The sequence below is a fragment of the Medicago sativa genome, chromosome 3 (assembly GCF_051527215.1).
Source record: "Medicago sativa cultivar Bolivia chromosome 3, Bolivia_mono, whole genome shotgun sequence".
NCBI classification, from domain to species: domain Eukaryota; kingdom Viridiplantae; phylum Streptophyta; class Magnoliopsida; order Fabales; family Fabaceae; genus Medicago; species Medicago sativa.
In genome coordinates, this window is record NC_140751.1 from 78,154,421 (window position 1) to 78,262,073 (window position 107,653).

Genomic DNA, 107,653 nt, shown 5'->3' on the forward strand with positions numbered 1-107,653 from the left:
TACGCACGCCAAGTTTTATAGCCTTTGTGGTATGTGTTGCAAAAAAATGGGTTTGGCATATTCATCCGAAAGAATTAAAATTGCATAAGTAATGAAATTGGAGTGGCATAAGGGTACATTTGCTATCTCCACGTCACTCCTCTGTATTTCTTCGCTCAATTGAAGAGAAACAAAAAGGTGGTAGGGCCCACCTAATTTTATTCTCTCTTCACAAACTCTTCGTTGTCCAAACAAGAGAAGTATGGTACTTCTCTTCTATTTCTCTCTTTAGTAACTCTCTCTTCTTTAATTCTCTCCAACCAAACAGAGTGTAAAAGATAAGCCATATACATGCTTCTTGGAGAGAGTTTTTACATTCTTACTCAAACACAAAGTTGGAGTTCAAAATATTGTTACATATAGACTATTATAGACTTATTTTTTAGGCATTTGCTGACCTTTCAAAAATCTGATATTGCATGTTAGCCTATTTAAAAGTCTATTTCATAAGAGCACGTTTAAATAAGTAATTTTATATATATTTAAATAGACTAACCGACTAATAGACCAGTAAGATTAAACTCTAACATTTTGAAAAATTTGACTATATGATAGCTAAAGAGAATGACTGTGTTAGCTATCTTATTTACTTAAATATGATAATCAAATGTATTATTCCTATTTACTTAAATAAGCTACTTGGTACTGGTAGGCCTAATCTTTTTAACTAATAGGCCTCTAAAAAATTCTTAGCATAATTAAAAGAAAAAATCTTATCTAACCTATACTCATTCCTATTTAGTGGATGATTTGTAAAGCTCCTTCAACCTTCGAAACACTCCCCTGAATTTTATTTTCCCAAGAAGCAAGACAAAAAACTGAATAAAATTTGGAAGATTTTAGCAATAGTAAAAATCCTAAATTAAAAGCTTTATGGCCACATTTTCCCATTGAAATTATGAGCTTAATACAAGTGTACAACTTTATATTGCCAATCCACTGTGTCAAGGTAAGTTGCTGAATTATAGTTACGATTATCTTGTTATTTTGCTTGAGAAACAAAAGAAACATACATTTTGATTTTTCGAGTAGGTGCTTCAAAGTAAGACCTGTTCAATGCATTTCTTGTTTCAACAGATGTTATTGCAATTTATCAGACATAATTTTCTAGAGCATATCATGAGTATTTTTCAAATAATTAATTTCTCATTGGAAGGATTTGTTGTTTTAAAAAAATAAATAAAGATTTTGAGCATTCACGAGAAGATTTATCTTTCAATTCCTCATCCTCTTCTTTGGGGGAATTACACAATGTTGTTGGTTATCTTCATTTTCAAATTTCAAAGGTTGATCAGTCTCATCAAAGACTTGAACCATGGATTGTAATTCAAAATTTTGAGCTCTAGTACTGTTTGGACCATCCAACCTCAAACTTTGCTCCAAGCCATATACAGGTAAGACCCCACAGCCCTTTATCCCCTTAGTTGACCATTGTACCTTATCATCAACATAATGTTTGAATTTGAACTCAAATGAAAGATTGTAATGATCACCTGATCCACTTTCATTCCCCACCTCCACCAATTTGTAATTATCACACCAACACTGTAATACTACATGATCTGAAATTAATTCCCCTCTCCTACCACCTACATTACATTGGTAGACTTCTTTTTTGTGTTCGTAGATAGTACAACGAATGCTGTTGTATTTAACTTCTAAACCCTCGGAGAGAATGACGCAAAACACAAAACAATACAAGCCTGATTTGAAAATAGGAGGAATGACTATTGAAGCTTCTATTGAGTGAAAATTAAACTCACCTAAAACATGGGCTCCTGGAAGCAAAGGGAATTCGTAAAGATATTTTTTTATATCCTCGGAGTTGGTGAGGTATCTCTGCAACACATTCTCAAGCATTGATCGAAGAATGGAGCCGGTGTTAAGATAAATGCAGTTAAAGGCTGTCACTTCTTGCAATGATATGGAAGCTTTGATAGGGACTTAAGTTTCCTGCATTCATCTAAATTGAGAGTTACCAACATTGAATTGTTTTGGATGTTGTTAGGGAGGGTTTCTAAGTTGCAGCATTCTCTCAAATTGAGATATCTTTTAAAGATTGCAGGCCATCAAGGATGTACCACAGATTCAATGTATCAATTTGTGTGCATCCCGAAAGGTCCAGTAACTGAAGAGGCACCACTGCTGGATCATTTGATAACTTCTTACCAACAATGCTAAGCTTCTTAAATTCACTTAGAAAGAGATGAGTGAGTTTTCTATCACGCCAAATTGATGAAGACAATTCATGTATAGCAGTTCCACGTAAGAACAATGTTGTCATTGCATTTGATCTCACCGAAAATTCCACAAGAGATGAACATTCAGAGAGAGATCTAGTGTTTCAAGAGATTTTGAATGAATGTCGGTTTTCATGTTTTCAATCTTTTTGCAACCTTTTAAATATAGATTTTTATGCTTGGGGGCAGAGAGAAGTGATGGATGGAACTGACAGAGACTCTCACAATTAAGAAGAGATACTTTTTCAAGTTTTGGTGCCTTAGATAAGTCTGGGATCTCAATCAGGTCTTTGGAAAAGCTCAATCACCATTAAATTGTCAAGATTCTGAGAAAGAAAGAAACATCACATTTGTTTAAAAATCATTAAAATTAATTCATAATCAGGCACGAGACATAAGCTAGTTGTATACGAATGTTGCTCTACAAATTAACAATAACAAGTATATCCAAACACATTAATTAATTTGTACCTGGATTCCATCCCATAGCTTTTTAAGCTTGCTACAGCTCATGCTAAGTCGTACAAGCCTTTCAGCACAAAAGGTTGATGGTAAAGACTCAAGTGGGAATGCATCCCAATAAAGGAACCTCAATTTATCAGACATCGACTCAAGGTCGTCAAGGAGGTGCACATTGTAGCATTTTCCCTCATGCTGATATAAATTATTATTACTGATTTTCAGATATCTTAAGTTGGTCATCCCTTTAAAGGAAATAGAGCTCAAGTATAGATCCTCAATTTCAGAAATATTGAATTGTATAATTTCAACTTCGGTTCCCTAACAAACAAAATTTAGAAAAATAATACATCCTTATCTTGCTTATATTTCATAATCAAATATATACATGCATTTTCAAATAGAAGGAATTGAGTCTTCCAATTACCTTGTTATATTTTAATACCTTATACGCTTCCTCATGATCCCACAATCGACTTCTTCCAGGGTCTTTGGGAGATTCTTACTTAACAGTCTCTCGTCCCATTTCTTCTAACAAATTATGCATGTTTATGCCATCAAATTTAATAAAAGCTATGAGCGCTTGATTCAAAAGTACATCAATCCCACTTGTTGCAAAGAAATGGCAAAGCATCCAATAGGCTTGTTATGTAATCTCGACAGGATTTGCGGGCAAGAAAGCACTCATGTTCCAGCGTGAAGAAGCATGCAATGTCTAGATATATGTATTGTTGAGTACGATCTAAGTCATTGAAACTCGATTTTAACACATCTTGAATTCTCCAACTAGGAATCATTTTGAGCTTTTCCAATTCACTTTTCCATACTTCTTTGCTTTTTGTACGGAAATTTGCACCTAAAACTTTTAAAGCCAAAGAATTACCTCTGCAATAGCCAGCTGCAATTATTGAGAGATCTTCATATCCAACTTTAGCATGTTTTTCACGAAAAGCATTCCAACAAAATAGTTGAAGAGATTCATCTTCATTTAACTCCTTGACCTCATATATTTCACATTCATCAAACTCACTACATATTTGCTTATCTCTAGTTGTGACCATGATTCTACTACCCTGTCCCAAGCAATTATTACCTATGTTACGATTTTCTGCTTGCTCTAAGGTTGCCACATCGTCCAACACAATGAAACTTCTTTCACATGCAAATTTTCTCAACAACATTGGGGTTCCTACGTAAGGTGAATCTAGACGAAGCTCCAACATCTAAGTTTACCACATCGTCCAACACAATGAAACTTCTTTCACATGCAAGTTTTCTCAACATTGGGGTTTCTACGTAAGGTGAATCTAGACGAAGCTCCAACATCTAAGGTTGCCACATCGTCCAACACAATGAAACTTCTTTCACATGCAAGTTTTCTCAACAACATTTGGGGTTTCTACGTAAGGTGAATCTAGACGAACTCCAACGATGTAGAAAAAAGTTTGCTGCGTACAGCACGGAGTCCACACCTAATAGATTCTTCCCTTACATTTTCAAGGAAGCAATGGCGTTCAAATTGACAACATAGTTTAACATATAAATCTTTAGCTAGTGTGGTCTTTCCCATGCCCCTTAGTCCTACGGTTCTAACATCATTTGACCTAGTTTTCAGTAACAATTCAGTCTCTTCATACTTTTTCTCAATTTCAACAAGTTTCTTATTAACTTCAAATGGGTGTCTACTGCTAACTATCCATACTCTGAATGTTGGTGATAAACATTATGATCCTCTTTTTCCATTTGGATTCGAGTTGACTACAAACCTTACCAAGTATTGAAACCTCATATAACATGTTCAAGAACAGTACACTACACTTTTTCACTATGAGCTTGCTTGAAACAGTCCATTGGTAAGATTCAACACTAGAATAGAAACATGTTGTAAACTGGTACCTTGACAATTTCAGTAGTATGATATAGTTCTTCTTTTAATAAAAATTATTCTTGCCCATGAAATAACTTCTTTTTGAATGCATGATATGGTTCTTTGCAGAAATGTGTATGATAAAAGAATACTAGTATGAATTAATAGTTTTTTATTTGAACAGAAAAGAAAATTGATAGTTTATTTATTTTGTATACTAGAAAAACACGATTTAGGGATGGATTTTAGGGAGGGAAAACAATCCCTCACTAATAGTGACGGATTTAGGGACGGATTTCCGTAATTTCCACAAAAGTTGAGCTGCCAAACATTAGTAACGGAATTGTCTAAATATCCGTCACAAAAATTCCCTCACTAAACTTCCGTGACTAAATCCCTCACTAAATTCTTTAGCCGAATGTTTGTGAGGGAATTTGACATGGACTTTATCCCTATCTAATGTATCCCTCACTAAAACCCTCACTAATATCAATTACATATCTCTATCTAATGTATCTCTCACTAAAAGCCTCACTAAATTTATTAGCCAAAACTGAATTATTTCCCCCTCATTTATTTTCACGTTTTGGTTTCCCTCCTCTCATACTAAAATATTCCCCCTCTTTTTTTTGCTCACAAACCCCAAAATAATTTATCCCACAAATTTCATACTCAACTCAAGATGAACTCAATATTCACAAACCCAAAACACTCATCTTCAAAACTTCTCAGTCCCAAAAACTCAAGATGAACCCAAACCTTAAAATAAAATTAACCCAAAATTTTCCCCAGACACTCAATCACTCTCTCAGATGAACAAAACTTCCCAAACTTCTCAATCACTATCGGAATCGCAAGCTTCTCAATCGCTCTTTCCTATCACTAAGTTACTGAATCGCTCTTTCCTCTCTCATCTTCTCAGTTGGTCACTCTTTCCTTCTCAGTTGGAATCACTGAATCCCTCTTCTCAGTCCCAAAATCTCACGGTCAGTTTCAGATTTCTTCTTTGTTAGGGTTTCAACTGAAATTTCTTCCCATTCTTTACTAATTCATGTGTTTAATTTTGTAGATTCTTCTGAATTTGAAGCTGAATTTCTCCAAAAATCTGAAGCTGAATTTGAACCCTAATTTACGGTGCTAATGCTCTCACAACACAAATCTTCACTTAATCTCACTCCCAAAATCGAATCTTCTTCCTTCTCCAAAAATCCTTTCTCAAATCTTCAGTGAATCTCAGAATCACGGTAACCTCTCTCAATCTCAGAATTTATTTTTTATTTATTTATTATTTTTTTTTATTAGTTTTCTTTATAGTTTTTCTCTTCATTGAAGTTAATGTTTGTGATACTTGTATTCTTGATGTTGTTTTAATTTATATATTAACTGTTATTTTCACCATGACCATATGGAAGTGAAGCTTGATGAAACAAAGGGAATGGAATCTTACATTTGGATTTTGGGTTTGAATTTTTCTGTTATGTGATATGGTGTGGAAAACATTTAGAGTTATAGGGTTTGTAAGTTTTAGATTGTGTTATATAAATTCAGAACATTTGAGGTCAATAGGATTTTTTTATGACCTTCCTTGGATGATGATGTTGTATGATTGTTTTACTTGTGATGTTTGTTTTTATTGTTTTACATGGCCAATATTTGGAGTTGTGTACTTGGCTTTTAATGCCTAAGTCATTTGAAGGTAATGCTCTTGAAATCTATTCTCACGTGACATATTAGCATGACTTTGCAATTAAGGTAATGTTTTGAAGTGGTAAATTTCATAGGGCTGTTATGAAGTAGGAAAATTGCATGTATTACACTTGAATAAATGCTTTTTACCTTATTAAGAAAATGAATTGACCCCTCTTAATCATCTTTCGATGAAACGAGGCTGCTGTGTTTTTTCTGCTGCTGGTGTGAGTGTTTTCTCTGTGCAGGGAGGTGCTGACAGCATTTGGGGCTCTTTTCCATGACTGTTTTTTTAAGCCTAGTGGACTGTGTGTTGGACTGTGTGTGTTGTGTGTGTTTTTGTGCTGTTTTTAGGCCATTGAGGTGTTTGAATAGCAGCAGTTTCAGACCTGTTATTTATCATTCAAATTTTACATATTAAGAAATAAGCGCGCAATGAGTAATTTTATTGATAAGTCACATGAGTACAAGATAACTTGAGACACACTTAAGTACTGAACTAGTCACACTATTTGTCTAAGAAATGTTTTTACAAAAGAGCACACTTTAGAGTTGAACCTTCTTTTCTCTCACAGTAGATCTAGAAACAAATTTGATTTCTTTAAAATTGATTTCATGAATGGTGCTGCTAGTTACACTTTAGAGTTTCAAAAATAATGGTGTCACCTGAGATGCTCTGTTGCTGTGCTATTTTATCCATTTGTATATCGACTTTGTGTTATATTTGATTATTAATTTTGATTTTGATTGAATGGATGTTGTCTCACTCGCAGTTCTTGAACCATTCCTTTTGTATATCGCTTTCCGAGCCACACTCAACCAGGTTAGATCTATTTTAGATGTAGTTTTCTAATTTATCATACTGATTTTTGCTTATGGTTTCCTTTATGAATATTGTTTAAATGTGGCTTGTAAATTTGATATGGTTACTAGTATATTTGAAGTAAAATGACCTATGTTTGAATTTCATCCACTCAAACCAATTGTTATATGGAGTTGCTGTGCTTGTAAACATTTTTAAAAATCAGTAAAGAACATTTTGAGTCTTGTAGATGTGATTTGGGTCCAAATGTATTGTTAGTCACTCAAGTTCAAACTGAATGATTCTTGTTTTTTAGATGTGTCCAGATTTTGACGTGTTAATCAAATATATGTTTTTTTTATATGTATGTATAGATGGTAGGAAATGATACTCCGGCGGGTGGAGGAAGAGGTACTGGTAGAGGTATCAGTAGAGGTGGGAGAGTTATAGGTACCACACTTTCATCTGGGAGAGGTATGGCTGACACTACTCCATCACACTCTATTGTTGGGCAAGCAACAAATCCTTCCACATCTCATACAACAACAAATACACAACTTCCCCACTCTACTCCTAGCCCACCCATTTCTCAATCAACAAGCTCGCCACAAATCCCATCAACTAATGCATCTGGTGCTGATCCACATGTATCATCAAATGATATGGATTCATCTCCAAACATTGGGAGTGAGGACCCTCTTGATGAACGTATTTGGATTCGTCCAGGACCAGAGAGCACGTATGCTTTTATTATGTTTTGTCCTTTAATTTTAAATATATCATACTCGTATCTTACAATTTCTTCAATATTGTTTTAATAGGTTTGACCCTGCTATTGCGCCTACACGTACGATAACAAAAATTATGAAGCAAAAGTTTGATGGATGTTGGACAACGTATGGAGAACTAAAGGCTGAAGAAGAAAAAATGGGCCCCGTAGTGTGATTGCAATGTGGTTTAGAGAGTTTGATGTATGAATTAATTCATGAATATTTACGTATCTTAATAGTTATATTTATTTTTTTTCATGTAGATTATTCTCAACATATTGCTTTACTCTATTATTAACCTATATTTTTTATACTGTAGAGGAAGTTTAAGTGGCTACCTGAACTTGATGGAGAGATTAAGAAGTCATTTGACCATAAAGCCTCTCAGTTATACTCAAGTGCAATGTATAGGGTCAAAAAAGGGGAAGATGATGGTGATTGGATTCCAGTTGAAATGCGTAAGAAATTGAATGAAAAATGGAGTGAGAATGAATGGAAAAGCAAGGCACGAACTAACAACAAAAACAGAAAATCTTCTGATGCTCCACTCCACACTGGAGGGTCGATTCCAACATTTGAGATTTCTAAGAGAATAGTAAGTAATTGAATTTGAGTTTAATTGTATTTGTTAGGTTAAGCATTTTAATTTCAATTAACATTGATTGATCCGTTTTGTTTTTAGAAAACATCTCCAGAAGTGACTCCAACATGTTGAGAAATATTTGAATACACACACAAATTGAAAGGTGATCCAAGCAAGTGGGTTTCCTCAAAATCAAAGGATATTGCTGTAAGTTATTACTTCATGACCTTATTGAACTTGATGAATATTTAGTCTATTTTTAAAGTAGTTGAACTATGATATGGAGGTTCTGCACTGATGCTAATTGTTAAGAACTGATGCTATTTTTAATTGTTTTAATAGTTCTGCACTGAAATAATTGTTCATTGATGCTGTTTTTATGGAGGTTATGCATTGATGCTAATTGTTAAGCACATATTAAGAAATAATATAAATGTACCTATGACATAGACTGAGCACTACCATTTCAATTCTCTTTTTTTCTTCCATACCAATCGTAACTCCACTTGATTATTTTTTTGACATAAAGAACTCATATGAAGCTATGTCCATATTTTAGAAGCAGATTGAGAAAAATAATGAATTGTCTTGACAGGAAGATATATGAGAATGTTAGTTTGTTTGATGCTTATGGGAAACTGATATAGGCAAGCAGTGAACACAGTATAAGTTTTTAGGACAGCATACCGGGTAAAAATCAACAATGTTTTTAGGTTTTAGCCCAACATTTCATATAGTTATCAGGTGACAAAGTACGTTGTTTAAGACCAAGGGAGAATAGTTATCAAAATATTTCATATACTTACTTCAAATTATTCATGTATTGAATTTTTTTTTAAAAAAAGTTATTTCTGTTGACTGAATGAAGTATGCAATTATTACTTGTTAGTAAAATATAATTATTTTGCAGGATGAGTTTGAAAAAAGGATTATTGAGAGGGATTCACATGAGGAGGCACTAGGGAATGATGTTTCTAGACATGAAAGTGACAACATTATCTTCTTATATGGTTTGGGCCCCGAAGCAGGGAAATATAAGCCGTCTAGATCTTCCAGATCTGACGGCATCTTACAATCTGAATTTGAACAAATAAGAGCTGAAAATGCATCACTTAAAGAGAAATTGAAGGCTCATGAGGAGTTGATTCGTGCATCGCAGGAAGATTCACGTTTTCTTAGGGAGCAAATGACTAAATTGATGGAAATGGTTTCTCAAGGTCATCTACATCCACCTCCACCTCCACCTCCATCTAATTGATATATAGATATATAATATGTATAATATATGGTTATTTTGATAGCTTGGTTGCAAACTTAGTTAATGTGCTACTTCTAGTACCATTAAAAATGTTTAAGCGTTTCTTATGAAACTTATTTTGAGAGTTTCCTTATGACTCTATGTATTTTGAGAGTTGAACAATGGTTGTAAACTTATTGAGAGTTTCCTTATGACATTTATGGTGATGAATGTATGTGATGGGTATGAAGACAATTTATCAAGTGTTTTATATTGTATATTTATAATTTCCAACAAGTTCAATATGGTTTAATATTGTAAATGCATTTACAATATTAATATAATTAATTAATGAAATCTGGTTTGAATTGTGAGGGAAATAAAATTTTCACTAAACCAAAGATTGTAGGTTGTGAGGGAATTAAGTTTCATCACAATTTATGCCTTCAAAATTTGAAAGGGAAAACCAATCCGTCAGTAATTAGTGACGGAAATAATGGTAAAAATGATGGAATAGTCCCTCACTATTAGAGAGGGAACAAGAATCCCTCACTAATTACTGACGGATTTGTCCAAATTTTAGCTCATTTCTGGTTCGTATTTAGTGACGGATTTATATAATTAGTGAGGGATTGTATCCGTATCAATTAGGGACGGAAACCAAAATCCCTCACTAATATTTAGCAAGGCCAATATTCTTAAGGGATTACCGGTCGTCACTAAATCCGTCACTAAATTAGTTTGTGAGGGTATTCTGGTAGTTTAGTGACGGATTTCTACCCTCTCTAAAATTGATTTTTCTTGAAGTAATTTATGCATATCTAACACATTGATATCATAGTAATCCCAAATTCGCACAAGAAAATAAATAAAATCCTACAAAACTTTAGCTCATTTATTGTGAGCTCCAGAACAGAACCCTTCATTGTTGAAATGTAAAACACTAATTTGGTTTATAGTTAATCAAAATGAAATAAATGGCCAAATGTCACAACTTGCAATCATAATGCATAAGACCATCCACAATGCAGCACTCCATTTGGGTGCTTAAACGGACCCCGACTATACACGTCATTCGTTTTATAATTAATACTTAATAAGCACTCAATCTCTCCAACCCAGCACCTCTAAATAATTATTAATTGGGTCCCTGTAATAACTCTATATCATTAAATTTTAACAATAATTTACATATTCATTCATAATTATATAATTTTAAAATATTGAAGTAATTTAATTATGAATTATAAAAAAAAAATAAAACTTGAAAAAATAATATAAAATAAATGATGGTAAATTATTTGTTGTTATGTTTAAATCTAAACACTTTATGTTTGTTTTTTTTTTTCCATTCAGATGGGTAAATTATTTGTTATTTTAAAAAAGTTTTTGTTGAAAATTTAATGTTGATAGATTAAATATTACTCTTGCAACTAAATTTTTTAAATATTAAAAAAATAATACAACAATTGAATAGAGAAAAAAATAGAATTAATTGTACATGTGGGACCCACGGGTAATAGGAGAGAGAGTGCCTATAAAAGCAGTCATCTTTATAAACAACGTATTAATTGGTGTCACAATGGGGGTGCCTATTTAGCATGGTGTTAAATAGGGGAAGGACTTCCCATTGTAGATAGATGGTCTAAGAATACCAAGAATAAAAACACAATCATTGTTGATTAATACCAACAAAAGCAAGACACCATAAAGAACTTGAGGAAGATTTCTACAAAGCTAAAGTCTGTAACAGTACAACCGATGTACTTACATATTGAAAGGATGAATTTATTACAAACATACAACTTTATGTTACAAATCCACTCCATCATGGGATACTGCTCAATGAAAGCTACGATGTTGTCTTGTCTTATCGTTTTGCTTGAGAGAACAAGAGAAATAGACGTTTTGACTCTTCAAGCAGGTGCTTCAGCAAAAGATCTGTCCAATGAAATGTTTCAACACAATGTTATTGATTGTCATAATCTATCTGACATAGTTTTCTAGAATATATCAGAAGTGTTTTTCAAAGAGTCAATTTACTTATCTGAAGGATTAAATTATTTATTTTTGTTTTATAAAATTAAGGTTTAATTTCACTTTTAAACACAATATTTTTTAGCAGTTTTGACCCCTAAAATCTTTCTCCTTTGTAATTTTGTAGTCTTCCTATCAATTTTATCAAAAGTTTGTGCTGAGTTGACAATAAATTTTCTTTAAACAGCATATATATAAAAACCAAACTCGCACAAGCCTTACAAGCGGTCGGGAAGTTTTTTTTTTGTGGTGGCCGGGATTCGAACCTCATTGTCCCTATCAACTAAATTAAGCTCACGAGGACAACGGTTGGGAAGCTAATACAGAAGACAACGCAAATATGCGGCAACCACACCCATTTCAATGGAAAAAACAACAAAAATACCAAACTCTCATAACTTAGAATTAGGAAGTTATGAGAGTAAAATAAACTAAAAATAAATAAATATAGAATTTATAATTAGGAAGTGGGTTAAAATTGATACCTATGAAACAATCACAAGAAGATTTATCATTCAAGTCCTCCTCCTTTTCTGTTGGGATAATAGGAAGTTGTTGTTGGGCATCTTCATTTTCATCAGCATCAAATTCATCATAAACTTGAGCATTTGATGGTAATTCAACAATTTCAACTTTACTTTTGCTACTACTACCATCCAACGCCAAACTATGTTCCACGCTATATACAGGTAAGACCCCACAACCCTTTATCCCCTTAGTTGACACCTGTTCCCCTTCATCAACATAATGATTGACTTTGACTTCAAATGAAAGGCTGTAATGATCATTATCCACCCTCGCATAATTGTCATCTTCATCTTCAGACCAACAGATTAGAAGTACATGATCTGAAATTAATGTCCCATAACTTGCAAGCCAAACTACTTTTCCGTGATCATAGATAGTACACCAAACTTTATCGAAAGAAGTAAGATTTAATCCCTCGGAGAGAATGACACAAAACACAAAAGAAGACAATCCATATTTTGGAATAGGAGGAAGAACTATTGAAGCCTCGGTTGTCTGGAAATCAAACTTGCATGGAACTTCCGCACCTGGAAGTAAAGGGAAAAGTACTTCACGAGAGCGGTATAACTTGTTCACAAACATTTCTCTTTGAATGGAGTTAGTGTCCAGATAATTGCAGTTAATGGCGCTCAATTTTCGCAAGGATGCAGGAAGCTTTGCCAAGGACTTAAGGTTTCTACAATCATCTAAATGAAGCTCATACAACATTGAACAGTTTTGGATGTTGTCAGGGAGAGCTTCTAAGTTGTGGCAACTTTCTAAATATAGTCTTCTTAAAGGTCGCGCGCCATCAAGGATAAACCACAGATTCGATGTATTGATTTGTGTGCATCCTGAAAGGACCAGTTCAACATGAGACTCTATTCCTGGATCATTTGATAGCTTCTTCCCAACAATGTTAAGCTTCTTACAATTACTTAGATTGAGATAAGTTAGTTTGCTATTACGCCACATCGATGACGGAAATTCATGTATAGCGGTGCCACTTAAGAGCAGCCATACCATTTCTTCTGATGTCACAGAAAATTCCACGAGAGATGAACAATCAGTGAGATCCAGTATTTCGAGAGATTTTGAATGAATGTTGGTTTTCAGGCTTTCAATCTTTTTACAACCTCTTAACCATAGTGTTCTAAGCTTGGGGGCAGTGAAAATGGATGGATGGAGTTGACGGAGACTCACACAATTAACAAGAGATAATATTTTAAGATTTGGTGCTCTTGATAAGTCCGGAATCTCAATCAGGTCTTCAGAGCAATCAAGCTTAATGATCACTAAATTGTCAAGCTCCTGTAGGACGAAAGAAACATCAAATTGTTCAAAATCATTAAAATTGACTCAGAGCTTCAAAACATGATTAAGCATATATATACAAACACATTAGTAATAAATATGTACCTGAATTCCATCCCAAAGCTTTTTAAGCTTGCTATGGGACATGCTAAGTTGTACAAGCATTTTGGCACAAAAGGTTGATGGCAATGACTCAAGTGGGAATGATTCCCAATAAAGGTGCCTCAATTTATCAGACAGCCACTCGAGACCTTCAGGGAGATGCACTTTGTTGCATTCATTGGTGATATGAAGAAATCTTAAGTTGATCATGCTTCTAAAGAAATTGGAGCTCAAGTATAGATCCCCAATTTCAGAAGTATTGAATCGTATAACTTCAATAGCATCAGTTACCTGAAAACAAAATTTAGAATAATAATTAGCTAAGGTTGCCATACATCTTTATCTTGCTTATATTTCATAACTAAATACGTCATCCGGTCACTATTATAAGCAAAATTTTATATTTTAGATTCATTCAATGATGTATGTGACATTTATAATAGACCACATACATCATTTAATGGATGAATGTAAAATATTGATTTTTGCTTATAATAGTGATCGGAGGGTGTATATACATGCATTTTCATATAGAGGTAATTAAGTCTTCCATTTACCTTGTTGTATTTAAATACATGATAAACTTCCTCGGGATCCCACAATCGACTTCTTCTTCCGGGGTGTTTAGGAGATTCTTGCTTAACAATCTCTTGACCCATTTCTACTAACAAATCATGCATTTCGATACTATCAAGAATACCATAAGTTATGAGTGCTTTATGCAGAAGAACTTCTATCACGGTTACAGGATGAAATTTGCAAGCATTAAATAGATCTATTATGTAATCTTGCTGACTATAAAAAGCGAATTCATCTATTTTTGGATGGAAAAAGCATGCAATGTCTAAAAATATGTCCTGTTGAATACGATCTAAGTCAATGAAACTCAATTTTAACACATCAAGAATTCTCGCATCCGGAATCTCTTTTATCTTTTGCAATTCACTTTCCCATGCTTCTTTGCTTTTTGTACGAAGGTTTGCACCTAAAACTTTTAATGCAAGAGGATTGCCTCTGCAATAGCCAATTGCACCTTTTGAGAGCTCTTCGTATCCAATTTTAGCATGTTTTTCTCCAAATGCACTCCTATTGAATAGTTGAAGAGCTTCATCTTCATTCAATTCCTTGACCTCATATACTTCACATTCCTCAAATTGACTACATATCTGCTTATCTCTTGTTGTGACAATGACTCTACTACCCGATCCCAAACCTATGTTAAGATTTTCTGCTTGCTCTAAGGTTGCTACATCATCCAACACAATGAAACATTTTGCACGTTCAAGTCTTTTTCTGAGAGCTGGGGTTTCTACATAAGATGCGTCAAGAAGACCAAGTTTCAACAATGTAAAAAAAAGTTTGTCACGTACAACATTGAGTCCATACCTAGTTGATACTTCCCTTACATTTTGGAGGAAACAATGATGTTCAAATTGAGAACAATGTTTATCAAATAAACTTTTAGCTAGAGTGGTCTTTCCTATGCCCCCCATGCCCCATAATCCAAGGGTTCTAACATCATTTGATCCCATTTTCAGTAACAATTCGGTCTCTTCATACTTTTTCACAATTCCAACAAATTCCTTATTAACTTCAAATGGGTGTCTACGATTCAACTTTTTCAAAACATCTTTGACGATGTCCTTAACGAAGTCTGATTCATTCCTACCGTATAAATGGAAAGGGAAAAAAGGTTAACATTCTTGCTTGTTGTGCTGATAATAATTATATAATGTTTTTTTGGGGAATTATATAAAATTTGTTGTCAACATGATTGAGGAAGAAAGAAGGAAAAAATAGATTTCATGGAATGAAAATTCAAAGATAGAGAAGGAAATTAATGTTCTATTTCTTTTTCTAGGCAATGAATTTCCATAGCAAATTACCAATCGAAGAAGGTTTTACGTGTGCATAGTATTAAATTTTTTTTTTTTAATAAGTACTCCTTTCGTCTTAAATTGTAAGAAAAAAAAATTAAATCTCACTTATTAAGAAAACTAAAATATAAGAATTTGAAGTATAGTTTTTTGTGTTTTCTTTGGAATAAGTTTTATGGGAAAATGTAAAAACAATTTTCATTGGCTATTGATTATGTAGAAAATGAAAAGGAGAGAACATTGAATATACTCCCTTCTTTTCAAAATGAATGTCGTTTAAGGTTTTTACACACATATTATAAAATACATTAATTAAAATAAAGAGAGATGTTATTTTACCAAATTATCTTATTCAACTATTGGTTTGTTTTTAATTAAAGAAAAAATAATACTTTGAAAGTAGTGTATATATTATTAATTGAACGGTACAATTGAAAAGAAAAAGTTATTATTGCATTGGAAACTGAAAGTGACATTCATTTTGAAACAACTTTTTATGGCTAAAACGACACTTATTTTGAAACAGATTGAGTAATTTGTATTTAATTTCATGAGAGTAAGTAAAAGTTTTTCTTGTAAAAGATGGTTTTTTTTTTAAAAAAAAAAACAAGATTAAATAGAATATAAATTTGTCTTTTTTGCTTACATTTTGGAACAAAGAAAATGTGTTTTTTTTTGCTTATATTTTAAACGGATAGAGTATTAAAAGTTTCAAAGTACAAATATAACCCAATGATGGATAGTACAAATTCTTAAAATTGTGAGATATGAGTATTTGGTGTACAACAAAGATATTAATGTTTGAAACGTATGGGTGACAATTTGATCCATATCCATTGATTAATTCCTAATTGATGAGATTCAATCCATCCATTTAAAAATATGGATGAACACCTTATTTTAAAGATTCAATGGATCATCTCAAATCATGATACACATTAATTTGATATATAAAATAATGTATTTATAAAATTAATTTAATAGCTAAATAACATAAGGAAAAAAACTAGAAACAAAAATATTAATTGTTTCTGAAATGTCTTAAAATTAATTTAGTAATTGAAAAAAATAAAAAATAAAAAATTTAAATTAATTTACTTTAATAAATAAAAATTTGAAAAAAAAGTAAATTTTGGAAATTAACTTAAATTTTAATATAAATTATAATAAGCGGTGGTCAACGTCGAAACACCACCAATCAATGATGGAGCGTCGCCATGAACCACAGCGGGTGGCCGAATCTCAGTTGTGGTCAACGTTGGTGGCTACAAGTTAACGTCGGAGCACCACCACCTATTTAATAAATATTTAATTATGTATTAATATAAAACATTTTAAATAAATTATAATAAAACATTATTGAAAACTGATTCGTGCAATTTTTCGAAATAAAAAACTATTTCAATTTTCTTATTCTTAATAAAAACTGATTTTGGCCTAATAAAAAAATTGTTTTGGGCCATGACAAATTAAAAAAACTATTTTGAGCAGAAGTTTTGATGCACTATTAACAAAATAATAATATACTTTTCAAAAACAAAAAATAATAATGTAAAGAAAAACTAATATAAAAAACTTTTAAATTTTTTTAAAAAAAAGTTGTTTATAAAAGTCAAAAAAATAAAAACACACTTCAATAGATGGATCAAATGCATATTCATCTTTTGAAAATTTAACAATAGATGGATTGAATGAATTTTATAAATGGATGATTAGATTGAATTTTATAAAAGAATTTTTATTAAATTGTTAATGAATTAATGAATTGCTTTTTTTGAAAGGAGAATTAATGAATTGCTTAATTCATCCAAATTCCAATTCATCCATTTTGTCCCCTCAACTCCAAACATAAACTTTCAATTGAGCACACAAATACCAGGGCTTATGTTCCCGTTTATATTGCAAGAAACAATTTAGAGGTTCAACATGCATAGTTGTTATACTATTAGAGACAAGTCATGACATGAATAAATTAGATGGATAGTTCATTTTATTTACCTTGAATTTTTAGAGTCCCACCCAGATAAAGTGGCGACTTCGGTGAGAGCATCTTTCCATTTCTGCAAGATCTGCAACCTTTCTTTGTTATGCTTCAAATCTCTCTCATGTTTTGCAAAGGCTTGCCCATAACTACCAATTTGTTTCCTCACATGTGATGGATCTATTTCATAGAAAATCGGTATCACAATTTGTCCATTATCTTTCTTGCATTCTAGAATCTTGACGAGTTCATTCAAGCACCATTTTGAAGAAGCATAGTCTTTTGAGAATATGACTATAGATGCATCTGACTCCTTAATGGCTTTGATCAGTGTCGATGAGATCTCGTCTCCTTTTTCAAGCTCGCTGTCGTCTATAAATGTCCTAACGCCACTCCTTTTCAGAGCTTCATTAAGATGGCTTGTGAATTTGCTACGAGTGTCCTCACCACGAAAGTTAATAAAAACATCAAAAAATTTCGAAGCCACCTCCGAAGAAGATGAAGAAGAAGCACCTAGAGTTAGTTGCATAGCCATTACAACTGCTGCACGGCATTAATCACAACGTTACATTCAGAAAAACAAAAACAACGAATAATAATAGGAAGAAAAGGCAAAGCTAGTTACCTCTGCTCTGGTAATCAATCAAGTAGTAGGAGGCTGAATAATGGATGTGGGCAGTTCAACTTCAAAGCTAGGAGTTCAAATTATGGATGTGGGTATATAAAAAAAGAATAGTACATTATTATAATCTGAAATAGCAAGCAAGTGTTTCGTGGAATGTTACAGGAAGTTTCGTTCGCCATAATAGTGGTTAATAATTAATTACTAATAAATTGCTTTTCTACGCACAATAAGTTTCTTTTTGTAAATTCTCCGTTGTGCAAAGCGTTTCCTTGACCTCTTCAACAAGTAATCGTTTTTTGTTTATAGTAACAACAACAATGGAGTCTTTGAATTAACATTTTAAATTAATAATGTATATTGCTAATCATTCATAATAATTGTACTGATCGGCTCATTAGATCAAAATGGCCTTTTTTTTTTTCTCTCTCTCTTTTTAGTTTAGCCTGCGACAAAGTATGTGTGGCTCACGATAATCTACTTAGAATAGTCATAAAGTAAGGTACAATTTCTTGTATTTATTTTAAGTATTAAGCATCAACAAGTTTAAAAAATAAAGCATTGTAATACTTCTTAGTTTATACCAATCTAAATGGACACAAGACAAAAATTAGGTGTCGGGCATCATAAAGTAAGAAAATTGTATATGTATGATGAATGAAAATGGACACAAGACAAAATTAGGTATCACCCGTCATAAAGTAAGAAAATTATACAAAACTCTGAATTTGACAACCAAAGGGAGAGAAAAGAAACTTTGACCCGCGTGAGATTAGTATGAATCCATGACAATAATAAGACTTCATAAATAAGTAGAAAAAAGGTACTGATATATTTCAAAGTTGTTACTACGATTAATACTAGAATAGAAACGTCTTGTAAATAGTACCTTGACAATTTCAGTAGTATAAACATGTAATATTCTTTGGTTTTTGGACCTTTTAATAAAAAATATTTTTGCCCTTGAAGAACTTTTTTAAAGGATAATACGGTTCCTTGCAGAACTGTGTATGATAAAAGTATACCGGTATAAACTTACTCAAAAAATAAGCTTACCAGTATCATGAACTAAGTTTTTTATTTGAACATAACAGAAAACTAATAGTTTTTTTTTTTTTATTCCTATTAACCTTGAAGTTATTCAAGCATATCTTACACATTTGAAATTGTGATCTCTTAATCGCACAAGAAAATAAAATCCCATAAAAGTTGAGCTATTTTATTGTGAGCTGAAGAGCCTAACTTACTATGAATCATGGACATGGACTCTGACACGGACACCTGACACGACACTGACACGGACACGTCGACACCGTTAATGTAAAAAATATAGGACACCGACACCGTTACATATATGTTAATTTATTTAAAGACGATCTAAAATGAAAAGTACATATATAAACATCTAACTTGAGCAATTTATGTCATTAGAAAAAGTTCTACAACAAGATATCATAGTATTTGACCTTTATTTATTCATCTACCGTCAAAAAAGCTAAAAATGATATAATCAACTATAATGTTTAACCCCTAATTGATCAACATTTGTCAAAAGATATGTAACTTTTGTATCTATGGTGTGCGGAAGCAAGAGAGAAAAAAATTGTTTTAGATATTTGTCTGGGATGTTTGACATGGCTCGTATGAGTGTTATAGGTGTCAGACACCAATCGTAGGTGTGTCGAAGTAAAGAAAAAAAAAACAATTATTTAGGACACCGGTTTGATACGTGTCGTACGGGTGTGATAGGAGTATCGGACACCGATGCGTGTCGGACACCGCAACACGCGTAGCCCTAGAGGTGTCCGTGCTTCATAGATTAACTTATGAGAATATCCATCAATGAGAGCTACGATGTTGTCTTATCCTTTTGCTTGAGAAACAATAGACGTTTTGACTGTTCCAGTAGGTGTTTTCAACAAAAAACCTGTCCAATGTGTTGTTTCAACACAATGTTATTGCACTTTAATAAATCACAAGTATATTTCAAAGAATCAATTTATTTATTTGAAGGATTAATTTTAATTTTAATTTTTACAAAATAAGGGTTTAATTGCACTTTTATTTTAGCAGTTTTGGCACCCTAATATTTTTTTTCTCTTTTGTAACTATAGTTTGTGCCGAGTTGAAATTATTTATTGACGTCGTAACACCAAACTCTCCTAGCTAGTGTAACTGTTTTAATTTTTAAAATGAAAAGGTCCAAAAATCAGTTTGAAGATGAATGAAATTCCTAATTAGGATTTCAGTAGTATAACCATGTATTTTTCTTTGTTTTTTTTTTAACTTTTAATAAAAATTATTATCTTCTTTTAAAAAAAAATTAAAAATTATTCTTGCCTTTGAAGAACTTCTATTTGAAAATTAATGTTAGTTCAACTTTTTGCCAGGCTGAATACTCAAGTGCAAAGGTTGATATGGTTCATTGCATAAATGTGTATGATAAAACATACTTTAATGATACAAGTGTTATTATGAGGATAGGTGTACATCAAGGCATGAGTTGGGCATATATAACCAAAAGAAGGCAAGATAAGAGGGCATGAAATGTGTGATGCAATATCTTTACTATCTCTTCTTGAGTCTATGCTTCTTTTTCTATCTTCTTTTAATTTGGTCGACAGTTAATTAAAAAGGTATTAATGCCAAAATATCACAAATTGCAACATCATAATGCATAGTGAATAAGAACTGAATAAAATTAGGAAGATTTCTACAATGGTAAAGATTATTAACAGTTGCACTTTCACACTGAAATGATGAATTTATTGCAAGCGTGCAACGTTATATTACTAATCCACGGCAACAAGGGATATTGATAGATGATAGTTACCATGTTGTCTTGACGTTTGGCTTGAGAAACAAGAGAAATAGAAGTTTTGACTGTTCTAGCAGTAGCATGCTTCAACAAAATACCTGTCCAATATGTTGTTTCAACACAATGTTATTACACTTTATTTGACATGATTTTTTAGAATACATCACGAGTATTTTTTGTAAGAATTAATTTCTTCATTCGATGGATTAAATACTTTTTAAAAAATAAAATAGATAGCAAACTTAAAATTAGAGGGTGAAGATCCATACCAATTTTGAACGTTCATGCAAAGATTTATTATTCAAGTCCTCCTCCTCTTCAGCCCGAACCTAACTTCCAAGTCGTGTTCAAGGAAGAATCCACAATCCGTTCCGACTTCAGCTCCGATTTCTCGGTGCTGTAGCCCATCAGAGACTTGAACAATGGGTTGTAATTCAACACTTTCAGATTCCAAGCTATATACAGGGAGGACCCCACAACCCTTTATCCCAACAGTTGACCATTCTTCCTCCTCGTTAGCACGACACATGAATTCACATGAAATACTGCAATGATCACCTTCACTTTCATAGTCCAGCCTTTTAAAACACCATATTTCTGTAAAGCAGCTTAACAATACATGGTCTTCAGTTAACATCTCAGCGCTAACCACTTGATCCCAATTGAAGATTATTTTTCCCTTTTGAAAACAATCACAGCAAACAGATTCGTAATAATCACCATATCTCCCGGAAAGAATGATGCAAAATATCAAAGCGGACAACTTACATTTGGGATCAAGAGGAATGACTATTGAAGACTCTCTAGTAAGAAAACCAAACTTATCCGGAACATGGTCTCCTGGAAGGAAAGTGAAACCAAAATTATTATCAAGAATTCTATCCCCTTCGTTGTCGATGGTGTGGAGTTTGTGTAATATGTTCTCAAGCATTGGTCGTTGAATGGAATCAATGTCCAGATCAGTGCAGTTAATGGCTCTCAACTCTGTCAAGGATGCAGGAAGCTTTGGTAGGGACTTAAGTTTCCTGCATTCATCTAAATTAAGGACTGCCAACTTTGAATTGTTTTGAATGTTTTCAGGGAGAGCCTCTAAGTTGGAACACTCACTCAAATTTAGTTCTCTTAAACATGGCAGTCGATCAAGGATTAACCACAAATTTGATGTATTGATCTGCGGGCATCCTACAAGTTCCAGATCCATAAGATCATTTGATAACTTGCTCCCAACAATGTTAAGCTTCTTACATCTACTTAGACTGAGACAACTTGGACGAATTTGTTCGCTGCTCTTACAAAACATAAATGACCAACATTCAAGTTTAAAGGTTTGTATTAAGGACAACTCCTCCATTTTCTCTGACATCATTGAAAATTCCACGAGAGATGAGCAATCAGTGAGATCGAGTCGTCGGAGAGATTTGGAAGAAATGTTGGTTTTCAGGCTTTCAATATTTTTGCATCCTTTTAAAACTAGAGCTTCAAGCTTGGGGGCAGTGAGAATGGATGGATGGAGCTGAATCAAGCTCTCACAAAAACTAAGAAGTACCACTTGTAGTTTTGGGGCCCTAGATAAGTCTGGGATCTCAATAAGGTCTTTAGAGTAATCGAGGTTAATCGTCGTCAAATTGTCAAGCTTCTGTAGCAAGAAAGAAACATCACATTGTTTAGAGACCATTAAAATCAATTCGTAGTCATGCATGAGTCTTCACTAAAAGAGAATCTAAACATAATTAACCATATGTAGAACAGAGGGAATTAACCTAGCTGTGGCGCGACTGTGTTGTGTGAGTTGACACAATAGTATGCAAACTTTAAGTTTGAGGGGATTCAAATTGAATAAAAATATTGTCATTGGTATACACCCGATGTGGCTTCTCCCTTAAGTGTATATCCAAAGACAATAATTAAGTTGTACCTGAATTCCATCCCAGAGCTTTTTTAGCTTGCTGCCGCGCATTTCAAGTCGTACAAGCCTTTCAGCACAAAAGGTTGATGGCAAGGACTCGAGTGGAAATTCAACCCAATAAAGGTGTCTCAATTGATCAGATAACCACTCAAGACCTTGGAGGAAGTGCACATTGTAGTGTTTTCCCTCATCTGGCAGCTGCATTTTATTGAATATATGAAGACATCTTAAGTTGGTCATGCTTTTAAAGGAATCAGAGCTCAAGTATAGATCTCTAATTTCTGAAATGTCGAATATGATAACTTCAACAACTTCGGTTCCCTAAAAAACAAATTTAGAATAATAATAATTAGCAAAGTTTGTCATACAGATTTATCTTGCTTATATTTCATAATCAAATATACACACGCACTTTTATATAGAATTAATTGAAACCATCTCCTTACCTTTTTATATTTCAATGCATCACAAACTTCCACGGGATCCCACAATCGACTTCTACTTCCAGGGTTTTTAGGAGATTCTTGCTTAACAATCTCTCGTCCCATTTCTACTAACAAATCATGCATATCTATAAGATTACAAATTCTAAATACTATGAGAGCCTTATTTGAAAGGACTTCAATCCCACTTTCAGCAAAGAAATTGCAAGCATCCGATAGAGTTGTTATGAATTCTCGGTCTACGTATTTTCCCAAAAAGAAGAAGCATGCTATGTCTAAAAATATATCCTGCTGAGTACAATCTAAACCATCAAAACTTAATTTTAACACATCATGAATTCTTCGATTGGGTATCTTTTTGAGCTTTTCCAGTTCACTTTCCCACACTTGTTTGCTTTTGGTACAAAAATTTGTACCTAAGACTTTTAAACCCAGGGGATTGCCTCCGCAATAGCCAATTGCTCTTTTTGATAGATCTCCATACCCAATTTTGGGATATTTTTCTCTGAAAGCCTCCAAACAGAATACCTCAAGAGATTCATCTTTGTTCAATCCCTTGACCTCATATATTGCACATTCATTAAATTGGCTACATACCTGCTTATCTCTAGTTGTGACAATGACTCTACTACCTGGTCCCAAGCAATTATTAACTATGTTAAGATTTTCTGCTTGCTCTAAAGTTGCCACATCATCCAACACAATTAAACTTTTTTTACATGCAAGTCTTCTCATGGGAATTGGGGTTTCTAGATTAGGTGCATCAGGACGAAGCTCCAACAATTCAGAAAAAAGTTTATTACGTACACCTTTGAGTCCGCATCTGGTTGATTCTTCGCTTACATTTTCGAGTAAACAATGATGATCAAATTGGGAACACAGTTTGGAATATAAATGTTTCGCTAGAGTGGTCTTCCCAATGCCGCCCATGCCCCATAATCCTAGGCCTCTAACATCATTTAACCCAATTTTCAGTAACGATTTAACCTCTTCATACTTTTCCTCAATTCCAACAAGTTGCTTATTAACTTCAAATGGGTGTCTCAGATTCAATTTTTTCAAAACATCTTTGACAATGTCTTTAATGAAGACGGATTCATTCCTACCATAGGAAGAAGAGGAATCTTGGTCAACATTCTTGTTGTGCATATATTAATTACATAAAATTTATGATCAAGATTGTAGAATAAGAAAGGAACATAAATTATTTCAAAAAAGTGATAAATCAAAGACAGAGAGAAGATAATGAATGTTTTAAACTTCTATTTTATTCATATATAGAATTAACAAATAGAAAACAAAAGGTGAACATGATTTGAAGTAGTTGTTTATATTAAAACTTTGGAAAGAGAGTCATGACATGAATAAATATGTATAGTTCATTTTATTTACCTGTAATTTTGAGAGTCCCACCCAGCTAGATTGGCTGCTTCAGTTAGAGCATCTTTCCATTTCTTCAACATTTCTTTGTTCTGCTTCAGGTCTTGTGCATGTTTTACAAAGGCTTGCTCGTAAATCCCATTCTGATTCCTCACATGTGATGGATCTATTTCGTAGAAAATCGGTATCACAATTTGTCCCTGATCTTTCTTGCATTCTAGAATCTTGACGAGTTCATTCAAGCACCATTTTGAAGAAGCATAGTCTTTTGAGAAGATGACGATAGATGCAGACGAATCTTCAATAGCTTTGATCAGTGCTGACGAGATCTCGTCTCCTTTTTCAAGCTCATTGTCATCTATAAATGTTATAACTTTCTTGCTCAGAGCTTCATAAAGATGGCTTGTGAACTTTCTACGAGTATCCTCACCACGAAAGCTAATAAAAACGTCAAACTCTTTTGGAGTCACCACCCTCGCAAACGAAGAAGAAGAAGAAGAACCAATACTTAGTTGCATGGCCATTGTAAGTAATGCCTTGCAGTAATCACAACCTTACACTCAAAAAAACAAAAACCGGAGATGAAAAGTAAGAATTAGATGACAAGAAAATGATTTGGAAAAATAACAAAAATAAGAAAGATGAAAGTGATGTTATTATAATAACAAACAAAGTTGATGACTTATATAGCAATTCAAGTTGAAATTATGGATGTGCTCATTTCATACATAGTGCTTTGGTCGATTGCTATATAGTATTATATATAGCATATCAAAGTCACATAAATTAAAATCTGAAATAGCAAGTGCTATTTCGTTCGCCATATATCATGATCAACATTTTTTATGCACTGTTTGCAAGTCTTCTCTCTAGTTTAAAGTGTCCTTTCAGCAGCACTGCGGTTCTTATATCCCATTGTCGCACACTTGTCATCTCTTTGGCAACGCGTTTCCTTTCGCACCGATTGCTAAACACATTTCATAACTTGATTGGGTTGGTGTGGGGACTGCACCGTTACGAATGTAGTTTTTCTTTACCAACACCATTACGATGTAGTTAGTTAATCAACAATATAAGGATTGTTACCATAAATATTCATATACTTGTCAAAAGAAAAAAAAAACATAAATATTCATATAAGAGAATTAATATGATAAAATTTAAAAAATTTATGACTATTTTTAAAATATTAATACAAATATAGTGCTTGTATTAAATTTTTTTTTTTAAAGTGTTTAAAATGAAATATATTACCACAATAGGTGTCCACCAGCACAAATAGTGTTTAGGAAGACATCAAAAATCCAGGATACAATTCCAACATAAAAAAATAGAAAAAGCAAGAGCCTAACAAAGAGCTAAAATAAAAATTAAGTTACAGCAATAAGACACATCAAAGGGTTTTGCTTCCAGACATTGTACTGAAAATCGAAGGAAACAAACTTCGATTTATATGTATATATTGTTATTTTATACGTAAAACACAGTTAAATATTTGCACCACACTATTTGCAGATTTTATGTATTTATATATGCGGAAACAAATTTTTATGTTCCAATTTGATAAAATTTTGAAACAAACTTTACTTATTTTATTCGATGATACCAACAATATAACAAATATAATATCTTAAAAAAAAACAAATATAATATTTTTTTTAATGACACCAACAAAATAACATTTTTATAGTGATGACTTATTATGGAAAGTGTACCAAAATTCGTACAAATAATAAAGAGATAAGTGAGTTTGTGTCCACATGAATTGTTAATTTCTACTCTACAATTCCACAATTAATTAGTACTTAATTATATGTAAAATTGGGGGGAGTTTGCATAGTATTTGGTTTCGGAATTAAAGCAAACCAAGACTAAATTTATAACATTTTTTTAATGATACCAACAAAATAACGTTTTATAATCCTTCTTCTTCGCCTCCTTGTATGTTGTCTTTTGCGCATCTATTGGGTTTTCACCCAGCTCCTCCACCTGAAGTTCACAACCTCCAACATGTCTTTGAGATCCAAATTAAAAGAACCTTCATTTGTTAGTGCAATCTTTCGTAGTTCATTCTATTGAGCATGAAAAGACTTCCAAGAAAATTATTTGAAGTTGTTGTCATGATTGCACATCTTCTTGTAACGGCCGAACCGAGCTCACGATACCAATTGTTGGAACATACAATATACTTTGTAATTTGAGATAGAAAACAAGAAAGATTTTGGATATGCTTTCTACTATATATTGAAATAAATGAGAATGGATTGCAACAACACAGAGATGTAGAGAAGATTATTTATATAAACTATGTAAGTCCTACGTTGGTTACAAACTCTAGCAGCACAAAACAACTACTACCAAACATAACTATTAACTACATTTAACAAACCTGAATTAACTAACTTTCAACAGAATATAGCAGAAGTAATCTACTTAGTTTAGTAACATTTATACACAAAATATTCACATTAAAAATACTACCTTTTTTTTTAACATATGTAAAATATCTCAATGAGACTATATATATAGTAAGACTACTGGATAATGAAATAAAAGGCCTTAAGATTAAAGATCCAACTAAACGACAAATAAAACAAAAGTTTAAATATTATAAATCCTACATATAACTTAAACTTCTAAATTATCTTTTTAATTCTAATTGCATGCTCAATCAATACGTGCCATCTAGTTGTTGGCAAACAATGAAACAAAGTCCACAATTTATGTATGGTTAATCAGCTAGCTATACTCAGCCATATCTAAGGGCTTGAAATATTTGCCATCAATAATATAAGTTCCAATGCTGCGCCGCACTGCCCACACATCTTCTTGCTTTTTTGAAACAATTCTGCATATATAAGTGTAATATATAATTAATTACATCATTGCAATTTTATTCATTTGATGATGCTCAAAACAAAGATTGAATTTCACATCATTTTTTGTCTAAAGATTAATTAATTGGATATACTTTTAGATTTTACCAAATCAATTAGTTGCTACTGCTAGTGTGTGTAAAATTTGAAAGAAAAAAAAATGATGAAAAATTAAGAGATGAGGAAAAATACCTTCCAACATCACCACGTTTGTACAAGCCAAAATTGGGGCAATAAACCGAATTAGCTGCAGTTTTGACCATCTTTGGAGCTTCAATGATAATAATGGGAGACCCTTTATCCAACTTTGAACGTTTTTCTTGCAACTCTTTTGGTTCACGTGACCTCAGCAAATCAACTGGAATATTTGGTATCTGTTGTGGAACATTGATTTTGGTGCCGACCTTCAAATATGGCTTGGTGGTAGAGCAAGAAATGGACAAATTAGACATAGCTTTTCCTACACTGTTTATAACTTTATCAGCTAGCGTGACCTTCAGTGACGATTTCTCTTCATACTTTTTCTCAATTTCAACAAGTTTTGTATTAACTTTTTTAGAAACATCTTTGACGATGAGCTGAATGAAGTGAGATTCAATCCTATCATATGAATGAGGGGGAAAGAAGGTTAACATTCTTGTCGTGCAGATAGTAATCAAATAAAATTTATGGTCAACATAGTAGAGCAAGAAGAACAAGGAAATATTTCAAAAAGAATGATAATCCGAAAACATAGTGAAGATAATGATAAGCCATGACATGAATATATACATTGGGTATATAATTTATTTTACTTGCCTGCAATTTCGATAGTCCCAACCAGCTAAGTTGGCTGCTTCACAAAGAGCGCCTTTCCATTTTTGCAACTTGTCTTTACTGTGCTCTAAATCTTGCTCCCGTTTTATAAAATCTTGCCCAGTTAGAGCATCTTTCCTTTTGTGCAAGTTGCTTCTACTATGTTGCAAATCTTGTTCGTGTTTTATAAAAGCTTCCCCAAAACTCCCAATCTGATATTTCACTTCTGATGGATTTATTCCGTAGAAAACAGGTATCACAATTTGCCCCAACTCTTTTTTGCATTCTAGAATTTTGACGAGTTCATTCAAGCACCATTTTGAAGAAGCATAGTCTTTTGAAAAGATGACTATAGATGTGTATGACTCCTCAATGGCTTTGTTTAGTGATGATGATATCTCATCTCCTTTTTCAAGATCACTGTCGTCCATAAATGTTATAACCTTCTTGCTCAGAGCATCGTAGAGATGGCCTGTGAAGTTTCTGCGAGTGTCCTCACCACGAAAACTAATAAAAACGTCATATTTTTTCGGAGGCACCACAATAGAAGAAGCTTCAACATTTTGCAGCATAGCCATTATGTTAAACTTCAAGTGCTGCACTTAACTAATCACAATGTTAAACTCAAATAAATTATGTTTAAACTTGTAAAGGAAAAAAAAATGGGAAATAGAGTTTAAATCAGTAAAATAATTGTGCGTTTGCATACCTCCACTGATTTTTGTTCGATAGTTAAATGTCCTCGTTTGTTTTTGGAAGATATCAAAAAATCAATGAATCTAACTTTTTTTTTTGGTACATAATAAATCTAACTTATTAGTAAATATGAGAATATATGTATAGGTGCCACATCACTTAGTAGAGTTGATGTGGCACATTGTTAGGATACAGCTGTCTGTGCTGATGTGGCACTTAGTTGATTACAGCTGTCAGTTAGTTAGAGGACACTGTTAGGATTGTTAACAGTTCCTATTAGCTATATAAACTAAAACTCAATGTAATGTGATTCATTCAATACAATACACAAAGAGATTAAATAATGATAATCACTGAACTATGATTTTCAATATGGTATCAGTATCCTTCACGATCCTTTGGGCGTGAACCTTCCGCTTCATTTCGTTCTTCGTTCTCGCACGTGTGATTCAAGCTTCAACAAGCTTCATCCATGGCGGCGGTTACATCACCTAACCGTGAATCTAAACCAGATTCCTCTGAAATTTCAGTTCCTCTACCTTCTACAACCAAAGATTCGACACGATCGGGTCTTACGCACTCGCTCACGATCAAATTGGATGAGAAGAACTACCTTCTCTGGCAACAACAAGTTAATGGCGTTATCCTTGCACACAACCTTCATCGTTTCATCCTAAATCCGAAAATTCCTCTTCAATTTGATTCTGATGAAGATCGCGCCTCTAACAAACTTTCCGATGAGTATCGCAAGTGGCTTACTCAAGATCAGATGTTGTTTACGTGGTTACTGTCTACTCTTTCTGATGGAATCTTGCCTCGTGTTCTTGGATGCAAGCATGCGTTTCAGGTATGGGACAAAATTCACAAATTTTTTCATTCGTTCATGAAAGCTAGGGCGCGACAATTACGATCTGAGCTCAAGAACACCAAGAAATTGGCACGCTCCATAACTGAGTACCTTATGCGTATCAAATCCATCGTCGATTCCCTCACCGCTATCGGTGATGTCGTTTCCGAGCAGGAACACATCGATGCTATTCTCGAGGGACTTCCAGAAGAATTCAATGCTTTTGTGCTTATGATCTATAGTCGTCTTGATTCTCCCTCGATTGAGGACGTTGAAGGAATTCTCATGATGCAAGAAGCGCAATTTGAGAAATTTCGTCAGGAATTGACCAATCCTAGTGTATCTGCAAACCTTGTTCAAGCTGATCAGGTTCCTCCTTCGTCCAATCCTACTGCGTCTAATTCTGATGTTGGCACTGAGTATTACAACTCTGGTAGGGGACGCGGACGCGGACGCGGCCGTGGGCGTGGTCGCGGTATAGGAAGAGGCTCTATGCCTTCAAATCGTATTCAATGTCAGATTTGTGCCAAATCAGGTCATAATGATGTTGAGTGTTGGTACAGGTATGATTCTTCTGCTAACCCTAATTCACACCCTCAACAGCCTCTTCCTTTTGGCTACTCGCAGAGAAACTCAGGCTTTCACCCTCCCACTCGACCCATGGCTCATCTTGCTATGCAACCTTATATGCCTTATACCTCTGATTTTGCATCTTCCTCTTACTCTGAGGCGCCTTGGTACCCTGATTCTGGTGCGTCTCATCATCTCACTTTTAATCAGCACAACCTTTCTCACAGTGTGCCTTACAATGGTCATGAGCAGGTGCTAATGGGTAATGGTCAAGGTGTGTCCATTGCTTCCTTGGGTCACTCTACTTTTTGCTCTCCCTCTAATCCTAATGTGCATTTGTCTCTTAAAGATTTATTGCATGTGCCTAACATTTCTAAAAACTTAGTTTCTGTTAGCAAATTTGCACAAGACAATAATGTCATATTTGAATTTCATCCTTATACTTGTTATGTTAAATCACAGGGCTCTAATCAAGTGCTTCTTGAGGGCTCTGTGGGTGCTGATGGCTTGTACCAGTTCAAGCCCTTCAAGTTTCTTTACTCTGTTGTGCCTCAGTCCAATTTGTCTGTTTCAAATTTTCATTCTTTTTTTTTCAAATAATTCTGCACCTTTGCAATGTAATAATAGTACATCTGTTTTTCCTACTGTTAATACTTTTCAGAAATGGCACTATAGGCTAGGCCATTCTCATGCACATGCTGTCAAAACTGTGCTTAAACATTGTAATATTCCATTTTCCAATAAAGACTCTATTGATTTCTGTTCAGCTTGTGCTATTGGTAAATCTCATAGATTACATGCACCTAGTTCTAGTACTTCCTATGTGTCTCCTTTTGAAGTTATACATTGTGACCTTTGGGGCCCTGCACCTTTTCCCTCTACATATGGGTACAATTACTACATCACTTTTGTTGACACCTTTACCAAATACACCTGGATTTATTTCTTAAAATCTAAGTCAGATGCTTTAGCTGCTTTTAAACAATTCTATGCTCTTATCCAAAATCAATTTCAAATTCCTGTTAAAGCTATTCAGTCTGACTGGGGTGGGGAGTTTAGACCCTTTACTGCCCTACTTAACTCTATGGGTATCACACATCGCCTTACCTGTCCACACACATCCCACCAAAATGGCACCGTTGAACGTAAGCATAGACAAATTGTTGAAATGGGCTTAACTATTTTATCTCATGCTTCAATTCCTCTTAAGTATTGGGATCATAGTTTTACACAAGCTGTTTATCTAATAAATAAGCTTCCCTCCAGTGCACTTCCTCAATTTACATCCCCTCATCAAGCGCTTTTCCACACTGTCCCTGACTATAGCCAAATTAAGACCTTTGGCTGTTCTTGTTTTCCTCACCTGAGACCCTACAATAGACACAAATTACAAGCCAGGTCTAGCAAGTGTGTATACTTAGGTGTCTCCCCTTATCATAAAGGCCACAAATGTCTTTCATCTGATGGCAGGATCTATATCTCAAAAGATGTGCTATTTAATGAAATAGAGTTTCCTTACCCATCTTTATTTGTTCAATCAATACCCACTCACACTCCTACACCCAGTTATCCTGCCACTATACCTATGTGTGCACCTTCCCTTAACCCTATTCCACCAATCTCTCCCACTCCCCCTATATCACCTCCCACTTCTCCCATTAATGCCAATCCTGACAACTCACCTTCACCCAATGTATCTTCAGAGTCACCTCAACCTGTTGATACTCCATCCACTGATTCCACCTCTGCCCCACAAAACTCTTCTCCACAAATACCCCATGTTATATCTAACCATAACAATCACTCTATGATTACTAGGGGCAAAACTGGAAAACTTAAACCCAGGGTGTTTCTCTCTATCATGGAACCTAAATCTGTTCACCATGCTTTATCTGATCCTAATTGGTTACAAGCTATGAAATCTGAGTACAAAGCTCTAATTGACAATAATACATGGCAGCTTGTTCCTCTCCCTCCGCATAAACGTGCTATTGGTTGTAAGTGGGTCTTTAGGGTCAAAGAAAATCCTGATGGCTCTCTAAATAAATACAAAGCCAGGCTGGTAGCTAAAGGTTTCCACCAATCTGCTGGTTTTGATTTTACAGAAACTTTCTCACCTGTGATTAAACCTATCACCATCAGAATTGTTCTTACTTTAGCATTAACAAACAAGTGGCCAATCCAACAAATTGATGTCAATAATGCCTTTCTTAATGGCAACTTGCAAGAAGAAGTTTATATGTCCCAACCTCCTGGTTTTGAGAACACTGATAAGTCCTTGGTGTGCAAGCTTTCTAAGTCTCTATATGGTTTGAAGCAGGCCCCTAGAGCCTGGTATGAGAGACTCACAACTGCGCTTATTCAGTTTGGGTTCTCTAAGAGCAAATGTGATCCCTCTCTCCTGATTTACTCTCATAATGGAGCCTGTTTATATGTGTTGATATATGTGGATGATATTCTAATCACATGGAACGCTTCTACTCTCATCTCTGATCTAATTCAGAAACTTGATTATTTTTTAGGGATAGAGGTGCATTATCTTCCTAATGGGGCTGTTCTGCTAAATCAGGCCAAGTATGTCCATGACCTTTTGTGTAAAGCTAATATGAATGAAGCTAAAGGTATTGGCTCTCCTATGGTCAGTAGCTGCCGGTTAAGCAAGTATGGGACTGACACTCTTTCTGAGCCTACTCTATACAGATCTATAGTGGGAGGACTGCAATATGCCACCTTAACTAGACCGGATATTGCCTATAGTGTCAACAAGGTGTCTCAATTCATGGCATGTCCTCTTGAAACTCACTGGAAGGCAGTAAAGCGTATTCTCCGGTACCTTAAAGGTTCTATGTCTCATGGCCTACTCTTTCAGCCAGCTTCTTCTGGTCCTCCCTACTCTCTGCGAGCCTACAGTGATGCAGATTGGGCCACTGACCAGGATGACAGAAAATCTACTTCTGGCTCATGCATTTATTTTGGCCCCAACCTTATATCTTGGCATTCTAAGAAGCAGCAATTAGTTGCTCGTTCCAGCACTGAGTCAGAATATCGTAGCATGGCTCATACTACAGCAGATATATTATGGATTCAGTCTCTTTTAACTGAATTAAAGGTTGCTTTTCATACTCCTACCCTTCTTTGTGATAACCTCAGTGCGGTTGCACTGGCTCATGATCCAATCCTGCACAATCGTACCAAGCATATTGAATTGGATATCCACTTTGTTCGTGAAAAAGTCTTGGCCAAGCAACTCATTGTCCTTCATGTCCCTGCTCATGAACAGCTTGCCGATCCTCTGACCAAGCCTTTGGCTCCCTCCTGTTATGCTACTATTCGGACAAAACTCAAGGTGTTTCCTCTTCAGCAAACCCCTTAAGTTTGTGGGGGGGATATGAGAATATATGTATAGGTGCCACATCACTTAGTAGAGTTGATGTGGCACGTTGTTAGGATACAGCTGTCTGTGCTGATGTGGCACTTAGTTGATTACAGCTGTCAGTTAGTTAGAGGACACTGTTAGGATTGTTAACAGTTCCTATTAGCTATATAAACTAAAACTCAATGTAATGTGATTCATTCAATACAATACACAAAGAGATTAAATAATGATAATCACTGAACTATGATTTTCAATAGTAAATGATAAACATTTGTCTCGTATATAAATTTTATAATAAATTATAATTATGAATGACAAATATTAGTCTCATATCTTGAATTACACCCCCTCCCCTCAAAGATGCTTGAATTACACCCCCCTCCCCTCTTATGTTAAAATATACACTCTCCTCCTTTGAAAAATAAAATTTATACTCCACTCCCTTATAAGATGGTTGAACTACTACCCCCTCCCTTAATAATTAAATATGTACTACACTTTAATCTATTTTAACATAAATAAATATTTATATGATATATATTAATTTTGAACCATCATTAAAGAAAAATTAATTCATTTCTTTATAATTTAAATGTCAATGATAATTAAATTTAAATATTTTACCATTGATTTGATAATTTAGAGTATAAAATTAACTTTTAAATAACCATGTTTTATTGTCTTTAGTAATTTTTCACATATTTTAATTTTATTTTGGGTTGTTTCATATTTTATAATAGGGTTTAAAACTACATGTTAATGAAATTGTGAATAAAAAATAGTGAAAAATATGTATTCAATTTTTTATTATATTAAAACAGACACGCAATACTATTTTTTTTGGAAGCGTGTTAGATTATTATTATTTTTCCAGATTACTAGAAATAAAAAATAAATATTGAGGGAGTAAAGTGTAGGTTTTAACATAAGGAGGAAGGGAAATGTAATTCAAGCTTCTCTTAGGGGAGGAAAGTGGAAAATTTTCTAATATGTTTTGAATAAGAGGGGAGGGGAGTGTATATTTTAACATAAGAGGGGAGGGGAGTGTAATTCAAACATCTTTGAGGGGAGAGAAGTGTAATTTACTCTTTTTTATTTATGAGTTACAAATATGTCTCATGTTTTTTCATATTTATCGATGATAAATACTTATTTTAATTTTTTTTATTTATCAATGACAAACATTTCTCTAGTATTTTTCACATAAGAGTCAAATAAAATTGAGTCAAAGTGAGTGAAAAAATGAAAGAAAGAGTTAAAAAAAAAAAAAAAAGTTCAGAAAAGAGAGAAAATGAGAGAGAGATAAAGATAATAATTTTTTTCAAAAAATATAAATAAAAATAGTGAACCGTGAAAAATAAAATGAAGGCTTAATTAATGATTTGGTCCCTTAAGTTATTTGTTGGTTACATTTTAGTCCCATAAGTTATTAACATTACATTTTGGTCCCTTAACTTATAGTCCGTTAGCCTAATAAATCCTTTCCGCTAAATTGGGTAAAAATCTGTTAATCTTCATCCCTTTCATCGTTAAATCCAGAATTTCAACAAAATTCACCACCTTCATCAACTCTATTCATCAGCTTCATTGTAAAATCCAAAAACTTCATCACATCCCTTCAACACCAAACTCAAAAAAAATCAAAAAAAAAAAAACCCCCAATGAACTCTTATAATTCAATTAAAGGCCTGTTTGGTTTGGCTTCTGAGAAGCAATTTTAGCCCAAAATCAATTCTCTACAGTGCCAAAAGCAATTCTAGCCAAAAACAACGTGTTTGGTTCAGCTTTTCAGAATTGTTTTTATCCTCCAAAAGCAATTCTCCATGAAGCTACAAATCCTAGCTTCTAGCTTTTCTAGAATCAATTTTCCTTGAACAACGTGTATAAGTTTGTATATTTTATTATTACAACATGTTATTTTACTTTATTGCCCTTTATCAATTCTCATTCTTTATCAATTCTCCTTTAGCTATGTCTATTTTAGTAATTATACATTCAAAAGCAATTCTACATAATTGCATCCAAACATAAATCATTTTGTTTAATCAATTCTACATAATTGTATCCAAACATAAATCAATTCTCTCAGAATCAATTCTGTCAGAATCAATTCTATCAGAATCAATTCTCTCAAAATCAATTATATTCAAAGCTGAACCAAACGGGCACTAAAACTTCAATGTTCAATTTTCCCCAAATTCAAAACCATATTTATCAAACTTCAAATCATCTTCATGGATTCACATTCATACTTCATGTGGGTTACATTTCCCAGTTACGGTAACAACCTCATCACTTTTACCCCAATTCTTCAGTCTCTCGTCTACCCCAATTCATTACTTCATTTACTTATAACAAGTCCAACAATAACAACCCCATCTCTTTTCATTTATAGCACAATAAAAACAACAACAATAACAACAAATCTTCCAACTTAAAAGCCAAAGAAATATTTGGAGCTGAAAGCTTTATCTTTGGGGAAAATTTTAATTACTGGATTTAATGATGAAGATGAATGGGTGATGAATTTTGGGTTTTGATGATGAAGAGTGATGAATTCTGGGTTCAATGATGAAGATTAACGGTTTTTTATAAAATTTAATGGAAAGGATTTATTTGACTAACAGATTACAAGTTAAGGGATCAAAACGTAATGTTAATAACTTATGTGACCAAAATGTAACCAACAAATAACTTAAGGGACCAAATCATTAATTAAGCCTAAAATGAAATTGGAGACTAGAGATGAGAGAAAGAGAATATGTGAGTGGCGTGTGAGAGAAAGAAAGAAAAAAAAAAGGAGGGAGAGGGAGAAAAAAATAGCGACTATAATTGAAATAAGATAAGGTTATTTATGGTTTTTAGATAAAAATTGGAAATTGAACTCTTGTTTAGTTATTATGATGAAATTATGCTTAATTTTTGCTTAATTTCTCTTTCATAGTTGCAATCTCCATTTATTTTTATAAATTAAGAGGATCTCAAGTGCTCCTCAAATGCTTCCAATGCTAACCGGTGGTCATTCACTCTCTAAGGCTTCAACTACATGTAACGGATGGAGCTCGACATTGATGACACACTGCTCCGTAGCAGCTCTCATTCAAGCAAAACCAATTGCTTGAAACCAATCCTATAAAAAAAAGTCTCCTTTACAGCAAATGCAAGGTACACATTATTTACCAAATTTTTACCTCATTCGTTGCTCTCCTACCGACTTAGGCACTGTTTGGTAAGGCCACATAACTAGCTTATAGCTTATAAGCTCGTTTGACAAAATAAGTTTTGTTTGGTAACATTTTTTACAACGAGCTTATAGCTTATTTCACGAATTTCCATGAGCTTATAAGCTATTTTTCAGAAGCTACTTCAAGTAGCGTTTGAGCTTATAGCTTATAGCGTCTCACTTTTAATTCCAGTTTTACCCTTATGTTTTTATTTAAAGTCCACTTTTATCCTTTTAACTCAAACTAAAATAGTTATGAAATAATTATCAGTTGCGCTTCCGTCTTTTTTTTCTTTTGAGAAAATGCCTTCCATAGTTTTTTTTATAGAGTACGTTTCGATTTTTTTTTTCCTATAAGAATGTTACTTTCATTTTTTTTAAAGCTAAATATTACTTTCGTTGTTAAGTCTTATTACGTAACTTCCTTCAAAAAAAAGTCTTATTACGTAACTATAACAATTCAGTATAATAAAATTACTCAAGATAATATTATGTAACTATGCATTGTTGGTAAATATTTAATAATAATAATAATAATAATAATAATAATAATAATAATAATAATAATAATAATAATAATAATAATAATAATAATAATAATAATAATAATAATAATAATAATAATAATAATAATAATAATAATAATAATAATAATAATAATAATAATAATAATAATAATAATAATAATAATAATAATAATAATAATAATAATAATAATAATAATAATAATAATAATAATAATAATAATAATAATAATAATAATAATAATAATAATAATAATAATAATAATAATAATAATAATAATAATAATAATAATAATAATAATAATAATAATAATAATAATAATAATAATAATAATAATAATAATAATAATAATAATAATAATAATAATAATAATAATAATAATAATAATAATAATAATAATAATAATAATAATAATAATAATAATAATAATAATAATAATAATAATAATAATAATAATAATAATAATAATAATAATAATAATAATAATAATAATAATAATAATAATAATAATAATAATAATAATAATAATAATAATAATAATAATAATAATAATAATAATAATAATAATAATAATAATCATCATCATCATCATAGCAGCTTATCAGCTAAAAGCTATCAGCTAGCTTGTCAGTTATCCGCTAATTTTACCAAACAGAACCTTAAATATCAGATTCTTTGCAGGTACCCTTCTACCAGCATCTTGACGATTACTGTTCGACTAAGGTTATCATTGTGATCACTCATGATCAATACATAATTTTGTTTTTAGTGGTGCAGTAAAAAAAAAAAAAAAACCTATAGTCTCTTTCATTTGAACCTGCACTCATGGGATGTAGGGTGTAGATTTATGTTTTTAACCATCAGTAAAAGAACAAGATGAAAAATAAGAAGTGACAAGGGGTTAAATTAAAAATGGGGGAAATGAAGACAGTCCCGATTAACCCAACTTATTAATTGTAATAATAAGATAAGATAAGAAAAAGTGATAACAAATATGAGATGAGAAAAAGACTCTACATAGATTCTTCACTGGACAGACAGTAACTGTAATAAAAGAAAGGAATAATATAAAGAAGAAGAACAGAAGAAAAGGTAAAGCTAAATTACCTCTGCTCTGCGAGACTGAATGATGGATGTGGGCAGTTCAAAGTCAATAAATTAGCCAAGAGTTTAGACTATGGATGTTGGCATTTAGTAATGCTTTTGGTCGAGTACTATATATGGAACAGTAGTGTGTGTGTATATATATATATATAGGGTCTTGCTAGAAGCCACCCTTTGAAGGTGTCTTTTAGCAAGCCACATCTCAAGGTGTGATATCCACTTTTTAGTTATAACTTTGCTAAAAGACACCTTCATAAAAATTAGTTGGTGTCTTTTAACAAGTGTCAATAGGATAACTTGTTAAAAGACACCTTCATAAAAGGTGTTTTCTAGCAAAACCCATATATATATATATATATATATAGGTTTTGTTACAAGCCACCCTTTGGTGGTATCTTTTAACAAGTCACACCTTAAGGTGTGATTTTCACTTTTTAGTTATAACTTTGCTAAAAGACACTTTCATAAAAGTAAGTTGGTGTCTTTTCGCAAATACTCATAGAGTAACTTGATAAAAGACACCTTCATAAAAGGTGTGTGTGTGTGTGTATATATATATATACCTGATTTTCAATTTGAGACCATACCTGATGGTTTACCAGAATCAGATAAAGATGCAACACAAGATATTCCAATGTTGTGTGATTCAACTAGGAAAAATTGTTATGCTCCTTTCAAAGAGCTCGTGATTAAGCTCAACACTTCATCACCTCATATTCCAGTTACTTGTATAATTGCTGATGGCAATTATGACTTTGCTGGAAGAGTGGGTAAGGATTTGGGCATTCGAGAGATACAACTATGGACAGCTTCTACTTATGGGTTTGTGGGATATTTGCAATTCGAGGAGCTTGTCAACAGAGGAATTCTTCCATTCAAAGGTAAATTAAACCGATCTTTTTCTCTATGTTTCATAACGAGCCATCGTAGTTTTGTAAAATCTAAATTTTGTAACTTCAATTAACTCGTGATGAAATTAGTATATGCTTACTTCATATTATTATAATAAAAAAAACCACTTTTTAGATACATTATATAATATAGATCAAAATAATTTTTTTGTTTATAATAGTGATTATAAGAAGTATTCTGTCGATCTGTACGTTAGATTCATGCTTAACGTACAATCTTTAATTCTATATCATTTTATAATTCAATTATTTTAAATTTACTTTAAATTTGAAATTATTTTTTCTAAAGAGTATTGGTCGAATGTTTTTATACATTCATAATATTCATGGTCATTGAGTCACATGGTCGAAAATTCAATAACATGACCCTTGTATTAAATGCGTCAAATTTTGACGGATGCCAATCATGGACCCTAGACACAGTTGTCACTTGCCAAGGACCAACAAAAATGTAGTGGGCACGGTACATGTCTCCATCAGAGAGAGAGAGAGAGAAAAGTAGCTACTAGCGTGCCTTGACTAACTCTAATTCTAAACCAAGAAAAGTAGCTAAACTAATGTTAGCAAACTTCTCCATCGGATGAATCATAACGTTACTTCAGATAAGTATTAAACCAATGAAAATGACATTAGCACCGAGGCATATTCTAATCGTTAACGCGATATGTGCACTGTTTAGGTATTTTTTTATTTTTTTTTACAAGAGAGGGCAAAGCCCAACTGATATTTTTTTTTTTTACTATATTACATAAAGATAAATGATGACATATTAGATGTTGTTAGATTTATTTTGATGAATATTTTTAAAATATCAAATTTTTAATGCGATATGAATATTTAGGTAATCTACCTTTATTTCTTTATTTTAGAATACCTTAATTAGCTCATAGAAAAAAAAAATATATTACTATTTTTGGAACTTGATATGGTAAGTTTTTAAATCCGTCCACATAATCCAGTTTCGTCTGTTAGACCTAATTTCTGTTATGTACATTTTCATTATCAAAACAACAAAATTTACAATTTACCTTTGTTTATATTGATTTTAATTTGCATACACTGTCAGCGTGGATAGTTTTTAAAGTGTAAATTAATTATAATTGTTAAATCATTGAAAATGTTTGATTTTTATCATAATCACTTCTAAATCCAGACACATGATCGATTGTAGACATTGTTTCGTTTATAAAAAAAAAATTATTTCATAAATCATATTGTGAAACTTGAGTAACTTACTTTTGTAAAATTATTAGATGAAAATTTTGTTGCCGATGGCACCTTGGATACAAGTTTAGATTGGATCTCTGGAATAAAAGATATCAGATTGAAGACCTTCCAAGCTTCATTAGAATCACTGATCTAAATGATATTATGTTTGATTTCTTTTGTGTTGAGCCACAAAATTGCGTGAGATCATCGGCAATCATCATTAACACATTTGAAGAATTAGAAGGTGAAGCCCTTGACACCCTTAGGGCTAAAAGCCCTAACATATATAGCATTGGCCCACTTCACATGCTTGGTAGGCATTTTCATGAGAAAGAAAACGGTTTTGCAGCAAGTGGTTCAAGTTTTTGGAAAAATGACTCAGAATGCATAAAATGGTTGAGTAAATGGGAACCTTGCTCAGTACTATATATTAATTATGGAAGTATAACTGTTATGACAGATCATCACTTGAAAGAATTTGCTTGGGGAATAGCAAATAGTAAGTTACCGTTTTTATGGATAATGAGGCCAGATATAGTAATGGGTGAAGAAACTTCAACTTTGCCACAAGATTTTCTAGATGAGGTTAAGGATAGAGGATACATAACTAGTTGGTGCATGCAAGACCAAGTTCTTGCTCATCCATCAGTTGGAGGGTTCCTAACTCATTGTGGTTGGAATTCTACACTTGAAGCAATTTCTTCAGGTCTGCCTACTATTTGTTGGCCTTTCTTTGCTGAGCAACAAACAAATTGTAGGTATTTATGCAACACTTGGAAAATAGGGATGGAAATTAACTATGATGTGAAAAGGGAAGAGATAACCAAACTTGTTGTGAAAATGATGGAAGGAGAAAAAGGAAAAGAGATGAGACAAAATTGCTTGGAGTGGAAGAAGAAAGCTACAGATGCTACTAATGTGGGAGGATCATCATACAATAATTTCTATAATTTAATTAAAGAGCTTCTTCATCACAATGCTATTTGAGTTATATTATAATCGGTCTAAAATGAAATGTATATTGTTCTTTTACTTTTAGTTAAAAGGGTTAAATATGTTTTTGGTCCCTATAAATATGTCAACTTTTCGTTTTAGTCCCTCTAAAATTTTCCTTCAACTTTTAGTCCCTATAAAATTTTCTATCACTACTTTTGGTCCCTATTTTTAATTTAATTTTTGTATTTTTTAATGAAATTGTGCAGAAATGTGTAGAATATTCTAAAAAAAATTCCTAAAAAAAATTAGAATTTTTTAACAAAACACAAATTAAATATGAATTTTTAACCGTAAAATATATAAAAATTCATATTAAATTCATGTTTTGTTAAAAAATGGGTTAATTATGTTTTTAGTCCCTATAAAATAGCGACCTTGTAAGTTTAGTCCTTACTTAATTTTAATAGCATTTTTAGTCCCTAATTTTGTTTTTCTGCACTGAGTATTAGTCCCTACTCAATTCAAATTTGTTTAATTTATGCTTAAACTCTTAAATTTTTGAACAATTTTTTGCAGACATGTTTAGAACATTACTAAAAGATCCTCCGCAAAAAATTATCGCAAAATTTGATTTCTACATCCAGATTTTATTACTTTTTATCTTTAACTTTTGTCGTTTTAAAAAATTCATATTTAATTCATTTCATGTCAGAAAATTCTAAATGTTAGTAAACGAACCTTTCATAGTGTTTTAATCTTGTCTCAAAAAAATCGTTCAAAAATTTAAGAGTTTAAGGATAATTAATCAAACTTTGTTTTAGCAGGGACTAAAATTATAAGTAATTTTTTTTATAGGGACTAAAAATGCTATTAAAATTAAGTAGGGACTAAACTTACAAGGTCGCTATTTTATAGGGACTAGAAACATAATTAACCCTTAAAAAATTCTAAATTTTTTTGGGAGTGATTCTTATAATATTTTGAATTTTTCTGGAAAATTTTATTAAAAAATATGAATTCTACATATGAGTTTACTTTAAAACAGGGACCAAAAATAAAGATTGAAAATTTTATAGGGACTAAAAGTTGAAGGAAAATTTTAGAGGGACTAAAACGAAAAGTTGACATATTTATAGGGACCAAAAACATATTTAACCCTAGTTAAAATAATTCTTACTTGATCACCATCAATCAATGTCATGTTGACTATTCTGAATTTGGAGTTATCTTGCATTAGTGCAAAGAGAGTTTGTGCCTTTTTTTTTTTTCTTCATAATTTTCAACTGTATGGACAGGAAAATATTGTGGTTCTTGTTGACAAGGACAATTGTTACTAATGTTGCTTCATTTATCTTTGATTATGTTCCTTTGGATTGCTCATTTGATTGATTTGGATATGTAATAGATTTGTTTTGGTAAAAAAAAAAAAATTACCTGAAATTTATATTTTTATATATCAATGATTACTTACACATGAATAGAAGACAAATAGACAACAGGCTGCGCCGCAATTTCATTTTAGTTGACAAAACTATGTAGATGGTCAATAGTCTCTGGTGCTAGGTTGCTGAAAGTGTCAAAAATAAATGATATAAAAACATATTGATTGTTAAAACACATTTTCTCATGTTTAACCACTTTTAAGGTTGTCTGTCCTACCCTAAAAGTTCCGACCCCTAATCGTACAAAATAATAACATATATAAAATGTAAGGTTTCATCTTTATACATTATTAATCTATTAGATATCACTCTCTTTTATCTCTATCTCTCTTAAGCTGCATACATCTAAAATTATAAAGTGTAATGGGATCTATGGTATATTATTTTATAAACATAAAAAAAAGTTAAAACAATAGGTACTCCATCTAAATACAAATATTTGGTTGCCGGTTTGTGTGATTTTAATTACTAGAGTGTTATCGGTCCTACAGTCAATGGTAAATGAAAATGTGTTAGTTAAACATTATGTCGTTGTGTCACCGATGATTATGATGCTAACTCTTTGCTTTCTATATACATATTTACGCTTTATCTTTATTTTAAATTAAATATTGATCATTTCTGTTTAACCCAACTTCCCTTCCCCCTTAAAACACGACTCCACTTTCTCTCCCTTAGTAAATGTTGATTGACCGACCTGACCAAAAAAAAAAAATGTTGATTGACCATTCTCCCCACATCCGGCAGGTCCAAATCCCTCCTTGAGGCTATGACTATACAATTATTTCTCTCTTCCACGGTTTCCTTTCCCATGTTGATGACAAAAATGTAATAATTATAGATAATTAAAATTTTCAAAACTTATTTTATTTTAAAAAGCTTGTTACTTAATAATGATACTATACTAACTAGAAATAAAAATTTTGAATTTCTTCTCAAAAAATAAAATAAAAATAGATGTGTATATAATTCTTAAAAAGTTGCTAGCTATCCTTTTATTCTTACCCCAAAAATAAAAAGATAAATCCATCTTAAGACACATATTATAGCCTCACATATATCAATTATTGTGTGTATCGCACATGTGGTACCGACATTATACAAGTCCCTCCGGCCTATATAATAATCATACAAGTATCACTCTCACCAGGCCCGTCCCTTGGGGGGAGCAAGCAGCTCAATGGAGCTGGGCCTCCCCAAGGTATGGGCCTCAAAAATTTTATAGCCTGGTACTACTATACCCCACTAAAAAAAATCTTTATTCTCATTTCTCTGATACGCACATTCTAAACTTTCCTTCTTCTCGTTTTAGTAACTAGAAGGTTGATAAATGTATTTGCCTAAACTTGTATTTTTATATTATTTATTAGAATATGAATATTTTTTGTGTTAGTTACAATGATGATTATTTCTTATGTTTACGGATTTCATTTTCAATTAAAATAGAATGTTGTTCATTTAAAAAAATGCATTTTTATTTTGTTACGGGCCTTTTTTTATCTACAGAGCCGAGCCTCCAGATTCATAGGGACGGCCATGACTCTCACTCTCACAGAAAAACAAATTAAAATGGACCAAAAGCCACATGTTGTATTAGTACCATTTCCAGCACAAGGCCATGTGAACCCTTTCATGCAACTAGCCGAACTCCTACGTTGCAACGGTTTTCACATAACCTTTGTGAACACTGAATTCAACCACAAACGTTTGATAAAGTCTCTTGGAGCTGACTTTGTTAAGGGTCTACCTGATTTTCAATTTGACACCATACCTGATGGTTTACCAGAATCAGATAAAGATGCAACACAAGATATTCCAACATTGTGGGATGCAACTAAAAAAAATTGTTATGGTCCTTTCAAAGAGCTTGTGATTAAGCTCAACACTTCATCACCTCATATTCCAGTTACTTGTATAATTGCTGATGGCAATTATGACTTTGCTGGAAGATTGGCTAAGGATTTGGGCATTCGAGAGATCCAACTTTGGACTGCTTCTACTTGTGGGTTTGTGGGATATTTGCAATTCGAGGAGCTTGTCAAAAGAGGAATTCTTCCATTCAAAGGTAAATTAAACCGATTTTTTTCTCTATGTTTCGTAACTAGTCTTTTTTTTTATTATTAAATATAATGTTTTAAAATTATCCTATTCATAATATATATATATATATATATAGGCAAAAGAGAAACTATATTAAATAAAAAAATACAAAGATTGGGGGGACATGATACCTGACTCAGGAAAACTCAAACGAGAATACAACGTATCGTGGTTTTGCAGACGTTAAATTTTGTAAATTCAATTAATTCGTGATGAAATTAGTATATGATCCACTGATGACTATTATAATTAAAAAAAATCACTTTTTAGATATATTAAATAACAGATATTTATAATATATAATATAGATCAGATATATCAATTATTTAATAAATTTAAAAAATAATCTTTTTTGTTTATAATAGTGATTGTAAGAAGTATTGTGCAACAAATTCATACTCAACGTACAATCTTCAATGCTATGTCATTTTATAATTCAATTATGTTAAATTTACTGAAAATTTTAATTTTTTTTCTTCTAAAGAGTATTGGTATCTAACAAATCTCAAAAGTACCTAAGAATGTTCCAAAAATAATTTAGTTATTTATATTTTCTTTCACTTATAATCTAATGAGATGAAGTACTTAAATAACATGAAAAAAATTCACACCCCTATTAGTAAATAGTGAGCTAATAAATGGGATAGACACCGGAACTAGCCAATAAATAAATGAGTCAACAAGCAGTTCAAATTTTCCTTAAAAAAAAAGTAGTTCAAATCGGATTCTTTGTGGGGGTTAAATATGTTTTTGGTCCCTATAAATATGTCAACTTTTTGTTTTAGTCCCTCTAAAATTTTCCTTCAACTTTTAGTCCCTATAAAATTTTCAATCTTCATTTTTGGTCCCTCTTTTAAAGTAAACTCATATGTAGAATTCATATTTTTTAATAAAAATTTTCAGAAAAATTCAAAATATTATAAGAATCACTCCCAAAAAAATTTAGATATTTTTAACAAAAAATGAATTTAATAAGAATTTTTATATTTTTTAAGGTTAAAAATTCATATTTAATTTGTATTTTGTTAAAAAATTCTAATTTTTCTTAGAAATTTTTTTTAGAATATTTTACATATTTCTGCACAATTTCATTAAAAAAATACAAAAATTAAATTAAAAATAGGGACCAAAAGTAGTGATTGAGAATTTTATAGGGACTAAAAGTTGAAGGAAAATTTTAGAGGGACTAAAACGAAAAGTTGACATATTTATAGGGACCAAAAACATATTTATCCCTTCTTTGTGGTCAATGTTTTTATACATTCATAAAATTCATGGTCATTGAGTCGCACGGTCGAAAATTCAATACATATTTTTATTTTTATTTTAATAAAAAATGTTGAATTTAAAATATAATTTGTCTATTCTTGATTCAACAATTTCAATTATTGTTTTCTTTTGTCTTAACCACTTTCAGTTTGTAGAAGAATGTGGTTTTGTTAATCCATAATTCGACATAAAATAAGTAAAATTTAATCAATAATTTTTTCATTTAAAAATGGAACTCTATTCTTCTAAATAATTATTTTTTATTGGAGATCAATATCATTTAAAGATAGTAACTTAATTAACAATCACAATTATATTAAGAAAAATGATAAAAATTGTATATCCAATATATTAAAACATGAAAAAACAATTTTTTCTACATAAATTTTATCAAATGTTTTCAATTTTAAATCTTTAACTAGTTACAAACCCGTGCTTCGCACGGGGGTTCAGTAACGTATTTGACAAAATATTATATTGAAAGGATAGATTGCGAAATGACAGATAATTATAAATCATAATACAATATTTAGAGTACTCTTGCATTACGGATTACAAAGTTAAATCTTCAAAATGGCTTGATCACGAGTAACAAATGAAAACATATTTAGTTAGCGGTAGAAACACTTTTGTAGTAATAATTGATATCTATCTATAAACCAATGAAAACCATATTACCAAAGCTACCTGATTTATATCATTTTGACTTTCAACTTCAACGTATATAAATCCTTTCACATTATCTACAGCAAAGGCAGATATTAACTGCAATTTAGTATCCAGTTCTTTCATGTGAACAAATTTCTGCATCAGATAGATAGCTGAAAGCTTCTCTACTTGATTTATATCATTTTGTGTTTTAGCTTCAACGTATATAAATCTTTTCACATGATCTACAGGAAAGGATAGGGATGTCAATGGATAGCCATGGGTACGGATAATATGATACTCGTCCCCGCCCCGTTGGATAAATTTGATACCCGTGCCAGCCCCGTATCCTCGTGGGTGCCCACTATACGGGTACCCGTGGGTATTGAATTACGTATTTTTTTAAAAAATTTAATCTAAAGGATAGATGTTTTAAACCACATTTAAAACATATTGTCATTGAAATATTATACAAAATATACATGCCAGCATACAACAACTTCCAAAAGATTAGAACTTTTCTTCAAGCAAGATTATTTCTACGAACCACCTCAACAAATAACATTGTAGGAGGAACACCCGAATCGAATAGCAGCTTGTCGCCCTCTTGTAGGTGATTGTCCCTAACAAACTGGAACCAACCTTCTCCCAAGGATTTTTCAGCCTTGTTACGCTCAACGGTAATGAGGCGGCAATCGTATTCCTGACCGGTAAGCACATCAATCAACTGCATTGTCTTTCTTGTAGTTGTATTTTTCAAAGAAACAATTGCATTTTTCTCATTCTAGCAAATTAAAGGAAAGAGCAGAATATGAGTGAAAATGCAAACTTCATATTCATATATAAAAAAGGTAAAAAAATAAAAAAAAATCTAAGTTTGAAAAAAATCTAATCTAATATAACAATAAAAAAAGGGTCCTTAAACGCATGGTTATTTGATTTTTTTTAAAAATAATATAAAGGATGGAAAAAATCAAGAATAAAAGAAAATTGTCAAAGAATGGATAATAGTTACTATAGCCATTTTTTAATATCTAAATTTATTTGAATCTTGAAATAAAGGGAAATGGAGAGAAGTTTCTTTGCAACACTCTTTATAGTTCTCACACAAATTTTTTTTTTTATGGTTCAAGTTAACGTTATAGTTCAAGTATCAGCTAACAAATACTGTTACAAAGTATCTGATATCTCATATAATCCATTAGATATTAAGTTGTTAAATAATGTGTGGCCTAGCAAAAACTTCTTTTACTCTAATTAAGATTAAGATTGTGATGATGATAAATGAATACGCTTAACACTAATGCAAAACATGCTGGCAGTGCCTGGCATTATAACTGAAGTAAGGAACGAATCTCTGTGTGTGTGTGTGTGTGTGTATAAATATTCCATTCAAGAAATTCTTTTTTTGGTATTATTGTTAAAAGTAAGAAAGAGAGAGAGAAAAAAGTTGCAATTTTAAGTCCTTGTTTTATTTTATGTACCTTATTTGTGAAGACATGCAACGAAACACAAGCACTGAGAAAAAATAACTAACTCTGAACATCTATAAATTCTCGTTCCTTGAATCACACGTTCCCTTTTCTTTTTTCACTCCCATTTCTTTGGATTCTGTTCTTTCATTATTCTTGAAACTCAGAAAAAAAAAATTGGCACAAGAAAATGCAACTCATCATTATCTAATGACATTACTCTTCATCATTATTTTCTTCTTAAGTATGGCTTCATGTGGTTATGGAGTTGGAGTCAAGTGGGGAACCATGGCCACTCACCAACTTCCTCCAAACAACGTCGTTAAAATGCTTCAAGAAAATGGCTTTGATAAACTCAAACTGTTTGATGCTGATGAATGGGTTATGACAGCTTTGTTAGGGACTGATATTGAGGTTATGTTAGCAATTCCTAATAATATGTTGGAAGAAATAAGCAAGGATCCTAAAGTTGCTGATTCTTGGGTTTATGAAAATGTCACCAGCTACTTGTACCCTGGTGGATTAAACATCAAGTTAAGCATTTTTTTTAATCCTATAACCATATTCAACATTCATTCATCACATTACATGCACATTATATCTTGCATTTTCTTTAATTTTTCCTTTACTCACTGTGCTTTTACCATGTCTTTCATTTTTCTTGGTCTAATTCTTGTTCAAAAAAAAAAAGACATTGTAGATTACCAGTTTGTAGCAATGGTTTTTTGTACCTTTTCTGCTCATATTTCTGAAGGCTTCAGGAGTTGATATTGTACTTTTTCTAATGCCATATTTTGTCTATAATCTTCATCTATTTAGCTTCTTGAACTGACAGTGTTTAGTTGATTATATCTTAACTCTACATTTATGATACAAATATTGCAGATACATTGCACTTGGCAATGAACCTTTCCTCAAGGAATATAATGGAACATATCTAATGTACACTCTACCAGCTCTTAAGAATATACAAACATCTCTCAACAATGCAGGACTTGGTTCAAGCATCAAAGCCACAGTTCCATTCAATGCTGATGTATATTATTCACCAGACTCAAATCTAGAGCATAATCCTAAATCAAATAATAAGTTTAGGTTAATATTAGAAAATGATTTATTGAATAAGATATCTTATTGATCAAAATTTCAAAATGAAACTTCTTAAAATGTAAAGAAACAATCTCATAGAATTAATTATAAAGTAGAGGTCATAAAGAGCAATAAGTAAAATATACAGAACTTGATTCTCAACACCTACAATCATTCTTTCTTCCCATATCTGTCTCGGACTATATGACTAAACTGACTGTGTGAAAATATGAACTTAGGTGGAGGCCCCTCATGGTAAAAGCTTGGCATAGAGCTTGATTTAAATTTTAAACTTCTCCTCAACTGTTTGATGGCTTCTTATTTCTCATCCTTAATCGTTGAACAAATTAGAGTGAGAAAACTAACATAAATTTATATCTATAAGAAGAAAAGAAGTAACAGAATGACAATGTAATTCATGGTTTTTTGAGATAATAAATAAATCCCTTTTTACCTTGCTTCTTTTTTATTCTTCTCAGCTTCCATTGCTTGATTTTGAATAGAACTATGACACAAATAAAAGGGGATGCTCCGATCAATTTGAGATGAAAACCCTATTGAAACAAAACTAATTAATCAACAAATTTTACCTCCTTTCTTCTTTGTGCACGTTCAGCTGACCAAAAGCTTGGAGCAGAAGCAACAGTCGCCCTGGATTTGAACGACCTCACAGAAATTGCAGTTCTTTACATGGTCACGGAGAAAATTATAAGATAAAGTAAAAAAAATATCATTGCTAGAATAAGGAAAACATGAGATGAGATTTTGACACCCTTTGACTATAAGGTTTATAAGAGCATTACCCAGAAGCAACTGAACATGAATCGTCCTCGTTAAAATGTTTCTTGTTATCAGGTTTCAATGGTTTCCTTGAAACTGAAGGAGACTTCAACTGCAAGGCACAAACAGTCAAAACAAAAGTTTCGAAACTAACTCTGAGTACATAATAATAAATTAACCATAAACATTTCACTATCTGAATATCCTATGCCCATTGCACTATATAACAAAGAAGTGTCAGAACAAAAGAAATTGAATGGTTAAGTGAATGTACAATCTTTCACAAATAAGTTATAAAGTTAAATTGTTTCACAAAATCTTTCTATAGAAAACCAAAATCAATTATCTTACATAGGTATAGATTCAAGGCTGAAATAGAAATTAAAGAATGCTTCCAAAGGGTTTTACCCAAGTGATTTTATGAAATGGACTATATAGGTTCTATTGTTGAAATAATCTTTCACTTATATCTTGGAACATTACATATCTATTTTAACATAGATATATAAGAATACATATATTTTCCCCTATGTTCCAGTTAGAAAAATATTAAATTTAGAAATATAACAGAGTTCATTTTCAGTGTTTGTATAACTCATCTGAAGTGGAAAATTTCCCATCAAATCTGAGGGTTGAATGAACCTATCTATGAAAAACACTTTGTTGCAAGAACCTTCCATTTCCATTGCATATGCTTTTGGTGAAATTGAAGATGTTCTTTGCTCATAGCTAGAAGCTGCATCTGATTTTGAACTCTCTGATTTCAAAAGGTTCAATTCATTGGAAACATCACAATAATGTATAACAGTATCATGAATTAAAACAATCATATTATTGATTAATACCAACAAAAGCAAGCCACTACAACAGAATAAAATTAATTAGGATGGGAAAAAGGCTCTAACAACTTTATGGTGCACTTTCACATTGAAAAGATAAACTTATCAAGGGATCCTGCTGAATAAAAGTTTAGATGTTGTCTTATTGTTTTGCTTGAGAAATAAGAGAGATAGACTTTTTGACTCTTCCGGCAGGTGCTTCAACAAAAGACATGTCCAATGTGTCGTTTCAACACAATGCTATTGCAATTTATGTAGCATAATGTTCTGATTATTAGGAAGGTTTGATACTCATATATTTTGCATAATAGCTGCTATGTCATATTAGAATTCTTTAAGGGTATGTGCAGCCCTTTGCTTATCATGGCAGGCTACTCTTTGTTTTTGCTGCTATAGGATAGCCTTTGGTTTCCTTTCTCTCTTTTGTGTAAACAGGTTCAGGCCTTAATCCTGATTTGCATTTTATTTTCATTGCTTTGATAAAAAAAAAAAAAAGTCTAGCATAATGTTCTAGAATATATCATGAAAGCAGGTTGGATAAAAGTAAATCAGGTTGGATAAAAGTAAATCAGGTTGTTAACTAGTTTTTTTAATTTTAATTGATATTTGAGATGTAAGCAAGATAAATAAGGGTGTGTTAAATTTTGGGTAGTTTATTGTTAATTATGATAGTGTGCATGTGTTAATTTAAGTTAGGCTTGCCAGGCTAATTTGTGACAGGTTGGCGTTAGCCTGTGCGTCGGTCATGACTCAAAGGTGGGTCGTGACAAAACAGACACAAATCAATCCCCAAATCATGCTCCTGATTGGCATCATACTCCAAGAATCAGAAGGAGATTTGCTACTGTCCATAGTGTTTATGTGCATCACCCCACCCCCACCATATTCATACTCAATTCAATTTGGGTATTAACTTCGAAAATGGGAGAGGAGAAATTGGGGGCAAAAATGGGATTTGGGATTTGAAATTAAGATTGCAAATTGTTTGTTTGATGAAGGAGAAAAGAAGAGAAGTGAGAATAAAGGAGGGACACAAATGACCATTGCAATGTTTGTTATTAGGGTTAATAGGCCTTTACCCCCTATAATATATGTCACTTTTGGTTTTGCCCCCTGTAAAAAAAAAATTTGGATTCGGTCCTTGTAAAAAAAATTTGTTTTGGAAAACACCCTAGGCCAGCTGACTGTACATTTTTGCTGATGTGGCATGCTGCGTCACCTTTTTCGGATGACGTGACGCGCTGACTGTATAATTATTTTTATTTTTTTATGGAGTACACGTGGCATTTATGATTTTTTTTTTAAATTAAAAAAATTCTTAAAAAATTTTAAAAAACGAAAAAATATTAGGAAAAAATGAAATAAATTCTTGAAAAATAAAAATATTAATAAAAATGATTAAAAAATGAAAATAATTATGGAAAAATTAATGAAAATGAAAAAATCTAGAAAATTTAGTAAAAAAAAAATCTGGAAAAATGAAAAAAATCTAGAAAATTTAATAAAATAAAATCTGGAAAAATTAATAAAAAATGAAAAAATTAATATATTTCAAAAAATTCATATTTCCATTTTATTTTCAATAGCGGAAAAATTAAAAAAATTTGGAAAAATGAAAAAAAATTAATTTTTAGCGAAAGTAAGAAGTTTTATTTTATAAAAAAATCAAAAATTCAGGAACTTAAAATATTTCGAAATTTATAAATATAATAAGAATAGAATTAAAAAGGAAAGTTCGGATTTTTCTTTCAAAATTAAAAAGTTTGTTTTTTTTTATTTTTTATACAGAATATCAAAATATTGGAAAGTATTTTCATAATTAAAAAAACATAACATTAGAGCATGAAGAGTAGAATTAAGGGCTTGTTATTCAACAGTATAACATGACTTATATACCGGTGTCAATCAATATCCATTGTATCATGTTATTCATCTAGATTATATTTTCGAATAAAATAAAATTCTAGAAATTAATTTACAAAATCAAAATAATTATATAATAATATATTTTCACTTTTTTATAATTTTAATTTAATTCAGATTTTTTTTAAAAATTTTGAAAATTTTGATATATATTAATTTTTCCATAATTATTTTCATTTTTTTAATTTCTCCAGATTTTTTTATTAAATTTTCTTGATTTTACCAGATTTTTTTATTAAATTCTAGATTTTTTCATTTTTATTAATTTTTCCATAATTATTTTCTTTTTTTAAATTTTTTTAATCGTTTTTATTAATATTTTTATTTTTCCAGATTTTTTTTACTAAATTTTCTAGATTTTTTCATTTTTATTAATTTTTCCATAATTATTTTCATTTTTTTAATCATTTTTATTAATATTTTTATTTTTCAAGAATTTATTTCATTTTTTTTTAATATTTTTTCGTTTTTTTAAAAAAAAATCATAAATGCCACGTGTACTCCATAAAAAAAATAAAAATAATTATACAGTCAGCGTGCCACGTCATCCGAAAAAGGTGACGCAGCATGCCACATCAGCAAAAATGTACAGTCAGCTGGCCTAGGGGGGTTTTCCAAAACAAATTTTTTTTACAAGGACCGAATCCAAAAAAAATAATTAGCGGGGGCAAAACCAAAAGTAACCTATATTACTGGGGATAAAGGCCTATTAACCCCTTGTTATTATATGCAATTAAGTCCCTGCCATCATGGAAGGCCAACAATGCAGCTGAAGTGGTGAGTCTAACGGACACATTAGCGCCTGTTAACTGCCATCATGGAAGGCCAACAATGCAGCTGAAGTGGTGAGTCTAACGGACACATTAGCACCTGTTAATACCAAGTTAACGTTTTGGATGCATTTGACTAACATAACATACATTGGGGGAGTTTTTTATTCATTAAATTGATCCAGTGACTGATCTGATAGCGAGTGACACTTTTAGGGACTCAAATGAGGATTTAATCAAACTAGAGTGATTGATTTAAAATTACAGGTTAGAGTGAATGAAATCTTTAGTTAGGATTTCAAACTTTTTTGGCATTTTTAACCATATAGAAATCGCACTGATTATGAGAGTTGAGTATCACATAATTAAGGGGCTGTTTGTTTGAGATATTTTTTAAAAAGAATCTATTTTTTTAATCAAAAAATCAATTTTTTTATTTTTGTAGTATTTGTTTTAGATTTTTACAAAATCCATTTTGTTAAAAAAATCATTAACCTCAAAATGAAAAGTTATTCCTAGAAACTTGTTCAAAATCTTTTTTTTTTTAAAAAAAATTAAGGAACTCAAGTGTAAGAGTTTCAAATATAAAAAAAAAAAATATGATTTTTATGATACTATCAAGGTCAAACAAATATACATTTATACATTTGATTTGATGCTCACAAAATTATACTATTAAGGTCAAACAAATATTTAATTTCACATAAGTTTCATTTTCAAAAGATTAAATAATTGGTTATACTTTTATATTTTACCAAATCAGTTAGTGCTGGTGTATCAAATTCTAAAAATGAAATTTAAAAAAAAATGATGAAAAATTAAGAGATGAGGTGAAGTACCTTCCAACATGATAAACCTTTATCGAACTGAACGTTTTTCAAGCAACTCTCTGTGCTCTTATGAGTCTTTTGATTGGATTCTGCTCTTTACCCAAACGGTTTTGCTCATTTCCAAAGTAAATGTCCAAAATACTCTTACGCATGTTAACTCACGCTAGTGCAAATGTCAACGTAAGTTAACATACGCTGCATGAGTTAACTCACGCCAAAAAACACACGGAAATCCCAGCGTGAGTTAACTCACGCTGGTTTCTTTCATCCATATTCCACTTTTTAAGCATCATTTACGTGTGATGATTTATAATAAGGATATGTGATCTGTGTTGTCCATAGTATGGATATGTATAAAAGGTGGATATGTATAAAAGGTGGACTACACACAAATAAATGCTTTGTGCTGTCCATACTTCTATAGGTTTTTTGTCTACAATATTCATATAGGAGCGTTGAAACTATTCAATATTCATACTCTGAATGTATGTTAAACATTATGATTCTCTTTTTCCATTTGGATTCGGGTTGACTACAAACCTTACCAAGTATTGAAACCTCGTGTAACATGTTGAAGAATACAACACTTTTTCACTAGGAGCGTTGAAACTGTCCATTGGTGAGTTATTAGCTCATGTTTATCTTTCTAGTGCAATTATTAGGTTCAACACTAGAATAGAAACACGTTGTAAACTGGTACCTTGACAATTTCAGTAGTACAAACATGTCATTTTCTTTGATTTTTGAATCTTTTAAACAAAAATATATTCTTGCCCTTGAAAAAACTTCTTTTTAAAAGGATGACATCGTTATTTGCAGAAATGTGTAGAATAAAAGGATACCAGTATGAACAAATAGTTTTTTATTTGAATAGAAAAGAACAATGATAGTTTATTTATTTTGTATTCCACATCACCTTGAAGTAATTCATGCATATCTCACACATTGAGATCACAGTGATCCCAAATTCGCACAAGAAAATAAATAAAGTCCTACAAAACTTTTTCATTTATTGTGAGCTCCAGAGTAGAACACTTCATTGTTGCAATGTAAAACACTAATTTGGTTGATAGTTAATTAAAATGAAATAAATGGCCAGATGTCACAACTTGCAACATCATAATGCATAAGAATACCATGAATAAAAACACAATCATTGTTGATTAATACCAACAAAAGCAAAACACAAAAACTCAATAAAATTAGGAAGGTTTTTACAAAGGTAGAGTCTGTAACAGTATTTATCGATGTACTTACATATTGAAAAGATGAATTTATTACATGCATACAACTTTATGTTACCAATTCCCTGAATCAAGGGATACTGCTCAATGAATGCTATGATATTGTCTTTATCCTTTTGCTTGACACACAGAGAGAAATAGACGTTTTGACTCTTCGATCAGGTGCTTCAGCAAAAGACCTGTCCAATGAAATATTTTAACACAATTGCCAAATTTTTAAGTGGAATTAAACTAAATATAAATAAACATAGAATTTATAATTACGAAGTAGGTGAAAATGTATACCGATTGAACATCCAAAAGATGATTTATCCTTGAAGTCGTCCTCTTTTTCTTTGGGGGGAATAAGAAGTTGTTGGTCATCTTCATTTCCATTTGTAGAGTCTCTTACTTCAACTCCAATTGCTCGGTGTTGTAGCTCAGCACTATCAAATTTCAAATGCTCATCTCTACTACTTCTTCTACCGCCCAGCCCCAACCTAAGTTCCAAGTCACATTCAGGAAAGACCCCACAATCCTTTCCAACTTCAGCTCCATTTTCGGGGTGTTGTGACTCGTCAATGTCAAATTTCGAATGTTGATCAGACTCATCAGAGACTTGATCACATGATGCTAATTCAACAATTTCAACACTGTTACTTCTTCTACCATCCAAGTTGTATACGGGGATGACCCCACAGCCTTTTATACCGTCAGTTAACCGCTGGCCTTGGTAAGCATCAAATTTAAATGAAAGGTTGTAATGATCACCTCCACTTTCATTCCCCTCCTTCCCCAAAATGTCACTATAAAAGAAGCCTAACATTACATGATCTGAATTTAATATTCCATTAATACCTTTTGCGTATGAGGGAGCATTAGTGCACCCGGATGCCCTTGTTTTATACCATAAGGAGTATTGGCCTAATCCTTTTCCATGTTCATAGATAGTACATACAGATGAAGTTGCAGTCTTTAAGATCGAGCAACGGTAGAATGATGCATAAAACGAAACAACATAAGCCTGATTTCCGAATAGGAGGAATATTAATTGAAGCCTCTGTTGTTTGAAAAGCAAACTGGCACGGAACTTGGGATCCAGGAAGTAAAGAGATATCACGGAAAGAGAGTGCATCGAGATTATCTAATCTATGCACCTGCACGTCGTAGTTCTCAAGCATTTCTCTTTGAATTGAGTTAGTGTCCAGATAATTGCAGTTAATGGCTCTCAATTTTCGCAAGGATGCAGGAAGCTTTGGTAGGGATTTAAGGTTTATGCATTCATCTAAATTAAGCTTTTCCAACATTAAACAGTTTTGGATGCCGTCAAGGATGAACCCCAGATTCAATGTATTGATTTGTGTGCATGTTCAACTATGTTAGAGACTCTAATCCTGGATCATTTGATAACTTCTTCCCAACAATGTTAAGCTTGTTATTTTCACTTAGATCGAGATAAGAAGTGAGTTTTCTATTACGCCACATCGATGACGGAAATTCACGTATAGCGGTGCCACATAACAACATACGTGTCATTTCCTCTGATGTCACAGAAAATTCCACAAGAGATGAACAATCAGAGAGATCCAGAGATATGAGAGATTTTGAATGAATGTTAGTTTTCAGGCTTTCGATCTTTTTGCAACCTTTTAACCATAGTTCTCTAAGCTTGGGCACAGTGAAAATGGATGGATGGATTTGACAGAGACTTACACAATTAGAAAGGGATAATATTTGAAGATTCGGTGCTCTTGATAAGTCCGGAATCTCAATCAGATCTTTAGAGTTGTTAAGGTCGATGATCATTAAATTGTCAAGCCTCTGCAGGAAGAAAGAAACAACACATTGTTCAAAAATCATTAAAATTGGCTCATGAGCTTATACAAATGCATTTCGACAAACTAACAATAACAAGTATCTACCAACATTCCTTCAAAAAAAAAGTATATACAAACACGTTGATTAATTAATTTGTACATGAATCCCATCCCAAAGCTTTCTAAGCTTGCTATGGGTCATGCTAAGTTGTACAAGCCATTTGGCACAAAAGGTTGATGGCAAAGACTCAAGTGGGAATGAATCCCAATAAAGGTGCCTCAATTTATCAGACAACCACTCAAGACCTTCAAGGAGGTGCACAGTGTACAATTCACACCTTAAGTAGAAGTCATTTATATTATTAGTGATATGAAGACATCTTAAGTTGGTCATGCTTTTGAAGCAATCAGAGCTCAAGTATAGATCTCCAATTTCTGAAATATTGAATAATATAACGTCAACAACTTCAGTTCCCTGAAAAACAAAATTTTGAATAATAAGTGTCATACATATTAACCTTGCTTGTATTTCATAATCAAATGCATACATGCCTTTTCTGATAGAAGTAATTAAGTCTTCCAGTTACCTTGTTATATTTCAATACATCATACACTTCCTCAGGATCCCACAATCGACTTCTTCTTCCGGGGTTTTTAGGACATTCTTGTTTCTACAATCTCTCGTCCCATTTCTACTAACAAATCATGCATTCCAATTTCATCATAATCTCTAGAAGTTATGAGTGCTTTATCTAGAAGGACTTCTATCCCACTTACCGCAAAAAAATTGCAAGCATCCAATAGAACTGTTAGGTATTGTTCATCACAATAACCATCATAGGGATTTAAATATGATTTGGAGAAGAATGCAATGTCTAGAAATATGTCCTGCTGAGTACGATCTAAGTCATCGAAACTCAATTTTAACACATCATGAATTCTCCCATTGGGGATCTTTTTGAGCTTCTCCAATTCACTTTCCCATGCTTTCTTGCTTTTTGTACGGAAATTTGCACCTAAAACTTCTAAAGCAAGGGGATTGCCACTGCAATACGAAATTGCATTTTCTGAGAGCTCTTCATATCCAACTTTAGCATGTTTATTTCCGAAGGCATTCCAACAAAATAGTTGAAGAGAGTCATCTCGGTTCAATCCCTCAACCTCATATATTGCACATTCATTAAATTGACTGCATATTTGTTTATCTCTAGTTGTGACAAGGACTCTAGTACCCGGTCCCAGGCAATCATTAACTATGTTAAAATTTTCCGCTTGCTCTGAAGTTGCCACATCATCCAACACAATAAGACTTCTTTCCAATGCAAGTTTTCTTATGAAAATTGGGTTTTCTACATAAAGTGCATCAAGACGAAGCTCCAGCAATGTAGAAAAAAGAATTTTACGTACAACATCGACTCCACACCTAGTTGACTACTTCCCATACATTTTTTAGGAAGCAATGACGTTCGAATTGAGAATAATGTTTATCATATAAACTTTTAGCCAGAGTTGTCTTTCCTATGCCTCCCATGCCCCATAGTGCAAGGATTCTAACATCATTTGACTCAATTTTCAGTGAGGATTCAATCTCTCCATGCTTATTCTCAATTCCAACAAGCTTCTTATTAACTTCAAATGGGTGTCTACGATGGAATTTTTTCAAAACAACTTCGACAATATTTCTAATTAAGTCAGGGTCATCCCTACCATATGAAGGAAAGAGAGAAAACAAGGTCAACATTATTGTTGTGAAGATAATAATTATATAAAATTATTATGGTCAAGATTATAGAGCAAGAAAGAAACGGAAAATAGTTCGAAAAGTAATAATCCAAAGACATAAAAAGATAATTATTCTTGTAAGCTTTTATAGTTCTACTTCTACTATATTACTGGTATGGAAACCCGTATCAAGCACGGGATAGAATTTCGTCATACTTAAAAGAGAGGATATTGTGATATACCAAATGCAGTTGAAGCTCAATATTAACAACAAATAAATGAAAAAACTCATACTTAAGTTTTAATATTTTGGATGAAAATGTGGTATCATTCTCAGATGTGTGGTTGAACTTTATAATTGATGTGACATTTTCTTAATGAGTCTAATTTTATGGTAGCATAATTATTCAATAATCTTTAACTCCTTCAACAAACCCATAAAATTATTGGTAACTTACTATCTTCCCTTATCATTTCTTTCGTCTTCTTTCTTTTTGCAATTTACTTTCTCTTCCCTCATCATTTATTTCCCTCATGAAAGAAAAGAGTAAAACATCTTCTGTAACTTACTATCTTCCCTCATCATTTCTTCCGTCTTCTTACTTTTGTACCATGTTGTACTGACACCTTATTCGGATATTTCACCATATCATAGACACAGACAGTCTCACATTTAAGGGAGAGATATTAATGTGTCATGTCTGAGTTAAACTTTTATATTAGATGCAAGAGTAGATATTGAGCAACATATAAGTAAGATGACCAATATACCTTTTTTTTTTAGGGAAGATGACCAATATACCTAATGTCTTAAGTTTTTTGATGAAGATGTGGTGTCAATATCATTTTTTAAGGTTTCTTTTAACCAAATATAATGATCCAACCCAAAGATTCTATGAATATTAATGCTTTCTAAATCTGTTTGTGCCTCAGGTTCATCAAAACCTACAAATTCTTTTTTTAGAATTGAATATACGTGATTTATTGCTTCTTCAATTGTTGATGGGAGTTCTGAGTCTGATTTTTCAGACATGAAGCTCCAAGCATTTCCTGTGGTTTTTGTCTTTGGATAGTTAAAAATATTTTTTGGATTTAGAATTCTGAGTGTAGAGTCTAATTGGATTGTTACCATACTACCATGATACCAATTTCTTAGGTCTTTTTTAGTATCATCACTACCGTCGATGTCTAAAACATCTTCTTCTTTATAGCGATTTATGGTAGGTATATACTTAGGTGGTATATGTTTAAATTTTTATCATTCATTTTGTCTTGGAGCGAAAAATTGAAATTCTTGTTTTGTTTTCTCATGTTTTTCTTCTATCATATCTCCCCCCTCTTTTTTGACAAAAGTTTGTAATTCTTCTAGGGTTAGACATTTATCTCTTATAGGTAAGAGTTTTAATAGATCGATTAAATCATCTATTTTTAGACAAAGTTTTTCATCTAACAATTTTTGATTTTCTTCTAGATTAGATAATTTTTCATCGAGTTTTTCTTTGAACTCTTTTTCTAGTAGTACTTCTACTATTTTATCTAATCGTTTTTGAAGTATTATTAAATTTTCAAAAATGTCTTGTATATTTTCACTTAATCCTTTATTAGCCATCTGTTAATTTTTGTAACCTATGACTTAAAAGATTTGCTAAGTTTTCATACTCCCAGTATGTAAAGTAATCATCTTCGATCATTAAAAACCAGAATGATGTTTCTCTACACCATCTAATTTGATTTTTTGCCTGAGTTATTTCGTTATAACTAGGATTTAATATGAATGGCTGTGGTGTTATTTTTCCAAATGGGTTTATAAGACCATCCATTATTTATCTAGCTAATTTCTTGAGTCCTTTCTTTAAATCCTCAAGTTTTTCTACATATTCTTTAAAAAGAAAATAATCAAAATCTTCTTTTAGATAATACCTAGCTGTTTCTAAGCACCATCTAATTTGTGCTTTTACTATTGGAATATCTTGATAGTTTGGAACCAAATACCATGGTTGAAGGATAATTTTTCCTTTTGGATTTTTAAGATGCCAATGTTTCATTATTTATTTTATTTTGTTTTGGACCCTTTTAAGCCGGTTTTTATAAGAACTGGTTCTAAAAGATTTTTGACATGTGTCAAAATTTTACTGGCCAATGGTACAATGGTACCCAACTGCTATGGTACGCAAGTATTTTCCTAGCACAACCTAAGTCTTTGTATGCCAATAGGGATGGGAATAGGCCATGCCGGCCTACAGGGGTCTACAGCCTAGCCTACGACAGGCCAGGTCAGGCCAGACTTTTTTCTTAAATAGAGAAGGCCTAGGCTTTTTTAGAAGCCTATTTAGCTTAAAAGGTCAGGCCACATGCCATTAAAAAAGCCTCTTAAGCCCATTAGGCCGGCCTATTTAAGTAAATATGAATATTATTTCTTATTATTATATTTTGTACTTTGAATTAAAATAAAAATTTGATAACTTTTTCAGTCATTTAAGCTTATTAGTATACATTAATTTTTTGCATATTTAAACGTATTATTACAACTAGAATTGTTATATGATACAATATATAGTCAAATTCTCTAAAAACGCATGCTAATTATCAAAATAGAGTTTAATTTAATTGATATATATATATATATATATATATATATATATATAATGGTTTGCTAGTCTATTTAAACTTAGATCACATTGCTTATTTAAAGATGTTCATATGAAATAGGCTTTTAAACAGGCTAGCAGGCCGTATCAGGCTTTCAGAAGGCCAGACTCAGGCCTAAAAAGTAAGCCTATGACAGGCCACAGGCCAGGCTTAGGCCTTAAAAAAATTTGGCAGGCCAGGCTCAGACCTTACAAAGCCTAGCTCGGCCTAGCCTATTCCCATCCCTATATGCCAATATTATATTAGTTTCATATGCAAACGAATTAAAAAGACAAAAATGATATGAAAACAAAAAGATAAATAACATAATTGTTATCTAAAATTAAGTTATGAAACGAGTGAAAGTTTTGCCAATGTAATATTTTGCTTGACTAATTTACACAAGATAGAAAAAATACTAATTGTATGCCAAGAGCCACCTGCTGGTTGGGAAACAAAAATTCACAAATAAAGAGCAATTTGTGTGTAGTTATTATATATTCAGCTAACTATACTCAACCAGATCTAAGGGCTTGAAATATTTGCCATCAATAAGATAAGTTCCAATGTTGAGCCGTACTGCCCACACATCTTTTGGCTTTCTTGAAACAATTCTGCACCAAGTGATATATAATTATTTACACCATTGCCATTTTATACATGATATTAATTTATATGCACCTTACAAAATTTCTACACGTAAATTCAATCAAATCATGTCAAATAGAGATATTGTAGAAATTAATAATAAAGATCAACATTATGAAATGATTTGATTAGATACATAGTAAAAAAGGTTTTACCAAATTAAATCATTTATACATTTGATAGAGCATTATTGTGTAATCTGATATATGTTGCCGATCCAATTTAATGGGATAAGGCTTGGTAATTGTTGTCGTAAGCATTTGATTCGATTCTCACAAAATCATATAGTCATGCAAAAAATTGAAGATTAAGAAAAAAATTGATAAAATGAAAAACTTAAAAGATGAGGTGAAATACCTTCCAACATCACCAGGTTTGACTAAGCCAGAATTAACTCTGAGGCAAGGGACAGAAGCTGCAGTTTTGATCATCTTTGGAGCTTCGATGATAATAATGGGAGACCCTTTATCCAACTTTGAACGTTTTTCAAGCAACTCATTCTCCTCTGATGACTCTTTTGATTCACACCTTACTAATGACACTGAAATATTTGGCCTCCGTTGTTGATACTTCAAGCTGTTGTTGAACTTTAGAAATGGCTTTGTGATACCACAAGAAAGGGACAAAGACATGCTTAAAGATTGAACGTTGCAATGTTTCTGATTTGTGGTTTCAATGTTTTGGAATTTGTTGGTTATGGCTAAAAGTGTTTGTCAAAGCTCCAATCATTTGCAGTGTATGTGTGAGGAAGGATATTAGGATAGACAGATATTGTAAAAGATAAAATTTGTTTAGATAATGTTATTTTTGTTTCGTTTTTTATTGGTTTAGTGGTCACTGTGAAACAGAAGAACGAAGGAAACGCCTACTACAAAACAACACATGCTATTAAGAACCGGTTTAACTCATAGTTTCTATAGAAAAGTTTATCTTCCCTCAAAAAAAATAGAAAAGTTTATCTTTTTAAAAATAATTGTTTTTAACAATTTTCAATGTATTTTTTAAAAAAATTGAACAAAAACATGTATCTGAAATATGATTATAATTTTTTGGGAAGGATGAAATATGATTATAATGAAAAACTAATTGAATAACTTTTAAGAAATAATCTTGTTCTCTCAAAAAGAAATAATCTTGTTATAATGAGTGTGGTAAATGAGAAAAATTATTCAAAAATATTTTTTATGGTCAAACATGACAAGTACACTTAACTTCTATTTTACATGAAAATTATATATTAATATATCAAATAAACAAACTCCGAACCATATTTGGATTGGTAGAAAAGGATATGATGAAATAAAATCAGTTTAAATTGTTAAGAGTTGTTTTAAATAACTTCCTGTAAATTTACCTTGCATTTTGGTATACCAACATCTTTTGTTAGGCTTCCCTTGTGTATTAACTGAATGACTCATTAGGAAGGAAAGCTTCGGTTGCATCCTTTCTATTTCATTTTATGTGGCTCAAGTTATATTTATGTTGGACAAATCTAGTTTTGAATGTTGATCCCCATTTAGTGTATGTGGGTAAAAAAATTATTGCCATCTAAATCAATTGAAATATGATGCACATGACTGGAAGGAGACAAATTGTTACCCTGCTGGTTTTTATGTATGCATGCAATTTCAAACAAGAAAATAAAGCCGGTTCACCTCTGCAGTAACGAGAATAATTGCCAAAAGTGAAGCTCGTAAAATAGAGCTGTCTTACTATTGATCATTTCAAATATTCACAGTATGCTCAAGATAATACGATTGACCCAAGATACAACAGTGACATTGCATCTTTTTCAAATCATCGAGATTTGGATCATTAGAGGGAGAAATGGTATGTGTTTGTTGATAAAATTCAACTTGTAAGAAATATTCATGGATTATTACGCAAATAATACAGTAATGAAGGAATCTGGGTAGGATCAACAAATACTTTTGGTAGTTGATTCTGAGTAGATATCAAATAGAAGGAATTTCATGAGGAAGTTTCTAAGTTCACAATAGTAAAAGTGGGAAACAGTTTAAAAAGACGAGCAAACAAAGAAGAAATTAAGACTGATTGGCTACGCAGAGATCTTCGAAGATCTTCTGATACTATACTAAAAAGTGATAGAGAACAGATTGATTGAAAAAAGAAAGACAGGAAAAATAAAGATAGCTTAATTTCATATGTAGAAAGGATAAATTAACAAACTCACCAAATAACAAGAGGATGAAGGGAAGAAATAAACATAGTAGAAGTATTGTAAATGGTTAATGACTTAATGTACAAAACATACACTGCTACATATCTTAAAAGGTATCAAGCAGTGATAAAAAGTTACGAACATAAGTTCAACAGGAGACAGTTTTTTTATTTAAAAAATGAAGATTGTGTACGCCCATTACTTCCTGAAGGGTGGACCGAACTGAAAGACTTGTGGCAATTGTATTGAATGAATAACTTGAGAGAAAATTGAACGTTATTAATTTAAAAAAACTTGCAAGTAGGTGTCATTTTACAAGTTTACAGATGGAATTATAAAGAACGTGAGAGCAAAAGCTACCACCAATTACCTCTCCTATATCCTTCACCACTAGAGTTGCCAAACCTTGATGCCGAACTACTTCTCCTATATCCATCATCATTGGAGTTGCCAAACCTTGATGACGAATATCTATGATGGAAAGCATCGGCTGACCCTTGGGAATATGAGGCTTCAGGTTGTTGACCCATCCACCCCCTAGAAATTTTAGAACTCCAACCTGGAGTTCGACTTCCACTACCACTTGCATAAATATTAGTGTTTCTAGCAGATGGTGTCCCCGCAGGACTCCAATTGGTCCTATTGGACTTGGAAGAAGAGAATTCTCCAGGGTGATCAGCCATCCAGCCACCTCTGCTCTTGAATTTCATGGGAGATTTAAAGTCTCTATCTTCTGCAGGATGCTCCGTTGTCCAGCCACCTCTGCTCTTCGATTTCTTGGGGGTTGTAAAGCCTCTTTCTTCAGTAAAATGCTCCCCCATCCAGCCACCTCTACTCTTAGATTTCTTTGGGGCTGTAAAGCTTCTTTCTTCTGTAGGGAGCTCCATTGTCCAGCCACCTCTACTTTTTGATTTCTTAGGTGTTGTATAGCTTCTTTCTTCTGTAGGAAACTCCGTCATCCAGCCACCTCTCCTCTTTGATTTCTTAGGTGTTGTAAAGCCTCTTTCGTCTGTATGAGGCCGTTTCTTTTTGTGCGTTTTGCCCATATCGAGAGGTGCAGACCAATGTCCCGTGTATTCATTTTCTTTAAAGGATTTTCTATTTTTTGTGTTCGAGAATTCACTATTCTTCTTCCCAGCCTGTGGAGGAAAACACGGAAGTCAAGAAACTACTTACTACACAAGTGAACATGAATAATAAATAACAAAGAAAAGGCAAAGCTGTATTAATTTTAGTAACCTGACTAAATTTTTAGACTGTACCTTGATAGAATATGTGCATTCTCGGGCAAAATGTCCCCCTTCACCACACCTATAGCACAAAGTAGGTGTGGCCGCACCAGTAGTCTCACTTTGAAACTTTGAACATGCCTGCATCAATTGTACCCTGATAGAACTTGTGCATTCTCGAGCAAAATGCCCTCCTTCACCACACCTATAGCACAAAGTAGGTGTGGAAGTACCCGTAGTCTCACCTTGCAACCTTGAACATGCCTGCATCAATTGATACTCAGATTTATATTTGCCAATAGTTTTATTTGGAAGTAAGCATTTCTTGTTAACATATTATAGCTGAGAAAATGGCCTTGGGCCAAAGCTTTCAAAAATGGCCTTGGGTCAAAGCTTTCAAAAGTTATTCATATAAATATAATATAAATATATATTTATATATATATATATAGATGAGAAAATGACATTCAAGTTCAACCACTCAAAGTTTTAGCTCCCATTGAATTCACTATTTTAATAAAATATATATATATATATATATATATAATAAATATTTTAATAAACTTAACATAATATATTCAGGTATTATTAATACAGCATTTTCTCTCAAAAAAATAAAAAAAAATACAGCATTATATTTTAAGATACAAAAATATGGCAAGCTTTAACCTTACAAGAGGATGGTTGATGGACACTGATAGCCATTGGGACATTAAAAGGTGGAGGGGGTGCTTACATGTGTGTATTTGGACCTTAGCTACTACACTTAAGGCATAAACATTACTACTAAATAACTTTGGTGATGATTGCAAGATGTACATGCATTTGCTCCTTGTTAGTTACGATGCAGCATCCATTCATTTTTAGGGAATATCCAATTCTTAATTATCCTATCATGAATCAAGCTTAAAGATGACCATTTAACTCCAAGTTCTCAGTGGTTCGACCTCCAGTTTTCAAATGTTTTCCCTCTACGTGTAACTAGTGGACTATCCTCCATCTAGCCTACTATTCTTACTAATGCTTCTACAAGACTTCTACATATATACCTGAACCAACAAAGATAAGGCCCTACCACATTTTCTATACCATAGATGCCAATCTAACTTTCATTGTAGCATCTCTGTAAATGTAATGCCTACATCAAGCTTCAGCTTGACTCCGCTACGGTTACCAATACCAGGAAATAAAATTACTATCAATGTAATGTGAGTATAAATTTCAGAGGGAATCAAGTAAGTTTAAAAGGTAGTGTTTAGAATATAATTGTTTCCTTTACGAAGTCCCTTTTTCTGCTATTCATGACCATACATGTCACAGTATTGTCAAATAGCGGCTATAGAGGAGCAGTAGTTTTGTGGCATGGCAGAATCTGAACAACCCGCTATTTTTTGCAATCCGCAATTGACAGCACTGACATTTAAGGGTAATGATTGGAAGAGATTATCAGGATTTTTAGTTTTTATTATATTATGTACACATTAAATGAGATGTTGAACTTGTAAACATTGTAAAGTCTCTAGTGTGGAAAATGACACTGATAAAAAAAAAAAATATATTTCCCTCGTACGAGAAAGTATACAGGAAAGTAGACTACATTATACAAAAAAGAGATGCTTATCTCCGGATCTCCGGAAAGGTGCATAATTATTAAATAATAAAACTTACCGAACCAGTATGACCCATCTGACCACATTTGTAACAAGAAATTTCTCCCGGTGTTGCATCAGCAGCATTGACACAACATAAGTGGCCAAATAGCTTACAGATATAACATTGAATCTCCTAATTAAACAAAAGAAAGAAATAAAGAATCAATAAATGAGAAATTCATATACAATCAATGTAAGCCACTATTCCAATGCAAACTCAACCAAGAACCTTTAGCAAATTTGTAATATATAAGAAAAAGATCAAAACAACCTTGAGATCATCCGGTGAATAATCATTCCTGCATGAAAACATATCATGCCCAGAATTTCCACACTTCAAGCATACCGTCAGACTTTTAGAAGCCCGTGCAGTCATGTGCTTCTCTGGACAGTCTTTTGCACGGTGACCACCTTTCTTGCAGACGTAGCAACTCTGGCCCTACATGACCATCAAGCAGATCTCAGTATACACACCTTTAAACCTTCATAAGCCAATAGGCAAGCAGACATACCTTAGAACATTGTTTTGCAGCATGTCCCAACTCACCACATACATAGCATGGTTTCTTCCGCTTCGCTGCTGTACAGTTTACAGCAGCATGACCTTCCTCGCCACAATTATAGCATGCTCCCCAACTACTATCTGGAGGGTCAAAATATCTTGGACCCCGCTGATAGAAAAGAAACATCGAGTGATATACCCAACTAAGCATTCCGTGTGGTACACTATTTTGAAAATCAATCACATTTCAGATCTAATATATCAATCAACTCACAAGCAGCTTTCGCAGAACCATGTTGTCACCTATCTGATCCACACTCGCTTCCAGTTCCACAGATTCATGCTTCTCTGTAGTTTTGATTATCTCTTCCACCTCTTGCTCTGCAGCCATTAAAACCTACATAGAAAGCAAAAACATTAAAAAAAAAAATCCAAGTGATTCTCCAAGTGGGTGTTGTTTTATTAAGATTTGATTCGTTTTTATTCATTACATAGATTCTCAGCTAAAAATTCCTCGAACTTTTATAGGATTTGATTTGTATACACAGACAATGTTAACTTTTTACACTTACATCCAATTAAATCACTCTGATGCTGCCTTTTTAGGTTAGTTCCTAAAATGTCTCTACAAATCAATTCCTACTTGGCATGATTTGATTAAATGCATTTAATTACACTGTCAGTGCATATAAATTAATCTAAAGTTTAGTTATAAGGTTATCAAATCCATGTTACAATGCAATTTTTATGAACAAATACTTCAATGTTCCAGCTCCAAATTAAATCATAATCTGATTGATATCAAAAGGGATAGTTTGCGTGTGTATTTTAATCTATCATAAAAAATACAGTAAAAAAATCATTTTTTTCAAAAAAATAAATAAATAAATAAGCCAACACATACACTTCGATTTGGCTCAATAGAAACATCGTCGCTTTGCGCCATCAGAAGCTCAGATTTCTGAGGAGGTAAAACGGCGTCGTTAGAGGTGAGTTTCGATTCTCGTGTTCGAAGGGCTTTTTCCACGATCTTGAGACTCAGATCTTGATTGGCTTCTTCATCATCATCGTCGCTGCCGCTGAATACGAGTGAAGGAGTGGAAGCGCGGTCGAGATTGTCGATTGATTCGTGGTCTCTTGCCTTGGCTTTCGACTTCTCCTTCCTCCCTCCCATGCCGCCTAGGGAGTTCCAAATTGAAAAATGAAAACCCTAATCTTACAGCACACCTCAGATCTTCAGTTTTTTTTTTTTAATGAAAGTGTTTTTTTTAGTTTTATTTTTGGTATCCCATAAAAATATCATAGCTTTTTTTTTAGGGGAAATATCGTAAATTTTGTATTCTTTTAAAAATTTTAAGTTTCAATTAAATTTAATAATGTTTTTTACAAATATTCAATAATGTATTGTCCCAAAATTTTGTAAAAAAAATATATATATATATATATATATATATATATATATATATATATATATATATATATATATATGGGTTATGTTACAAGCCACCCTTTGGTGGTGTCTTTTATCAAGTCACACCTTAAGGTGTGATTTTCACTTTTTAGTTATAACTTTGATAAAAGACACTTTCCTAAAAGTAAGTTGGTGTCTTTTCGCAAATGCTCATAGAGTAACTTGATAAAAGACACCTTCACAAAATGTGTCTTCTATCATAACCCTATATATATATATATATATATATATATATATATATATATATATATATATATATATATATATATATATATATATATATATATATAGACGGCTCTAGTTTTTTAGTGAGTAAAACTTCGGGTGTGGTTATGGTGCATAAGACCCCAAGTAAGTCCACTATAAAATCTATTTATTTGTGGGCCTAATAAAGCCCCATATTATAATTTTTTTTCTTAACAATTTATTTATGCAAATTATTCGAAATAGTTTATTTATGCAAAACAACTTATTAGAATGATTTTTTAAAAACCGTTTATTCAAAACAACTTATTTATGCAAAACAGCTTATTCCGATCTCATTTTAAAAAACAACTTATTCAAAATAGCTTATTTATGCAAAACAGCTTATTCGAAACAACTTATTAGGATCACTTTTTTTAAAACCGCTTATTCAAAACAGCTTATTTATGCAAAACAGCTTATTTGTGCAAAACAGCTTATTTATACAAAATAGCTTATTCCGATTTCATTTTAAAAAACAACTTATTCAAAACAACTTATTTATGCAAAACAACTTATTCAAAATAGCTTATTTATGCAAAACAGCTTATTCGAAACAACTTATTTATACATACAAAACAGCTTATTTGTGCAAAACAGCTTATTCAAAACAACTTATTTATACAAAACAGCTTATTTGTGCAAAACAACTTATTCAAAACAATTTATTTATGCAAAACAGCTTATTCAAAACAACTTATTTATACAAAACAGCTTATTTGTGCAAAACAGCTTATTCAAAACAACTTATTTATACAAAACAGCTTATTTGTGCAAAATAACTTATTCAAAACAGCTTATTTATGCAAAACAGCTTATTCGAAACAACTTATTTATACAAAATAGCTTATTTGTGCAAAACAGCTTATTCAAAACAACTTATTTATACAAAACAGCTTATTTGTGCAAAACAACTTATTCAAAATAGCTTATTTATGCAAAACAGCTTATTCAAAACAACTTATTTATACAAAATAGCTTATTTGTGCAAAACAGCTTATTCAAAACAACTTATTTATACAAAACAGCTTATTTGTGCAAAACAGCTATTTTGCACAAAATAAGCTATTTTGAATAAACTTTTTATGAGTTAGAGAGAGAAATGAGTATGGATTATGAGTTTCTTTACTGGAACGTTGTTTAACATGTTATACACTGAAATTATTATTGAAACCATGATTATGGTTTAATGGTTTTGATAATCATGTATGTGAAACCAAGATAAATGTGTAATGGTTTTTAATGAAATTATTATTGTTAGATGGTTTTGAATAATGATTAAGATGTTATACACTGAAATTATTACTGAAACCATAATTATGGTTTAATGGTTTTGATAGTCTTCTATGAGAAACCAAAATAATTGTCTAATGGTTTTGCTATGGCTATGGTTTCTGTAAGTTGGTTTCAAAACCATTTTGCTATGGAAATGGTTTCTGTGAGTTGTACTCCAAAACCATTTTGCAGTGAAAATGGTTTCCGTGAGTTGTACTCCAAAACCATTTTGCAGTGAAAATGGTTTCCGTGAGTTAAACTCCAAAACCATTTTGCAGTGAAAATGGTTTCCTTGAGTAATGCTAACACCAGATCCGAACCGGATTGATCATAAACAACACAATTCATCACAACATTCTCAATAATACTGGTTGTTTATAGTATCTATCATATTATATTATTCATCTTATTTAATTTTTGGCCCAATAATGTTCAATTTAATTTAATTTTACTAAAATTAGGGGTATGGAATACTGAACCATAAGTACGGTTAACTGGTTTTGATAGTGTTCTATGTGAAATCAAAATAACTGCCTAATGATTTTAAATGAAATTATTAATTTGTTTTAAACAATTTATCTTCTAGAAAAAGAAAACATACTTTTGCTTTATTTTATCTTTGTTTTTCGTGTTAAACCTCTCGAGTTTCTACGAAAAGTGACATAATCAATTGGTTGTGTCCTTTTATAGTATCTATCATAGTATACCATTCATTTTATTTAATTTTTGACCCAAGAATGTTCAATTTTATTAAAATTAGTTTTCAATGTAACCACTTAATAGTACACATTTTGATAGTTTTCAATGTGAAACCAAAATAATTGTCTAATGGTTTTGTAATAAAAAAAATATGATAAACATTAAAATCATTATTAAGTAACCACTTAATAGTACACACTTATAACCTATTAAATAATTGTCAAATGGTAAATAAAATAAAAGAATAGTGAAAATTATTTTTGATAAATGGTTTCAAATAAAAACTATTACTGAACCCATAAGTATTGTTCAATGGTTTTGCTAGTGTTTTATGCGAAACCAAACTAACTGTCTAATGGTTTTGTAACAACATATAATCATGAATACGTAACAACAAAGAATGTGAATGTTATAATTTCCAATAACAAGTGCTCCACAACAAGTGCTCCTAAAAGATGCTAGCTATGTCAAAAATGCTAGCTATGTCTTCCGCAACATCAACTTGTGGTTCCAACGCGGCCAATCTTTGTTGGATCGCTTAATAGAATCTCTGGACTAAAGGACCATTTGCTAGATTTCATAATTCCAGTGAAAACAAAAATGAAATAAAGGAATGGAACAAATGAATGAGATAAGTATGTTTGTATTGATGTATCAATCTCTTGTGGAGCAGCTTCGGTAGTTGATTCTTCTGCATTGGTTTCTTCTTCACTAATATCAGAAGCTTCAACAGTCCTCGTAACCCATTCCTTCAGAGGTTCTTCATTCAAATCAAGCCTTAAAATACCAGCAAATATCCCACCTAAGAATGCCACTGGTTCCTGCAGATTAGAAATAACAAAAGTTTGAGAAAAACAAAATCAAATTTTTAAAGCCAAGCAATGAACGTTCCTGTGGGCTGAACAGAATGCTTTTCAGCCTATCGAATTTTGATAAAATTGAATGTAGCTACTAGCTACATCATAAGAACCAGGGATAGTAAGTCAACTTACCATCCAGATAGCAACTTGTTAACATATTAAAAGACAGAAGAACTACATTTAAATATTACATGTATTGATAAAGATAAAAAATACATTATAATCTACCTATCTACAAGAATTTTCATATAGTGTTTTGGAGAGATTGTAGTTAGCCTGGTCTAATGGGTTTCGAGCTACTGAGTTCAAAATAAAGAAGTGAGTGACATTTTAATAATTTTGTGGAAAAGAAAACATCAAAACCCATCTAAATCTGGATTAAAACAAAATCAACTTGCTTCTCAGAAGCAAGAAACATAGAAACTAAGAAAAAGAGCAAAATCACCAAACAAATAACAGATCGAATCAACATCACACAAATCCGAAGTAACAACCAAATCATGTTCAGCACCACCTTTGTTCTTGCTTTTTCATACCAAAAAATTTTGAAAATAAAATGTAGATCTAGGCTTTGTGTATGTGTTTTGGTGAAAACTAATTACAGATCCGAGTAGAGAAGAAGAAGAGGAGTCTTTCGATGTAAAAAATTTTCGGAAAAAAGTAAAAAAAAAACTCCGGCACGGCGGCGCTACGGCCAGCCACCGAGCCGGAGAAACTCCGGTCGTCTTCTTCCATCTTCCGTCGGATTGTTTGTTTGAAGAGAGAAGGGAGAACTTCTCTCTCTAAGAGAGAAGGGAGAAGGGAGTCTCTTGATGGTTACATAAGAAAATGTAGAGAGAAGCCTAGGATTATAACACCTGTCCTTGATCTAATGGTTCTGATTTGCTTATGCACCATGCATAAGGAAATCCTTATGCATAATAACTTTTGCCTAAAACTTCATCCTCTCTTTCTCGTTTGTTTATCGAAGTGGTGTGGTTTTAGATCATTTTTGACATGAGAAATGCTACCAATACATATTTTAATACACACTTTTGAACACGTTTTCTTTGATTGGTTAAAATTCACATGGGTCCCTCCAAATCATGTAGGTCCCATATAAATTTGGTGAGTCTCATGTGAATTTTAATCAATCAAAGAGAGTCTGTTGAAAAGTGTGTGTTAAAATATGTGTTGTTACCATTTCTCTTTTTGGCATATAATCACTTTTTTTCTACTTTCTTTCAGTCTAGATAAGTGGTTTTCATATATATCAAGTTTTTTCTTGTGTTCTTTCGTGATTTGCCCGTTTAAGTGTGACGTTGTGTTGTTCGTCGTCTTGTGCGGCGTTGTTTGATTTTGCGTTTTGGCATGTTGTTCGTTTGATTCTTATTGAAAGATCATCTTTAGTCAAGTACAGATTCAATCGATGATTCAGGCGTCTACATTGTAGGTCTGGAAGCATGTATATTTTGGTGACTTATATGTTATCATATTATCTGTAAGCATTTTGTCGTTATATGTTATTAACTTTGGTGTTGTGAGTTTGCTCACATATTCGCCCTTTGCGTTTTGCGTAAATGTATATCTCATGTTCAATTATGTTTGTTTTGGATAGATATTTTATGGGTCGTGTTATGATTGTAATATTGGTCATTCATTATTTAAAGGGTAGGGTGGGGTTGTCTTTAAAATTGAAATGGGTAAAATGTATGATTGTATGGCTTAAGGTCATGACGATAAGACTTATTATTGTTGAAAAAAAGTGTGATGGATTATGATGTGCGTTGAGTTGGTGATGTTCTCAAATGTATTTGACCAAGACTTTGAAAGGCTCATTACACCTCGAAGAGTCTTAAGACAATGAGAGTTAATACATCATTAGAGCATCCACAATCGATACATCAATTTTTAGACACTTGAATGAGTCTCACATGTATACATAACTCATTTATATTTTTTGAACAATAGTACCTAATAAGTATTTAAACTCTTCAACCTATCATCTCATATAAATTTCTTAAGACTTGTTATTGTTGGAAAAAAAGTGTGATGGATTATGATGTGCGTTGAGTTGGTGATGTTCTCAAATGTATTTGACGGAGACTTTGAAAGGCTCATTACACCTCAAAGAGTATAAAGACAATGAGAGTTAATACATCATTAGAGCATCCACAATCGATACATCAATTTTTGAATACTTGAATGAGTCTCACATGTATACAAAACTCATTTATATTTTTTAACAGTAGTACCTAATAAGTATTTAAACTCTTCTACCCATCATCTCATATAAATTTCTTAAATGAGACCCAATAATCAACTATAAATTGATTTATATCATTGCATTTTAATTTTTTAATATTATAAAAGTGTGGGTCCCACTTAAGATTGGAGTCTTAAGTGAAACCTTGGGTCTTATAAGACTCCAAAAACTTTCTCCCTAATGGGGTACCTAATAGTTACGAAGTCTTAAAAGTTTGAGACTCCCATATCTTCATTTTATGGGCCCAATGTATCACTTCCTTGATTGATAAAGTCGAAGTACTTCTTCCGGTCTTATTTATAAGAAAAGTTTGACTTTTTAGATTCATTGAGTAATTGATGTATCTTGTCTAGAATATATACCAAATACATCATTGATGCAATGAATCAAAAAAAGTCAAATGTTTATATATGATAATTATATGTTGGTTAGGGGGATATGTAGATAAGCTCATATTTTAGTTGTAGATGATTATTGCTTGTTTTTTAGAGCTTCTCGCAAAGAGTCGTAGGCTTTGAAAGTATTTTATCAATTTACGAGATTGCTTTCGAACAAGTTAATTTTCAAAAGTCTAAAGAGTTTTATAATATCAATGTGGGCACAACTACGTGTGAGATTAAGCTCATATTATACACTTTAATGTTTGTTTGGGGTACTAAAAACATAATATATTGGTCATTATTTTATGATTGAGAAATGAAAGAAAAAACTTGCCTAAATTCATCAAAGACGTGGAAAAGAGTAATTGTCGGGGAAGGAGAACTATGTTTAAACCAAGTAATGATAGGACTAAGCAAAAAAGGATCGCCTGCTCGGAACTCGATAAATCTAAAACTGGATTAGTGGTGTCGGTCGATTTGTAACAGGCCACGGGGTCTTGAATAATAAAAACTAGTCATGAGTGGGTTAGTATGGCCAACCAAGTTCTGGAAAATCCAAATCACTGGTTCTCGGACCAGCCCGAACTATGCTATGCGATATAGAGTGAGACTCGCAATGAGCCAACTTTCTATATCCTTTGTTTGACCACAGTGTTCGAAGACAACTTTATGTCACACTTTTCTATATATTTTGCCACTTCATTCCACATCATTTCCCTTCTCCCAGTGTCTCATCCCAATCAAGTCGCACAAAGCCTAATCTAACGAAAATCACTTTTTCCTCTCTGGCTCATGTTTCCTCTCTCCCCATGAAAAACAATTTTTGCCTCTCTATAATCTCAAAGTTGAAGATGAGCAGCACAAAACCTCGAAGGTTTTGCACGAGTGTTTTGCCCTTAATGGGTTATTGATTACCACCGTTGCTCGTTGTGTTCTTCTGTTGACCAACCTGCTTAAACCCACCCATACTACGTGTTCTTCACATAAACCACTACCCAGCTCGAACCGAAGCCTTAAAAAGAAAAAAAAATGGGTTCATGTTTTCCATCTTCAGTTTCATTGAGATGAGCTACTTTTCAACCGAAAACGACAAACGTTCTAGTTTGGGTAAGGATGTTATGATTAAGTGATTGCATCTTTGTTTTGATAGTCTCCTTAAAAGTGGTAAAGTAGCTTTGCAACATGCTTGTTTGGTTGATTCACAACGTCCACTATTAGCACCCTATTTACCCTAATTATCGAAGCGTGATGTTATCAATAAGTTTAACTCGTGACGATGTCCACGAAGATCCTCGTTGCTATTCCCAAGTACGAGTGTGGCAAACTCAATCAGTGAGATGAAAACATGTGAATAACTACTTATTTACCAACCCAATCTTTTCTAATGAGTATATGGTTGCCACTACCCAATATTCACGATGACTAGGGTTGTGTGGAAAAACATGAACATAGGGTGATTGAAAAAATATATGACATGGACAAACAATCATTAAATGCAATGAGATAACTTGATCCAACAATAATCACAAGAGTCGCGTCATGTACCACCTATAAAGACAAGTTCACTATAACACTCATGTGAGCACGTACACGCACATACAACTTCGGCGCAGGCGCACACACATGCACATATATTTAGACATCCCATTCCATATATAATTTGCACTTTCTCTCATCAATAAGATGATGAAACATCTCATACAATGTTTTGGTGAAACAATATCTTAAATTTATTCAAAATTTTAGCAACAATCAATACAACATCCAAACCACACAAACTTTTGACATTACTTGTCTTTACTATGATACAATATAGTGACCTAACCATTATAAGTTGGATAATGAACAAGATCCAATAAATAGAAATATACGATTTTACTTGTCCTTACAGCTGTGAAAATGAACTAACATCTATCAATTTGATAATGAACAAGACTCGATAAATAAAAACAAATGGTATCACTCGTTCTTACTACTATGATGACGGCCTAACATTATCAATCGAACAATGAACAAGACTCGATAAATAGAAGCCTATGATATTACTCGTCCTTACTACCCTAACCTTATCGGTCAAGTAACAAACTAATAAGGAAAACGAATATTAGTACTCAAACGAGAACCCATGTCAATTAGTAAATCACCCATATACCCTAACAATCCCATGTACCAATCCTATGTACTGCACTTTTAATCAATGGTGTGATCACCCTTTTTCTAAGAAACAAGGCCCACATATGAACACGAAATCTCACAATTGCCCAAACCCCAAATAAAAGACCTTATTTCTTCTCTCTTTTCTCTCTCTCGAACCAGCTTCTGCTGATCTCATTCTTCATCACTCTCTCTCTTCTTTCTCTCTCTACAATTACCCGCGCAGGTTCCAATTTCACCATGACCGTCATGATGTCCGCTCCCATTGACGTACGTCTTTCCCTAACACTCATGAACGATTTTCTTTCCTCCTTCACTTTCAGGGTTTTCGTTTTCGTTTCAATTTTTTTTTTTGATGTTTTTGATCTGAAATAGTGAATTTTTCATCGCAATTTTCCGTTTTCGTGTTTCAATTTTTAGGGCTTTAGTAATTGGTACTATGGTGGATCCAAACTAGGGTGTGAATTTCTGATTGATTTTTTTTTTTGTTTTGTTTGTGTAGCAGCAAGAGGATGAAGAAGTGCTCGTGCCACACGCTGATTTGCCTGAGAACAACAATCATCAGCCTATGGAAGGTAGTTATTGTTTTCTGCTTTTTTTGATCCATGTGAAAAATTTCCTTTTTCTTTAATCAAGAACTGTTTTTTACTGTTTTCTCAGCTTTTGTTTGATGTAATTGAATTGCTTCAAAAGATCCCATTCCCCGGTGTTACAACATAGTGTTTTGATTGCGAGGACATTTTATGTGGAATCAGGGTTGGAACCTGGGTCACCGCATTTCATCTGCTTGTATGCGTTAATGCATTGGCCACTAGGCCAATATAGCAACAACAATAAACAACCAAGCCTTATCCCACTAAGTGGGGCCGTCTACATATCAAATTACGCTATAGTGTTTAATCATAGACCATATTTTGATCCAACTCATTAATTTTTAAATCTTTCCTAATAGTTTCCTAATAGCAAAATAAAAAAAGAATTGCTTGAAAAGTTGTTTATGCGTTATTGCTTGATTTTAAAAAATAATACAGAGGGGAGGGTGTTTGAGGTGTGCGAAAACTTGGCTTTGGAATTGTAATTTGCGGGTTTCATGGTATCACATTTTGAATGAAGAAAAATTCTTCAGTGAAGGTGCTTTTGGATCAATTTTAACACAAAATCAGCTTGTTGGTTAAGGTTTACCGAATATCTTAAGTCCAAACTAATGTCCAGTTGTTGATTGTTTTGCATTTTGGAATTTGTCGAATTTCAATGTTTCTGTTGATTGTGTAATTAATTATATTGCCTGTCTGTTTAGTCATACTATATTGTAAGCTATTGGACGGTGTAGTTAAGTTTTATGATAATTGCAAACATGATGGGTAATTGTTCATTTGTTTGTTGTGATGATCATTAGTTGTAGCTCAACCTGAAACTGCCAATACTGTGGAGAGCCAGCCTGTCCCGGATCCTCCGCAAACCAGATTCACATGGAGAATTGACAATTTTACTAGGCTGAATACAAAAAAGCTCTATTCAGAAGTATTCGTTGTTGGTGCTTATAAATGGTATTTTTTTTTAGAGATTTAGTAAATTGGTTAACAATTTTCATTTTTAAATATGCTCTGCTATGTTTACTCAATTTCACTGACTACCTCTTTTTAACTTTGTTGTATACCTGATAGGCGTGTGCTTATTTTCCCAAAAGGAAACAATGTGGACTATTTGTCCATGTATTTGGATGTCGCGGATTCAACTAGTTTGCCCTATGGTTGGAGTAGATATGCACAGTTTAGCTTGGCAATTGTTAATCAAATCCATAATAAGTTCACTGTGAGAAAAGGTAGCCCTTTCAATTTGATCTTCACACTTGTTACGTAATGGCATTGACTAGTCATTACAGTAAAAAATTGCTGGAATTAAAAGAAGAATTTTGCAAGATGTATATGTCATTATGTAGCAGTTAATGATGCAAGATCATTTGATACTCAAATAATCTATTATAATAAATCATCTGAAATCTTCACACACTAATTATTCTGCATTTCTTAATTTTTTTTCGGCATTTGGCCCTTGTGTTTGGAATTCATTATAGGTTCACAGCATTTTCGTTAACCATTGGTTCCAATCGCTTGCACCATGTTTTGAAATTAGGTGGATGAGTTTTATTATCTATTTCTGCCAATGACCTTGTTAGTGTTACCCATATGAAATTTTAAGAAACAGGAAGTGGAAATCTCGATTTTTTATTAAGCCATTGTTCTTGTTGCTTAATTTACTTATGTTATGCAGACACACAACATCAATTTAATGCACGAGAAAGTGATTGGGGTTTCACATCTTTCATGCCTCTTGGTGAATTGTATGATCCTAGTAGAGGGTATCTCGTGAATGATACTCTAATAATTGAAGCTGAGGTTCTTGTTCGTAAGATTGTTGATTACTGGAATTATGACTCAAAGAAAGAGACCGGCTATGTTGGGCTCAAGAACCAAGGAGCTACCTGTTATATGAATTCTCTACTTCAAACTTTGTACCATATTCCTTATTTTAGGAAGGTAAGAACTGTTATTTTGTTTTGCCTGAATCCATTTGTCTGATTGAAAAGTGCTGAAGTTGATTCTTGGATATCACATCCAGGCTGTGTACCATATGCCAACAACTGAAAATGATATGCCCTCGGGAAGCATCCCTTTGGCTCTGCAAAGTTTATTCTACAAGCTCCAATATAGTGACACCAGCGTTGCAACAAAGGAGCTGACAAAATCTTTTGGATGGGATACATATGATTCTTTCATGCAGCATGATGTTCAAGAACTAAATCGGGTCCTCTGTGAAAAACTTGAAGACAAAATGAAGGTTTTAGAAAGACCTTCGGTATTTTTGCTTATGCTCTTTGCGATGAATGACAGCATCAAATGTTTATGGTTTATTTTCTTCGTTGTTAGGGAACCGTTGTTGAGGGAACTATACAAAAGCTATTTGAAGGACACCATATGAACTACATAGAGTGCATCAATGTGGACTACAAATCAACTAGAAAGGAGTCATTTTATGGTACTTTCTCTTGCAATGTAAATTCAAACATTTGTTTAGTCTTGCCTTTTCACAGGATACTAATTTAATTTTATGCATGCTAGACCTTCAGCTTGATGTCAAAGGCTGTCGCGATGTTTATGCTTCCTTTGACAAGTATGTTGAAGTTGAACGTCTTGAGGGGGATAACAAATATCACGCAGAACAGTATGGTTTGCAGGTTAGTGGTAGTTGGTAAAAGCTGAAGTGGTTTATAACAAACTTCTAGTGTAATTTAGAGAAGTTAATGTCTGTTTTCTTGTGTTTTTATTTTTGTTATGGAATCAGCCATTGGATGGCTTTAAATGCTATGACCGACTGGCTGTCAATGCTATTGTGACCGATTTTTTTTTTTTGGGAAATGCTAAAGATTGCCCTTAGGGCATATTGGTTAAGAAAGCAAAAATAGAAATATTATGTTGGGAAATGATGAAAAGTGGAGAATTAAACTTTTTAAAAGTTAAAAAGTTGTTATTTTCAATGCAAAACTACTATTTTTGGTTTCCTTAAGAAGTGCCCTAAGGGCACTTGTTAGCAAAACCCTTTTTTTGTTTTTTTTGCCTTTTTAGAGTTATAATAATGAGTTGTATGATTTAATTTATTTAAACTTAGCTCCCTGGCATCGAATGTTATTATCTTACTCAGTAGGAATTTATTTGTGTAGATGTTTATTTCCTTTTAACAACAGTGTTATTTCTCTAAATCGCTTGTTGTATTTGTCAGAATGCCAACATCTAAGTTTTTGCATTTTTATTTAGTTTGGTTCACAAACTAATGTACATATTACTGGTCCCATCGTTTCAGGATGCTAAGAAGGGTGTCCTATTTATTGATTTTCCTCCTGTCCTTCAGCTTCAGCTCAAACGATTTGAATATGACTTTATGCGGGATACCATGGTTAAGGTTGGTAGTACTATCAATATATTATTTTGTATGCTCTCTTGGTATTTGTTTGTCAGTATGCAAGGAAGTTAGTAGTGTATTTCTATTTAGAAATTTCACTACTCAGTGCACTGAAATTGAGTTCAATTGGCATAACTGTTAAATTTCACTACTCAGTGCACTGAAATTGAGTAAGATACATCTAGTGTGCTCCAGCTCTGCTGTAAAAGGCCTATGAAGATTTGACATGTATATAGTCGTTGGGAAATACTCCCTCCATTTCAAAATGAGTGTCGTTTAAGGTTTTTACACACAGATTAAGAAATGTAATAATGATGTAAAAAGACATGACAATTTTACTAAACTAGCCTTATTTACTATTGGTGTAATGCTTTGAAACTAGTGTACACTTAATTAATTAGAGGGTACAATTGGAAGTAAAATAATAATTCAACATTGAAAAGCGCAAGTGACATTCATTTTGAAACAAATATTTTTGGCTAAAACGACACTCATTTTGAAACGGAGGGAGTAACTTGTATGGTTGGTGTTGATGGTATTACAAGACTTTTGCTTGCCCAGTGCTTGAGCATTTTTGTTGGATCATTAAGTATAACATCCTACGTTAGCAAACATCTTTAAGTGTAACATGCTACGTAAGCAAACAACCAAGTGGAAATCTAAGAGCATTGTTTGTTAATCTATACTTTCTTTTTTTGTGGGGGGGTGGGGGGGGGGGGGGGGGGGGGGGGGGGGTGTTTGTATTTATGCATATACTTCCATTATTTGAAAGCATTAGACAGAAGGAATTTTTTTTGAAAGAGTGAGCTCAGGGATTTGCAGTTATCACAAGTTTCTGTTGATTTTCTTTCATTTTTTTTGGAGTGTTGGCGCTCCTTTTTAACTCATTCATCCTCTTTATGCCCTTACTATGTAGATTAATGACCGTTATGAGTTTCCCTCACAACTTGATCTTGATCGCGGGAATGGAAAATATCTATCACCTGATGCTGACAGGAGTGTCCGCAATCTTTACACACTTCACAGGTAATTAAAAGTTAGTTTCTGCAGTATAGTTACAGATTGCATGCATGGCTTTGATTGTGTGGCCATTACCTTTCTAATTTTATAGATACTTCAGCCCTTCATAATCGGTGTTATTTTGTGATTTTTTATTTGATGGTGGGTGTTTGGGGTGCATAATTCTCGATTTTATCTTTGATTAATATAATGCGTGATATCATTTGCATTTACTGTACCAATTTTATAAGCTGTTATTGCTGTAAATGTTGGCAGAGTTTTCTCCGCATACACTTGTATGTATTTTAATTAGTTAATGCTTTTTAGATTAGAATACAATGAACTGTGGTTGTACTAAACATTCTCATTAAGAAGCCCTTATGGCTTTATATGTTGGCTATGGTTTCTCCCCATGCACTTTTATCTGTTACAGTTGGTGCTTTTTATATCTGGAAGGAATAGTTTGTGTTTATACATTAGTTCATCTTTTTATCACAACACGGTTGCATTTTATAAAAGATGTTCGTGAGCGTTATGAAGAACGTGCGGAAGTAACTTTGATATGCTTCCCCTTAAAGATATCATGCAGTATCATTAGAAGAAAAAATTGTTTAATTTAAAAGAAATAAGAGAATAAAGGAAACAAAAGATGAAGGGGAAAAGTGGTCTGAGGACATAGTTTGTAGGCTAGAATGAATATTTTTTTTTGAATGTATGCTAGTTTGCACAAAGCGTTTAATAAGATAAGAACTAACGATAGAGGAAGCTTCCTAATCAAATCAAATAGGAGAAGATATTTTCTTTTTCATTTTTGACAACAGAAGGTATTTTCTTAATAGTATGAATAGCGAGAATTGGACAAATAATATTATAATAAAGCTATTGTTGATTGATTACTTCAACAAGAATAATAACAAAAACATTTTACCACTATGTGAGGTCAACTATATGGATCAAGTGGTGCATCATGTTGTTAAACCTTAGTTTTCAGCAAGTCCATGTCCATGTAATCCATAGCAGCTGCTGTAGCGGCCCTAGGCGCTACACAACCCCACTGCATTGCTGTTTTGAGCAGGGTTGCAGTTGTCAAATAGTTGTTCCCTGTGTTTATTATGGATTTTTTTGGTCATTTCACCCTAAAATTCTGAACGACAACAAATTAGGGCTCTCGTGTCTTCTCATTTTTGCTCCTCCAACACAGCTTTGTCTACCCTCTTGCACCCTTAACAGCTTCATATTCCCTCCTTGCCTTGTGCACTTTCTAGTGGTCCTTTCTGCGACTTTTCTACGACCATCCTCTAACAACAATCAGTAGGCAGTAAAACACAATGAGGAACCAAGCTTCCCCTCCCTCTAGCCATTCAATTTAAGAATCACTTGTTGTATTTATTGTAAATGCACAGATTCTTAATTTCATGCGTTGGAGGCTAAAACTTATTTGCTTCATATATGTGAGCACTGGTAACAATGAACTTTGATTATTAGTTATGATCAAGTCTTTAAATATGCGTATTCTTCTATTTTCGAGCTTTTATAAGTGTATGGTATAAATTTCTTGTATTGTTTCCCTAAACAACGAAGTAGTGGTCTTATCGCTACCCGCTATACTGCTATAGCATTTTCGGGGTTGCTTGCTACGGCCGGCTATGCACCAGAGATTGAAGTCTTTTTAATGATCCATTTCCTCCAATAGACTGGTAAATGAAGAATGGTAAATGAAGACCAATTGGTCCATCCTTAAACCCATTAGAGCTCATTCGGGATACCATTCTCATGAAACCACCTATGGAGGTCTGCAACTCAGTGTGATTAACTGTGGTAGGAGCAGCGTGATGGGCTGTGGCTTTCAAATGTGGATTGTTAAGATGCTTTCAATGTGTTGCTTTAATTGGAAACAAACAACTGGTATTGATGAATTGATCATGTTAGGGCCGACCTTGGGACTGGGAACTGTGGATTATGATTTATGAAGCAGATGTTCAGAGATTAACACCTGGATCCTCCAATCATATGAGCTTGGAAGCGATGCTGGTGAGTCCCTGTCGCTTTGCTTCCTCCTCGTGGTTGCCAAACCCGAGTTGCTTTCCCTCCTGTAAAGATTGCCGAAACACCGTCAGAACACCAAGAATCATCATTGGAAGGGTTCTCTAATTTGCTCCAGAAGCATAGGTAAGATTTGGGATGTGACTCTTGGGGTATTGCACCCTGCATTCGGAGCTTTACCATACAGTAGAGTCAAAGGCCTTTTTGGGGGAGATGGGGCATGTGACAGTGATGTCAGAGAGAGGTGTAGGACCATTTGGGGTTGCAGAGTTCTAGGGCTTGCTGCACTTGAGGCTGCTATTTTATTTTATTTTTTAATGTTATCATTTTCTCTTTTGTCCTTAGTTGGATTGGTACCCTATGTAAAAGGTGTACCGTAACACTGGCATTTGCTTTGTAATTACATCAAAAACAAAGTATAGAAATAAGGGAGTTAACCCTCAGTAAAATCTTCTTGTTGATCACTTGGGATCCATTTATTTGAGGGAAATGTTGTTTTGCATGGAAATCAGTTCATGAAGTTGTATGAGTTGATGTGATTGACTTTGACCGAATTCATGTAGTTGGAGTATGCAGTTACATCAAAATACTTTTCTTTGATTATCCATGTATTATTTAGTGTGCATTCTTTTCTCTTTGTAGTCAACTTGGTAAAATATTTCTCATGCTAAAATAGTAGCTTTGTTCTTTAATTAATGAAATGCATGGGAGTTATAAATTCGTATTTATCTATGTTGCTAAAGGCCATCACTATGCAGTTAGTTTAATGCATATTTGGTCGTTGATGTTTTCTTTTGTAACAAATTTTAATTTATTTTTTTCTGCAGTGTTTTGGTTCACAGTGGGGGCGTGCATGGTGGGCATTATTATGCTTTTATCAGGCCAACTCTCTCTGAACAGTGGTACGTATAATAGTCTTAAGAGATCAGTACTGTTCACTGCTATTTAGTTGCTCTTGGTGAATACAGTTTGTTTAAAGATCCCAAGTCATGTTACAAGCATCTATTTATTTATATGCACAGCACAATCATTCAGCAGCTGCGGTACCTATTATGTTTCAAGGCTACATAATGGCCTCATGAAAGTTTCAGACTTAGATGTTAATAGTCATTCAGTGTTGAAATGAATCACCAATTAGGATGGTTGTGTGTCTCTCAGATTGTCAAATAATGCTAAAATATCATCTAAAGGCTGTTATGTTTTATGCTTATCAGTTGACTTTTTTTCCATGTGTGCTACGCTTCTACTGACATATCAAGTTGTAATAGGAGATTAGTTGCATGAACCATATGGTAGGTAATATTAGAAATCAGACCGTTGTAGTGGTAGACAATTGCAAAGGACGCATCTGTTCCTTGGTATTTTTTTGTTAGATTAGCATAATTCCAATAATTTTTGTATTTGAACATGACTACCATGCAACATACTTGAAGGAGCTTTGTCTTCTTCCTTCTGTTTTGGATTGCCTTTTTGGTTCTGTCTGTCCCTGTTTATCACTGTATTTGATATGGGACTGTTATCAGGTACAAATTCGATGATGAGAGGGTGACGAAAGAAGACAATAAGCGGGCACTAGAGGAGCAATATGGTGGCGAGGAAGAGGTAATTGCTTCATTTCCATTGCCATCACATTTTATCCTTTTTACATCTTGTCTGCTATTGATTGATCCACTTGTGCTTCAACAGTTACCGCAAACAAATCCTGGGTTCAATAACCCACCATTTAAATTCACCAAATATTCAAATGCTTATATGCTGGTATATATACGTGAAAGTGACAAGGACAAAATCATATGCAATGTGGATGAGAAAGACATTGCTGAACATTTAAGGGTAAGCATACATCTTATCTACTTTTAGTACTCAGAATGAAGCCAAGCTAAATAGAAACATGTTTTATGTTTGTCTTGTACTTGTAAGTCTAACATTCAAAACCAATTCATGTGTTGTTTTACTAGAGAACTATTTACATCTTGGATTCTAAGTTTGCTTTGAAATGAGAAGTGCAGCATAATTATAAACCTTGAGCCAAAATTAAGCCTAGTTCCATCTGCCGCTGTCCCATACTTTTTATTGTTGTTTCTTTCTTTACTTTATTATGAAGATCTGACATGACTTTTTGTAATGGACGATGCAGGAGAGGTTGAAGAAAGAACAAGAAGAAAAAGAGCACAAAAAGAAAGAAAAGGCTGAGGCCCATCTTTATACAATTATAAAGGTTCGTAGTTCCGGAGCTTGGTTTTTTGGGAATCAATTGAATTGGGCATTATGTCTTTTATACCAGAATTTACACAATCAAATTGCATTTTGTATTACTGATAGTATGATATTTTTTAGGTGGCACGAGACGAAGACATTGAAGGGCAGATGGGAAAGGATATCTACTTTGATCTTGTAGATCACGACAAAGTGAGAAGTTTCCGTGTACAAAAGCAGACACCTTTTAATGTTTTCAAGGTATCACCATCAATCATCCTTGTTCTTAATGGTCTGGTTTTGATAATTTTTTATTGGACAAATTGTGACACAGGGCTGACTATTTTTTCACTGAATCATGAAATTTGAAACTTGCATTTCTTTACTTGGAAGATATCGGAGAACTTTACTTGGAAGATATCGAAGACAAATTGAAACTTTATTCTTTAAAGCATTCAGTTATCGGAGAACTTTTATTTTTACAACAATAATAAAATTTGAAACTTACATTTCTTTACTTGGAAGATAATAAAAATGTCTCGCAAATGAATTTGATCTGACATCTTTCATCGTAACAATGTTTACGATGAGATGTCTGCTTAGTTTATTTTAGCGCTTTTGTTTAAAAGCTATATTTTACAGGTTTGATATTTGTTGCATAATCTGTTATTTTCAGGAAGAGGTTGCAAAAGAGTTTGGTATACCAGTTCAATTCCAGCGCTTTTGGCTATGGGCTAAGCGTCAAAACCATACTTATCGGCCTAATAGACCGCTGACACACATTGAGGAAACACAAACTGTAAATTTTCTTGCTTCCTTGGAGATTCTCCTTATTGTGTTCCCCATCTTTGCTCTCACTACCTTTTTTCTGACAGTTGGGTTTCATGATTCAAGGGAGATATGATCTGTAAAATTTTAAGCTCCTACTATGACATGGAAACACCTTTATGTTTTTTTTTTTTTTTTTTTACTATAGCTTCAAATCATCTAATGTCAGCCTTCTAGTTACACAGTTAGATTCCATATATTGGGATGGATATATAGTCAACACTTTGTGGGGTCTCTGTTGTCTTTTATTTATTATTCCATCTTTAGCTCACTGTTTTGTACTTCAAAATTAAGAAATGCAACTTGTTTAAGTATTTTCCATATCCTTTTGGGCCTTTGGTTTGTATTTCTTGTTCTGAGAGTGCTCCGATGTTGGCAGGTCGGACAATTGAGAGAAGTGTCAAACAAGGTTCATAATGCAGAACTGAAGTTGTTTTTGGAAGTGGAGAAGGGGATGGTAACATTTATTGTGGAAATTGTTTACTTTTTAATAGCACAAAACATTATTATCCAAACACAATCTTTTGAAAATCTGTATTTTTGTGTAGGATTTATGTCCCATTGCACCACCTGACAAGACAAAGGACGATATATTACTTTTCTTTAAGCTATATGATCCTGAAAAAGAGGAGCTTCGGTACTGAGTAATTTATTTGTTTTAACATATTGTGTGTGTAGAACCTGGATTGACACATGGTTTGTTTCCTTGTAATGGCAGCTTTGTTGGAAGGCTCTTTGTGAAGTGTACTGGCAAGCCATCAGAAATCTTAACAAGGCTAAATGAAATGGCTGGTTATGTTCCTGAAGAAGATATTGTACTTTACGAGGTTGGTTTGTATGTTTTCCTTTAATTCAGTCATGATATATGTAGATTTAAAGGAGCATTCGATTGCGTATGCTTGAAATTACAAAAATCTGATTTTCTATATCTAGTTTTGTGGGGTGCTATTCAAGCTTAGTAGGTCATTTCTTGTTTAATAGTAATCACTAGTGCGATAACTTCATTTCTTTAAGGAACTGCAAAATTCCCGATTAGAGCCTAATATTACCTTTAACTATTCTTTGTCTCTTCCCGTTCTATGTTCTTCTGTTTTCGGAATCATGAAATCTTCAAGCTTTTAACTTGTCATTTTCCTAATTAACTGTAAAAGTATGTTTTCTATTATATGTTATGGATTTATCAGTTGGAAAGTGACTGGCATCAACTAGATCCTTACCTCTTTTTAACCTTTGGCCACATGTGCAGTATATATTTGTTAGTTCTAAGGATGAATTAAGTCCAATATAAAAACCTAATATGGTATCAGAGCCTTGCTGTTCAGGCCACCCGCCAAATTCTTTATGCTCCAAGCTAGTAGTGCTGGGTGCGAGAGGATGTATAGGGAAATACCCCAAGCCCCACACTGAAAAGAGATATAGGCATGTGATGAGTTTATAAATAGAGACACTCTCTTACCTCACAAGCCAGTTTTGTAAAGGCTGAGTTAGGCCCAACCCAAATTCTAAGATGATATCATAGCCTATCCAAAATCCCTTGGGCTACCTGTTATTGGGCCACTCGGGTTACGCTTCTTAGGTGTAAGGGGTGTGTGTTAGGAGTTCCACATTGAATAAGACCTGAAAATGACTTTAAAAGTGGTAGACATTTCTCACTCTACAAGTAGGTTTTGTAAGGATAAGTTAGACACAACAAAAATTCTAACAATATTTTCTACCAGTGTTGTTAAATAGCGGCTATGGTGGCGCTATAAATATCGCTATTGCATTGCAGAATTTGAACAAATCGCATTTGTTCCACAATACGTTATTTAGCACAAAATATTGTGAAATAGAGGCTATATCGGCGCTATAGTACTGTTGCGTAGCAAAATTTGAACAAACCACTATTTTCCGGGATTCGCAATTGACAACACTGTTTTCTACACTATGTTCTATTTATGTGTTTTAATCATTACATTTACTGTGGTGGCTTTAGTGCATCATAGTAGATTGAGTGTGTCATGTTCCATAGTAAAGTAGTTATTGGAGTGCATCTCTTGTTTATGATCCGAGAAACTTTGTTCCTAGGAGTTGCAAAATTAGTGAATTGACCAAGCCTTGTTTTGTGCAGGAGATTAAGTTTGAGCCAAATGTCATGTGCGAACCTATTGATAAGAAAGTAACATTTCGAGCAAGCCAGGTATGTTCATAATTGATGGTGAAAAGGGTATTTGATTCTGTTTTTGAAAAATATTCCTGGAAATCTTGACAATAGCATTAATGGGAATGATGATTGCTATGTCTGGTTGGTCAAAAACCTTTTGGATGGGGACTGACGCTTACTAATTGGTGTGGTCGGATTCTCAGTGATTAGCTTTGGTCAACTTCTGACAGAGGCAGAGCGTGGTAAAATTCTGTTGACAAGTGGCAGTTGCCATGGTTGGCCGAAGGCTGACCACTGTCAATTACACTTGGTAATGCCGCTTATGGAAATAATGTGGCGGTGGGATGGTAGTAACTTAATGACATGATGGATATAAGGCTAAGTAGTTTACGCAACTCATGAATTAAAAGTACTCCCCTGCCTTGAGAATAGTCCAAACCCACCTTTGAAATGACATTGTGGGCATATTTGGAAAAAATGTTCCAGAAACATTTTAGATTGGGAATATATTTGGAGGGGTTTTGCCAGACATGAGAATCCAAATTCCCATGTAAAGATTCCCAGGATTGAAAAAATAATACATGAACCAAATTCTCCAATTGGGTTACTGTATCTTCTATTCACACATTGACTGTATTCTTTATTTGTAGCTGGAGGATGGAGATATTGTATGCTTTCAGAAAGCTCCCTTAGCAGATAATGAGGAACAAGTTCGCTATCCAGATGTGCCCTCATATTTAGAATATGTTCATAACCGCCAGGTACTTTCATTTTTTGGCTGTACTAAATGCAGTTTATTTGGTTTTAGGTGATGTGGATATGAAACCTTCCAGGATTTATACTCGGTACCTTTGCTGACTATCACTGCGCACAGGCTTGTGCATACACAAGCTATCTTGAAGTTCATTATGTTCATATTTTAAGAATTAACAGCTGAAATCTCTTGTCAAAATCTGTTATACTCTTAGGTGGTTCATTTTCGATCATTGGACAGACCCAAGGAAGATGACTTTTCTTTGGAGATGTAAGCATCTTGAAATTTTGGAACAAAATTATTATATTTCATACTATGGAACTATTTTACGAGATAGCTGGTGTAAGAATTCATATGCTATTATGCTTAACCTTCCATCGTTATTCATATTCTAGGTCAAGGCTTTATACATATGATGATGTGGTGGAGAGAGTAGCTCAACAACTTGGCTTGGATGATCCATCCAAAATACGTCTTACCCCTCACAACTGCTACTCTCAACAACCGAAACCCCAGCCTATTAAGCACCGAGGGGTGGATCATTTGTCCGATATGCTAGTTCATTACAATCAGGTATTAATTGTTGAATACTTCTTAATATTTGTTCTTGAAAAATATTACATCTTATTTTTTTCTTCAACATCAGACATCAGATATATTATATTATGAAGTGCTCGACATTCCTCTACCCGAATTACAAGGCTTGAAAACTCTGAAAGTTGCATTTCATCATGCCATCAAGGACGAGGTGAGTATGGTAACCTTAGTCTTATCTATTTTCATCTATACTTTTCTGATTACCCCTTATTATATTTCTTTACATTGTTAAATCAGGTGGTTAGTCACACTATCAGACTCCCAAAGCAGAGCACTGTTGGAGATGTCCTTGATGATCTTAAAACCAAGGTGAACTTGTTAAGCTTTGATTCATTAACCGGTTACATTTCATGTGCAGACACTACTCTTGCACCATATTATGGCTACAGGTCACAACTGCAAAAAACTAGTACGCATGGCTTCATCTGACTTACGAAGAAAAAAATAGTAGTCACTTAGGTGAAGCCATTTTTTGCATGTTTTGAGCAGCAGCGACTTCAATGTTGACTAAATTCTATTTTTTCAATAAATTGTCAGCTGTTCCCCAACATTAGTTTTTCAAATGAAACTACAGAATAATTCTGTATCATGCTCACTTTTTACTATTGTTGCTCAGGTGGAGTTATCTCATCCTGATGCTGAGTTAAGGTTGCTTGAAGTCTTCTATCACAAGATATACAAGGTATTTAGTTACCTCTTTGTTAATGATTACTCAATTTGTTATACTTTTTGTTATTGTTGCTAACAAAATTATCTGTAAATCGTAGTTAATTTACTAAAATGTATTCAATTACGATTCTTTAATTGCATACGTTGCTGTCTTTCTGGTTTGACTCTTAAACAATTTTTTTTTTTTTTTTTTCGAGAGATTTTTATTATTATTATTTACACTTATCACTTCCTGCCAATCTGCGTGTGCAGGTGTTTCCATCCAATGAAAAGATTGAAAATATTAATGATCAATACTGGACATTGCGAGCAGAGGAGGTAGAAATCTATTCCTATAAGTGGGGTTTGAAACCTTTAGAGTATTGATGTATTTCTTCTTTTATTTGCTCCAATAGTAACACTGTCAGACTATTCTCTGGATATATAATTAGATACTATTTTTAATGAGTGATGATATTTTGACATCCATTTGATGACAACTTTGTTGACAACCTTGTTTTTCTCACTTCTTATTGGTCAAAAACAATGGAGAGAGAAAAAGGAAGAGAGATGATAACAACATCATGTGAGTATGAGAGAGAAAGTTGTCCAAAAGTTGTTAAAAAGTGGTTGTCAAAATATCATTTCTCATTTTTAATTGTTTGGTTTCTCTTGCAAATTAAATGGAAATTTTTTGTGGTTTTGTTCAAATTTCAGATTCCAGAAGAAGAGAAAAACATTGGTCCACAGGATCGTCTAATCCACGTGTACCATTTTACTAAAGACACTGCTCAAAATCAAATGGTAAATAGTTTTAATTGACTCCTTTTATTTGTATATTTTTAATTTTTTTTCATATCTCTGTTATTACAACAACAACAACAACAACGCCTTATCCCACTAAGTGGGGTCGGCTACATGGATCAAATGCCGCCATAATGTTCTATCCAAGACCATACTTGGATCCAACTCATTGACCTCTAAATCTTTTCTAATGGTTTCTCTAATAGTTTTCTTAGGTCTTCCTCTACCTCTTTTAACCTGACTCTCCTCCATTTGATCTACTCTTCTTACCACGGCGTCTACGGGCCTTCTCTCTACATGTCCAAACCATCTAAGCCTATTTTCTACCAACTTTTCTACTATAGGTGCTACCCCCACTCTCTCTCTAATGATGTCATTCCTAATCCTATCATGTCTAGTCTTACCACTCATCCAACGCAACATCCTCATCTCCGCTACGCTTACTTTACTCTCGTGTTGGCTCTTAATCGCCCAACACTCCGTACCATACAACATTGCCGGTCTGACTGCTGTCCGATAGAACTTTCCTTTCAGCTTAAGTGGTACTTTCTTATCGCACAAAACACCTGAGGCTCTTCTCCATTTCAACCACCCAGCTTGAATACGATGATGTACATCAGCTTCTATTTCTCCGTCATTTTGTACTATGGACCCAAGATATCTAAACCGTGTAACTTGGGGTATGATATGATCTCCAACTTTCACCTCTAAGGTAGACCCACTTCTCCTTTTACTGAAGTTACATTCCATATATTCCGTCTTGTTTCTACTCAGGCGGAAACCGTACGCTTCTAAGGATTGCCTCCAAGTCTCTAGCCTCCCGTTTAACTCCTCCCTCGACTCACCAAGCAAGACTACATCATCTGCAAAAAGCATACATCTCGGTGCTAACTCTTGGATGTGTTCCGTCAGTACATCCAAAACTAAAGTAAAAAGATAAGGACTTAGGGTTGACCCTTGGTGCAGTCCTATTGTTATGGGAAAATCTCCGGTATCCCCATCCTGCGTCCTCACACTAGTCGAAGCCCCCTCATACATATCCTGGATAGCTCTAATATAGGCAATCCTCACCCCTTTCTTCTCCAGGGCTTTCCACAAAATCTCTCTAGGTACTCTATCATACGCCTTCTCCAAATCAATGAAAACTAAGTGCAAGTCTTTTTTATCCGTCCGATATCGCTCCATCACGCGTCGAAGTAAGTAGATCGCTTCCATAGTCGACCTCCCAGGCATAAAACCAAATTGGTTATCCGTAACGTGAGTCTCTTTTCTTAGTCTTCGCTCAATTACCCTTTCCCATAACTTCATGGTATGACTCATTAGCTTAATTCCCCTATAATTCGCGCAATCTTGTATATCCCCCTTGTTCTTATAGATTGGAATTAAGGTGCTTCTTCTCCACTCGTCCGGCATTTTCTTCGTCCTCATAATCTCGTTGAAAAGTTTTGTGAGCCACCCAATTCCTCTATCGCCAAGAGTTTTCCACACTTCAATAGGTATGTTGTCCGGCCCAACTGCCTTGCCATTACTCATCCTTTTCAACGCTTCTTTCACCTCGTGCTCCTGAATCCGACGATAATAGTTATAGTTTCGGTCCTCCTCTCTGATGTCTAACCTGTTAGAGTCTGGTAAGATCTCATATCCTTCATTAAATAAGTTGTGGAAATACTTCTTCCATCTATCCTTAATATCTCTCTCTTGCACCAAAACTATACCCTCTTCATCCTTAATACACTTCACTTGGTCCAGGTCTCTTGTCTTTCGTTCTCGTCCCTTCGCAAGCTTGTATATAGATTTCTCCCCCTCCTTGGTACCTAAAGATTGGTATAATCCTTCAAATGCTTGAGTTCTCGCTTCGCTCACCGCCTTCTTAGCCTCTTTCCTAGCTATCTTATATTTATCCCAAGTTTCGGCATTTTTACACTTAGACCAATCTCTAAAACAATCTCTCTTGATCCGAACTTTACTCTGAACACTGTCATTCCACCACCAAGATTCTTTACCCCTAGGTCCAAAACCTCTAGATTCTCCCAATGTCTCTTTTGCCACCTTCTTAATCTCTTGAGCCATCCTCTCCCACATATCATTAGCGCTTCCATGTGGTTGCCTGAAACCTCCCTCTAATATCTTGTGTTGGAATATCCTTTGTTTGTCACCCTTTAAATGCCACCACTTGATTCGCGGAGCCCCGCTACGGTCTCTTCTCTTTGCCCTCCTCTTAACCCTTACATCCATCACCATTACTCTATGTTGGGTAGTTAAGCCCTCTCCCGGTATGACTTTACAGTCTAAACAGATCTTCCTGTCTGTTTTCCTAATGAGAAAGAAATCGATCTGAGAACAAGAGGCCCCACTCTTGTAAGTGATGAGATGCTCCTCTCTTTTCCTAAAACACGTATTTGCTATTGTAAGATCAAAAGCCGATGAAAAATCTAAGATGGAATTTCCCTCCGCATTTACCTCCCCGAGACCATACCCCCCATGCACGCCCTCGAAACCTCTCGAAACCCTCCCTACATGCCCATTCAAATCCCCTCCTAGAAAAATCTTTTCTCCTAATGGAATATCCTGAATTAATCCTTCTAGCTCCTCCCAAAACTTTACTTTAAGGTGTTCTTCTAGTCCTACCTGAGGTGCATAAGCGCTAATTACGTTAAAGGTGTCTTGTTCCACTACACACTTTAAGGCTATAATCCGATCTCCTATCCTTTTAACATCCACAATATCTTTCTTCCACTCCTTATCCACAATGATGCCTACCCCATTTCTCGATCTAACTTCACCCGTGTACCAAAGCTTAAATCCTGAACTATCTAATTCTCTCGCCTTTTTCCCCACCCACTTAGTTTCTTGTAGGCACATAAAGTTAATCCTCCTCCTAGTCATAGTGTCTACTACTTCCATAGATTTACCCGTAAGAGTACCTATATTCCAAGTTCCAAAACGAATCCTACTCTCATGAACTAGCTTCTTTACCCGCACCCGTTCACGAAGATGTGGGAACCCTTGCTTATTTTTCACTACATCCAGGCGGCGATGCAGCGGCCCTTGCTCATTTGACACTGTACTCGAGCCATACAGCGCGTTGCTTCCGGGCAACGACCTAGCATTCACACTATTTCGTATTTGGTCCATGTCATAGAGATTCGACAAAGTTTTACGTTGGCTGTCGAGGCCTAACACAACCCTCTCCATTTTACCCGGGCTTGGGACCGGCCTTGGCAGGATTTTTCATATCTCTGTTATTCATGGTGATATTAATTGTGTATTTTGTTTTTCCCCTAAACGTTGCAGCAAATTCAAAACTTTGGGGATCCCTTTTTCTTGGTTATACACGAAGGTGAAACTCTATCTGAAATTAAAGTGCGAATACAGAAGAAACTTCAAGTTCCTGACGAAGAGTTTAGCAAGGTATTTCCTTACTTACCCTGGTTGTTATTTGTTACAGTTGTAGCTTTTGAAGTCATTTTATTTTGCTTGACGGTTTCACTCAACAAAAATTGATGTTATATTTGATTTCAATTTACCTAACAGTTTTATCATATTTCTTGTTTGGCCAGTGGAAGTTTGCTTTTCTATCACTTGGGCGTCCAGAGTACCTTCAGGATTCAGACATTGTATCCAGTCGTTTTCAGGTGCATTAATTGAAACTTAATTGTAATTATGTTTTTTCTCTTGCATGATATTCGTCATTAATTATGTGTTGAATGTTTATTACTTATTTTGTATCGTTCTGATAGAGGCGGGATGTTTATGGTGCTTGGGAGCAATATCTTGGCTTGGAGCATACTGACAATGCTCCTAAAAGATCATATGCTGTCAACCAGGTTCGTGATATTTCTAGCGAGTGCTAGATTTCTAAGTACATTATTTGAGTCTTTTTGGATGTATTTTGTCCACTTTGCTAATTCGTTTTGAGGTTGGAAAACTTGCTTTGTTTAATCTATTCAAAATACATGGATTTTGTTTTCAGAATCGTCACACGTTTGAGAAGCCAGTAAAAATTTATAATTAGGCGATCACAAAATGAGTTACTGCATGGGATGAATTCGGCATTGTTCTACACCCTTGGGATTGTAAACAAGGCGAAGATAGCAAAAGGCTACTCTGTATAGGCAACTAATTAAATTAGCAACTCAGATGGTGTCTGCAGTCTTTTAGTTATGTGGTATGTAATTCTTTCTGTCAATGGAGTAACATTATTATCAACACCTTCTGTATCTGCTGACCACGTCGCCTTGAACTTATTTATACTTCCATTTTCATATGGAGGTTTTTCAAATTGAGGTCATTGATCATTGTCATTGAACTGTATCAGTACATAAGATTTTTGGATTAGTGAGTGTATACAGGGTATAGTTGCTTGACTTTTGGTCATTTTATTTATTGCTTCTTGATTTTGTCTAGTTCCTAGTGTTGATTTAAGTGAGGGATGCATAATGGTGTAGCAAAGAAAACTTTTATGTAATGCAAAAAAGATTTGCCAGCTTCCATAAATCTCTGGCCTAATCTTACTACCATTTCATATTTCCTACTGTTTTTCTCTCTCCCAGTTATGAATAAAATAGGACAAAAAAAAGAGGTTTTTTTGTATAAAGCTGTAGTGAGCAATAAAGTTAAAAGCCAATAGGTTTGGATAAAAAGGGGGAGTGAAATGAACTCACATTTTTCTTTAATTTGAATGTGAATGTTCATGATTTTCTGGTCATTGGAGATTAAATTTAATAATTAATTAATGAGAAAAAGTAGAATACTACCAGCAAGAGAAATGATCAATCGTGGTCGATACAAGTTTACAGAGAGCATGTGCTGCTTTTTGTCCTATTTCGTAGTGCTCATGTAGAAGGCAGAAGAGGTTACATTATCTAGCAAAAAAAAGAAGAAGAATCTCACTTATATGTGGTAAACTGATATTATTCAAATAAAAACCAGAAAAAGTGTCTGCATAATCACACAAGCAAAATACAATTGCGATCCAAATGAAAGCAACCATGAATAGCTACGGGTTGACTTCCTGAACGACTTAATACCATTCTATAATATAAAATATAATATAAAATAAAAGCCATGGTGCAAGTTGTGGTTATGACATCTCTGCTGTTCTCAATTTAATTTCTAGTTTTGAGTTCCAAATTTCATTCCATGTATATGCGGCACACTGTCTGCAATGCAATTACCATTTTTCCAAATGTAGTTTGAACAAACAATAACATCTCCATCTATAATGTTAAATTTGGAGCTACATACCTCAGTTCGACCAATCAGGTTAAAACAACAAGCTGAGAATGCTGGCATGTGCTACTATCAGGCAGGTGCCCTTCAAAACCAACTCAGCGACACTTTTACCAAGTAATACATCTTGTCACAACATTATATCAATGAACTGCACTACTACAATATGTGCATGTATAAATTCTTTAATAAAATGAGGAAGTCACTGGTTGATATTTAACATATTCATAATTCCCTCAAAAAAAATTTAACATATTCATAATGTTATGCACGCATAACATTATAAAGAAATACAATAGATAATTTTCTCAGAATAAAAAAGAAACAAAAAATTTGAAAGGGCATATGCATGCTTTGCATGCATGCCCTTTTAATTTTTTTTTTTGTTGAGCAAATGCCCATTGCAAACACATTTCTAGTACATTTTTTAAATAATTTTATGGACTCAACAAACAAAAAAAAACTTTCAAGAACCAAATTGACTATCTAAATATAATTTAAGGATTAAACTAGCTAATAAAAGAGACATTTGTGGAGTGTTTGCAATTTCGATACATCTAAAGACTATGATGATACCACTTTATAAATTCATAGATTAAAATAGTTGTTTATCCCTTTTCCTTTTAACTTTAACATTTGCAAACGGCTTAACATTTTAAGTTACTATGAGTTATAAATTGACCTTGCGTATGGAGAGTTTTATCCTACATTGTAGTCCTACTTAATTGGGTGGATTAGGTTTTTCAGTTGTGAACGGAAGATTCCTATTTATACCAGAAAAGTTGACCTTGTTTAACTTGATGTACTCAACTCAAATCTTAGTATTTGAGAAATGTTTGTTGAAGAGTTCTGATTTTCAGAAACTCAATGACACAATTTAATCTCGCTTCTAATGCTTTGCTTATTTCGAAATTCACATACATATGAACTTATAACTTTAAAGTTTAAACCATATTTATCACAAATGTATCAAAACATTGAAAAAACGTTTACATACATAAAACATAAAAATAGAAAACACTCTATGATATTCAAGGTGACATAGTTACTAGTACTACCACTAAAAGAGGGTTTATAACATAATATCAAAGTCTTCAAAGTCTATGCATAAAACTGAAATTGAAATCACATAAACTATATTTTCTTTTGCCATTTCCCTCACTATAAAAGATTATGAGGTAGATAACAAATATGACAACAACTTAAAACCTTGTCACTGAATAACTCCTTGGTCGACCTGACATTGTTTTTTTACTAGCCACCTTTGATTCTATTTTTCCACGCATGTAAAATGGCGGCTGTTGAGGTAGTGGCAGATCAATTGAATCAATATTGAAATACAAAGCAATTGTTGCCATTGTTGGCCTCTGATCTGGATTTTCTTGCACACATAGTAGACCAAGTTGTATGCACCGATTGACTTCTGTTTCTGAAAATGAGTATGTCAATGCAGGATCCAATAATTCCAATTGCTTATTTTCAGTCCATTTCTTCCATGCCTGCAATCAATTTTCCAAATGTAGATGTTCATTTACTTTTGACGAAAAATAAAAAATTGTAAGTTTCTTGAGTATTTTTGCTTAACCGAATAAACAATCAATTTTGTCTCTGAACTAATATTTTGTCATTTTCGTCTAGTTAGTCCTTGTTAACTGTTAAGTATATTAACAAAATGTTAGGGACTAACGAAACAAACGTGACAAAGCGTTAAAGGCAAACATAGCAAATATGAAAATGTTTAAGAGAGTTTATTATTTTTCATTTACTTGAGGGACAAGTAAGAGAGGATTTTAGTTCAGGGACGAAATTTGTGGTTTACTTTTTTCTTAACTATATGCAAATCGTTAAAAGTAACCTAAATTTGTAATCTAATAAGATACTTACATGGCTCACGAGGTCTTCAATGGAGTTTACTCCATTATAATCAACGTTTCTTTTTCCACTAACAATTTCAAGCATTATGACTCCAAAGCTGAATACATCGGATTTCACAGAAAACTGGCCGAGCATTGCATACTCCGGAGACATGTAGCCACTAAAAATCAACAATAAATGAGGAAAAAGCTCATCATTGGTGAAAATATATAATCCAAAAACAAAAGTACCATTTTGTTGAAGGAAAAAGTTGTATCAATATCAATACTTACTATGTTCCAGCAATTATACTAGTATTTCCTTGCATTTGATCAATGGCAACAATCCTTGCCAAGCCAAAATCTGATATCTTTGCATTCATTTTGTCATCCAACAAAATGTTGCTGGGTTTAAGATCACAGTGTATGATTTTCAGATGAGAATCCTCATGTAGATAAAGAATACCTCGTGCAATCCCTCTTATAATCTTGTAGCGTGCATGCCAAGTTAATTTTCTATGGTTCTCAGGACCTATAATGTTTGAATTGTCACAAGTTCATTAATTTATAAAGCATTGAATTGAAAGAAAAAAAACATTTAAGTAAATAAGTATAGAAGGTTAAAAGTTTCATACTGAATAGGTAATAATCAAGGCTTTTGTTGTGCATATATTCATAAATGAGTATCTTCTCATTCCTTTGAATGCAAAATCCTAACAATCTCACAAGATTTCTGTGTTGAAGCTTGGCTATTAACAATACCTCATTCTTAAATTCCACAGCTCCTTGACTTGAATTTCTTATGAGCCTCTTTACTGCTATTTCATATCCATTAGGAAACATTCCCTACATCACAAATATCATTACCAAATATTACATTAAAAATTATAACAAAATTTCTTCACTATGGTTTAAGCTAAATATTATATTGATAATGACCTTGTAAACATCTCCAAAACCACCTTCCCCTATCTTGTTATCTTCAGAGAACTTGTTTGTTGCTAGTCGAATCATATCGAAATCAAATTGCAGAGAGTTCACTTCTGATGTAATCTCTTCCCCAACTATACCATAAAAAAAAATTAATTCAGTAAATGAAAGTTTACAACATTAAAACATCACAAATGGAAATTCTTTTTAGTTCCACATTACAATTTTCTCTGTGGTACATGAGATTCTTCCTCGCTCTCCTACGTCTCAGATAATACACGAAAAAGAAACCCGCAACCGAGCAAATCATGACAGGAGCAAGAACGTGAAAAAATATTTTAAATGATTGTTCTTCATTTTCCTCGCTTTTTACTGCAACACAGATTAGTGTTAACCTCAATTTACTTAAAATAAATGAAACCACTATCTTATAGAGTGCAAAATGTTAAAAATTCAAACCTATTGGTTGTTCGAAAAATGGATAAGGATCATATCTAACAACACAACTTGGATATAAAACACTTCCTCTAATCTTTCTTTTAGCACATGAGGTTTGCAGATAATTTATAGCATCATTTAAACACTGCATGCAATTATCATTAGAGAGATTTGGTATGCATTGAGCAAGGCCATACAAGAATTTGTCCTCAAAGAAAATTGCTCTCTTGAGAACAAATTTGATAGAATTTCCCGTTGAAGCTTTAATAGCTTGAGTTACAGGCTTCTTCAACAAAAGAATTGCTTCAGTTACAAGTTCCAGCATCAAAGAATTTAGCATTTTGTTGAATCCTTTCAATGGACCTTCATAATCCATTGAGCCCTTCACACACCATGACGGAGATTCTTCCAAAGTGCCGAAGAAAGATCGATCAGAATAACGCACTAAGCATTCATCAGACCAAATTATAGCTTCTTTATTTAAGGTACACATTGAGGTAAGTATTTTGGTAGAGTTTTTAACACATTCTCCACAGTTATTTGTGTATCCTATGCACATGAAAAGACCATAGATAGCGCCTTCTTTTTCATCGATTGTACTAATACTAGTGTTGTAGTAGCCATGGTTGAGTGCTTTGGAAGAAAGTGTTGATAAGAGTGTGGTTAGATTGGTTTGGTAAGTGCTTTTTGGACTAAACTTTTTTATGGTTGTGCAATTGTAATGGCTGAATGTTGATGCTGTTTCAGATGGTGAAAAAATTATGCAAAACAGAAGAGTAATTGAGAACAGTTTCTGTTTCAGATTGTAAGCCATGATGCTTCAAAAAAGATTGTAAAACATGATTAGATTAAAAAAAAATTTGTCTTGATAATTAGAAGGTTAATATTAGAGCTTTTGATTAACTCTTGAAATTAAGCAAAGTTATATTAGCCATTTGGTGTCACTAATGGCCAGTTTATTCTTACTTTTAAATATTTTCTGCTAATGTATTACCACTGGCCATTCATGTTTGTGATTAATTAAAATCTGACCAATTTTTTTTACCATGAGGAATACCTTAAAGATGATGGGCACATTTTTAACTATTATTTTTACCTATAAGGTTAGTCATTATTGTAGTGATTGTGACGTGATTGTGACATGTACTTCAACTAAAATATGAATTAATTATAATTCTGATTTTCTTTGGAACATTGATCGGTGCAACTAAGACATAATTAATTAGCCAATATGGTGTAACACAAGGGACATAACTTTAGGTCTCTTAATCATTTAGTTGTAGGTTCCATCTCTATTGGTGAATATGAAAAAATATATGTTAATTACAGATTGAGGAGACAAGTTTTTGAACAAGGTAAATACTAATATTTGTAAATAAAAAACTAGATTTTTGACCCGTGCTCCGCTCGGGTTTATTGTAAAGGGATTGACATACGAATAATAAAATGCAATATATAATTGATAACGGTGAAGAAAATAAGTTGTAAGGTCACGTCTTTCCATTTGCGGGAAAAAATTAGGTTAAATTGCTGTAGACCTAAAAAAATTAATAAATAAAGATGATCATATTTTCTAGAACAAACGTGCAACATCAAATAAATGTAGAAAATATTTCCTTCAAAAAAAATAAAAAAAGGCAAGAGGATAGGAATGAAATTGGTGCGATGCATTTTTTTAGATGAAATTTGTTAGGTTAAATAATTGCAGATCTAATAATGCAAATGAGCGGAAAAAATTAAGTTAAATTGCTGCAGACGTAACAAAATTAATAAATAAGGATGTTAAACACCATCGACAATTTTTAATTGGGCACAACCCCAAATAAAAAATGTTTGGGCGCACACATAAAAAAAATATATAATCACATCAATTAATTTATTTTTCGATTAATTTTTATCATTTGTGAGTTCAAATATTTTTTATTTGAAATTGTGCCAAATAAATAGTAACAAAAAACTAATAGCGTACATGGCTTCTCAAACATTTTTTTATTGTTTGAGGCAAAAGCTTCTCAAACATCTTAAAGAAGATTCATACACATAAAACTTTAAAATGTGATGATTGGCGTAAGTGTCACTTTCTAATGAAAAAAACAAATAAAAAAGAATTGTCATGAGGGACAAAACAAGATACACAATTCAAATGAGATATATTTTATCATAGATTTATTAATAAAAATTCTCTCATCAGTTAAGAATATGAGGAATTTTTTTTTTTTTGATGATAGAAATATTAGGAGTAATTAAAAAATTATGCAAGTGGAGAGCCTCATTGTCAATATTTATATAGGTCTCTTTCGGGTCCATCTTTTATAATTTATTTTCTTTCTTATACTCGCTATGTTGTATTTTTATTTATTTATGAGGGTTTTCTATTATATATATTCTAACTCCAGCTCACTATAACTCCTTCATTAGATCCAACATTCATTAGTTTTACCTATTATCCTTAAAAAAAACATAGTTTTACCTATTAGTACATTTTAAATAATTTAATATTGATGTTTTACATTTTTAATGTAATATTATTATTTTTAATATGATTTTGCCTTCAAATGAATATTACGCAATCAATGGCAGATAAATTTAATAGAAGATATTAGACTCTCACGACATGATAAACTAAACTTTGAATTATATTTGAAATGAAAGAAACCTAGGTAAAACTGAAAATAAACAAAATTATGCAGATCATTTTTTTGTTTAACAAGATCATGGATGAACTTAACAAGAACGATTTATATTGTATCCCTATAATTATAACTTCACCCCCTACAAACTATAAAAAGTTTTAAGTTTATCTTTTTCATTATTTAACTTCACCCGCAATAAATATTTTTGGAACTTCAAAGTTTTTTGAAGCGAAATAAAATTTTATTCTGGAATGCTTGGCGGAAAATTTCTAGAATTTTAACCTCAACTCAACCGTAGCTAACTTTTATATTCCTTGAATTAAAAGTATACTCTTAATTAGGGATATCAAAAAATCCGTGCCCGTGGATCGACAATAGCGGATAAAATCCGTCACATGGACGGAGTAGGTAGTTTAACGGATATCTACGGGTAATAAATGGGTATCTAGCTATCCGTTTCTTTACCGATACAAATATAGATTTGATGGTACATGTGCCCATGGATATCCATACATGTTACTACCTCCGTCCCGGAATAACTGACCCATTTTCTAAAAAAAAGTGTCCCAAAATAACTGACCCATTTCAATTTTCAATACAACTTTCATCATTCCCAATACAATATAACACTAAATAATACTACTTTTATCATTCCCAATACAATATATTCCACTTTCCCCTTTATTTATACACTTTTCTTAATCTATGTGAAAAACCAAAGTAGGTCAATTATATCGGGACGGAGGTAGTAATAAATTAGATAAATTATTAATATTTATATACTCCCAATACAAAGTATTTGTTTTCTAAAATAACCCCAGTTTCTAATTAGTTGAAAATCCGTATAAGTCTTTTTATACATAAGGTTTGCCTTTTTATATTTTTTTTAAATCTTGGAATACATAAGTCTTTTTATACTTTTTTTTAGACGTTGATTAGTTGTAAATTTGTATGAACTTCAAGAATTTGTATAAATAATGTAAGGACAATTAAATTTGCACGGATTATGAAATTTGTATGGTTTATGAAATTTAAATTGATTATGTATGTCTTATGAAATTAAAATGGATGTTTAAAAATTGAAGTTATTAGATAATTAAAAAATAATTTTTTAAAAATCTACGGGAACCTGCGAATATCTGTGGGTACTTAAAATACTCGTGGATTACTCGTATCATGATACCTACGCGGATACCGGCACATGCACAAGTATCATATTTATCCAACGGAGCAGGGATACATATCATACTACTCGTATCCATAGATACCCATTGACATTAATACTCTTCGTAAATAAATCGTCATCTACTGTCTACAAATAAAAAAAAAATACACATCGTAAATAAATAAATTTATGAGAAAAATGGTAGTTTGAATATCTTGAGAAATGGGGATATATGAATTAGGTATGAGAGTATTCCTATCAAAATTGTTTGAGAATTTCTTATCCATCCTCGTTGTGCATCCTTCAAAATTTATATTTCACTCCGTTTATTGGATTCTATAATTCGAAACCTGTTTTTAAGTTTCAGATTACAAAATCAGGAATCTATCAGAACACAGAAAACAAAAAAATATGTCATCAAATCACATTCTACCTCAACAACAACATAATTCCACCACAACACAACTCAACATAAATTCAAAAGCATAATACAAAAATGTAATACAACAACAATAATAATTGCGAGAACTAATTAAACCCAAACAAGATCATTGATGAGCAAAGCTAATTTTTTCATCAGGTTCATCCTTGCACGTCTTGATTTCTTTGTATGTCCGGGACTGAATCAAACTTGTCCAAGTAAAATGAACAAATCTCATCAAGGTAACGTCTAACTTGATCGATCCCTTCGAACTATACTGACCAAATATAGAGAATATGATTCTCACATTGTCGTTGCTCTATAATTTCATCTGGGTGAATTGAATGTGTCCATCTTAGTCGATCGACAAACAATGATACTCGACACTGATCATCCTTCTTATGTCGTCGTGCTTGAGACGACCATTAATTTGGTCTAATTGATCCTTCAAGTCAGACATTGTAATATCAACACATACCCTAAACATATTTGGTTTCCGCTTATTGTAGTAAACTACAACTATGTTAATGTTCATTTTTATTGGATAAGTGTTCGTGACTTTATGGTGTCGGGTGCAAATGAACCAAAAACACCAATTTATAGAAGATGTTGTGTGTTGTGAACCACATAAATTATTGGTGCATTATGGACCACATAAAATCCCATATTCAGATTTTTGGATTAAGAAATCTGAATTATATCAAACCCCATCCGTAGGTTTTTACTCAGTATGAGTATCAGTTTATTGGCAGGTTTCATATCATATAAACCGAACGGGTAAAGTGTTGTTTGATTTATAGATTCCGAACTAAAGATGCACACGATTTTACAATGTATACACACTTTTTGAACATAATGTCCAAAACATAATACGCAAGCGTTAATACATAATGTCATAAAAAAACGTAATATGCAAGCATTAACACAATATCATAAAAACATAATACGCTTACTGTGACATAAAATTCAAACGAGTCAAAATTAAGCAAATGATAGCCACATGATCTACTATCGAATCAATTAAAAAAACAAAAATAAATATAAATACTTATTTCCTATGATATAGAAACTCACTCAAAGGCATCCCTTCCAATAATGTTGAATCCTCATCTTCATTTAGACCAGACAATGAAAGAAAGACATAAGGAAGGGTGGTTATTGAATGGGGTGGTCCCACATGGACAATCACCTTTATTGAAATAGGCGATTGGACAAGATCCCTAAAAGCTTGGATATCCCGTTCTTGATCTAGTCTCTCTATAGGGCGTAACAATAAATTCTTCTTCACACGAGGAAACAAAAGATGACGAGTAGTAGACTTCACTCTCTTCTACATAACAAAGGATATCTTAGTCATGCCATATAGCTTGAAGGCAGACATACTGAAATGATGAAAAATATACAAAAATTAACACATCTGAAATTACTTTGGATTGTAGAAACTGGAATGATGATGAATCCATTTCGGCTTCTATATGCCGAAAGGCGCCATAAAACTAGAACAAAAAAATATTATTTAATCAAAGAGCAAAGATTTTAGACGTGTGCTAACCTCTTGTGTAGTTGTGTGAAACATCTCTGATTCATAGGATTCGACCAAATTTAGTTGAAAATTGGGGGGAAGTGGGTTTGGAAGTTTTTAGGTTAAATTTCAAAAATGGGAAGAGAGAGAGAGAGAGACAGCACTATATATATATATATATATATATTGGAATTAAGTGAATAAATTTTCTAGAAATCAATAGGCAAAATTAAACAGGTATAATGTGTGTCCTCGTGAGCTTAACTCAGTTGGTTGGGACAATGCATAAAATATGTAAGGTTCGGGGTTCAAACCTCGGCCACTATAAAAAAAAACAGGTATAATGTGTGGAAGATTTTTGGAATTTTACCTTGAACCACATGAATTTGCGACATAAAGAACATGAATTCAATTGTTCACTCCATATTCAAGATCAATCTCTTTGCCTTATGTAGACACTTTGCTTTACGGTACATATTACACTTCACCTTATGCAGAGACATAGGTAGAAGGGGGATAAGCAGAAGTTTTATTTTATTTTATAGTAGTACGCTTCTATAGTTTTTAGTCTCTATATTTATTTTTTGTGAACTTTACAAGATGTTGTATATATACCCGGCCTATTTTAAGCAATATATTGATTCTTAAACACTTTATTTT

General features: G+C 33.0%; 10 protein-coding genes, 1 long non-coding RNA gene and 5 pseudogenes across 24 annotated transcripts; 6 read left to right on the forward strand and 10 right to left on the reverse strand.

Moving 5' to 3' along the window:
* Nucleotides 1–1,034: 1,034 nt before the first annotated feature.
* LOC146940500 (putative disease resistance protein At4g11170) lies at nucleotides 1,035–4,527 on the reverse strand (annotated as a pseudogene).
* A 1,227-nt stretch (nucleotides 4,528–5,754) lies between these two features.
* Nucleotides 5,755–9,946, forward strand: LOC146940501 (uncharacterized). Its single transcript, XM_085754196.1, has 7 exons — nucleotides 5,755–5,849; nucleotides 7,065–7,114; nucleotides 7,468–7,832; nucleotides 7,915–8,064; nucleotides 8,183–8,458; nucleotides 8,546–8,653; nucleotides 9,357–9,946. The coding sequence occupies exons 3-4, from the start codon at nucleotides 7,468–7,470 to the stop codon at nucleotides 8,036–8,038; spliced, it is 489 nt and encodes a 162-aa protein (XP_085610322.1). The 5' UTR covers nucleotides 5,755–5,849; nucleotides 7,065–7,114; the 3' UTR covers nucleotides 8,039–8,064; nucleotides 8,183–8,458; nucleotides 8,546–8,653; nucleotides 9,357–9,946.
* LOC146940502 (uncharacterized) lies at nucleotides 8,044–9,704 on the forward strand. The gene is made up of 3 exons (XM_085749880.1): nucleotides 8,044–8,064; nucleotides 8,183–8,458; nucleotides 9,357–9,704. The coding sequence occupies exons 1-3, from the start codon at nucleotides 8,044–8,046 to the stop codon at nucleotides 9,702–9,704; spliced, it is 645 nt and encodes a 214-aa protein (XP_085606006.1).
* A 1,254-nt stretch (nucleotides 9,947–11,200) lies between the features above and the next one.
* On the reverse strand, nucleotides 11,201–18,195 carry LOC146940503 (disease resistance protein Roq1-like). 2 transcript variants are annotated; one of them, XM_085754198.1, is made up of 6 exons: nucleotides 18,127–18,195; nucleotides 17,519–18,041; nucleotides 14,201–15,308; nucleotides 13,647–13,934; nucleotides 12,206–13,538; nucleotides 11,201–11,624 (listed from the first exon to the last, which is right to left on the reverse strand). In XM_085754198.1, the coding sequence occupies exons 2-6, from the start codon at nucleotides 18,034–18,036 to the stop codon at nucleotides 11,554–11,556; spliced, it is 3,318 nt and encodes a 1,105-aa protein (XP_085610324.1). In that variant the 5' UTR covers nucleotides 18,037–18,041; nucleotides 18,127–18,195; the 3' UTR covers nucleotides 11,201–11,553. The 2 variants fall into 2 exon arrangements, with proteins under 2 accessions (XP_085610324.1, XP_085610323.1); XM_085754197.1 differs by having other exon boundaries at nucleotides 17,519–18,044.
* Nucleotides 18,196–18,457: 262 nt separating this feature from the next.
* On the reverse strand, nucleotides 18,458–25,594 carry LOC146940504 (disease resistance protein RPV1-like). Of its 2 annotated transcripts, XR_015032037.1 has the most exons (6): nucleotides 24,683–25,594; nucleotides 23,294–24,392; nucleotides 22,857–23,168; nucleotides 21,211–22,577; nucleotides 20,957–21,039; nucleotides 18,458–20,050 (listed from the first exon to the last, which is right to left on the reverse strand). XR_015032037.1 is itself a non-coding variant. In XM_085754199.1 (5 exons), exons 1-4 carry the CDS (start codon nucleotides 25,192–25,194, stop codon nucleotides 21,243–21,245), a joined length of 3,258 nt encoding a protein of 1,085 aa, XP_085610325.1. In that variant the 5' UTR covers nucleotides 25,195–25,594; the 3' UTR covers nucleotides 20,780–21,039; nucleotides 21,211–21,242. The 2 variants fall into 2 exon arrangements, 1 of the variants encoding a protein (XP_085610325.1); XM_085754199.1 differs by lacking the exon at nucleotides 18,458–20,050 and having other exon boundaries at nucleotides 20,780–21,039.
* Nucleotides 25,595–26,936: 1,342 nt separating this feature from the next.
* LOC146940505 (disease resistance protein RPV1-like) lies at nucleotides 26,937–38,956 on the reverse strand. 2 transcript variants are annotated; one of them, XM_085754202.1, is made up of 4 exons: nucleotides 38,686–38,956; nucleotides 28,345–28,947; nucleotides 27,739–28,146; nucleotides 26,937–27,518 (listed from the first exon to the last, which is right to left on the reverse strand). In XM_085754202.1, exons 2-4 carry the CDS (start codon nucleotides 28,917–28,919, stop codon nucleotides 27,410–27,412), a joined length of 1,092 nt encoding a protein of 363 aa, XP_085610328.1. In that variant the 5' UTR covers nucleotides 28,920–28,947; nucleotides 38,686–38,956; the 3' UTR covers nucleotides 26,937–27,409. The 2 variants fall into 2 exon arrangements, with proteins under 2 accessions (XP_085610328.1, XP_085610327.1); XM_085754201.1 differs by having other exon boundaries at nucleotides 28,345–28,937; nucleotides 38,686–38,954.
* On the forward strand, nucleotides 36,050–43,059 carry LOC146940506 (linamarin synthase 1 pseudogene; annotated as a pseudogene). The gene is made up of 3 exons (XR_015030019.1): nucleotides 36,050–36,265; nucleotides 39,194–39,563; nucleotides 40,847–43,059. The product of XR_015030019.1 is annotated as a linamarin synthase 1 pseudogene (transcript).
* A 1,657-nt stretch (nucleotides 43,060–44,716) lies between these two features.
* On the forward strand, nucleotides 44,717–47,474 carry LOC146940507 (linamarin synthase 1 pseudogene; annotated as a pseudogene).
* A 1,389-nt stretch (nucleotides 47,475–48,863) lies between these two features.
* LOC146940508 (glucan endo-1,3-beta-glucosidase 8 pseudogene) lies at nucleotides 48,864–49,807 on the forward strand (annotated as a pseudogene). Its single transcript, XR_015030020.1, has 2 exons — nucleotides 48,864–49,202; nucleotides 49,555–49,807. The product of XR_015030020.1 is annotated as a glucan endo-1,3-beta-glucosidase 8 pseudogene (transcript).
* LOC146940509 (protein WVD2-like 1) lies at nucleotides 49,462–51,331 on the reverse strand. Of its 5 annotated transcripts, none has more exons than XR_015032038.1 (6): nucleotides 51,212–51,329; nucleotides 50,562–50,650; nucleotides 50,349–50,442; nucleotides 50,213–50,263; nucleotides 49,928–50,088; nucleotides 49,462–49,742 (listed from the first exon to the last, which is right to left on the reverse strand). XR_015032038.1 is itself a non-coding variant. In XM_085754206.1 (5 exons), exons 1-4 carry the CDS (start codon nucleotides 51,278–51,280, stop codon nucleotides 50,234–50,236), a joined length of 282 nt encoding a protein of 93 aa, XP_085610332.1. In that variant the 5' UTR covers nucleotides 51,281–51,331; the 3' UTR covers nucleotides 49,462–49,742; nucleotides 50,213–50,233. The 5 variants fall into 5 exon arrangements, 2 of the variants coding, with proteins under 2 accessions (XP_085610332.1, XP_085610331.1); XR_015032040.1 differs by having other exon boundaries at nucleotides 49,924–50,088; XR_015032039.1 differs by having other exon boundaries at nucleotides 49,910–50,088.
* A 4,746-nt stretch (nucleotides 51,332–56,077) lies between these two features.
* On the reverse strand, nucleotides 56,078–59,681 carry LOC146940510 (disease resistance-like protein DSC1; annotated as a pseudogene). Its single transcript, XR_015030021.1, has 4 exons — nucleotides 58,528–59,681; nucleotides 58,101–58,415; nucleotides 56,430–57,944; nucleotides 56,078–56,323 (listed from the first exon to the last, which is right to left on the reverse strand). The product of XR_015030021.1 is annotated as a disease resistance-like protein DSC1 (transcript).
* Nucleotides 59,682–62,594: 2,913 nt separating this feature from the next.
* CRR42 (DUF3148 family protein) lies at nucleotides 62,595–63,790 on the reverse strand. The gene is made up of 2 exons (XM_085754204.1): nucleotides 63,296–63,790; nucleotides 62,595–62,904 (listed from the first exon to the last, which is right to left on the reverse strand). Exons 1-2 carry the CDS (start codon nucleotides 63,568–63,570, stop codon nucleotides 62,796–62,798), a joined length of 384 nt encoding a protein of 127 aa, XP_085610330.1. The 5' UTR covers nucleotides 63,571–63,790; the 3' UTR covers nucleotides 62,595–62,795.
* Nucleotides 63,791–65,378: 1,588 nt separating this feature from the next.
* Nucleotides 65,379–69,728, reverse strand: LOC146940512 (uncharacterized). The gene is made up of 7 exons (XM_085754200.1): nucleotides 69,408–69,728; nucleotides 68,778–68,900; nucleotides 68,514–68,672; nucleotides 68,273–68,440; nucleotides 68,018–68,134; nucleotides 66,383–66,613; nucleotides 65,379–66,259 (listed from the first exon to the last, which is right to left on the reverse strand). The coding sequence occupies exons 1-7, from the start codon at nucleotides 69,675–69,677 to the stop codon at nucleotides 65,477–65,479; spliced, it is 1,851 nt and encodes a 616-aa protein (XP_085610326.1). The 5' UTR covers nucleotides 69,678–69,728; the 3' UTR covers nucleotides 65,379–65,476.
* Nucleotides 69,729–77,980: 8,252 nt separating this feature from the next.
* Nucleotides 77,981–97,326, forward strand: LOC146940513 (ubiquitin C-terminal hydrolase 13-like). 4 transcript variants are annotated; one of them, XM_085754209.1, is made up of 32 exons: nucleotides 77,981–78,100; nucleotides 78,333–78,405; nucleotides 79,227–79,377; nucleotides 79,495–79,652; nucleotides 80,102–80,367; nucleotides 80,450–80,668; nucleotides 80,758–80,866; nucleotides 80,950–81,065; nucleotides 81,689–81,787; nucleotides 82,704–82,813; nucleotides 85,657–85,731; nucleotides 86,353–86,431; nucleotides 86,516–86,662; nucleotides 86,967–87,047; nucleotides 87,167–87,286; nucleotides 87,702–87,824; nucleotides 88,233–88,310; nucleotides 88,402–88,490; nucleotides 88,572–88,680; nucleotides 89,964–90,032; nucleotides 90,647–90,757; nucleotides 90,965–91,020; nucleotides 91,146–91,323; nucleotides 91,397–91,498; nucleotides 91,585–91,656; nucleotides 91,964–92,029; nucleotides 92,269–92,334; nucleotides 92,713–92,799; nucleotides 96,094–96,210; nucleotides 96,360–96,434; nucleotides 96,540–96,626; nucleotides 96,773–97,326. In XM_085754209.1, the coding sequence occupies exons 1-32, from the start codon at nucleotides 78,071–78,073 to the stop codon at nucleotides 96,812–96,814; spliced, it is 3,360 nt and encodes a 1,119-aa protein (XP_085610335.1). In that variant the 5' UTR covers nucleotides 77,981–78,070; the 3' UTR covers nucleotides 96,815–97,326. The 4 variants fall into 4 exon arrangements, with proteins under 4 accessions (XP_085610335.1, XP_085610336.1, XP_085610333.1 ...); XM_085754210.1 differs by having other exon boundaries at nucleotides 78,336–78,405; XM_085754207.1 differs by having other exon boundaries at nucleotides 86,353–86,662.
* Nucleotides 97,327–98,985: 1,659 nt separating this feature from the next.
* On the reverse strand, nucleotides 98,986–102,102 carry LOC146940514 (cysteine-rich receptor-like protein kinase 25). The gene is made up of 7 exons (XM_085754212.1): nucleotides 101,274–102,102; nucleotides 101,037–101,186; nucleotides 100,824–100,948; nucleotides 100,520–100,730; nucleotides 100,179–100,416; nucleotides 99,916–100,066; nucleotides 98,986–99,530 (listed from the first exon to the last, which is right to left on the reverse strand). Exons 1-7 carry the CDS (start codon nucleotides 102,064–102,066, stop codon nucleotides 99,234–99,236), a joined length of 1,965 nt encoding a protein of 654 aa, XP_085610338.1. The 5' UTR covers nucleotides 102,067–102,102; the 3' UTR covers nucleotides 98,986–99,233.
* A 4,280-nt stretch (nucleotides 102,103–106,382) lies between these two features.
* Nucleotides 106,383–107,114, reverse strand: LOC146940515 (uncharacterized). Its single transcript, XR_015033497.1, has 2 exons — nucleotides 107,024–107,114; nucleotides 106,383–106,853 (listed from the first exon to the last, which is right to left on the reverse strand). It is a non-coding gene; the product is annotated as an uncharacterized LOC146940515 (long non-coding RNA).
* Between the last annotated feature and the right edge of the window lie 539 nt (nucleotides 107,115–107,653).

Bases quoted from the DNA above. Each gene is read 5' to 3' on its own strand.
- LOC146940512 (XM_085754200.1), bottom strand. From the start codon at position 69,677: ATGGGAGGGAGGAAGGAGAAGTCGAAAGCCAAGGCAAGAGACCACGAA. The intron at 68,901-69,407 runs GTATGTGTTGGC...CTTTCTATGTAG, and splicing joins CTATTGAGCCAAATCGAAGT to GTTTTAATGGCTGCAGAGCA. The intron at 66,260-66,382 runs GTACAGTCTAAA...TTTCCTCCACAG, and splicing joins AATGCACATATTCTATCAAG to GCTGGGAAGAAGAATAGTGA.
- LOC146940502 (XM_085749880.1), top strand. From the start codon at position 8,044: ATGTGGTTTAGAGAGTTTGAT. The intron at 8,065-8,182 runs GTATGAATTAAT...TTTATACTGTAG, and splicing joins TGTGGTTTAGAGAGTTTGAT to AGGAAGTTTAAGTGGCTACC. The intron at 8,459-9,356 runs GTAAGTAATTGA...ATTATTTTGCAG, and splicing joins TTGAGATTTCTAAGAGAATA to GATGAGTTTGAAAAAAGGAT.
- LOC146940505 (XM_085754202.1), bottom strand. From the start codon at position 28,919: ATGGCTATGCTGCAAAATGTTGAAGCTTCTTCTATTGTGGTGCCTCCG. The intron at 28,147-28,344 runs GCAAGTAAAATA...TTCATATGATAG, and splicing joins TGGGACTATCGAAATTGCAG to GATTGAATCTCACTTCATTC. The intron at 27,519-27,738 runs GTATTTTTCCTC...TTATATATGCAG, and splicing joins AAACGTGGTGATGTTGGAAG to AATTGTTTCAAAAAAGCAAG.
- LOC146940509 (XM_085754206.1), bottom strand. From the start codon at position 51,280: ATGCAGCTTCTAGCTATGAGCAAAGAACATCTTCAATTTCACCAAAAG. The intron at 50,651-51,211 runs GTTCTTGCAACA...TGTGCCTTGCAG, and splicing joins ATATGCAATGGAAATGGAAG to TTGAAGTCTCCTTCAGTTTC. The intron at 50,264-50,348 runs GTAAAATTTGTT...TTTGTGTCATAG, and splicing joins GTGCACAAAGAAGAAAGGAG to TTCTATTCAAAATCAAGCAA.
- LOC146940501 (XM_085754196.1), top strand. From the start codon at position 7,468: ATGGTAGGAAATGATACTCCGGCGGGTGGAGGAAGAGGTACTGGTAGA. The intron at 7,833-7,914 runs GTATGCTTTTAT...TTGTTTTAATAG, and splicing joins CGTCCAGGACCAGAGAGCAC to GTTTGACCCTGCTATTGCGC.
- LOC146940513 (XM_085754207.1), top strand. From the start codon at position 78,071: ATGACCGTCATGATGTCCGCTCCCATTGAC. The intron at 80,669-80,757 runs GTTTTAGAAAGA...CTTCGTTGTTAG, and splicing joins AACTTGAAGACAAAATGAAG to GGAACCGTTGTTGAGGGAAC. The intron at 88,681-89,963 runs GTTGGTTTGTAT...TGTTTTGTGCAG, and splicing joins AAGATATTGTACTTTACGAG to GAGATTAAGTTTGAGCCAAA.
- LOC146940504 (XM_085754199.1), bottom strand. From the start codon at position 25,194: ATGGCCATGCAACTAAGTATTGGTTCTTCTTCTTCTTCTTCGTTTGCG. The intron at 24,393-24,682 runs GTAAATAAAATG...TTCCTATGGTAG, and splicing joins TGGGACTCTCAAAATTACAG to GAATGAATCCGTCTTCATTA. The intron at 23,169-23,293 runs GTAAGGAGATGG...TTTGTTTTTTAG, and splicing joins ATGCATTGAAATATAAAAAG to GGAACCGAAGTTGTTGAAGT.
- LOC146940503 (XM_085754198.1), bottom strand. From the start codon at position 18,036: ATGGCTATGCAACTAACTCTAGGTGCTTCTTCTTCATCTTCTTCGGAG. The intron at 13,935-14,200 runs GTAAATGGAAGA...TTTTGTTTTCAG, and splicing joins ATGTATTTAAATACAACAAG to GTAACTGATGCTATTGAAGT. The intron at 11,625-12,205 runs GTATCAATTTTA...TTCATTGGACAG, and splicing joins TTCTTGTGATTGTTTCATAG to ATCTTTTGCTGAAGCACCTG.
- CRR42 (XM_085754204.1), bottom strand. From the start codon at position 63,570: ATGTCTTTGTCCCTTTCTTGTGGTATCACAAAGCCATTTCTAAAGTTC. The intron at 62,905-63,295 runs GTATTTCACCTC...CACTTGGTGCAG, and splicing joins AAACCTGGTGATGTTGGAAG to AATTGTTTCAAGAAAGCCAA.
- LOC146940514 (XM_085754212.1), bottom strand. From the start codon at position 102,066: ATGGCTTACAATCTGAAACAGAAACTGTTCTCAATTACTCTTCTGTTT. The intron at 100,949-101,036 runs GTAATGTGGAAC...TTTATGGTATAG, and splicing joins CATGTACCACAGAGAAAATT to TTGGGGAAGAGATTACATCA. The intron at 99,531-99,915 runs GTAAGTATCTTA...AATTGATTGCAG, and splicing joins TTGAAGACCTCGTGAGCCAT to GCATGGAAGAAATGGACTGA.